Source organism: Notamacropus eugenii, chromosome 6 (assembly GCF_028372415.1).
Source record: "Notamacropus eugenii isolate mMacEug1 chromosome 6, mMacEug1.pri_v2, whole genome shotgun sequence".
Classification (NCBI taxonomy): Eukaryota; Metazoa; Chordata; class Mammalia; order Diprotodontia; family Macropodidae; genus Notamacropus; species Notamacropus eugenii.
The window spans coordinates 194,643,409-194,787,587 of NC_092877.1; the positions used below are offsets into that span (position 1 = coordinate 194,643,409).

The 144,179-nt window shown below is 38.9% G+C and overlaps 2 protein-coding genes across 2 annotated transcripts in view; one reads left to right on the forward strand and one right to left on the reverse strand.

Annotated features, from left to right (window-relative positions):
• Nucleotides 1–18,662, forward strand: part of LOC140512535 (uncharacterized) — a 22,632-nt gene extending 3,970 nt beyond the window's left edge. The window contains exons 3-10 of the mRNA XM_072621685.1: nt 900–979; nt 1,797–1,860; nt 6,535–6,596; nt 7,485–7,587; nt 10,080–10,138; nt 17,500–17,581; nt 17,931–18,002; nt 18,529–18,662. Coding sequence (XP_072477786.1) covers nt 900–979; nt 1,797–1,860; nt 6,535–6,596; nt 7,485–7,587; nt 10,080–10,138; nt 17,500–17,581; nt 17,931–18,002; nt 18,529–18,616 — 610 coding nt within the window. The 3' untranslated portion in view covers nt 18,617–18,662. The remainder of the gene's footprint in view (nt 1–899; nt 980–1,796; nt 1,861–6,534; nt 6,597–7,484; nt 7,588–10,079; nt 10,139–17,499; nt 17,582–17,930; nt 18,003–18,528) is intronic.
• A 51,413-nt stretch (nt 18,663–70,075) lies between these two features.
• Nucleotides 70,076–118,032, reverse strand: LOC140512235 (mucin-16-like). Its single transcript, XM_072621476.1, has 9 exons — nt 117,885–118,032; nt 117,469–117,634; nt 113,741–113,795; nt 113,578–113,645; nt 108,969–109,135; nt 107,120–107,244; nt 106,951–107,018; nt 106,445–106,617; nt 70,076–75,069 (listed from the first exon to the last, which is right to left on the reverse strand). The coding sequence occupies exons 1-9, from the start codon at nt 118,030–118,032 to the stop codon at nt 75,017–75,019; spliced, it is 1,023 nt and encodes a 340-aa protein (XP_072477577.1). The 3' UTR covers nt 70,076–75,016.
• Nucleotides 118,033–144,179: the final 26,147 nt, after the last annotated feature.

A 144,179-nucleotide genomic window follows, 5' to 3' on the forward strand; every position in this document is an offset into this window, starting at 1 on the left:
TTCCTTATAACCTGCCAATGAATTTGCAACATTCATGTACTCCAGGCTATGAGGACTGTAAGAAGCTGTTAGAAAGAATCAGGTGTGAGAAAAAGTTTAAAAAGAAGTAAAAAGGTTAGGGAGCATGGATGGGATAAGTATGATATTACACTGATATCAGGAACTATCATAGTGAGAAAGTCCTTTGGTCACAGAATTCGCCTATCTTGTCATCAAATTATACTGATAAATGCCTAAAGCACAAACAGCTGCATTGAGTTATTCAGATTTCCAGTAGGAAAGATATGTGTTAAGAAGCTGGAATGTTCCGTCTTCTGCAAGTGACAGAGAAAGGACCCTAACTTTGACTCCCTGTATGAGGTTGGCAGGGAGTGAGAAAACTTCAATAGGATTCAGTCCTCTTGCATGTCAATGAGGGTGTCATTCTCAATGGACATATTCTGACTTCTCTTCCAGCAGTAGCACATTCTTTCTATTTTTCTCTTTCTAAAGGTCACAACTCACCTCACTCTATGACACAGTCCTACCTGATAACAGAAGCAACTCTGTCCTCTGGGTACCAAGCATATGTGCTATTGGAAAATAGATTTTTCTGGGTTCTCTCTATGTTGTGAGGTTTCCTAGATTTCTAAAAATCTTCGTGTTACCCATATTTGCAAATTGATGTAGTGTCTGTAATATACAGAACATTTAGTGATGGAAGTTTTACTTAGGATATACTATGAGCAAATGAAAATTAATGATACTCTTATATGGTCTCACTTGATGCAAAATATCTCTTTTACCCTGTAGGGGCTAGGATGGGTAAGAAAGGACAAATATGAAGAAAATTTTTGTATAAGAAATAACATTGTTGTGCATTTGTCATTATTTTACAAAATGACTTAATATATTTACAGGACTTTCTGTTCCAGCAAGGAATGTGATGACTTAGAAAAACAATTGGCCAAGGCCATCATGGACATCATGAATTATACTGGTGAGTTTAGAAAAATTAATTGCTGTTGTATACATTTTATGATGTACTCAATGTTTAGAGCAAAGTTGAAGATCCAACCATATCTTTACATCACAACATTCTTGCCAACATGACATCAATATTCAAAAGGTTTTCAGGATATATTTGAGGAGTTCCTCAGGTGTAGAAATAAAATGAAATTACAAATAGACTTGAATGTGTAAATACATTTTATGTTTAATTATGTAAACACATTCTAGGAAAACAATCCACACACAGAAATTTCCAAAGGCTGCCCTCATTTATACCACCAAAACCATCTCAATTTCATACCAATGCCCCAACTTCCAGCACGGGAACTCTCTTTCTAACTACAGTTTGCATAAGCCATACTGTCCAGAGAAACTGAATACTCATAGTTATAAGTGGATTAATTAGCCAAAGGTAAATAGGCCTGAGTAACTGTTATCATTCATTCCACTGTAAAAGTCAACTCATAAGTTACTTGAGAACACAGGTTATGTACATAATCACTTTACATTTGTTAGCATTTCTGATCAAAATGGTGCTTTATCCATTTGGTTATGACTTTAAAACTGATGTCACAGGAAGTTTGAGCTTTCTACCCCTCTGTATACAAGGAATTGCCTACAGTTGACTTTCTCCCTATGCTACTTGCAGAATAAATGAATGAGTGTTGGAGTGGGGATGATCGTTAAAGAGACATAATATTCTGAAAAGACATGAATTTTTATGCAATCAATCATGCATCAGGTAATTCTGACATTTCTTAATGCTCTAAAAACTTAGTGATTCTCATTTCAACTCTCTACTGTAGATTTTATCGGATGGGGGGAAGATTCCATTGAAGAAACTGAACATTTTAACATCTCAAGAGACAGGTGCAACATTTATCTCATAGATGCATAAAAATTACCTTTGTACTGAGTGGAAAGTATAAAAGATAATTTGAGCAGTTTATGTGCAGAAGAAGTATTCCTTTCCCCCCAAATGAAAAATCTGACAGTATATATCTCAATGGATGATCTAGAAAGGTTTACAATATGAGGTAACATTAAAATAATATTAGCCTTCAAAATGGAATGAACCATGGTATAAGGATTTCAGAGAGGTAGAATATCCCAACAATTAAATTACTCAGTCTTCTGTTAAAATGGATGTATCTTTATAGACTGATCAATTCATTATAAGTCTCTGTGAAACCTCACTGTTTTGTCCAGTGTTGCATCCACAGTCCTGGATATAAAGCTAATAAGAATCTGACTGGACTTTAATTATGCTCTTGAAACAAGAGAAAAAAGAGCAGGAAGATTTCATCTCTACCAATAATGTGGTAAAAGTCATACAAAATGACTGTATATTTTCTTAGAAAAAGGTTTTGTATAAAATTTAAATATACTGACAAATCACATGGAATAAAATATCAAAGATTTAACTATTGTCAAAAGAAATATATGTATCTAATTATATTTCTTACATGTCCCTGGTCAAGAAACAAACCTGATTTCTTTCAAAGAAAAGACACCACTATTGAAGTTTACTACTGCGATTGCAAGATTCAATTGAAAGAAAGAAATTAGCATTAATATTGATTCTTGAAAGAGTTCCTCTGTTTTCAGTATGTGAGAGAAGGTCATCCAGTAACCCATTCAGATTTATGTCCACCCTCGTTCTCTCATCTTGTCCTTGTGTCACACAGAGTGATGACTGCAAGTCCTTTCCAATGACTCCATGCTTAGTAGGCACTAAACAATTCGTATGCACAAAAGAATAATGCTCCCATCTCTCATCCCACAAAGTGTGTTTAAAACCTATGCCAGTTCCAGGATATTTCTCATCATATGGACTGTGGATTTAGAGATGAAATCAAAGATGCCACTGAGCTCTCCACACACTAAGGTGTTGAGAGGAATGCTAAAATAAATACTAACCTAGGCACCTGCTATACAAGGGGCCCTTTTGGCAGGCAGAAAAAGCAAAGATACATTTGAGGAACTCACCTTTCGGAGACAAAATGATTTTGGGTATGGTGATGGAAAGAGTGTTTGCCCAGACTTCCCATGTCCATGAAGGGGCAGGTTGGGTTCTATTTCCTCATTCGGTGTTGCTTCATCTTTGTAACTTTGCTACATTCACTTTATTTATTTATAATTTTTGTTGTGTGGTTGTTCTCTCTGTGCACATTGCTGTACTTACAGCGTATATTGTTTTATTGGCTTTATCTACTTCCCACTGTGTCAGTTAATACAGCTATTTCTAGGACTCTTTGTATTCATTACACGTATCATGTCTTGCCATGCAGTCATACAAAGTTTCATCACATAACCCAATGTAGCTAGCCATTCCCCAGTTGGGGGGCTTCTGCTTAGCTTCCAATACCTGGCTGTCATAAAAAGTCCTATAAATAGAAGTGCTATCAGCCTTTTCTTCTTATCAGTGACTTCTTTGGGGAGGGGCATAAACCCAGTAATCAGTCTCAGATTCAAAAGATATGGACATTTTAGTGAATTAATTTTCATCATTCAAAGATGTTTTCCAAAACTGTCATACAATTTCAGAGCTCTACCAAGAACATATTCGTTTGTCTGTCCTTCCACAATCCCTCCAGCAGTGATCATTGCTGTGTTGTGGGGGGATGGGTCATTTTTGTCATTTTTGAAGGGTTGAGGTAAATAAAAGCTTAGGATTGTTTTGATTTGCATTTCTTTTATGATTCGTGCTTTGAAGCATTCTTTCATTTCATTACAAATACGTTGCTTCTCTTCTGTTGAGAACTTTGTGTCCATATCCTCATAGAAAGGATATATAAAAAATATATAAAGGAACGTATTATCAGTTACATGAAAGAATGTTTCACATCACTAATAATAAGAAATGCAAATCAAAACAATCCTAAGGTTTTGTGTGTATGCATATACATACATGTAGACACACATATAAGCATACATAAAATTTATAAAAAATTGTTGTTGATGCAACTTGGATAGCAGACCTTTATCAGATAAATTTGCTACAATGATATTTTTCCACATTTGCCTATTTATCATCCTGGTTGCATTAATTTTGTCTGTGGTACACAGTTATCGACATGTTGTCTTCCCCATTAGACTGTCAAGTCCTTGATTGGAGGGGACCGTCTTTTGTCTTGCTTAGTATCCCTAGAAGAGAGCAGAGTACCTGTCAGTGGTTAACAAATGTTTATTGATTGACATGACTGAGTAATAACACGGGCCCAGGTTTTGACACACTAGGATTGAGTTATTCTGGTCTTTTTACACTTTTTCACACTATATATATTATTTTCTATCTTGGGGACTTAGTTGTGAATATCTTTTGTTCTTAGAATGTAATCCATCTACTTTGTTGCCCAACTACCTGAAAGGCTCAGATCAAATGCTTCTTCCTTTCTGGAGCATTATCTGATTGCCACAATTGCTATAGAGTTTTCATCCTTTAATTACTCTTTTTTGTATTCTCTTACTTCTGACTCCAAGAAGAATGTGTAGTCCCCAGACTCTCTTAAAACCATCTTGGTAAATGGGCTAATTCAGTTTGAAGGACAGTGACAGGCCTCAATCTCTCACTGAGTTAGAGAGATGTCTACCTCAAGCATGTGAGGACTTCCCAGAGACAATGGGAGAAAGAGAACAATTTGTTCCAATGACAATGAAGGTGGGGCTGATAGAAGTGCTATTGAGCACTTTGAGCTCAATTAGACATCCAAGACACCTAGGTCTTCCACTGCATTCTAGGACATTTCCAATTATGCTGACTTTAATCTTGTACTGGAGTTCACTGATGATATGTATAGTCAACTGTGGCTAGATGGTAAACTCCTTGAAGGTAGCGGTCCTTTACTTTCATCTTCATATCCCAGATGCACACCTTCAGTGTTTATTTGAATGCTTAGAATTACAACATGAAATGATGACTAAGTTACACGTTTCATTTCACAGTTGATTTTCTTGTCAGGTCTAGACAAGATCTCTGTCTGGCTCTTTTAGGCTCTAGGGAGGCCACTAATTCACTCCTCCATTCCTGAGGTGACTTTGGTCAGTTTGGAGTGAGTAGTATGCTATAGGTCTGGCTGTTAATTGCTCTGTCACCTTCATTTCCTGAGATAGTTCTCTTCTCTGCTGCTCTGCTCTTTGTTAATTTGCTGCCTTGAACTCTCTTGCTTTCAGCAGTAGGTTGCTGTTGCCTATGGCCACTATTGCCTTTGCCTCTCCCTCTCACTGCATATGCACTGTTCTTAATCATTGGAAGCAAACCTCAGTGGAAGGAGCAGAAGGCCACCAAAGGCCTGTGGGCTGTAATTAGTGACGTAGGGGTAGTAGAAGAGCAGAAGAAGAGAAGGTGCAATAGAAGGAAGAAGAGCACTACCCATTCTCTTTTTTTTACAAGTGCTTTCAAAGGATCCCTCTACTTTTATGTTGATCAGCTTTCAGATCATTTCTACACTCAGTCTTTGCATTGAAATTACAGTTTCAAGTCAACATATTTCCAAAGTACTCCAAGTATTCCACATGAATTTCTAAAATAACTATCACTCACTGAAGTGTTGGAACTCACTGGGTCTTGAGATGGAAGGTTTAGGAAAAGATTGCATTAAAATCATGCTTCTGAACTACTATTCAAATCAAGAATCTGTTGACCCCAGAGGATACAACTTCTTTCTGAATGGTTGTATTATTAAACCCCATGAAATCTCTGCTAGAGGAAAGAGTTGAGATTCTAATAATTTGACAACAAATGTAAAGAACACCACCAGAGGCAGGCTAGACATATAAGACATACTTTGAAGGTGAAAATTCCTCCTGGAGATATGGATTGACTCTCCTAGAATGAAGATGATTCTTCTTCCAAAATCCTTACTGATATATAAAAAAGATTTTTTGGAAAAGTCTTTTGCTCAAATTGCCTGCCATTTTGAAACAAGGATTTACATTTTTGATGGCAATACAATTAGTATCTTTTGCTGTTTCTGTTTTACTAAAAATGCCTCTGATTGAATAATGTGGTTAAAGAAGACATTTTCAACCCATTGGGTACCTTTTGTTATATCCTGTTGAGATCAGAGGTATATGCCCTCTGGTTCTAAAAAGTGTATAAATACTGGGAGGTGAGGTTTTATAGTCTGGAGGTTAGATTTTTCAAGAAGGGTGAGTGCCAGATGAGGTCCCTGGCAAGTGGCTTTAAGGAGCCCCATTCCCCCAGCCTTGAAAACCCAGATGTCAATGCTTCCCTCTCTGGCAGCTATGGTAAGACATTTGGACTATCTGTTCAGTTCAGGCAGAGGAATTCACTTGTGCTGACTTTTAATTTGTCTGTATCTTCTTTGAAGTTCAGAGTACTGACTCCTCTGAACTAAGTGAATGATATAAGGGATTGGTTAAAGGAATGATTTGCGTGCTTTATTAAAGTGATTGTTAACCCCCCAAAAATTGCATTTTCATTTATGAATTCAGATGTAAGAACTTGTGATCGTAGACTCCCATGTGTATGTTGGGGTGCTTACCAATGCACCATTTCTTGTTTTTATTTTTGTAATCAAGTGAGACACTGATGGACCAGACATCCCCTAAATTTGAAGACACATCATCCACTGACAGTGGGGGTAAGTTATTTCACTTCCTCTTTTGTTTTTGTTTTTTTTATTTCATTATATTGAAGATCATTAGAGAATTGGTGAACCTTTTAGTGAAATGAAATCTTCACCAACAGCAACCAAATTCAGTGAAGTTTTTTCAAAATGACAGGTTTTGAAGAATTACTATCACAAATGAATAAGGTTTTATCCTAGTTAGTCTCTACCTCTAGAATAATCAACAACAGCAATCCATGTAACATAATATTCAATTTCTATCTCACGCTCATAACACTAGAGTCTTTGTCTCCAGTTAACCAAAGAAATTTGCTACTCAGTTCTTTCCTATATGCCACTCATCTTTCACCAAACCCCTATTGGATCAAATTACCAACAGCTAGCTTCCATTGCCCTATCTCCTTTCCCTCTTCATACTGACTTGGTGCTGAGGATTGCACAGTCAAACTCTTCTTAAGCTACACCATGAACTGAGTTTACACTTGTGCATTATTCAGATAATTTGTTCTTTATCTAATTGAATAAGCCAAATGTTAGGTGCTTCATGGCTTGTGGCCTTGCTCATCTTTGTTTATGGAACGAGCCCTGGAAGAGCAGATGTTTATATACATTTCCAAATTGATTTTAGTTGAAGAAAATAATACCAGCGGTCCAAACAGCTGCAGTAGAAATTTTCACGTTGAAGTTCGTTCTTACTTTGGGAATACTGCAGCAATTGCCTTATAACTCACTTGCATTCATGGGGAATCAAAGCATCCTAAAATTATGGGTCTGCATCAGTGTAAGGAACTCCCCATTGCAACCTTTTCCACTGAATCATCAACTCATCAGGAATTTGGTGCCTTAGAAAATTGTGTCATTTCTTGTTGATTAATCACTGAAATGATTTTGTATTTACAGATGAAGGGGGGCTGTGGTTCACAGCCCCTGTTACATGTATAGAAGAGGAGTGTCAGAAGGCTAATGTGAAAGATATTGTTGAGGAAGGAACCAACAAGGAAGGGTGAGCTGGCATTCTTGCTCAAAACTTTATGAGAATTATCTCTGTAGTGAGATCCTACACACAGTTTGAAGACATGCATTTTGTAGAGAGGATATCTCTTGGAAAGAATCTAAGCAACTTCCAAAACATGGTTCTAAACAACTCCTATTTAAATTTAAAGGGCACTGCTAAATAAATAGCATTTACTATGTTATACACAGCATTTTCTTATTGGAAAGGTTTTCAACACTGTATATTTTTCCATTGCCTGATAAGAAGACCTTTGTTACTTTCAGTCACTCCAAGGTTATGTTTTCTGGGTAAAAATGTTTCTATTTCCCTTCAAATTCAGTGAGAATGTGTGTCACTGCCACCAGTGAATAAGTCAACTGTGACTTAAGAAAAAATATTTTTGAGATGTTGAAGAATAACTATGCCACTGAAATAGTACCCAATTCACAAATAGATTGACCAGAGAGGATGAATCTCTGCATGCAGGGCTTCAATATAAAGCAGTAGTAAACAAGACTTTTACAAAGAATTCCTCATTAAATTCATTCATATATATGTTCATTCATATATTCAAGTCTAAAATGATTCACAAATTGCCATACTTTTTACATAGAAGAGAATTCTCCAAAAGGTTGCAAAAACAGAAAATAGGTTTGCAATCCCCTTGCAGTTTCAGGATGTTTTGTCATTGAGCCAAGCAAAAATTATGGGGTTTCAGATTTTTGTGTATAATCATGTTTATTGTGTATTTATTGTGTAATTATTGTGTATAATCATGTTTCTCTAATTGTTTTTCCTTCTTCATTTAATTCACTTTTCTTATTCCATTATTTGCTCTCAGAATGATGGCACTCTTCATTGGAGCCCATCCTAAGGAGATAGGAAAAGGGATTTCAAGTTATAAATATTGACTTGATCACTTAATGCCTCATGTGATTTCTCTAGCATCCAGTATGAAATAGGGCAGTGAGAACAGACAACCGAGTAGATTCTTTTCAGCTCTATATACCACAATCCAGACTTTCATCATGCTTTGGATATTATAATTATATTACATGAAAAAAATCAGAATATTTCTTTCTATCTCTTGCTCTTTCTTTCTCTCTCTCTTTCTCTGTCTGTATCTCTCTTTCTCTATCTCCTCCTCTCTTTCTCTCACTCTCTTTCATTCTTACTCTCTCAAGTCTCTCCCAAAGCAACCAACTCACTCCAATGAAAATCAACATAAATTTCTGCACCAATGAACTCCCAATTCCTTCACAATAGTATAGAAATCTTGCAGAGTAGATCTAATGAAGTAGATTTTCTCTAAGATTCGCTAAAATGTATCAAGCAGAAGAATGGTAGGTTGAAGTGCATAGAAAAAGAAATCCAAGAAAAGAATCAGCAGTGCAACAAAGTGCATCCTTGTTTTTCAAGTCAAGGAAGAAGGGAGTGAATGATGATTTTGGAGAGGTGGCTTCTAGGTAATTGATCAATGTTCCATCAAGTCCTCACCACTTCTTTGATCACTGCATTCATCAGGAAGCTCAGGACACCTGATTTAAAATCACAGTAGGATGAGATGTATCAAAGGCGGTAGGGATCAAAATTGCTTAGGCATGTGTGATTGATTTCCTACCCTCTGGTAGGGTAGAAATTAGAAGTGACCTATGAAAATAGGTTGTAGGTACTGATGAAGCAGAATCTTAAGAATAGAAGCATTTGGTAGGCATAGAAAAGGGACAAAATGATTGACCTCTAACAGTGTGTTAGGAAAAAAAATGGGGCAGGAAGAATAAAAGAGGGGATCTACTCTATGATTCCATGGATTTAAGAAAATCCCAGATGACAAAAAACACCCTATATCAAAGTAGTTCAGTTGCCTTCTATGTGAAATAGTGTCAGATAACTAGAGCACAGAAGATTAATGATCTCCTCAGTGTTCAACTATGAGGTCTATGAGTTAAGAGACAGGAAACCAGGAAACACAGGTGGCTCCTTTTTCCCTCAGTGACTTTGAGGGGACATTGTTTCACTTGTTTGGTCTTCAGTTTTCTCATCATTATGATGAGAGTTATCAGACTCAGTGGCTTCTCTCTGACAAGTCTGAAAAAACTCAAGTTCTTTCCACTCTCTGACCTTGATAAACCTGAAATCAAAACAATCATTTCCATTGTTCCCATTTTTCTTTGGGATTGCTAGGACTTCTTGGCCTTTCTCCACAATGTCACCTTCTTCGATTTCTTAAAATTCCCAGTTTGATGTCCACACTCTCAAAATTCTTTTAGTTTTTAAAAAGGAAATGATGACACCTATGGTAGTTTAGTCATAAGAGATATGTTCTGAAAGTGAAAATTATTCTTAGAGATTTATGATGTGGATCTTCCACAATCAACTAGATTCCTCTTCCAAAGACTTTCCATATGTAAAGAATGATTATGGGAATAGTCTTTCATATTTGCATATTTGTTCTTTGAAAACCAGGATTTCACTTTAAATGGTTTTATTTGCTATTCTAGGCAGGTCTCTTTAAGCTATGAAGCAGAAACTTTGGAAGATAGTTTGTGTAAAGACAATGGTGAGTTTCTTCATCTTATTTGTGTTTTTGCTGGTTTCATATTAGAGGCATGGTGAGATTCCATCCTATCTTTTTAGGATGGGAGAGAAGTTTGTTTTTTAGCTTCTTTTTAGACTTTTATTTTTACAGAGTTACATATAAAAACAACTTTTAAACATTCATTTTGAGAACTTTGAGAATCAATTTCTCTCCTTTCCCTACTAGTTAAGAAGGTAAATAATTTGATATATGTTATACATGTACAATCATGGAAAGCATATCCATAATAGCCATGTTGTTAAAGCAAACATAGAGGACAAATAAAACTCCAGAAAAATGAAGTAAAAAAAAGTCTACTTCAATCTGTATTCAGACACCATCAGTTCAGTCTCTGGGGACTGATAGTGGTTTTCACCAAAAGCCCTCCAGAATTCTTTTGTGTGATTGTATTGGTGAGAATAGCTATGTCATTCACAGATGATCATCTTACAGTATGGTTGTTAATTTGTACACAATGCATTTCACTTTGCCTCAGCCTACACAAGTCTTTCTAGGTTTTTCTGAGAGCACCTTGCTCATTATTTCTTAGAGCATAATGGTATTCCATTATAATTATCACATACCACATGTTCACTCATTTCTCAGTGGATTGGTATCCCCTCACCTCTCATTCTTTACCCCCAGAAAAGAGCTTATATAAATATTTTTGTACATGTAAGTGCTTTTCCTTTTTTTTCTCTATCTCTTTTGGGATACAGATCTGCTCGTGGTATTGTTAAATGAAAGAGTATGCACAGTTTCATAGACCTTTGGGCATAGTTCCAAATTGTTCCACAGAATGCTTGAGTCAGTACACAACTCCACCAACTATGCATTGAAGTCTCATTTTTCCCACATGCTCTCCAACATTTGTCATTTGCCTTTTCTGTCTTGTTAAATAATCTAATAGGTTATGAAACCGTATCTTAGAATCATTTTAATTTGCATTCTCCATTCAGTAGTAAGTTGGAGTACTTTTTCACATGGCTATATATAGCTTTGATTACTTCACCTGAAAATCAATCATATCGTATGATCTTATATCAACAGGAGGATGGCTCTTCTTTTTATAAAAGTAATTCAGTTCTCTATATGCTTGAGAAATTAGGCATTTATCAGAGAAATTTGCTTCAAAAATGGTTTTGCAGTTACTGTTGCTAATTGTATTTCCCTCAATAATATTCTCCACCTCCATTTATTGTCTTCTCTCTCTCCTTTCATCTTATTTATATTCAAAAGTGTTTTGGTACTGACTACCCCTTCCCCAATTTGCCCTCCCTTCTATCAAGTCCCATCCCTCCTACTTTCCTGAGGGGTAAGATAGATTTCTATACCCAATTGAGTGTGTGTGTGTGTGTGTGTGTGTGCATGTGTGTGTGTGTGTGTATGATAATCACTCTTTGAACCAATTCCCATGTGAGTAAAACTCACTCACTTTACTTTACTTCCTGACTTCCCATCCACTCTAAGTTTTCTTTGCCTGTCCTAGGTGATATAATTTACTACCACTCTCTCTCTCTCATTCTTCTAGTGCACTCCTCTCTCTCTCTCTCTCTCTCCCTAATTTTATTTTTTGGACATCATCCATTTATTTTCACTTCAAACTGTGCCCTCAAGTCTATCTATACTCTTTCTAGCCACCCCAATAATGAGAAAAGTCTTATGAATTATAAGTATCATCTTCTCATGCAGGAAAGTAAGCAATTTACAGTTATAACGTCCCTTATGATTACCTGTTTACCTTTTTATGATACTCTTGACTCTTGTATTTCAAAGCTAAATTTTCTATTGAGCTCTCTTCTTTCTACTCAAAATGCTTGAAAGTCCACTGTCTCATTGAATATCCATTTTTTGCCCTTCAAGTAATATATTCAATTTTCTTGAGGAGGGGATTCTTGGTGGCAATTCCATCACTTTTATCCTCTACAAGGTCATATCCCAAGCCCTCCAATCATTTAAAACAAAAGCTGAAAGATCTTAGTTATCCTGACTCTGTCTCCAAAGTTCTTGAATTGTTTCTATCTGACAGCTTGCAATATTTTCTCCTTAACCTAGGAGCTCTAGAATTTGGGTATAATACTCCTGGGAGTTTGCATTTGGAATCTCATGAGGAGAGCAGATAATTCTTTCAATATCTATCTTATCATTTGGTAAATATCCAAAACCATTTGGTTCTAGAATATCAGGTAAATTCTCTGAATAATTTTTTGAAGGATTACATCCAGGCTCTTTGTTTTAATGTTTATTTATTTCATTATAGTTTTCAACATTCATTTCCACAAGATTTGCAGTTGCAAATTTTCTCCCAATCTCTCTCCTTGCCCCACCCAATAATTCCTTGCATTCTGATTACCCTTTCCCTCTATCTGCCCTTCCTTCTATCACAATCCTCCCTTCCCTTATCCCAATGTTCTCTCTTTTCTTGTAGGGCAAGATAGATTTCCATACCTGATTAGCTCTATTGCTTATTGCCAAGTTGCATACAAAAACTATTCTCAATATTCTTTGCTAAGACTCTGAGTTGCAAATTTTCCCCCTTCCTCCCTCCCCCACTGAGAAGTCAAGCAATTCAATACCATCTATATATGTGTAGTTTTACAAAACACTGCCATAATAGTCATATTGTGTAAGACTAGTTATATTTGTCTCCAAACTCTCCTGCCCCCCATTTATTGTATTCTTTTCACCTTGTCCTTTGCCAGAAGTATTTACTTCTAAATACTTCATCCACCCACTTGCTTTCCCTTCTATCATGCCCCCACCCCACTTGTCCCCTTCTCTCCCACTTTCCTTTAGTATGAGATAGATTTTCATGCCAAATTGAGTGAAGATGGTATTCCCTCCTTAAGCCAAATGAGAAGAGAATGAGCTTCACATTTTCCCTGTCCCCTCTTCCCGTTGCTCCTGGATTGTAAAGGCTTTTTCTTGCTTCTTTTAGGAGAGATAATTTTCCTCATTCTATTTACTCTTTTTTCCTCCCAATATACTCCTCTCTCACCCCCTAAATTTCTTTTTGTAGATATTATCCCTTCTTATTCAACTCACCTTGTGCTCTCTGTCTCCCTCTCTGATCATGTTTCCTCTTGAAGTATTATGCTCAGTTTTGCTGGGTGGATGGTTCTTAGTTTTAATACTAGTTCCTGTAACTTCTGGAATATCATATCCCAAGATCTTCAATCTCTTAATGAAGAAGCTGCTAAATCTTGTGTTTTCTTGGTTATATTTCCACAATACTTGAATTGTTTCTATGTAGCTGCTTGCAATATTTTCTTCTTCACTTGGGAACTCTGAAATTTGGCTACAAAATTCCTAGGAGTTTGTCTTTTTGAATGTCTTTCAACAAAAGATTGACTTTTTCTGTGACCTGAGACCATTGCATATTTATTGTAGAGATTTTAGATGTAGAAGGCTTGATGTTCTCTGACTGTATGCATTATTTTCCTCATCTGAAAGGATGGAAGAAAATATCTTTTCACCAAGAAAGTCACCTTCTATAGTCTTATTTATCCCCCTTTTCAGGCATTTTCACATCAAGTTACTTAACTTTTTAGTCCTTTATCAAGAGGAGTATATAGTCTGAGGAGGTATAAGTTCTTAGTTCCTTCAAAGTGGCACTGTCAAGGGAGAGAAGTTTACTCCCCTCCTGGCTTACTCATTGCTCTAGGAGCAACCAAAACCTTTTCTGCCCAGAATCTGAGAGTAGAATACCCTGTCCACAACCACCTCTAGCTCCACAACACCAGTGCTCCTCCTCACCCCAGGGCAATAAAGGTCCTCCTCATCCCAGTTCTGAGGAGCACCTCCTCACCCCAAGGCAGAGCTCCAGACTGTGATTCAGAACAGTAGTTCAGTTCCCCCAAGGACTTTAGGTCCTGGGCTCCCAGGGACAAGCTCAGGACACAGATTAAGTCCAGGGGTTCATTTCCTCCTGGCGCTTTAGGCTGAGAGCCCCAAAAATGAAAACTGCCTCTGCAGTGGCTGATGCCAGCATTCCAGACCATGCTCCCTTATCTGGGGTGAAAGAGCTTTCTTACTGATCTTTGAAGTTGTCTGTGGCATTTGAGGGTTGAGCAATCTGGGAACTGCTGTGGGTCATGGCTCCCTGAAGCCTCTTCTGAGTCCTGTCCCTGCTGTCTCATTGGCAAGTTTGGGCTGAGCTTCATGCCCCACCTGGGGCAATACACCTTCCAGGCTGTCTTGGAATGGAATTCTCTTTCACCCTGTCATTTTGTGGCTTCTGCTGCTCTAGAGTTTGTTCATAGTCATTTTTTAAAGGTATTTTATGGTCTACGTGGGGAGCTTCTACATGTGTGCCTTCCTATGCCATCATCTTGATCCCATTCCACATTCTCTTTTTTCATCATCACTTTCAGATTTCCAAAAATAACTTAAAATCACTCTCCTGTATCCATTTTCCAAATAAAGTTTGTTTTCTAAAGACATACTTCACATTGTCCTCTCTTTTTTTCATTCTTTTAGTATTGCTTTTTGCTTTCTTGATTTCTCATAGTGATTAGCTTCTATTTGCTCCATTCTAATTGTTATAGAATTAACTTCTTCACTGAACTTTTGGACCTCCTTTTGCATTTATCTAATGCTGTTTTTTAAGGCATTCTTCTCATTGGCTTTTTGTACCACTTTTAGCCTTTATAGTAGTTTGTTTTTGAAGTTGTTTTTTTTTCAGTACTTTTTGTATCTCCTTTCCCAAGCACTTGACTTGTTTTTTTATGATTTTTTAACTTAATTCTCATTTCTCTCCTGAGGTTTTCTTCTACCCCTCTTACTTGATTTTCAAAATCCTTTTTCAGCTCTTCCAAGACATGAGATCAATTAATATTTTCTTGGAGGCTTTGGACGCAGGAGCTTTGACTTTCTTGTTGCCTGATGTGTGTTTTGATCTTCCTTGTTATCATGGCAACTTTTAATAATTAGAGGTTTATTTTTGTCATAGTTTACACATTTGCCCAACCTATTAGTTGACTTCTAACTCTTTGTTAAAGCAAGGCTCTGCTTCTAGGGTGGAGGTCACACTGTCTGCAGCTTCAGGGATTTTGTCCAACTATTTTCGTGGATACTTCTAGGGCTCTGTCAATTTTCTCTCCTTCCAGTGTGGTACGATCTAAGGAGTGGTGTTCAGTTCTCCCTGGGCTGTGCTGTGGTCTGTGAACAACCACAAACTATTTTGCTCTGGAATTGTGAGAAGTGTCCTTCCTCCTATTGTGGCTGTAAACTTTGCCATGCTAGTGTTCCTCCTTGCCCTGCCACTTCCACCAAGGACTGTAATTTGGACCTGAGTGGGGGAAAGCAACAGAGTCCTGCCTCAGTGCTAGCAAGGAGACTCCTTCACTCTCCTTCTGACCAATTGTTCAAGTTCATTAGTGTCTGTGGGCTGAGAGCTTTGGAAGTAGGCACTGTTGCTGCTGATTCAGTTACTTCCAAGGCCTGCTCCTGGTTTGCTGGGGCACCCAGACCTTGCACTGAACTGGGCTCTCACCCAGATACAACAGAACTTCCAATTGCCTTCAGGTAGAAATTTGTTACACTTTCTCATTTTCTGGGTTCTACTATTCTAGAATCTGTTTAGAGTCACTGTTTTTAGGTATTTGGAGGGACTTGGGGGAGAGCTCAGGCATATTTTTGTCTTCTCTTCACTATCTTGGTTCCAACATCAATCCTACTTTACTGAATCAGATTTTTACCCACTATAGCCCAACCTAAAGAATGTTTTTAAACTGATATATTTTGAGGAACTCCCTATGTAAGTAAATACTCACAGTTTCTAACTCAGGAATAAGAACAAGTTACAGTCCCTGCATTGAAACTTGCAAAGACCATTCCAGATCCATACCAGGGGAGCCATTCTCTGTAGCTGATAGCAGAAGTACTACTATCTTATCATTTCTATTCCTTTCAAAGCTTAATTCCCCCAGGAAATAATTAGTTACACTGGGGCTTCCTCCTCCAGCCTTCCTTTTTCTCTTGGCACCAAGGGCATTCTGGTACTCTGAGAACTGATGTTTGACTACAGGATGGATGAAGTAGATTTTTGTATCAATACTCAGAGAAACTGTTTTTCACATCCCTGTACAAGTCAGTGTAAGCTGCTTGAGAGCACTGATTATATCTTCATTTTTCTTCCTAAGCACTCCTTGCAGAGTAGTTGTTTTATATGTATAATGCATTGATTTTACTTCAATGGGGTCAGAGGAGAGGGTAGAATACAACCTGAGTGAGAAACCAAAGATATAGAAAATTTTAGCTTTACTCCTCTTTTGCTTTGAGATTTAACAGCAATTCACTTAGTGCTCATCAGAATTGATCATTCTTTTGGAGAGGCAAAGTGGTATGAAAACCTCAGATGGTAATAATAGCTAATATTTAATGTAGAGCTTTAAATTTTGCTGAGAGTTTTCCAAAAGTCATCTTCCCCAGATTCACCACATACCCCTAGTATGATTGGAACTGTTCTTACCCAAGTTTGATGGATGTGGAAAAGCCTGAGAGAAGTGAAGTAACACACACAACTAGTAGCTAAGTGTCCTTGGCTAGATTTAAACTTTGATATCCCTGATTCCAACATTCATGAGGTCATCTAACTGCATTTGAAGCCTGGACCTCAGATAAAATAAATATCTTTTCATAGCATGGTTTTACAGGAATGCCATTTTTCTTATGTATTTCTTGTTAGATACATGAAGTACAGCTTCTATCTCCATTCTTTGATAGACAACCTGTGTAGAAGATGTTTTATGCAACTGACTATATTCTGAGTGCTATTACATCACCTCCTCTCTTGCTTGGTATTGTCAATTGGAGGACCACTCAGTTTTATCTAAAAGATGAATGAGCTGGGAAACTGGGTCTGAGCTTAGAGGGCAAGGACCTAAAAGAGTCAATACTGGTGGTTAAAGAATAATCTACATACAAATGGAGCACCTTCTTGGTTACTATTTTTGCTGTCACTTTTGCTTTGCATCGTTACAATCACAGTATTGGATTAGGATTATGCTGCTTGAATTTCTGGTATCTGATTAATGCTTTAGTTATATTGCCTTACGGACTGACCAGAGATGGGCAGTATTGGTAGGATTATTGTAGGCCATATAGTTCAGCTCCCCTCTCCACTTACTGTGTAGAACAGAATAAGTAGTTCCAGAGAAGGATACTCAGCTAGCTAGTCACCCACCCTAGACTTCAGCTCTCCTGGTTCCCACTAGAGGAATATGGCTTCTCCATCTCAGTGTTTGCTCACGATGGAAGCTAGCTCCAGGTGGCTAGTGTGTCTTGCAAATACCATTAGGACTTCTTTGGTATTCCACTTATGAAATTGTTCTTACTCCTAGAGTCAATAAAAGAAGAGGAAGGAGATGATGCCATACAAGAAAAAAAGGGTACAAGAAGGAGGAGAATGTTTTCATTCTTCAAGTAAGTTCTTTATATATTCATAATAAAATTCTTACTGAGTTAAACCATTTTCTCCCTATGTGGTTTTAAGAGTTTCAGCACTTGTACAATACAGCCTTACCAATCTTTTTGTCCTCTTTGTCTTAGAGCCCTCTTAGTCATGGAATGACTTTTCTATTCATGTTTTTTCTCAGATTGTTTTTGTCCCCCTCCCTCTTTCAGGCTTTCTCATGCCCTCCCTTTACTATCTTATTTTTCTTAGGTTCACTCAGGCTCTTGGCTCTAATACCTCTCCATATCTTGATTATATTTTACATTGAAATGAGAATGTACACTAAAATAAATCCTATTAATTCACTTTGTATTTCAGATATTTCCAGCAGAGATCCAAAAAACAGAAAAAAGAACAAAAAGAGAAGTCCCAAATACCCACTGCAAAAAGGTATTTTCATATTCATTTATGGTACATTAATATGATTTTCAGTATTTGCTTTGGTATTCATTGGCTTTGCAGTCACCGAGCTATCAAATTGGTTTGTTTGACTAGAAAATAAGGCATGTCAAGTTACAGAATTCAAGCATGCATCTTCTTCAGGTCTGTGAGGAGATATGGTTTCCAGTTATGCTTGGTATTCTTGGAGTTGTTGCCAAGCTTTAGAGAAAAACAGGAGTAATAGAAAGCTAGAAGTTTTATTTGTTGAAAGACACAGTACACACATATATCAAGACATACAGAGATGCACATACAGATACCACATAATACTGGAAAAGTTATCCCTTCTCCCTTCATAACATGCACTTAAAAACAAGTATTCTCATTGCAACTTCAAATCAAGATATATTTTTTGTGCTTCTTTGGAAATGTAAAATTTTTGAATTTTTGTGTAATGTTCATTTTTTAGTACTATTCTGCACTCTATGAGGAAATCTTTTGTTCATTTTCCTCCTTATTTTCTTTTCTCACCTAGGAATGAATCCAGAGAAAATGTTGCAGCAGACAACACATCAAGAAGTTGTTTAGGTATAGTGTGTTTTGCAAAGTGGTGGAAAAAGTAAAATAAATAAAATAGAAGGAAAATAAATATTTATTATCACAAATTTAACAGGAAAATCTAAGCATGTGTTTTTTTTTTAATTCTAGTCAATTAAAAACCATTTATGAAACTTCAACTAAGTACCATTCTCTGTACCCTGTGCTGGACTGGCAACGAAAGACAAAAGATAGTACCTCAATAAGCTCACAATATTAACCTGAACACCACACGTGGATAACTATGACCAAACAGGGATTTTGACAGGAAAAAAGTGAGGTAATCAATAGAAGGCTGGAACAAGAACTAAGATGTGTAGAGAAAAAACCTTCCTGTAGAAGATGTGATTATAACTTAAAGTTGATGGAAGCCTGGAATCCAGGAGGTAGAGATAGGAAGAAGAGCATTGCTGGAATGAATGCAATTAAGAAATATACCCCCAGCAGAGGGAGGGAATGTCTTGTTCAACCATATCGCAATAGTTCAGAAAACAAGAGAAGAAAGCTTGCACCAAGGTAGTGGGTAGTAGCAGAGGAGGGAAGGGAGCATATTGTAGAAATGTTGCAAAGGCAAAATCACCAGTTAGTTAGCAACAGATTGGAGGATGGTGGCACCCTGGAAAGTAGTAGGGAAGTTTAGAAGGTAGCTGAGAAAAGTGATTTTTTTCTATTATGTTAATAGCCAATTATTAAATTTGGATTGAAGTTTTCCTTTCTATTTGCTTATTCCTGGACCAGTCTCTGAAGGAGAATTCTGATAGCTGAGACTACTCTAACCCTTAGGGGCCTTGCTACTTGATCTTGGGCTGGACCCCACCCAACTAGGAGACTTTCCTTTTATTTATAGTATAAACAGAATCTTATTTAGGTAAATTCCATCCCTAAAGCCTTAAGCCAAAGCTCTGACATCCCTCCACTGGAGTGCAGGGGAACCTACAACAAGAGGGACAAAACCAACTAGAGTGGTCTGGGTAGAGATGGATTCCTTTATCTGTGACTGGATCAAGCCTCACCCTCAACAGCAGAACTAAAGACTGATAGCCTACTTCCTCATTAATATGTCCACCCCCTCATTAATTATTCACTAATTAGATTGCTCCTGCAAAGGGCATTCCATTTTCCAAAAATATTTAAGGAATTCAGTATCTTCATGAGGTGCCTTTGGTTACCAAGGGAAATTACTGACCATCAATTTATTAATTATCAGCTAGTCCAATGAACAAACTGATGATTAATAACCTGAAAAGTATCTCTGGCTGTTCATTCATCTCAATTTGGTGAACACAGAAAGAATTAGAACTCTGCCCCCCCTATTTTTTCAGAACACTTTTCTGTGTTTTTTGTGCTGAAGTAGAAAATTAGCCATAAGGATGGCTTTCTGTTAGGATTCTGAGTGTGACTTGATTTTCTCTCCATTACAAGCAATTACATCTTGTCTGGGTAAGTGTCTATGTTCCATGTCTGTTTTCAGTGTGTTGTATTCTTTGTGCTGTAGTCTTTTGATTTTCACTCTCACAGTTTTGGGGGGCAGGGGGAGCCAATAATACATTGTGGTCTTTTTAAACAAGATCTGCTGAAGTGGACTAAATGGAGATAGAAGGAAAAGTTGTGAAGACAGTTTGAGGGCTGCCTGGGAAATATGGGATATTCTGGACGTTAGTGCCCACCTCCAGTTTGCATGCAGGGAACTCTAAAATGCTAGCAATGTAGGGTTTCCCAAAGGACATATGGGCCACTGAGCTGTGAGAGCATCTCTAAAGTTACAACCCTTGCCTTCAAGTCTCTGGGTCTCTGTGGTTACATATCAGAGAGTAGGTGTCTGTCACACTGAGCTGTGTTTTTAAGGATCTCCTTACAGTAGAGGAAGTTATTAAGTGACAGATCAATTAAATAATTAAGAGGAAATAATTGAGTGAAAAAAGGAAAAGAACTTGCCTTTAGAGAGTAAGTTAGCAAGGAAAGGGAAGCAAATGGCAGAGGAAGATGTAATGTTATCTGAACTTTAATGTCTGGTCACTAAGGCTCTCTCTGCTGTGTGTTTGTATTTTGTGTCCTTTGAATCTCTGTATGTTTGTAGGAAGCTTTTGCCCAAGTGTTCCTTTCCTTGTTTGTGTTTAAAGTTAAAGGAAGGAAAAAAATAATGTTCTACCTTTGGATCATGGCCAAAATGAAAAGACAGACAAGGAAGGGAGGACCTTTGATGCAATCTAGAAAAATGCACATATTTCAAAGTGGAATCACAGAATCTTTTTAAGCATTTCCATGAAGTAGCATCCCCACCACGATATTTTTATGGATTGCTTTTTGGTTGGGTTCTCTTCAACTCTAAGTTGTTAAGAGATAAGATCTCAGTAAGATGGAATGGAAACTAAATTGAATAACTAATCTTTCTATCAATAAATTATCCAAGTAGTAAGAAGTGGAAAATGACTAACTGAAGCTGACTATGTGTTTCTCAGATAATACACAGGAGGCGCTGGAGTTTGGGGACTCTAGTTCTTAAGAGGTTCACTCTTGATCTATTCAGACTGGCAGACACCTTGAGAGGGCTTAATTATCTTACTTTATTCTACTCTAGTCTTCTGGAAAAGGTTGCTGATGATGCAAGAACCAGCTCCTACAGCATTTCCTAATCACCATGGAGTCTATTGAGACAGGCACAGCTTGTGCACTCCCCTAAATCCCATCAAGATTCAATGGGGGCTGGTCTGGGCACACACAGATTTCTCTGGGTTCTCTCTGGTTTCCCCTCTGGATTCCCCACTCTTTGACCTGTTCCCACTTGTTTTCTAGGGCAGCAGAAGAAGAGGGCATCTTGCCAACATGAAGCTCACAGATTAAGTTTATCAACATCACCATTTGGCGCAAGTGTAGTAAATAGCAATTATGTCGCCCCCTTCTCATGACGCAGGTGGAAGAGGACTGACTGTCACCATGATTGTAGGAATTACTGTCTAGGATCCTTGGAGCTATTCTGGGAGTTATTATCTAACACTTGGAACCTCCACATTGCCATGGTCATGCATTCAGAGAACCTCAACTTCCAGGAGGAACAAAATCCTCCTTACTTACAGTATGGAACTAAATTTTGTTTAGTTCTAAATCAAAGGACCATCAGCTAACTTGTGGGTACGTTAACTTCTTGCTTGCTTTATATCCAAAAAATCTACCAAGATCTTCTAGCTCTGAAAGCTAACTCAAAGATAGCACATCCAAGGGGCCTGGATCCCTTGGTTTTATCATCAATACACATGGATCATAGAGCCAGACCCTCAACCCAGTTCAAATTGGAAGGCACTAACTCTTTCCCCTCCAAACTCCCAGGCCAATGAACACCAAAACCTAATATACAGTTAACACTTCCTCCAGACTCCAAGAATTGATCATCAGAACTCCAAACCACCAAGACCACTGGACAAGCATCTCTGTTCAGAAATGGAGGAGTATACAACACTATGTGACCATTCCCTCTGACCCTCACCATCAGAACTAAACTACAGAGCACTATAGCACCACCCAAGACAGTCCTGGAAAATGGCACAAAAGTCCACAGGGCCCTGGTTATTGGAATTCCCTTCCCACTGGGTCTTATCTCCAAGATCAAGGTTCTTAAAGACTCTAATTCTTTGGTTAATACTTCATTGAACTCTGACTGAGCAGAAAAGTTTCTTCAGAAAAGCTTGTGGTACTTAAGTAATATTAAAACCATATGCCATAAGAGGGTAGGCCAGAGATGGCCTTGGGGACTTGAGGCCACATATGGACCTCTAGATCCTCAAGTGTGGCCCTTTGACTGAATCCAAACATCACAGAACAAACCCCCTTGATACAAACCACATGCCATAAGTGGTTAGGCTGTGCTTACCAGAGTTCCACTTAATCAGTTCCATTATGTTGCAGTCTATTCTCCTGCAATAGCTAAAGAAACCCAGGCCTTAAATGCCGTGTGAACGTTTGGCCTGTTTAATTTATGCCCCCTGTATCTGAAACGACTGGCTCCTTATTCAAGGAATTCTTTCTTTACTGAGTTCAAATACTGATCAAAACAACACCCCTACACAACTCTGAGAAGACGGGTATGAAAAAGCCCCAAGCAGAAGTATTTTTCATTTTTACCTTCCAGCAGATAGTGGGGTTATGCAGATATCTTTATGGGAAGCATGTAAAAGTATATTGTCAGCCCTGTTAAGTGAACGCAAGTGGGTCCCATTCTTTAGAATCTATTGGGATAGTAAAGAAAGCATTGGGTATATCAAGAACTGTGTACCAAGTCCCATTATATTTTGGGATTCCTTCTATTAAAGTTAACAGTCTCTAGAACCACAGTATGAAACTGAAGCATCATCTTTTTTGATTGTCTATAATCCACTGTCAACCTCCATGTACCACCTGACTTTCACAGTGGTCAGACAGGATTATTCCGTCCTAACTCAACATATTTTTTTGTTGGATTCTTAATTTATTCTTATCCACCTGGCACATGATGCTGCTTTAAAGTATTTACTTGAGAAGGTTCAGGTAAAGTGATTGGGTCCATTTTGATTTTACCCACTAAAACTGTATTATTTGCTATCTTACTTACTGCAAATTGGTATTTCCCCTCAGATAAATTTAAAGTCATACCTCTCAATATATGTATTCCAATGATGTATTCAGAAATGGGTACAATTACAATGGTATAATCTTTCCTAGGTAACTGTCCCATATTCCATCATTAGTTTAACTTTTCTGGCTGATATTTGAACCCTACTCAGTCCTGTGGTGGTTATAACAGATCCATGTTTAAACTTATGAAGGTTCCCATGCATAAAAGAGATCCCTGTCCCTGTATCTATTAATAAATAGATCATTATTATATTAATTATATTTATTAATATTAATATAATCACATATTCAATTATACATTATTAATTAATTATTAATATTAATTACTATAAACATAATTAATATATATTATAATATACTATAATAATATATAGGTATATAAAATTGTTTAAATATAATATACACATATATAAATTATATAAATATATAATTAATTATATTATAATGAATAGATAAATAAATACTCACAGTATTTCATTTATTTTTCCAGTATATGGTAAAATTGATATAAGATTTGTAATCCATTCTGTGTATTTTAATTTCAGCTGAGGCTTGGCCACTTTTCTATTCTCCCTGAAGGAGTGTCGAACTTGGATACTAGGGTTCAAGAGGAACAGCAGGGACAGTTCTTACTTCTCTATTCCATCTAGTATCAAGCCCTTTTTCTTAGTACATTTTGTGTAGTTCATTAGTTCAAATATTATCAATATTTCCAAAATCTGCCCCTACTTTCAATAGAGCAATAAACAATTCTTTCTTTGTCAATCTGTTCTGACTTTGAATCCGCTGGCCAGTTACTCTTCTCTCCTGAGGAAATTTATCTTTTCCCCAGTTCCCTAAGACACTTAACTGTGAAAACTTGTCCAGCACCTCCAAAAGAGGGTGCCCTATTTCCTCAATTAGTAGAGTGAGAACTAGTGGCTTGTAAGCAGGAGGAGTCATCTTCACTATGATATTGCTTTTGGCAACTGCTAAGGGGATATCACAGTATGCATCTGCATTTCTGATCATTACAGCAGTCTTCATTACCTCCTCCTTTAACTTGCACAGATAGTCCCTAAGTGAATAGACCTAAGGGTCTCTCTGCACTAGCCCACATAGAGTTAGTAGGATACTGCTTATTATATCCATCTGCTGCCAAAGCTAAGAGATTGGTAGTATTGCTACCTCCTTGCATATTTTAATCTCTAAGAGGTTTCTGGAAAAAATGATTCTGAGTAATACCTATAAATTTCAAGCAATCTATACCATCTGTAAATAGTCTCCTGCCTCTTTCATCACTGATTCTCACCATCCAAGATATTAATTATTCTCCCATCCTTTGGGTGAACCTACTAAATATATCTGTGACCTCCCGCTGTGTAAAATCCTCAGTTATCTCCCTAAACAGTATGTCCCCTCTGGCGCTCCTGTTTCTGTTGTGTTAGAGTTGGGCATGCTACTGCCTGAGAAATCTTCCTCTGTAACACTGTTTCATTTTCTTATTCTGACTTTGTGACATTTTCCTCCCATGCACTCTCCTGGCAGTAAATGCCATGGCAACTAGATTGGGTCTGTAGAAAAATCAAGTGCACACTTCTTTAGCCATCCTTCTGCTTCTTCTTCTGAGCAAAATAAACATCCTTTTCCACCACCTGAGATGGCTTTCCTACACACTCTTGCCAATTTGTTCCATTGTTTTCTTGGCATTCCTTGCAAACACCTTTCCAAATCTCTAGGTTCCCCCTCCTACAATCTCAGTTCCCAGCTTTTACAGGTTCCTGTTTTTTTTTTTTTTTTTACCTCATTCCTTAGCTAGGGAGGAATAAGGTAAAGCTGCCCATCTTTGCATATACATTTATTCCTCTAAAGCCTTTCTGCCTCCAAAAAGAGATGTTAGATCCTGTGATCCTGTATGTAACACCAAATGTATGTCCTAGGCAATATTCACAGCACTGAGGGTGATTATGCTGGCTTAGTTCTGAATCACAAAGTTTGACAGACTCTCAATACAAAGCATAGGAAAAACAACAATTGAGAAACCAGAAAGCCAAATTTGAACACCAGAAAGCCAAATCCATCATAGTAAATAGGAAGGCAATACACATCAGCACTGCAAGGGACAAAGCCATTGCTGAGCCTTACTTAACCCTCAGACCCCACAAGCAAACATTCATGAGTCTAACTGTGCCTGGCAATCTTATGATTATAAATAGGTCACAGATATCAGTAGAGCATTGTGGGACTGAGGCTACTGTTGCACATTAGTTCTCAATTAAAACTCAAGTTCAGGGTGAATTTTTTTATCTTTGGAGAGTTAATATCCAGCCTCTGGGAAAGCTGCAAAACAGAAGACAAGTCTGTTGCAGGGAACATTTCAGAACTTTGCACATGACAAGTTTTTTCTCTTTTTGAAAGCACTCTATGTCCAAAGCAAATATATCAATAGCCTAAGCCGTAAACCTGAAATTGGATTCCTAGAAAACAAGCTAGAGAAGAGACAGGAGCCAAGCATGAACATGGAAATAAGGGAACTGTGCTACAATGCCCACATTTATTGGAAAAGCAAGTGTAATCTACTTTGCAGACACAATTTGAGGGAGAAGTGTTGGGGCCCAGCTCTGGACCGTGGCCTCCTGTATGGAGAGTTGAGACACCTGGAGGTGTTAACCTGCTTATGTGGCACTAGCTGGTCTAGTAAGCTGCGTGGTACTGGGAACGCCTCAGTAACAGGATAGGCTCCGCCTATGGGGGGAACATGGGAGGAGCTTGGATGCCCAAATATATGCTGGGTGCATTGCGGGATCGGGGGAGTGATGTAGCCATTAAAGAATGTGCAGCTACCAACTCGGGTGTTCTGTCTAGTTATTCCTCTCCCCCACCAGAGGGGCTGGAGACGTCCGAGGGCCAACAGAGATCTAGATCTTGAGGTAAGATTCCAAGTGAAGCCCAGGGAGGGAGAGCTAGAGTAGGAAGCCCGGGACAGAGAAGGTTATCAGAGAGTGAAGTAGTAATTAACATTACTTTTCTGCACCCTATGAATCAGAAGAAAGGAGAGAAATGAAATAAACGGGGTTCAGAAAGGAAGGAATTACATGAAACAAAAAAAGGGAACCGGAAAGAATGAAGAAGGGAAGGATGGAAAAAAGGAAGTAAATGTGAAAGCAAGGAAAAGAAAGCAAGTGAAAGGAAGTAAATGTGAAAGCAAGGAAAAGAAAGCAAGTGAAAGGAAGAAAATAAGAATTTATTAAGTTCCTCCTGTGTCAGGCACTGTTCTAAGTATTTTATTTTATTTATTTTTTTTTCATTTAATTTTTAACATTTATTTTCACAAAATTTTGGGTTACAAATTTTCTCCCCTTTTATCCCCTCCCCCCCCAAACCCAAGCATTCTAATTGCCCCTGTGACCAATCTGCTCTCTCCTCTATCCTCCCTCCCTGCCCTTGTCTCCGTCTTCTCTTTTGTCCTGTAGGGCCAGATAGCTTTCTTGACCCCTTAACCTGTATTTCTTGTTACCCAGTGGTAAGAACATTACATTTGGTCCTAACACTTTGAGTTCCAACTTCTTTAGCTCCCTCCCTCTCCACCCCTTCCCCTTGGAAGACAAGCAATTCAATATAGGCCAAATCTGTTTAGTTTTGCAAATGATTTCCATACTAGTTGTGTTGTATAGGACTAACTCTATTTCCCTCCATCCTATCCTGTCCCCCATTACTTCTATTTTCTTATGGTCCTTTCCCTCCCCATGAGTGTCGACCTCGGATTGCATTCTCCTCCCCATGCCCTCCCCTCCATCCTCCCCCCCCACCCTGCTTATGCCCCTGTCCCCCACTCTCCTGTATTATGAGATAGGTTTTCCTATCAAAATGAGTGTGCATTATATTCTTTCCTTTAGTGGAATGTGATGAGAGTAGACCTCATGTTTTTCTCTTGCCTCCCCTCTTTATCCAACCACTAATAAGTCTTTTGCTTGCCTCTTTTATGAGAGATAATTTGCCCCATACAACTTCTCCCTTTCTCCTCCCAATATTTCTCTCTCACTGCTTGATTTCATTTTTTTTTAAGATATGATCCCATCCTCTTCAATTCACTCTGTGCACTCTGTCTCTATGTATGTGTGCGTGTGTGCATGTGTGTGTGTGTGTGTACTCCCACCCAGTACCCAGATACTGAAATGTTTCAAGAGTTACAAATATTGTCTTTCCATATAGGAGTGTAAACAGTTCAACTTTAGTAAGTCCCTTATGACTTCTCTTTGCTGTTCACCTTTTCATGGTTCTCTTCATTCTTGTGTTAGAAAGTCAAATTTTCTTTCCAGCTCTGGTCTTTTCATCAGGAAAATTTGAAAATCTTCTATTTCATTGAAAGACCATTTTTTCTCCTGAAGTATTATACTCAGTTTTGCTGGGTAGGTGATTCTTGGTTTTAGTCCTAGTTCCTTTGACTTCTGGAATATCCTATTCCATTCCCTTCGATCCCTTAATGTAGAGGCTGCTAGATCTTGTGTTATCCTGATTGTATTTCCACAATACTTGAATTGTTTCTTTCTAGGTGCTTGCAATATTTTCTCTTTCACCTGGGAATTCTGGAATTTGGCCACAATGCTCCTAGGAGTTTCTCTTTTTGGATCTCTTTCATGCGGTGTTCTGCAGATTCCTTGAATATTTATTTTGCCCTCTGGTTCTAGAATCTCAGGGCAGTTTTCCTTGATAATTTCATGGAAGATGATGTCTAGGCTCTTCTTTTGATCATGGTTTTCAGGTAGTCCCAGAATTTTTACATTGTCTTTCCTAATTCTATTTTCCAGGTCAGTTGTTTTTCCAATAAGATATTTCACATTATCTTCCATTTTTCGAATCTGCACGGTATGTTCTGTGATATCTGTCTTTCTCATAAAGTCCTTAGCGTCCATCTGTACCATTCCAGTTTTGAAAGATCTATTTTCTTCAGTGAGCTTTTGAATCTCCTTTTCCATTTGGCTAATTCTGCTTTTGAAAGCATTCTTCTCCTCATTGGCTTTTTGAACCTCTTTTGCCAATTGAGTTAGGCTAGTTTTCAAGGTGTTAATTTCTTCAACATTTTTTTGGTTCTCCTTTAGCAGGGAGCTGATCTGCTTTTCATTCCTTTCTTTCATCCCTCTCATTTCTCTTCCCAGTCTTTCCTCCACCTCTCTAACTTGATTTTCAAAATTCTTTTTGAGCTCTTCCATGGCCTGAGCCCATTGGGTGGGCTGGGACACAGAAGCCTTGATTTCTGTGTCTTTGCCTGATGGTGAGCATTGTTCTTCCTCATCAGAAAGGAAGGGAGGAAATGTCTGTTCTCCAAGAAAGTATCCTTCAATAGTTTTATTTCTTTTCCCTTTTCTGGGCATTCTCCCCAGCCAGTGACTTGACCTCTGAATATTCTCCTCACGCCCGCCTCGCCTCCTGGTCCTCCCAGCCAACGTTTGGGGACTGAGATTCAAATGCTGCTTCCCGCCTTAGGGCTTTTGGTGGGGGCAGGGCTGCTATTCAGTGTGAGAATTAAGTTCAGTTGGTCAGGTGGGGCAGGGCTGCCTCTCAGGCTCAGTTCCCTCAGGGGGTTTATGCACAGACCTTCCACATTGGATCCAGGCTCCCGCCCGTTTGGGGAGCCCCTGTCTGCAGCCGCCTCTCAGCTTCTATCTCCTGGGGGGGGGCCAAGCCATGGGGGCACCCCATTCCCCTCTCGACCCGCCAAAGAGACTCTCTCACCTACCCCCGTCAGTCACCTGTGGGTGGGGGGGCTTGTGCTGCTGCTTGGAGATCCCATCTCTGGAGCCTTCTCGGATCTGTACCTCTTGGAGCTGCGGCCGCAGCAGGTCCGGGCTGGGCTCCGAGTCTGCAGCGCGACGGACCTTTTGCGAGAGGTTTGCCGGTCTCTCCGGAACAGAAATCTCCCTCGCTCCAATATTCTGTGGTCTCTGGGTGCAGAATTCGCCGTGGGTTGGTCCCCTCTAGCCGTTCTCTGGTTTGTGGGTTTGGAGCTATGTGTATGTGCATCCTTCTACTTTGCCATCTTGGCTCCGCCCCTCTTCTAAGTATTTTAGATACACAGGCAGCACATCATGGGGTTATGCAAATATCTTTGTGGCAAGCATGTAAAAGTATATTGTCGGTCCTGCCAAGTGAAAGGAAATGGGTCCCATTCTTTAGAATCTATTGGGATAATAAAGGAAGACTAAATCAAGAATTGTGTTCCAAGTCCCATCATATTTCTGAATCCTTTCAGCATAAAAGTGAAGCGTCACTTTATTTCACACTCTGAGTTCAATGTAAATATATTGATTTCCTAGGCAGTAAAACTGAATTTTGATTCCTAGCAAAGAAGCCAGAGGAGGGAGAGCAGCTAAGAGAGCAGTGATACAAGACCCACAATAATTGAAAAGTAGGTGTGGTCTTCTTTCTAAGCACAATGTGAAGGAGAAAATTATTAGAGAGTGGAGTAGTAGTAATTAAAAACTTAGGTGATGCTCATCAATTAAGGAATTGGAGAACAGTTATGCATAAGAATGCAATGGAATACTATTATACTATAGGAATTAATGAAGGGGGTAGTTTCAGAAAATCCTGGCAAAACTTATGTCAATTATGGAAAAGTGAGGTGAGCAGGACCAGGAGAACAATTTATATAATAGCAACAATGTTGTAAAAGCCAACGACTCTGAAAGACTTCCAAACTCTTATCAACTCAATGACCAACAATTCCACAAGATCTATGGGTGAAAGTTACTATCCACCTCAAGATTCATGGACTCAAGGGTTCAGATTGAACAGATCTTCTGTTTAGATATTATTTATGTACAGATTAGTTTTCCTTGACTATATACATTTTGAATGATTTTATTTTTCAATACCTTTCTGATAGTGGAGGGATAGGAAGGTGGGGAGCACAAGAATAAGGAAAGGAACACAAAGTAAAATTGATTTTTGAAAATGAAGGAATAGTCATGCAACCATCAGATTCCTAGATAAGCCATCAAAGAAAATGTTTCTTTCTTTGCTGAGATTGCCCAGCGATCCTAGCCATTACTCTCTCTATCCTGGGACCATAATTCTCATTATGTATAGAAAATCCATCTTCACCAGTAGAGAGGAGTAAAAGAAAATCTTGAATAGGGATGTCATAGCTGTGAAATAGCAGGGAGTCACAGAAGAACAACACAATACAGGAGACAATATTTTGCATACAATAAATGAGGTGCCTATTAATGTGCCAAGTATTGTGCTAAGCATTGGGGATACAAATTTAAAAATATATATATGTATACATATCTGTATACATATATATCTGTACATATATATGTATATATGTGTACATATACATCTGTACACATATATGTATGTATATATGTACATATGCACACATATATGTGTATATATGTGCATATATGAATGTGTACATCTATATCTGTACATATAGATCTGCATATGTATATCTGCATATATATATCTATCTATATCTATATCTATATATGGACAGTTCTTGTCCTCAAAGAACTTACAATCAAATGGAGGAAAACAACACCTTTCTGGAAGGGGCTGCCATGTGGTAGGTTACCTATTACAGGGGTGTAGGAGGCAATTGCTCTATGGAGTTCAAATCAAATAAAGTTGCAGATGCAAAGTAGAGAGTTAGCTGGAAATTCAGGACCCAAATCAGTATAAAGGAAAGCCTTGGAAGGAGTTTGGTACTCTACCCTCCACCCCTCTAATCTGAAGGGAGAGGGGGCTGAAAGGGTTGGGAAAGTGTTGATTATCCAAGGCTGAATTGGCAGCATAAGGAGGAGACTTCATGTGATCAGTTTATCCTGGGTAAGGCAGTATCTTCCGTGGAATTCTAACCAAGCAGAGCTGCAGATAGAAAGTCCAGAGGGAGCAACACTGGACATCAAGAATCAGGGCTGACAAAGGTGGAAATTCCAAGTTTAGCAAGTGGTAATATCATATGCTAACCTGTGGACCCTCCTCTCCTAGCTAGCTTGCTATATTCAAAGGTATTGAGCAGGACTCTTGCTTTTCTGACAGTTAGTTGACCTCATGTTCTGTTGGGGGTAAAGGTGGAATTGATCTACATTTACTTCAGTTGAACTACCAGTGTCTTGGTGCTTGCTTTTCCTTCTTCATTTATTGATTGAGCTATCCATTCATTTATATGTGTGTTTACTTAACTATTTATTTTTGAAGTGAGACAGAATTCAAATTCATCACATACAGCTTGGTTTTACTTTGGGCCACCCCAAATGGTACCTACAAGCATGAGGGCTAAGCAGAATCTCAGTCCTACTGTGTTATGAATCAGCCTTGAGGTACATTGGAAGTTTCAAGGAAGGGAAGGCATATGAGATTACATTGTGTTTTTGATAGATACTTGGCTTTCTGGGGATGTTGGAGGAGAATGGTTTTTATAAAAATATGTTCTTTTTCCTGTCTTTCCAGCATAATAACCAATAGCAAATCCCTGGCTCCATAAGAGACACTGCTGAGCTGTTGTGAAAACTACAACAGCAAACTTTGTTTTGAGAGTCACAGTAATTTTTCTTCATTTTTTTATATAGCTCCAAAGGAGAGGAGGACGTTAGGTGGGGGGAAAGAACTAACTGGGTAGACCCCAGCCATCCCTAGTAATTTTATGTTGAGATCGTCTGCATAAAAGAGCTAATAGATACTTTGTATCTTCTAGGTAGGACTCTCTTGTAAAACAAAACAAAATACTTTTACTAATAGGACAATGTATAGAATTTGATCTCATTTTCGCCTTTCCCTTGCCACCTTGACCATCTTGGTTTTCCTACTCTTTCTCTGAAGCTAAGCTTTACTTTTCCCCCACATTTCCCCCACTGCTTTTCTATTTAGCAAAAACAAGGTTTCCTGTCCAACTGCAGCAGATCTAATCAGACTTGAACTGAAACTGGAAATAAGATTCCATTGAACAAAAAACACCTTGCCTTATTTTCTATTCCATTTAACCACCAGTGATTCAGTGCCTACCATCTTCCACATGCTGTGCTAGATACAGGCAAGGAAGGACAGAAAAGGTGGCCTGAAGGCCCTTATGGTTTCCTGGGGCCTGGGTAACAGAAACATGTTCACAGATAAGCAAATACAGATTACATACCTAGTAATTACAAAGTAATTTCAGGACCCGAGAAGCACTGACAGCTGAGCAAGTGAGAAGGACTTGGTGTACAAAGAAAACTAAAGGTTCTGCATTTCCAGTTTCAGTGCATTGCTGGGTGGGTCAGTGTTCCGGAGATCCATTTGATCCAAAGCTTCTCTCAGAGGACTCTGGGCCTCGAGTGTGGCCATGCCTAGAAGGGAAGGTAACAAAACTTGAACTGCTGAGAGAAAAGAAGGTTCCTTCAAAACACAAAGAGGTTCCAAGTCTCCCTACCTCAAAGAAGAGGTTTGGGATATATGACTTCATGCTACAATGTTGAGAGCGCTGACACAAAGCATACCAACAAGCAGTTTTACCCCTTTCCTCCCTATTTAAACTCCTGCTATGTGCCTGATAGTGTGATAAGCAATTTTTGTTGGATTTCAAAAGAAACTAATGGCTAGTTGGGCACCCTAGGTTAAGGGAATGTTAGGAGTAAATATATAGGTGGGAAGGAACAGGATAACTCAGGATACAGGAAATCATCTGCATTAGTCACATGATAGAAGGTAGAAAGGAGGCTAGTGTGAGTTAAGGATGGAAAGACAGGTGGAAGCCCAATTGTGGTTGGCCTTGAAGTTTGACATGTGATAGGCAAGAAGAATGACTGAATGATTGGGAGTTTGGGGGGCAAGCGGTTTGCCTGTCTAGTAGACAGTCACTTAACCACAGCCATGCATTGTGGTCAAGATAAATTGTGAGAAGCAAAGAGTGAAGCCAGGACCACTTCAGATGCTACTGCAGTAGTAATATCATTTCCTCACGAGTAATTATCTCAAAATTGGAGATACCTTCCATCTTATATGGTCAAGACTTCCCTCAGGCATAAAGCTGAGGAGCTGCAGGCTGCCAAGATGAGAGCACTGCCAGCTTTCAGTCTTAAAGGGATATGGACTAAAAGGGTTTAATGATCAAGGGAGCAACTTTTGACTCCTAAAGGAGAGGAAACTACCTTGTATCACAACCTGAAGCAATGATTTACTTTCAAAATGCCAGTAATTTTAGGCAGAACTGAAAATAAATCTTTTCATAGTTTGGTTGCTGTATCATTCAATAGGCAAATCAATTTTAGGGAATATTATATCAATATGACCCCATTATGAGTAATTATTTCTTCTCAGTTTACTTTTCTTCTCAGAAACTTTTTCATAATTTTATTTGCAAAATTTCTACATATGTGTTGGCAGATGAACTTCAGCTATTTTATACATTTTGTAATTATTTTGAACAGAATTTCTCTCTCTCCTGGATTTTGTTGCCAAAACAAAGATAAAAAAACATGATCATGACTTTTGTGGATTTTCTTTTATTTGGCACAGCTTGTTAGAACTTGTTTCTATTAATTTTATGACAGTCACTACAGCTCTCTAAGTCAAAAAAAATTATATCCTCTATAAAAAGTGACAATTGTTTTTCTTCTTTGCCTGTACTTCTTCTGGCAATGTAATTCTTTTGAGTTATGCTGACGCATTTCTTTTATAATTTCAAATTATAGTGGTGACTGTGAATATCCTTGCTTTTATGCTGATATTACTGAAAAGTCCTATAGCATTTCACCATTACACACAATGCTCCAATTCTTGGTTTAAACTTCTGTTGAATAATAGCCTTCAATATTGTTTAATAATACTGTTGAATAATAAATGGACCTGAAAGATTCATTTATTACTGTGCTGTCTAGTGCTCTTCATTAAAAGGGCATTTTATTTTGTCAAAGGCCTTTTCAGTTTTCTTAAGGAAGTTATGCTGCTTTATTGATTTTATTGACATATGCTTATTATGTTTAGATTTTTCTTGATATTGAACCAATTCTACATTTCTCATGTAAATCCAACCTGGAGTGTGCCACGTATTATCTTTTGAATACATTCCTATACCCTCTTTTCTATTATCTTATTCAACACATTTGTATCAATGTTGTTATTCATCTTTCATTTCTGTAGAGGACCAATGATGTCAAGATGTATTGACCTATGCATGAATTGCATTTAAATGAGGCAGATTTGCACAAAATTGAAATCCTTACTATCTTCTTCAGGTTCAGTGGGAAGACAAAAGTCCAGAAGATTGGCAATGACCCAGGATGCAGTGGATTACCTTGGTACCTTCCATGTCTGACCATACTCTAAGTACTCCACTTCACCTGCTTCACCTGCCCTCATGGCCTTTGGAACAAATTGTTCCATCTCTCCATTCCACTGGAGGAAATCTTCACATATTGTATAAATATTCTCTGACTCACTGATAGATTTGATCAGTTTTCTTCCATTTTTATCAATATCCTTTAAATATACTTGCCTGTACTTTTTATCTTACATCTTTCCAAGGTTTAGGAATTTGTATTACCATATTTGTCTCACAGAAACAATTGAGTAGAATTCTACCTTTCTCTATTCTTGAGATCTATTATGGTAAAACAATGTTAATTATACTTTTCATAATTTTGTATTGATTTAGCATTTAATTTCCTCCAGTTATATGATAAAACAACATTAAACATTTGTTTTTAAAACTGTGAGTTGAAATTCTCTCCCTTCCTTTCTCCTGACTACCCCCACCATTTCCAGAGCAAGCAATTCCATATATCTTATATATGTCTAGTTATGCAAAACATGTCCATAATAGTCATCTTGTGAAAGAAAACAGACAAAAAAAAAAGTCAAGAAAAATAAAGTGGAAAAAAGTTGCTTCAGTCTGTATTCAGACACCATCAGTTCTTTCACTGGCAATGGATAGCATTTTTCATCCTAAGTCCTTCCAAATTGTGGATTGTAGTATTGCTGAGAATGTCTAAGTCACTCACAACTGATCATCTTCCAATACTGCTGTTATTTTATACCCAATACATTTCATTTTGCATCAACTCATGTAAGTTCTTTTAGGTTTTTCTGAGAGCATCTTCCTCATCATTTCTTATAGTACAATAGTATTCTATTCCATCATAATTAAATGTCACAACTTATTGAGTCATTCCCCAATTGATGGACATCCCCTCAATTTCTAATTCTTTACTCCAAGAAAAGAACTGCCATAAACATGTATAAATATGTCCTTTTTATTCCTGGTTTTTTATCTCTTTGGGGATACAAACCTAGAATTGGTATTGCTATGTCAAGGGGTACGAATGCTTTCATAGCCCTTTGGTCATAGTTCCAAATTGTTCTATAGAATGGTTTAATCAATTCACAATTCCAACAACATTACATTCATGACTCATTTTTTCTCACATCCCCTGCCACATTTGTCATTTACCTTTTCTTTCCTTTTATCTAATGTAATAGACATGAAGTAGTACCTCAGAATTGGATTTCTTCAATTAGTAATAAGTTACAATATTTTTCACATGTCTATAGATAGCTTTAATTACTTCATCTGACAACTGATCCTATTTTTTGATCATTTATCAGTTGTGGAATGCCTCTTATTTTTATAAATTTGACATAGTTCTCTATATGTTAGAATAATGAGGTCTTTATCAGAGAAACTTGCTTCAATTTTTTTCACACTTACTGTTGCTAACTGTATTTCCCTGCATTCTATCCCCCCAATTTTGTTTATTCTTTTCTCTCTCTCCTTTCACCCTATTCCTCCTCAAAAGGCTTTTGCTTCTGATTACCACTTCCCCAATCTGCCTTCCCTTCTACCACCCCACCTTCTTTTCCCTTATCCCCTTCCCCTTCTATTTTCTGAGAGGGTAAGATGGATTTCTATACTCCATTGCCGATGTAACTTATTTCCCAGTTACAAGTTAAAACAACTTTCAATATTCATTTGTAAAACTTGGACTTCCAAATTCTCTTCCTTTTTCCCTTCCTACCCACCCTGACTGAGAAGGCAAGCAGTTCCATAGATGTCATACATGTGTAGTCATGCAAAAACTTCCATAATAGTCATGTTGGAAAAGACTAGATTTCCCTTCAAGAGACAATTATTCTTTAAAAAAATTAGAGGCCGAACCAAGATGGTGGAGTAGAAAGACACACATACACTAGCTCTTACCCCACTGCCCATAAAATACCTGTAATGAAGAACTGTCAACAAATTCTAGAGCAGCAGAAGCCATAGAACAACAGAGTGGAGGAGATTTCTAGCTCAGAGTGACCTGAAAGATGGATGGGAAAGGTCTGTCAAACCAGATGCAGAGCACAGCACAGCCCACCCTTGGCCACATAGCACAGAGAGAAGCAGATCAGAGCAGGCTTCAGGGACAGACTCTCCAGTGGCAGCGCAGATCCCTCAACCCACAAGCACCAAATGTCAGTGACAGGTTTTTTTTCGAACTGGCTGAGAAGGGAGCAGAGTGTCCCCATAACTCAGGCCTCCTCAGGTGGCAGCAGATGGGGGCTCCAAAAGCAGGCAGTAGCCAGCATCCATTGTTGAAGGTCTCAGCAAAAACCCCCTAAGGGAACTGAGCCCTGTGTGGGGGCCCTGCCCCATCCTGAGCAGCTGATCTTAATCTCACACTGAATAGGGGCCCTGCCCCTGCCTAAAGCCCCCTGAAGGTTTGGAGCAGCTCATCTGAATCTCATCCCCCAGTGCTGGCTTGGTGGAACTGGAGGTGAGGTGGTTGTGGAGAGGAAACTCAAAAGTCAAGTAACTGGCTAGGAAAATGCCCAAAAAAGGGGGAAAAAATAAGACCATAGAAGGTGACTTTCTTGGGGAACAGTTGTCTCCACCCATCCTTTCAGATGAGGAAGAACAAGGCATACTGTCAGAGGAAGTCAAGGCCTCTGCCTCCAAGGCCTCCAAAGGGAACTTAAATTGGGCTAAGGCAATAGAAGAGTTCAAAAAACAAGTTAGCAGCTTACTAAATGAGAACCAAAAAAATTCTGAGGAAAATAATACCTTTAAAAGGAGGCTAACTCAATTGGAAAAAGAGGTCCAAAAAGTCAATGAGGAGAAGAAGGTTTTAAAAAGAAGAATTAGCCAAATGGAGGAAAAGGTTAAAAAACTCACTGATCAAAATAATTTGTTGAAAGAGAGAGGGGAGTTCAGGGAAATGAATGAGATAAACCACGCAGTTAGCAAACAAAACCAAAAGTTTGAAAAAACAGAAGGTAATGTGAAACACCTCATTGGAAAAACAACTGACCTGAAAAATAGATCCAGGAGGACCATGTAAAAATTATGGGACTACCTGAAAGCCATGATCAAAAAAAGAGCTTAGACCTTATCTTCCATGAAACTATCAAGGAAAACTGTCATGATATTCTAGAATCAGAGGGCAAAATAAATATTGAAAGAATCCACCAATCACTTCCCCAAAGAGATCCAAAAAGAGAAACTTCTAGGAGTATTGTAACCAAATCCCAGAGTTCCCAGGTCAAGGAGAAAATATTGCAAGCAGCTAGAAAGAAACAATTTGAGTATTGTGGAAATACAATCAGGATAACACAGGATCTGACAGCTTCAACATTAAGGGATTGAAGGGCTTGGAATGGGATATTCCAGAGGTCAAAGGAACTGGGATTGAAACCAAGAAACACTGACCCAGCAAATCTGAGTATAATACTTCAAGGGAATAAATGGTCATTCAATGATATAGACGACTTTCAATCATTCATATTGAGGAAAATACCAGATCTGTATAGAAAATTTGACTTTACAATATGAGAATCAAGAGAAGCATGAAAAGGTAAACAGTAAAGAAAAATCATAAAAGACTCTCTAAAGCTGAACTTTTACATTATTACATGGAAAGAAAATATTTATAACTCTTGAATCTTTTCTCAGCATTTGGGTAGATGGAGAGATTATACATACACACACACACACACACACTCATACACATACATGTAGAGAGAGTACAGGGTATGTTGAATCAGAAGAGATGATATACACACACAACAAAAATAAAATAAAAATTAAGGGGTGAGGAAGGAAAATACTGGGAAGAGAAAGGGAGAAATGGAATGGGGCAGGCTATAACTCATAAAAGAGATAAGAAAAATCTTGTTCAATGGAGGAGAAAAGGGAGAAGGGGAGAGAGGAAAAATGAAGCTACTCTCTCCACACTTGCCTGAAGGAAGGAATAACATGCTCACTAAATTTGATATGAAAATTTATATCACACCACAGGAAAGTAGGGGAAGAGGTGACAAGTGGGGTGAGGGGAATGATAGAAGGGAGGGCAAATGGGAGAAGGGAGTTACTAGAAATAAACACTTTCGAGAAGGGACAAGGTCAATTGTGGGGGGTGGAAATAAGAGGGGATAGTGTAAGACAAAGGGTAATTTAATTAGTATTACACAACGTGATTATTATGGAAATCTTTTGCAAAATGACACATATTTAGTCTGTATTGAATTGCTTGCCTTCTCTGTGGGGTTGTGGAGGGAAGGGGAAAGGGAGAGAAGTTGGGAGTCAAAGTATTAGCAACAAATGTTGAGAATTTTTATTGCAAATTATCAGGAAATAAGAAATACAGGTAATGGGGTATAGAAATTTATCTTGCCCTACAAGAAAAGAGAGAAGATGGGGATAAGGGAAGTTGTTGGGGTGTGATAGAAGGGAGGATACATTGAGGGAAGGAGAAATCAGAATTCAAGGTATTAAGAAGCGGGGGGAGGGAAGTGAGGGGGAGAAAAATTGGGCATGTTACAAAGTGAGGTAAAAGCAATTAGTATTAAAACAATTGACTGAATTAATTACTGAGAGTAAATCAATGACATCTTTAGTTTGGGGAAAAAAACTTTAGTCTAAATTTCCTAGAGGGAAGTAACCTCCGGTAAAATTTGACATTGATGGAAAAGTTAAGGTTTTAATGGTAAATTTGATTTTATGATTGCTATTTAATCAGGAACTAGAACATGCATAGAAAGGCATGTAAGCCACATAAGACTTGCCTCAAAAGATGTTCCTTAGCCAAAGTGAAATAATAACCATATTTGAAACCTGGTTATTGGAACTTGCCATTTTTAGAAGTTATGGAACTATTTAGTGACTGTTCTGAGTCTAACTCCAGATATGGATAGCAAGAAAAGCAGTCTGGGCCTCCAATCCATGATGCCAGTAAGCCTGTAAGATGCTGATATGAACTTCAAAAGGTGATCTCATGGGAAGGGCAGGAGAGTAACTGTTCAGCCTGGGCTGAGGTAGGATTCTCCTGACTCAATTTCCCCACTGACACCTGGCAGACTTTAAGCCTGAACGAATGCAAGTGGACAATCTCATCTTGCCCAGAATTGACATGAAGTTGGGGGGATATTGTATCCCTACAATATCCCTACTCTTAGTGGCAGTTTCCTACAGTCAAAAGGTTTGTAAGCCTAATACCAGATCTATTACATTACAGATTATAGGTAGGGGAACATCAGGGGTTAAGTCTAAAATTAAGCTATCAGGCATAGGACTTTAGAGCAACAACAATAAGTTAGGGTCCTTTAGTTCTTAGTAACACTGTGGAGACAATTAGGTCAAGAGCTTGTGAAGTTAGCAACATAAATATTATTAGTGTCTCAGTTGGTTAATGGTTAAAAAAGAAATTCTTTTGTGGTCCACATTGTAAATGCTTTATAAAGAAGTATCACCTGACCAAAAGTCTGAATTGTTTAATCTGTTGTAAACTGTGTTAAAAATGAAAAATAAAATTAAAAAAAAAAACTAATAATACACACCTGTAAATGCATGGGTTCCTAAGTTTTATTCTTTGAAAGTTCATTTGTGGCTTGTTCAAAATTTTTCTTACCGATACTGAGTTATGATAACTTGGATGCATTATACTTTTATGAGTTTTTGGTTTTTTGCCTCATTTTTGACCAAATGATTCCTAATAATTTTTCCTTATTTCTTTTTCATCTGTTTTAAATTCTGTTTTTTATTTTTATTTTAGAAATATACTTTTATTTTTAAAAAATAAAATTAACTAATATTTTTTAAATTTTATTCATGCCCCTCTAATCTCTTATTTTATTTATCAGTTCATTTTTGCTTTTTTGTTTTCCATTACAATTTATTCTCTTGATTTTCAAATTTAAAAAAATTGTTTTTAAATTCTATTTTTTCTATTTTTTGTACTTGTGCACTTGATTCATATTGGTTTTATATTTTATCAATGAAAGTGTTCATAAATATTCATTTTTCCTAAGGACAGCTTTAACTACATAACCAAAATTTTGGCAAATTGTCTCATTGTTATCTTCTCTGAAGATGTTATCTATTGTTTCTATAATTTTTCTTTGACTTACCGATTCCTTTGGATTTAAGTACTTAATATCCATTTATTTTCAAATCCTTTTCTCAGAATCCTTTGATTGATGGTAATGTTAATGAGATAGTAAACAAAGTTTTTTATATTCCAGCAAATAGTCAATTTTCTAAAAAGCTGCATATATAGGTGAAGTATGTTACTTCTTTGATTTCCATTTATTTACCACTGGGCAGCCACCATATATGAGTTTCCTAAAATATTAACTAGATTTTTAAAGTGTTTTTTGTTTATTTGTTAAAGATTTTTAGATCTAGATGGGGTACATTGGTATGTTAAACTATTGTAGGTTTATTGCACATTTCCCTCAATAATAAAGTTCCTTTACCTTTTAAATATTAAGGAGCTATATAATTTATCTTTTTTTGCAAATTCAGCCAACTCCTTTATTTTCCCCTTCATTTAGAGCCCATGAGCTGTTGTTGTTATTGTTCATCCTTTATTTTCTTTTTTCTTCGTTTTTTTTTTACATTGTTTTGAACATTCATTTCCACAAATTTTGAGTTCCAAATCTTCTCCCCATCTCTACCCTCCCCCTCATCCAAAAATGTGGCATATTCTGATTACCTCTTCCCCCAATCTGCCCTCTCTTCTAATACCCCTCCCTTCCTTTTCCCCATCTTCTCTCTTCTCTTGTAGGGCAAGATAAATTTCTCTACCCTATTACATGTATTCATTTGCCAATTGTATGCAAAAACAATTCTCAACATTTGCTCCTAAAACTTTGAGTTTCAACTTCTCTTCCTTTCTCCCTCCCCACCCATCCGCACTGAGAAGGCAAACAATTCCATATAGGCTATAAATGTGTAGTTTAGCAAACAAATTTCCTAATATTCATGCTGTGTAAGACTATATTTCCCTCCATCCTTTCCTGCCCCCTTTTACTCCATTCTCTTTTTTTGACCTTGTCCCTTCCCAAAAGTGTTTACTTCTAATTGTTCCCTCCTCCCATTTGCCCTCCTTTCTACCATCCCCTCCACTCTGCTTACCGATTCTCCCCAAGTTTCTGTACTGTAAGATAGATTTTCATACCAAATTGAGTGTGCATCTTATTCCTTCCTTAAGTCAAATGTGATGAGACTAAGCTTCACTTTTTTACTCTCACCTCCTCCCATTTCCTCTCTACTGAAAAAGTTTCATCTTGTCTCTTTTGTGAAAGATAATTTGCCCCAGTCCATTTCTCCCTTTCTCCTCCCAATATATTCATCTCACAATTAATTTTATTTTTTTAGATATCATCCCTTCCTTTCAACTCAACCTGTGCCGTCTGTCTATACATATATAATCCTTCCAACTACTCAAATACTGAGAAAACTCTCAAGAGCTACAAATATTATCTTTCCATATAGGAATGTAAACAGTTCAACTTTAGTAAGTCTCTTCTATAAGATCCTCTTTCCTGTTTACCTTCTCATGCTTCTCTTGATTCTTGTGTTTGAAAGTCAAATTTTCTGTTCAGCTCTTGTCTTTTCATAAATAATGCTTGAAAGTCCTTCATTTCATTGAATGACCATTTTTTCCCCTGAAGTATTATACTAAGTTTTGCTGAGTAGGTGACTCTTGGTTTTTATTGTAGATCCTTTGACTTCTGGAATATCATATTTCAAGCCCTTTGATCCCTTAATATAGAAGCTGCTACATCTTGTATTATCCTGATTGTATTTCCACTGTATTTAAATTGTTTCTTTCTGGCTGCTTGCAATATTTACCCCTTGATCTGGGAACACTGAAATTTGGCTATAATATTTCTAGGAATTTTTTATTTTCAAATCTCTTTCAGGAGGTGATCAGTGAATTCTTTCAATATTGATTCTACCCTCTGGTTCTAGAATATCAGGGTAGTTTTCCTCGATAATTTCATGAACGATGATGTCTACACTCTTTTTTTTATCATGGCTTTCAAGCAGTCCCACAATTTTTAAATTATCTCTCCTGGATCTATTTTCCAGCTTAGTTGTTTTATCAATGAAAGATTTCACATTGTCTTCAAATTTTTCATTCTTTTGGTTTTGTTTTGTAATTTTTTGCTTTCTCATAAAGTCATTGGCTTCCATCTGCTACATTCTAATATTTAAAAAATTATTTTCTTCAGTGAATTTTCAGATTTCCTTTTCCATCTTGCCAATTCTTCTTTTTAGAGCATTTTTTTCCTAATTGGCTTTTTGGATCTCTTTTGCCATTTGGTTGAGTCTATTTTTAAAGGGTTATTTTCTTCAACATTTTTTTGGATCTCTTTTAGCAAACTCATTTTTCATGATTTTCTTGCATTGCTCTCATTTCTCTTCCCAATTTTTCCTCTACTTCCCTTATTTGTTTTTCAAAATTCTTTTTGGGCTTTTCCCTGACCTGAGGCCATTCATATTTTTCTTGGAGGCTTTTGATGGAGGAGCTTTAACTTTGTTTTCTTCTGTTTGCATGCTTCTCACCAAAGTAAGATTCTATAGTTTGATTATTCTGCCAGTTTTTGCTCATTTCATCCTCCATTTATTTGACTTTTGAGTTTTTTGTCAAGGTAGTTCTCAGCTTCCTGTGGGGGTGAGGAGCATACTGTCACCTGCTCGATTCCCCCACATCTGTGGCCCTTAGAACTACAGAAACAGTAGCTATCTCTGTCCCTGCTGCTGCTGTGTCTGCTGAAGTTTTCCCTGCTCCCTTCCCCTTCTGCAGCCCTGGGTCTGGGGCCAGACCACTCCACCCTCCTGCACTCATCCCACAGGTTTTTCCCACTGACCTACCAATATTTCCTCAGTGTTTTGGGGTCCTAAAGTCTGGAAAATGAAACAGGTCCAAGAGATTCAGTCTCCCCAAGGCCTGCTCAGGTCTCCTCTGTGCTGGCACTGTGCCCTGCATCCTGCATGAGGCGATAGACCCTTCCTGGAGACCTTAGAGGCTGTCTTGGGCTAGAGATTAGCTTCACTCTGTCATTCTGGGGGTTCTTCAGCGCCAGAATTTGTTTAGAGCCATTTTTTACAGATATTTTACTGGGTTTCAGGGCAGCACTCTAGAAAGTGCATGTAGTTCCTCAGCCGTCTTGGCTCTGCCCTCTTTTTTCTCAATTTTGCAACTGAAAAAAAGCAGACTAAAAAGTTGATTTTCTTTCAAGGAACACAGAAGTCCCTCTTTGAGATGATATTGATGGAATTTTTGATAAGTATGGTAAGTTGTGGGTGATCATAGACTTGAAGATACGACTATCCTTCAATATCTCGAATTTCATAAGTGTCCCTGTCCCTACAGCACCTGGTTTGTGGTGTTTGATAGCAATTCTTATTTTCTCTCTGATTAATTCATTCTTGAATTGAGTGCTGAATCAGGAGCAGCATCAAATCCTCATCGTCTCTTTAGCCTTTCTTAGCAGATGATATTATAACCCAGTTATTAGAGCCACTGCTATGGCATTCATACATTGGCAATAAATATAACAGTTTATGGAAACAATTCTACACCTAACTAACGTTCTAAGGAGTGATTGATAGTTTCAATACATAAGTAAATGCAGAGTATAGTATGTCTTTCAAAAATACTATGCTGCTGATATATTTTACTGCCATCTTTGCAACAGTAGTCATTCAAATTTTAAATGTTACTTGTTTAATGGCACTGGAAAAGATTATTTAAAAGATAGATTCTGCTGGAGATTATTTTTTTCATTACAAATTTCCCCACTTTCTAAAAGGACCTATTCAGAGTGTCTCAGTTCTCTTTACAAAGCTAATTCTAATAAAATTTGGGCAAAAGTGAAAGCTCACCAACCTCAGAGATAATTTGCTCCTCTTTCTTCTGTGTATGGTTTCCTTGCCTCCATGTACTCTTCATCTAAAGGTGTGCCATTGATATGTAAATATCTTATCACTATGGCTCAGTAGGGGAAAGTGAGGGTAGTAAACCTGCACAACCCTCTGTCACTCGAAAGTGCAAGTCATGTCATCATTTCCCTGATGTCATGGTCTTTGAAAATGAAAGGAAGAACACAGACAGAAACCATAAAAACAAAGAGTTCAAAAATGGTACACACAAAGCATTTTGACAGACAATAAAAATACCTGACTATTCTCTATGTCGTCAGGCTGCTGATTTGCTGCCAATCAGATATATGAGTTGAGAAATTTCCATCTTCAATTCCTTACACTGATGCAGATGCAGATTTTTGTAACTCCTAACCACCCACAAAAGAATGTTTCATCCACTCATGTTAGTTGAAAATTTACAAAGTAAAAAGATACTGAAACCTTAAATTCTCTATTTTCTTCTGTTTATAAATCAAGTATTTTCACCATTGAATGAACATTAATTGAGTATATATGTAGAAAACATCAGCTCTATCACCAGGGGTATTAAGTAAGCAAAGATGAAGAAGGTTCCCTTTACCCTCAAGTAGCTAAAATTCTTCTTTAATAATATTGTTAAGTGTCCGTGTAACTCAGGAAAGTCTCCTCAATCCATACTGTAGTTTCACAGGAGTACGTAGTATATCCTTAGACATCAAGAGCCTTTGAAAAAGGAGGGATGAAAATGGAATTTGGTGATACAATAGGAGTGTGTAGGAAAAGACTGTCACAACAATTCTGATTGGAACAGGAGGGAACGTTTCTACTGGTATGGAGGAAAGGTGGCCATTGAACATTCTAATGAATGGATTAGTCCTGGTGAAGATCCCTAAGTCAGAGACTAAATTCAGTTAGATAATATGAATTTGCAAGAGAGATTTTTCATAGTATGTCATTCTGAAAAATTTGCTATGTTAGGCTGCAAGTGATAAGAATCTATTTCACTGACAAGGTTGAATCTCAGTATTCCTCCAATGACTTCACATGTGATGAAATCACTAGATAGAAGAAATATGTGCAAAACCTTGCCACCACTGTCACTAGATGTTTCTTTGAAACTCTGTGCTATTTTAAACACGAGGACTTCTCCTGAACAAGCAGGAAAAACTGTGACATGTACATCTTTATTTATATGATTATCAGGGTCAAAGGTGTAGATATGTAATTTTGGTAAAATGTCCCATGCCACAAAACTCTCTACATTGGTAAAGATTCAGAATATGAATTCATTTGATTGTGGGAATAATCAGTCCACATTTTTTCAAGTGTATTTTACCTTTCAAAACCTGTGGGTTAATTTAACCTGTCACTGGAGGTATTTTTGATATATGAAAGTATAAAATATCAGTATGTGGGTTTCAACAAAACTAACTGAAATTTTTAGAAAATAATTTGAAAATGAAATGATATAGCCCATGAATTATTTGTCTTCTGGTAAAAAACCTAAAAAACATGAAATACAATAAGTTTGTTTTTAATATCAAATATAATTATCATATAATGAAGTGAGTTTCTTTTTTATAGAAATTTATTAGTGATAATGTTTTAGAGCTGCAAATATTGTCAGAGAAAAACATCTGATCTGAAGACCTCATTTTTACCATTGAGAAAAGTAAAGCCTCAATAAATTATGTGATTAACTCATGGTCCAATGGAGAATAAAGGTCAATCACTAATTTGGGGAAAGAAGGGTAGCAAATGACAATAGATGAGGTCTTGTAACTGGTTAATATACAGGGGGATGCACATTGTTTCAAATCTTTAAGAATGGAATAACAAGGATGTTCTATACTATTTTCCCTTTTGTTCTTATTAATTTTACTCTATTCATAGCTAATTGTAAAGAAGAAGTAGAGTAAAGTATAAGCTCATTATACATGATGGCTACCTGTATCTTCCTGAATAATAATTTGCTAACTTCTTACTCCCTGATTTGGTAGGTTAGCCCTGATGGTGGTGGAAAACTCAGGTTTATCCGCAGAGATAAGGAGATCAAATGGCAACTGCCAACTCATTTAGAGCAGTAAGAAATGTCAGGCAGTTCCCTAAAGCAATAGGTTTCTAAAGAGTTGCTGAGGGCATGATTTAGTGCAAACGGGTTGTACAATGGGAGTTCCTTACTCAGATGCAGTGTGATGATTTTTTCAAAAGAAAACAATACCAATAGAAATTGATTGCTTGTCAATTATTATGAGAATTGAAAGTGAAGCAGATGTAAATCCAAGATGGTGTAATAGAAATCTGTTTGTAGTAGGAGCCTATTTGAATTCTCCAACATTTTCCTCAAAACAAGCTCCAAGCAATGTGTCAAACCAAACTGTGGAGTGACAGAGCCAACAAAAGACTGGGCTGATGCATTTTTCCAGTCCAAGTAAGTGAGAAGATAGAAGAAGTCTGTGGTACTGAGGTCAGGGCTGGCCCAAAGTGCACCCATTGGCAGCACCAGCTGTGGAGCACCAGTGAACCTTAGAGACAGCTGGGGAAGCAGCAGCTTTGGTAACTTTCAACCCGAGGCAGTAAAGGGGGTTTGGCAACTGGTCAGCAAGAAATTACAGGGGATCTCGATGAGGCACTGGATGAGAGGAAACTGTTGTATTGTCCATGTGCAGTTCTCACTGTGGCTGTGGGCAGAGAGCTCTTGTGGCTACAGGAATGCAGGAGCCCCCGTCACAGTTCCAGGGATCAGAGCAAACGAAGAACACAGTAGGGGGGCAGAATCAAAATTGTGGACGAGAAGTGGAGACTTGCTAGAGATCTCCCCCCAAGCCCAGTCAAATAACTATCAAAAATGACTCTAAACAAATTCTGGAACTGCAGAATCCACAAAATAATGGGGTGAAGCTAATCTCCAGCCCAGGACACCTTGAAAGGACAAGGGTAAGCATCTATCCTGCCATGCTGGGAACAGAGGTCAGTCCAGCACAGGCTGCACCTGTCACAAGACCTGAGCAAGCTTCTGGGGGACTGAGTCTCTGGTACCTTCCAGACTTCACAATCACAAAATGCCAATGACAACTTGGAATGTCAACTGAAAAAATCTGTGAAACTTGTGTGAGACAGTGATCTGGCATCAGCCCCAGGGTTGTCAAGGGAGTGGAGGAGCCGAGGGCAACCACAGCAGAAGCAGAAGCTCTTTCTGGAGTTCTAGGCCCACAGATTTTGGGGGAATCAAGTGACTAACAGTATACCTCCCACCCTCAATGGAAATAGAACTGTCTTGACAAAGACCTCAATAGTCAAATAAATGGCTGGGGCAGTGAGTAAAACTGGAAAAAGAATCAGACTATTGAGTCTTACTATGGTGACAAGGAAGTCCAAAATCCAAGAAATTTATGAATTAGTCTCAGGTCATAGAAGAGCCCAAAAGGGATTTTGAAAATCAAGTAAGAGAAGTAGAGCAAAAACTGGGAAGAGAAAAGAGAGTGATGCAAGAAAATCATGAAAACTGAGTCAACTGCCTATTATTGGCATCTCCAAAAATAGAGATGAAAATAACCTTAAAAAAATAGACTAACACAAATTGCAAAAGAGATCCAAAAAGCCAATGAGAATGCCTTAAAAAGCAGAGTCAGCCAAATGGAAAACGATGTCCAAAAGCTCACTGAAGAAAATAGTTCCTTAAAGATGAGAATCAAGCAGATGAAAGCTAATGACTTTATGAAAAAATCAAGAAATTATAAAACAAATCCAAAGGAATTAAGAAATAGCAGACGATGTGTAATATATCATTGGAAAAAATAACTGACCTGGAAAATAGATCCAGGACATACAATTTAAAATTTATTGAACTACCTGAAAGCCATGATCAAAAAAGAGCTTAGACATTATCTTTCAAGAAATTATCAATTCCCGGGGGGCGGAGCCAAGATGGCAGAGTGAAAGCAACGACTCACCTAAGCTCCTGGACAAATTCCTCTGGATACCTCTGAAAGGACAATCTGACCAAACTTTGGAGGTGCGGAATCCAGTGGGTGACAGACTTTGACAGATTCGGAGCCCAGGTTAGACTGGAAGGTCCGCGGGAAGGATCTGTTCCGCAAGGGTGAGCCCCAGCGCACAGCACAGCGTGGTCAGCGCAGCAGGGCGTAAGGGACCCGAGAAGCCCCAGAGGGGCAGGTGAAACCAGAGGAGCAGGAGACCAGCCAAACCGAGCCGGTGAGAGCCGCTGAGCGCCAGATATCAGCACAGCAGCCCTTGAGACCTTCAGCCTGAAGACTAAACTTCGGTAAGTCACCTACTTGAACTTCCGGGAGCCAGGATGGCGGAGTGATCAGTAAATGCTCTCTCCTCCCCCCTGATGACTGTGAAAGAACCATAAAATATTTCCCCAGAAAAATCCTGGATCAGCGGGAACAGCAGAAGGGGGCAAATAGTCTCATAACACCAGAGGCTAGGAAAATAGCAAAGGGGGATTCTTCCTACTGTGGCAGAGGCAATCTGGAAGGACAGAGGACCCAGGGCAGAGAAAATTTGCACTGAGACCCAGGCAAGCCTCAGCGCCGGGAGACGAGCCCCAGGAGGGGTGGGAAAACACATTAGCATCTAGGCGTGCTTCAGCACTCCAAGGGAAAAGGGAAGACAATAGGGAAGCTGGGATCACCATCCCCTGACCTTGCCTTTGCCTCAGGTCAGCTGAGGAGATCTCCTGTGACCAGACCACCCCTCCCACACACTTAACAAGCTAACTCCAGGGTTGATCTGGGAAACAAAAAACAAAAACCTGCTTTTAGCTTCTACACACATCAGCTCAACACAAAGTTCTGTACCTTCTGACTGAAAGAACCAGAAGCTACAACACTCAGCCAACATCATGAATCGGAAAAAGCAGACAAAAAGTGAAAAAACCATAGAATCTTTCTATGGGGATAAGGACCAAAACACAAACATCAAAGAGGTGAGAGCTGAGACTGTACTTCCATCTGAAACTTCAGAAGGGACTATGAATTTCTAGCAAGCACAACTAGATTACCTGGAACAGATGAAGAAGGGAATAGAAGAAAAACTGGCCAATGATTTTAAAATTATAAAAAAAGAATTCACTGATGAGAACATCACTTTGAAAAGGAAAATTGAACAAATGGAAAAGGAAGTTCAAAAATTAACTGGAGAGAATAATTCCCTAAAAGGAAGAGTTAATCAAACGGAAAAGGAAACCCAAAACCTAATTGGGAAAATTGATCAAATGGAAAAGGAAACACAAAACCTAACTGGGAAAATTGGTCGAATGGAAAAAGAAGTACAAAAATTAAATGGAGAAAATAGCTCCTTAAAGGGAAAAATTGGTCAGATGGAAAAGGAGATGCAAAAGTTAACTGAAGAAAACAATACGATGAAGATTAGAATTGGGCAAGTAGAAACTAATGACTCAATGAGGCAACAAGAATCAGTCAAACAAAATCTAAAGAATGAAAAGATAGAAGAAAATGTAAAATATTTAATTGGAAAAACAACTGACCTGGAAAATAGATCCAGGAGAGAAAATTTAAGAATTATTGGCCTGCCAGAAACCCATGATGAAGAAAAGAGTCTGGACAATATCTTCCAGGAAATCATCAAGGAAAACTGCCCAGAAGTACTAGACTCAGAGGGCAAAATAGTCATCGAAAGAATCCACCGTTCCCCTCCCGAAAGGGATCCCAAACTCAAAACCCCAAGAAATATCGTTGCCAAATTCCAGAGCTATCAAGTGAAGGAGAAAATACTACAAGCAGCCAGAAAGAAACAATTCAAATATCAAGGACATACAGTCAGGATCACACAGGACCTTGCAGCTTCTACATTAAAAGATCGAAAGAATTGGAACCCAATATTCCATAAGGCAAAGGAGTTGGGACTTCAACCAAGGATCAACTACCCAGCAAAGTTCAGCATAACATTTCAGGCAAGGAGAAAGTCATTCAATGAAATAAGGGATTTCCAGAGCCTCCTGACCAAAACACCAGAACTCAATAGACAATTTGATCTTCAGATGCAGGTCTCCAGAGAATCATAAAAAGGTAAACAGAGGGGAAAAAACAAAAACAAAAACTTGCTACTCAATTAGGGCAAACTGTTTACCTCCCTATAAGGGAAGATGATACCTGTTAATCTTGAGAAATGTGCAGCTATTATGATAAAAGGGATATATGTAGAGGGAACTGGTATAAAGTAAATGATGTCATGTCAAAAATATGATTTAAGTATGAGAAGGGATTGTAATAGGAGGTGTGAAAAGGAGGAAGCAGAAAATGGCAAATTACATCACAGGAAGAAGTACAAAACTATAGTAGAGGGAAGGAGGGGAGGGAGATGAGCATTGTTTGAGAGGTACTCTCATCTGATTTGTTTAAAGGAGGGAACAATAATCTTAAGTAGATAATCCTAACCAGCTCTATAGGTAGTAGGGGGGGAAGGGGGAAGAAAGGGGAGGGTGGCTAAAAGGGAGGGAAGAAGCAATAAGAGTAAAGGGGAGTAAAAGGGAGGGGGGCTAAGAGAAGGAGGGGAAGGCTGCAGGAGGAGGGGGAGAAAAGTGAATACTATTGAGGAGGGGAAGGGAGACGGGAGAGCTAAAAGCACAAATGGTGGGAAAGAGGATGGAGGGAAATACACAGATTGTAATCATAACTGTGAATGTGAATGGAATAAACTCTCCCATAAAACAGAGATGGATAGCAGAATGGATTAAAAGCCATAATCCAACAATATGCTGCTTACAAGAAATACATTTGAAACGGGGGGATACACATAGGATAAAGGTCAAAGGATGGAGCAGAATATATTGTGCTTCAGCTCATGTAAGAAAGGCAGGAGTAGCAATCCTAATCTCAGACAAAGCAAAAGCAGAAATAGATCTAATCAAAAGGGATAAGGATGAAAACTATGTCCTGCTAAAAGGCACCATAGACAATGAAGCAATATCATTACTAAACATGTATGCTCCAAGTGGTATAGCATCCAAATTCTTAGAGGAGAGGTTGGGGGAGTTGAAGGAAGAAATTGACAGCGAAACTATACTAGAGGGGGACCTCAACCTCCCCCTCTCTGAACTCGATAAATCTAACCTCAAAATAAACAAGAAAGAGGTTAAGGAGGTAAATAAAACTCTGGATAAGGTAGATATGATAGATCTTTGGAGAAAATTAAATGGGAATAGAAAGGAATATTCCTTTTTCTCAGCGGTACATGGAACATTTACAAAAATTGACCATGTACTAGGACATAAAAATCTCACAATTCAGTGCAGAAAGGTAGAGATAATCAATGCATCCTTTTCAGATCATAATGCATTAAAAATTACATGTAATAAAAGGCCATGGAAAGATAAACCAAAAATCAATTGGAAACTAAATAATCTAATTCTAAAGAAGGGTTGGGTTAAAGAAGAAATCATAGAAACAATCAACAATTTCATTCAAGAGAATGACAATAGTGAGACAACATACCAAATCTTATGGGATACTGAAAAGCAGTTATTAGGGGAAGTTTTATATCTTTGAATGCTTACATAAATAAAATAGAGAGAGAGGAGATCAATGACTTGGGCTTGCAGTTGAAAAAGCTAGAAAAAGAACAAATTGAAAATCCCCAAGTAAATACCAAATGAGAAATACTGAAAACCAAAGGAGAGATTAATAAAATTGAAATTAAGAAAACTATTGAATTAATAAATAAAGCCAATAGTTGGTTTTATGAAAAAACTAATAAAATTGATAAACCTTTGATCAATCTGATTAAAAAAAAGAAGAAAATCAAATTACTAATGTTAAAAATGAAAGGGGTGAACTCACCTCCAATGAGGAGGAAATTAAAACAATAATTAGAAACTACTTTGCCCAACTTTATGCCCACAAATTCGATAATCTAAATGAGATGGATGAATATTTTAAAAAATACAAATTGCCCAGATTAACAGAAGAGGAAGTTGAATACTTAAACAACCCCATCTCAGAAAAAGAAATTGAACAAGCCATCAATGAACTCCCTAGGAAAAAATCTCCAGGGCGAGATAGATTCACAAGTGAATTCTATCAAACATTTAAAGAACAGTTAATTCCAATACTACATAGACTATTTTGAAAATTGGGGAAGAAGGAGTCCTCCCAAATTCTTTCTATGATACAAATATGGTTTTGATACCCAAACCAGGAAGAGACAAAACAGAGAAAGAAAATTATAGACCAATTTCCCTAATGAATATAGATGCAAAAATTTTAAATAAGATTTTAGCAAAACGAATACAGCATCTTATCACGAGATTAATACATTATGATCAGGTAGAATTCATACCAGGATTACAGGGCTGGTTCAACATTAGGAAAACTATTAACATTATTGATCACATCAACAACAAAGCCAACAAAAACCACATGATTATCTCAATAGATGCAGAAAAAGCTTTTGACAAAATACAACACCCATTCCTACTAAAAACACTGGAGAACGTAGGAATAAAGGGAACTTTCCATAAAATAATAAGCAGTATCTATCTAAAACCTACAGCAAGCATTATATGCAATGGGGATAAGCTAGATGCATTCCCAATAAGATCAGGGGTGAAACAAGGTTGTCCATTATCACCACTATTATTCAATATGGTACTAGAAATGTTAGCTGTAGCAATTAGACAAGATAAAGATATTGAAGGAATAAGAATAGGAAAAGAAGAAACTAAGTTATCACTCTTTGCAGATGATATGATGATCTACTTAGAGAATCCCAGAGATTCAAGTAAAAAATTACTTGAAATAATAAACAACTTTGGCAAAGTTGCAGGTTACAAAATAAACCCACACAAATCTTCTGCATTCCTATATATTAGCAACAAAGTCCAATAGCAAGAGATAAAAAGAGAAATCCCATTTAAAGGTAGGGTAGACAGTATAAAATACTTAGGAGTTTACCTGCCAAAACAAACCCAGGGATTATATGAACACAATTACAAGACACTTTTTGCACAAATAAAGTCATATTTAAGTAAGTGGAAAAACATTAGTTGCTCATGGGTAGGCCGTGCTAATATAATAAAAATGACAATTCTACCTAAATTAATATACTTATTTAGTGCCATACCAATTAAACTATCAGACAATTACTTTCTAGAGCTGGACAAAATAATATCAAAATTCATTTGGAAAAACAAAAGGTCCAGAATATCAAAGGGACTAATGAAAAGAAATGCTTGGGAACGTGTCCTAGTGCTACCAGACCTCAAATTGTACTATAAAGCAGCAATTATCAAAACCACTTGGTATTGGCTAAGAAACAGAGAGGTAGACAAGTGGAATAGACTTGGCACTCAAGATGCAGTAGGCAAGGAATATAGCAACCTTCTGTTTGATAAACCCAAGGACCCCAGCTTCTGGGATAAGAACTCACTGTTTAACAAAAATTGCTGGGAAAACTGGATAACAGTGTGGTGGAAATTAGACATAGACCCATACCTGACACCGTACACAAGAATAAAGTCCAAATGGGTACATGATTTAGGTATAAAGATTGATACCATGAATAAACTGGAGAAGCAAGGAATAGTCTATTTATCAGATCTATGGAGAAGGGAAGAATACTTTACTAAAGGAGAGATAGAAAGCATTATGAAATGCAAAATGGATAACTTTGATTACATTAAACTGAGAAGTTTTTGCACAACCAAACCCAATGCAACCAAAATCCGGAGGGATGTAGTAAATTGGGAAAGAATTTTTACAGCTAAGCTCGGGGATAAAGGCCTCATTTCTAGAATATATGGAGAACTGACTCAAATGTATAATCATACAAGTCATTCCCCAATTGATAAATGGTCAAAGGATATGAACAAGCAATTTTCAGAAGAAGAAATAAAAGATATCTATAATCATATGAAAAAATGCTCTAAATCACTATTGATTAGAGAGATGCAAATCAAAACAACTCTGAGGTACCACATCACACCTATAAGATTGGCAAACATGACAGAACAAGAAAATGATAAATGCTGGAGAGGATGTGGGAGAGTTGGAACACTAATTCATTGTTGGTGGAGCTGCGAGCACATCCAACCATTCTGGAGAGCAATTTGGAACTATGCCCAAAGGGCTACAAAAATGTGCATACCCTTTGACCCAGCAATATCGCTACTAGGACTGTATCCCCAAGAGATCATAAAAATGGGAAAGGGTCCCACATGTACAAAAATATTTATAGCAGCACTTTTTGTAGTTGCCAAAAACTGGAAGTCAAGGGGATGTCCATCAATTGGGGAATGGCTGAATAAATTATGGTATATGAATGTAATGGAGTACTATTGTGCCATAAGAAATGATGAACAAGAAGACTTCAGAGAGGCCTGGAAGGACTTATATGACCCGATGCTGAGTGAAAGGAGCAGAATCAGGAGAACTTTGTGCACAGCAATGACCACAGTGTGCGAGAGTTTTTTCTGGTAGACTTGGAATTTCGTAATAATGCAAGAACTTCTTTAAAAAAAAAAATCCCAATGGTGGTTCTCAAGGCAAAATGCCTTCCACACTCAGAGAAAGAAATATGGAAGTCATTCGCAAAATGTAGCAGATCATGTTTGTATATGTGAAAGTTTTTGTGTATCATGTTTTGATTTGTTATATGATTTCTTTCATTTATTTTAGTCTGACTACATAGCATGACTATAGTGAAAATACACTCAATAGGAAAGTATATGTAGATCCTATACAGAATTGTATGCAGTCATGGGGAGGGAGGGGGGTAGTGGGGGGTAGGTGTGGGGGGGATAAAATCTCAATTGTATGGCAGTGATTGTTAAACATTATATAAAAAAATAAAAAATTAAAAAAACAAAAAAGAAATTATCAAGGAAAACTGACCTGGTATTCTAAAACCAGAGGATAAAACAGATATTGAAAGAATTCACTGATCACCTCCTGAGAGAGATCCCCAAAGGAAAACTCATAAGAATATTGTAGCCAAATTCCAGAGTTTCCAGGTCAAGGAGAATATATTGCAAGCACTTGGAGAGAAACAATTCAAGTATTATGGAAACAGAATCAGGATAACACAAGATCTATCAGTTTCTACATTAGAGGATCAAAGTGCTTAGAATATGATATCCCAGTTGTCAGAGGAGCTAGGATTAAAACCAAGAATCACCTACCTGGCAAAACTGAGTATAATACCTCAAGGGAAAATAGTGGTCATTTAATGAAATAGAGAGCTTTCAAGTATTCTTGATGAAAAGACCAGGACTGAACAGAAAATCTGATATTCAAACAGAAGAATCAAGAGAAGCATGAAAAGGTAAAGAAGAAAGTGAAATCATAAGGGACTTACTAAAGTGCAACTGTTTACATTCTTACATGAAAAGAAAATATTTGCAATTCTTGAGATTTTCCCCAGTATTAAGGTAGTTGCAGAGATTATATATATATTGACAGAGGGTACAGGGTGAGTTGAATATGAAGGAATTATATCTAAAAAAATAAAATTAAAGCCTGAGAAAGGAATATTTTGGGAGAAGGAGAAAGGGAGAAATGGAATAGGACAAATTATCTCTCATACTAAAGAGGCAATAAAAATCTCTTACAGTGGAGAAGAAGAGGGAGGAGGTAATAGGGAAAAGCTAACTGTACTCCCATCACATTTGTCTGAAGGTAGGAATACCATGCACACACAATTTGCTATGAAAATCTACCTTACAATACAGGAATGTAGGGGAAAAGGAGATAAGAAGGGTGTAGGGGGATGATAGAAGGGATGGCAAATGTGAGGAGGGGGTAATTTGAAGTAAACATTTTGAGGAGAGATAGGGTGAAAAGAGGGAATAGAATAAATGCAGGGCAGGATAGGATTGAGGGAAATATATTTAGTCTTTCACATCATGACTTTATGTAAGTGTTTTGTGTAACTATACATGTATAGCATATCAAATTGCTTGCATTCTGAAATGGGAATGAGTGGGGAGGGAAGAAGGGAAAGAAGTTGGAACACAAAGTTTTAAAAATGAATGTAAAAATTGATTTTACATGCAACTGGGAAATAAGATATACAGGCAATGGGGTACAGAAATCTGTCTTGTACTACAAGAAAACAGAGGGGATGAGGATAATGGAAGGCAGGAGTGTGATAAAAGGGAAGGCAGATTGTGGGAGGAAGTAAAATGCATGGTGCCTTGGGACGGGCAGAGAGGAGAGATGGGGAGCAAATTTGGAACTCAAAATCTTGTGGAAATGAATGTTGAAAACTAAAAATAATAAATTAATTAAAAGTAAAACAAAACAAAAGGCAAGAAAAAAGACTGCTGTAAAAAAACATAAATCAGTAGCAGATTGGTAACTGAGTTAAGGTGTTGGTATTTAAGGTTTCAGAATCCAGCCTTATGTTCAAGATTTAACTTCAGTTAACAATTAGAAATTGCAAAGGAAAAGATTTTTAGAAATCCTTCTCTAATCAGCTTTAACCTAGGAGTAAGATTAGATCTTCTGGTTAATCATGACCACCCATCTTTCAGGATAAATCTCTTAGGAAGGGTGGATTAAATCTAACGATGCATAAATATTGGATATGGTAAAGATACTGGGTTGTTGTGATTTGTGATTATTGTATAAACTCTCGCATGTTTCTTTGTGCTATTCCATTACGTAATCATTATTTTAATTCAACTAAGTAACTCTGTGAAAGCTCTTGAAGGTTTTTTGCCTGGGAAAACTGGCTGCACCCTGCCAGCATTTGGCCCATTGCCTGGGCCAAAAAAAAAAGAAAATGAGCAGCTGTATAATTTAGAATCTTGGGATATTTTATCCCAACACACTTTCAGCTAACCTGAGGTATAATTTCAGACTCTTGGTCAAACTTCATATATATTTCCTAGTATATGCAACTTGAAATTCCCCTGAGATGGTAGTTTACTCCATTATACAATATAAGCTATCTGATAAGTGTCAAAAGTAAAGGAAGCTGGGGATTTCAACTCTTGAAGGAGTTAGAGGAAGAGGTTATATAGGCAAGGAATTGTCACCACATCATTAAAAAAGGAAACAAATTAATATTATACATGAATAATCTTTTTCTTTAAAAGTGCTTAGAAATTAAAATGTTAGCATTAGTAATTATAAATCCATATTTAAGGCAGAATCTTTTGTGAAAACAAAATAAGAAAGGGGTCTGAGTATGAGTGTTGTAAATTACAACTTAAGGTGGAAAGTTATTTATTTGACTTTAAGAAACTTATTGACTGCATGACACCAAAAAAGTTTTATTTACTTAGTTTCCTGTACTGTAAGGGGATAGCACTAGAACTGACCTCTAGAGTTGTGAGGATCACAGGATTGTAAAGCGCCTGGCATAGGGCAAACACTATACTACTGTTACCTGCTTTGATTGTCTCTTCAGTTAGATGTAATTGCATCATACTTGATAAATTCATGTGGGTTTTTAGATGTGATCAGTATACAATGTCAACGTTGATGAAATGAATGATTTTCTTTGCAAGGTAATTTGAAAGCACATTTAACTGAATTGGGACCACGTGGTTGGTAATTAATTGGTTTTGTTTCAATTTTTAAAGAAATAATATTGATTAGGGTATTGTTGTGTTCTAAATTTTCTTATATTGTATAATGGAATAAACTCCCATCAATTTCTCTTATAGTCCCAGTGTTGTTAGATTAACAACTGTATTGTCAAAAAAAGAAATTATTAGGTTATTCTATCAGTCCTGTTGACCATGTATTGAAATACTGTAATTTAAGAAATTATAAACTTCCAAGATTTGCCTATATTTAAGAAGAAGTTCACCTAAAATTATTTGGATATCATCTATGAAAATTACAAGATTGTTAACTAAGTTACTTGGATGTTGTCACAATGTTAAAACCTGTTGAGTATTCACATAAGGGTTTTAAGAGGAGAATTGATAATGATACACAGAAAAGACCTGTAAAATCTCTTTCGTAAACCTACAAGTATTCTTAGAACCAGTCATAAATTCTTATCCAATCTGTGCAAGAATTCTGTGTTGTGAAATTCCTGGTGAGTAAATGGGAATCCTTACACAAAATGGGGGTGTGATTTTCAAGCCTGCTTGATCTAATGATATTTTTAACATGTCTGCTAATTTGGAGGTTTGCATCAGTTGGCTAGTGTTGGTTTTCTAGGGGTTTAAATGGACCATCATATATTCACTATCTATGTGGGATTCCAGAATGTAATTATTCTTTCTTAATTTTTAATGATATATTTAAAGAAAAAAGGAAGAAAAAGATATCGAGTAAAATGTTAAAGGCCTAATAAACTTTGTTATTGTTTTCAGGCATTCAGAGGATGTTCTTTTTGGCTTATAGAAGCTGAAACTCTCCTCCTCAATACAATACTTTTTTGATTAGAAGAGGGTGGTACTTCTTAGGAATTTATTTTACTCTGGTACTTTTGGGATTCATTTGTGTTACTTGAAGACATTTTATATCAACTTAGTCTTGAAGAATTCCATTTTTAAAGATTTATTTTTGCTTTAAGGTTGCATAAGAGAGAGATATCTCTGAGATTGGTGGTTTCCAACTAATTCATGAAAGTTTAATGATTACCTTTATAACATCAGGATAAATTTTAAGCTGGTAAAGAGAAATACTTTTAGGATGAAAGTTTTAAGTAAAAAAAAAAAAACTTTTGCATTATTTAGAAGGCCTACTAAATTTTATTTATAAGCTAATTTATTGCAATAATTTTATTTTGATAACATTTGTGTCCAGATCTACTGTGATTAGTGAGACTGTCTGAGGAGAAAGTTTCTTTGGGAGAACGCTGAATATTGAGAGTTTCATTCTTAGATTTGCAGTGTCTTTCGACCATCACCAATGGGTGCTTTCAGAAACATGTCAGCAGTCAGCAGCTCAATGGAAGCCACATCTGAGATCTAAGACTAGTGAATATCTGTCCTCAAGAATAAGGCAGAGGTTACCTTGGGAAAGGTTAGACATTCCTATACAAGTAATATGTCTACCTGGTTCCACATGCTAACCTCCTTATAGTGGTGTAGACCCTGAGGAACAACCAGTTTGGATGCTGTTATAACCATGTCCCTGATCATAACTTTCATAACAAATTTGTGTGATTAAGGTAGACAAAGTAGAAATGTGCTGTTGTAATACTGAATCTGCTAGGTATTTGATTAATACAGAAGCATCTAAATTGCTGTAATAAGTTGCAAGTGGGAAAGATCTTGCTGTTTTGATCTGAATTTGTTTTCTTTCCATGGTCAGCAAGAGTAAATTAATGCTTGAATGTTTCATTTGTGGCAGATTCAATTCTTGAAGTATCTTATTCTTTGAGAAAGATATGAGTATAATTATACAAAGCCAAATCAGCTTGTGAAATATATATATATATATATATATATATATATATATATATATATATATATGTATGTATGTATGTATGTATTAAACTGTGAGATTAAAGTCAGATCCTCCTTTGTTTTTGTTTTTGTTTTAAGGAACAGGATTTCAGTAGTTATGTTAGTGAAGGGCAGTAATTTATGAGTTATCTTTTGTCACCTTAATGGGAAATCTGATTTTACTTATGTTTGTTATTTAATCTGGGATTAGGCCATATGTAAAAATGTGTGTAAACTATTAAAGAGTCACCTTAAAAATCTTCCCTTTTGTTTAAAAGGATTCTGAGAGCAGTAGTCTGTGTATATGTCCATTTGAACATGGCTAAGAACTGTACATATTTTATTAAAGATGGTGTTTCATATAATCTGTTTCTGACTACAGTTTAGTACTGTTATACTTACACAGCCCAAGACTACTAAGGATTTTAGGGCAATATCATTTGTATAATGTTGAAATTAGGAATGAAAAGAAAAGCACCTACTTAGCATGAGTACCAATAATACCAAGGTGTGATTTGTCCCAAAGAATCTCTTATGGTTACCAACGTGAGATTATAGTCATTACTTGTTATCTAGGATACATGATGCTTAACAGCTGAAGATTATTGGAACTTGCTACTTAAGACCTTATAGGACTGTTACCTGATATTATTCAGTCTGATTCCAGCCATGATCATCAAGAAATGCTACTGAACCAGAGCAACACTCTGGGTTTTATATGCGTGGACTGTAGGTGGAGTTCTCTTGGAAGAAGATTGGGAGGATGACACTTAGCATGGGCTGAGGTAGGATTCTCCTGACTGAGTTTCCCCAGTTTAATATTTCCTCTTGAACATATCCCATTTGGCTCACTTTGAGCCTGATTCAATGCAGTTGGACATCTCTATGACTTTTGCATGCAATAGACACCAGAATAGGGGAACACTTTAACTGATGTCCTTTTTCTTGTTTTATGGCAAATTTCTATAATCATATCAGATAAGTATGAACACAATATTAAATATTTAACTTATAGGCTAATACTGGACAACATCAGAGTTACTGCCATAAGATGTAGGTATAAGATTTGAGCTGTTTGGCCTAGGGTTTTAGTCCTTTCTATGTTCCAAACAACTACATGAATGTCTAGCCTTGTCATCTGCTGTTATTAGTTATATATGGATTTGTGAAAGATTTATGAAACCAGGATGTGATCCTCTCATTTAATAAATATCATAACTGTTGAAGTCCTGTCGAATTCCTATACTGGTATATCAGTATAATCAGTTATCTTACAAGAAGAATGGTGTGTTCTACCTTATAAATGCCATAAAGAGATACTTTTGTTAAGTCATTCATTTGAATATAGCGAAAGTTGAACGTGTTTTACTTTAAATAACTTATTTGATGTGAACTGTGGTTAAAATGGATTACTCAACATATTTATGCATCTCATCCCTGAACCTTTTGTTAAGATGGTAGTTGATCTGGCAACTTTTAAAGTAATTTATTTTTGTATTAGAATCTGTCTCCTTACAAAAAGTGTTCTGTTATTAATTCCTTAGTGGAATCTCATCCTCCTAATGGGGGAATGAATGTTGCCAAGTATAAAAATTGGGTTCTAATTTTCCTGTTTTTATGTTTAAGTTTCTTCTATATATCAGTATGACAACTGACTAACCTAAAATTGTACATTGCTTGCCCCTTGTCTTCCAAATTTGATTTTCTAGTCATTGGCATAAGGTCTGAGCTAGCTTCCATTATCTGATTTGGTTATTTTGGTAAAGTAAATTTAAAATTGTGTTAAGACCACTTTCACAGGAAATTTTTAGCAGAGAAGAGGATTTCAACAAAATGACCTGAATCTAAGAAGGCAGTTGGCTGGAAACTCTTCTGAGATCACACCCAGACCAGAGAGTAACATCAAATCATGTCCTGAAAATCATACAGTTGTATGAGATAAGACTTCAGAGTTTTAAAAGGACAATTTTATGTTTTTACTGTTTACTTTTGCCTTTTCCTGCATCTTTTATCTTTAAGGTCTACTTACGAAAGGGGATTGCCCCCTTTGGTCTTGTCACTGTAGAAAACAGTTTCTCCCTCACATTGTTACCCATCATAAACCTAATAGTTAAGAACACTTAATGAAGTGGGGTTTTTTTGTGATTTATTGAGGAGACTTCACCTCTTAATTAGAATCAAATGGGGGAATGTGAGAAATGAATACTTCTCTCTTATATTTGATAACTAATTATTATATTAGGACCAAAGTTTTTCCCCTTTTCTACTTTGACATCCTGAAAACAACCAGTATGGAAAATCTCTCTACTAAGGCCAGGATCTAGTCAGACAGTTAAAGCCATTCTAAGTTTAGGCTAATGGGTGTGTTATTGTTAGTTGCATTTCTTAGGCAGGTCTGGGGAAATATTGATTCTCCCTATTATCAATATAAATGATGTGGAAATTAATATCTCTGTGATCAAGATTTGAATGACCTAAGTCACAATCCCTCAGAATTTCATTTTAATATAGCCCACACCTCCCATTGTGTTAACCAATCTGACGACATCCCTCAGGAACACCTCCTCTTCAAGGGCATGTAAACTTTGACTCCGCAGCCATTAGGGGTCTTTCTTGTAAGGGACAGGGTCAAGTGATCACATTTTTATCAATAACCTGCAGGCCTTATTAACAAATAATTAAATTACCTAGAAGCTATATCTGTTGAACCTTTTTACTTGTCATAATCCTTCATATTTGTTATTTTTTTCTGGAGCAATAATATTCCTTACATTAATACACCACAATTTGTTCAGCCATTCCCTTAGCAATAGAAATGCATTTTTCTTTTTCTTCCTTTTTTTCTTACTACCACAAATTGTTGTTTAGAGGTATTTTGGTAAATAAGACCTTTCTACCACCTCTCTTGGAAATGTGTGGAGTATTGGTATCAGTGTCATACCTCATGTAATAATCATTAAGAATCAAAAGAATTCACAAGTATTATTTTGCCCATTTTCTGAATGAGTAAGCTGAGGCTCAGTGGCTTGTTCAGGTTACACAGTGGCAGAATCAGGACTTGACTCTTCTGACAATAAGTCCTGTATGCTTTCTGCTATATTATTCTGTCTACTGTACTCCTGCCTTACCTTCGGGGCCCATATTCTTGTAAGTAACATAAGAGTAAATGGTCATTTGTATGAAGTTCTCCTAAGGTCCAGTAAAAGCCTTCCTGTTTGTGGAGATCTGGAGCTAGAAGGAACCTTAGATATCATTTCATCCAATTCCTCATTTGCCAGAGAAGAATTAGCAGTGTGAAGTGAAGTGATTTGTCCAAGGTCATTGAGGGAGGGGTTAGCATAGCTGGAATTTGAATTGAGACAATCTGACTTGATTATCAGTGCTCACTCCATTACACCATATTGCCTTTTGACTTAAGTTTAATTTGTTTTTTGAGTGATTTTCCTATTTGTTTTTTCCTTGTTTTTTCACCAAGAAGTCTTCCCTGACACCTCAGGAACAAAAGTAATTTCTACCTATTTTTAATTATAGGATTTTTTTTATCTTTCTAGTGCACTTTTACCTGTCAACCATTATTGAGTTTGTTCTAAGAAAGATAAAATTAGGCTGTATGTACATGTTTATTTCTTTCAAACTGGCAGAACATGTATGTGGAAAATGAGCTCAAGGAATGATAGACAAAATTATTCTTCAGAGTAATTCCATCTCACTACTCCCCTTCCTCTGTCAGCCAAAATTAAAGTCTCCATATGTGTTAAGGATAATATGAGAATTGGATAGATTCTTAATTGGATAGATTGCAAATACAATAAGCTAAGAAAATGTCAAGGTGTCCATTGAAATGCACACACATATGTGTGTATGCATGTATGCATCATAACGTGTTCATAAAATGCCAAGATAAGAAAAAGTCCCATTGTTCAAAATAGTGTCTGGTTTAAGCCATCCTGCCCTGAACAGTCATAAAGAGTAAACTGTCCTTGATCAGTTTCATCTGGCCTCATCACTGTTGACACAGGAAGTGGCATTTTGGGTTCATTCAGAGAGCAAAGCATAACGGTTATGCCAGAACACACAAGGCATTACAGTAGGTTAAACTCAGAGTGGGGCCAAATGTGTTTTTCCTCATTGTTTAATCCAGCTATTGGGGTTATTCTCAGGTCTTGGGGGTTCAAAATGGTTTGGAGAGGGTTTCACATACCTCATATATTATTTGTTTAAATTTCTTACTACAGTGTTCACTTCATGAGGGCATCTTCTCCCTTGCATTGCTCCAGCATTTTCTAGCACAGTAATTTGCATTTAGTAAGCATGTATTACATATTTCTTGATGTTGCCATCTATTCATGCATGTTATTCCCACTTCTACTTTTCAGTTCTGCCTTCTTGCATTATGCCCACATCACCAGATTGTTACTCTTTTAAAGATCACCTTCAGCACTAACTTCTAAACTTCGTGATCACTCTCTGATAGAATATTTGGATTACTAGAATCCTGCTATGACAAGGTGCCTGGGAATTGTAAACCAACACAGACCCTCGCTTTAGGGTATGTAGATTTCTCCCACCAAAGGGGAAATAACCAGAGAACACAAATGCGAATTCTGGAGATCCAAAACCCCCTTTTCCCTAAAAGAAAGGAAACCAGAGGAAGCCAATGCCTTTGAAATTAAATGTTTTTTATTAAGCAGAGAAGTAAAACATATGCATGGAAACTGTCAGCCTATACCTATAGCCCACCAAATAATGAAACAGGAAGGTTTATGTATCTTCTCAACAAAAGAATGTAAGAAATATTGGGGGAAAGGTGGCTTTAGAAGGGAATGAGTGAATAAGCCCCATCCCCAAGGTTAAGAGTGAGGAAATGTAGATTTCAGAGCTGTGGCCCTTTGATATGCAAATAAGAGATATACAAAAGAGAATGTCTTCTTGGTGATAAGCAGTTTACAATTCAAAGCTTGAGCAAAGACAGTAGGATAGGAGGATGTAAAACAGGATGTATCCAAGAGCCTCATAAGCAATTAGGGAAGTCTATGAAGATTAGGTTGAAGTTGATGTCCCAGTGATGACCCAGGTGGTTTAGGGTCTGCTTCAAGGCAGGGATGAGTTTACAGTTGAGTTTCCTCTTGGTCACCAAAAAGGACTGCTGGTGTGTCAAGCCACTTGGTATTTTAGCTAATACAGCCAGTAATCATACACCCTTTTCTTTCCCCCTCCATGAAAAAAGTATTCATAAAATAGCTTTAATTTCACTATCAGGTTACAAGCAGGATTTATATAGCATGGTGCCCCTTGGAAAATCTGGATTGTAAATCTCCTTTCCACTAACCTAGCAGAATGAAATCCTAGTTCTTTGTCAGTTGAGCATGGGGAAAACAAGTCCCCCATCCCCCCATTAAAACAAAACAAAACAAAACAAAACTTAGAGACCTCAACTTCTATTGCAGTAGGCAAGAGCACTGTAATAATTGCAGGAGGGACAGAATCCTGAGGACTTAAAGATCATCTGAGCATTTAAAGTAAGTGGGCAGTCACTGATTATATCTTAGTGTCTCCCTCTCTTTGCCCTTCAGATTACTTGTAGCTCTGGGCAGCCCAATACTTAGACTGCTCCTTCTGGAATTCCCTCTTCCCCATCTCCAGACTAGTTGAAGCCTGAGGGTATCAGACTCTAATGTTTATATATAGTGTTGACCTGAAAACTTTGACAAGAAAAAGCATAGGCTAAATGCATACATTTTATGATTTAATTAATTAATTGATCAATTCCCCATAAAGAAAACAGTTACATAATGCATTATGGAGCCAGAAATGTTCTGGCTACCCAGTGCAGAAATCTTCTGGCTTATATACATTTTGCCGTGAGAAAGGAACTCTCCTAGTTGAACAAATCATAAATTTAGTAAGACAAGACAATGAACAAAGTAATATTGGTCAGGCCTTGCAATTCCAGCTGGGTAAACATATGTCTCGGTGACGAGAAAGGAAATCCCACCACTAGTGAGTGGAAGGCTTCCTGCCCTAAACAGATAACTGACACAGGAAGGGGCAAACAATGTTCAATAGAAATTATGACCCAAGATGTCTATATTCTCTTTACCACTAACATGCCACAACATAGTATGTGTCTATAGATAATAAGATACAAAGGAAAGACCCATTATTCAAGATATGTCATAGGTTAAAGGTCTCCAAGGAATGCAGAGTCAGCCTTGGTTGGCTTTTGCTGACATAGGAAGAGGCACTCTCTGAGTTTGCTTCAGAGAGAACAAAGAGATTATTCCAAAATTTTATATTAAACATTATCAATAGTTATACCACCAAGCAGCTCTCCTGATGTTGGCTTCATTTGCAAGTAACGGGACATGTCCTGTTAGGGTATTAGGGTATTAGGCTTAACTCATCATTAAGGAAACCCAGAGCTTTTCTTATGTCTTAAGGTGTAATGCCAATGCCATACCCAGAGCAGCCTCTATGAATATACATGGCTATTTCCAAGGTAAAATTGCAAAATATAATAAACTCTCTTTCTTAAAAGCAAAACCAAAATATTTACTTAGGACATCATTTGAATACCAGGAACGTAAGATTGAAAGTACTTATCACTAATCTTAAACCTTCTTTATGTCAGGTCACCCTACAAAAACAAGTTCCCTTAGACAAATTTCTCCTTCTGTCCACTCACAGCTTGTTCTCTCTTTCTGCTCCTTGGGCCAACTGCTGCCGCTTACAACTTCCTTCTTCCTCTCTGCTCTGCTTGCTCTCATTCTCTGTACATGCTCTCTCTCTCTTCTCCTTGGCCAACCTAGTCGGAGGTCCATGTGACCCAGGCTCCATGTTGTGTGGGATGACCCACTTAAAAAATTAGAGTCATGACCAAAGGAGTAAAAAGGAAAGACATTTATTCATCTTTCTCGAGAAAGGGCATTCCCGCTTGCGCTCAAGATGGCCATGACTGAGGAGGGCAAGGGTATGTCCTGCAAAGCAGTTTTTATAGACCTTGACCACAGTACTGCCACCCTAACCCCCTTCTTCTTCCCCATTGGCTGGGTCTTGAGGGTACAATCTATCCATGGAAAATCTACCCCAGAAACCAAGAATAAGTGTACAAGAGTAATTTTTAGGAAAAAGGGGGGATATGGGAATGAGCAGTTCCTATTCAAGGACTGTCATGTAACAATGATAGGAAAGGAGATAAAGGAGTGCGTAAAGACAGTCTGGGAGTAAGCAAAAAGCAGTCTCTGTCAAGGACAATATCACACCACAAAAAGAATTGTAAGAAAAACAGAATCTCTATTGTTTGGTTTCTCAGAGCTGGGTGAGGCAAAAGGACAAGGGGCCCCTGAGGGATCTTCACTAAATATACCTGTTTCACGCAGTGTGATCACAGACTCCACGTGTTAGGCCTATTACTGGACTGGGAAGATCTTCTTATTCTATTAACATTACATATAATGTGCAGAATCTGCCCCGGCTTTTTACAGCACTCTTTTCTGTGGCCTTTTAAGTCATGAGCCTTCTGCCCTCGAGCCTGATCTCTGATCTGGGAAGGCCAGCAGCCTCTCTGCCCTTCACTTGTTCCAAAAGAAGTACAAAATACCCTTTTAGAGGCTTTTCAAAAAAGTGCTCTACAGGCCTGGATAATTGGGGAGCTCCAGAACAAATTCACATGTGCAGAATGTTCCTTCCAATCTAATTGCACCAATTAATTAATTGAAAGGAAAGGTTGCAGAGCAAAAGGGGAGAGTAGAGAATTAGAGAACTAGAAGTCAAAAGAGTAGGGGATTCTAATTCTAGCTGTGTGACTAGAAAAGTAATTTAACCCCCGAGCTTCGTGTTCTTCACCTGTTATGTGAGGATAATAGCAGTACTTTTTAATGACATAGTCCGGTGAGAAAAATGCTTTGTCAGCTTCAGGTGTTACAGGAGGAAAACACCTGGTGCTTTGCAGAGCTTGGTTGGGGGCGGGGGGCGGGCAGTAGGTACCACCCTCCCGCGTGGAAATAGCAGACCGGCGAGGAGGGAGGAAGAGGAGGAAGAGAAGGAGGAGGAGAGGGGGGAGGGGGAGGAGGACGAGGAGGACGAGGAGGAGGAGGAGGAGGACAGAGAGGAGGAGGACAGAGAGGAGGGGGAAGAGGACGAGGAGGAAGCGAGGACCGGGCTCTAGCTCTCCTCCCCCTCCTCCTCTCTGAGAAGGCCAGGGACAAGGAAAGAAGCAGCCCAGGTGGTGATGGCCTGAGGCTGGGATCCAGGGAGGGGTGGGAACAGCAGGTCCGGACTGCCTGGGTCGGCGGCTGGAGCCAGCCCTAGGGGAAGTCTAGGCGGCTCTTGGAGCACAGAGGGAGTGCCAGGCGCTTCCTCCCAGACGCGGGGGGCGCGGCGGTGGCACTGGCCTGCCTTCTCCAGGCGCAGAGCGGCACCGGGGGCGGCGGGAGCGTGCGGAGGAGTAGCCCTGCGCGGCTGCGGGGCAGCTGGGGAGCCAGACCTAGCGTTCGCTCCCGGCCCCGTGCGCTGGTCAGGACCTTGGTCAGTACCGAGGCAGGGGAGGCGCGGGGCGGCCGGCCGGGTAACCCCGCAGAGGCCGAGCCTCGTCCACGCAGCTGGTTGGCCGCCTCAGGCAGGGACCACACTCATCTCCTTTTCACCCCGCTTCCTTTTTTATGCCCTTCCCCCTCCCCAACTCGAGAAGAGCAGGACAGGCGGCCCCCCCCTCCGCTGTGTAGGGTCGGGCCAGTTGCGTTAGGAAGGACTCGGGCGATGGGGATGGGGCAGCTTCGCTGCGGGCTTGGCAGGGCTTCCGGCTGCGGTGACCGGGGCAGGAGGAGCCCAGGAGCCCAGGTGCGGACTCGCCTCCTTGGCCTCCGACTCTTGCAGTAGCTTCAGAACTTGGACGCTCGAATGTCCTCTTGTCCTAAGGCCGAGGGATGCCTTTTCTTCCCTTTTTCCGATGATGGTTTCGCCCAGTCCTGCGTGCCCGGGGCGGGATGGTGGCCCGAGAAACGGCCCTCCTGAATCCGACGATAATCGGCAATAACCCCATCCGGGCTGCGGGAGGCAGTGATGCTCCCGTGTGTGGGCGGACGCTCTCCCGTTTCTCCAGGCTTCCTTCTGAAGCCCTTAAAGTGTAGGGTTTTGTTTTGTTTTGCTTTGTTTTTAGCTAGTGACATGTCAGTCAGGCAAGAAAACCCAAGTTTTTGCCTGACATCCTGGATCTGGTTACCTCGTTTTTAGCATAAACTTTGTTTTCCTCTAACCACCCTACATATGGAGACGGGTTGGATGTCCGGATTCTTCTTCTGTCCCTCTCCCTGTGCCTTCTAAATGTGCTTTGTGCCATGGAGTTACTTCAAGTGAAAATGAATGCGATTCTACTTTGGGAACTTGCTGAGAATCTCATGTCCCATGAGATAATGGCACCCTGATGTGTTGGGAAATGACTGGAAATGAGAACCTCTAGATTTTTCGGGGAAACTACAGAAAAAAAATTTTAGAAAGCGTTGTGAGGTTTTTTTTTTTTTTGCTAGGCTGTTACTAGTAATTCTTACAGAAATTTTTGTTATTTTTGTATCCTCATAACCTGCCACCTCGCATACAGAGGGTGTGTGTGTGTGTGTGTGTGTGTGTGTGTGTGTGTGTGTGTGTGTGTGTGTGTGTGTGTGTGTGTGTGTCTGTGTCTGTGTTTCCTGCCAATCTGGGGGAAGTCAAGAAGAACTATCTAAATGATAGATCAAAGGTGATAAAGTTTTCCTTAAGCATGTAGCAGTAACACTTTTTTTCTTTTAGGTCTAATCCAACCTTTTATTCTTCTGTTTTGTATAGCTGTTAATTTGTCTGTTTTGTATTGAGAGAGTGTGCTCTCCACACACCCTAAAGCCCTATTTATGGTAAGGGGTTCAGTAAATATCTGTTCTTGATGATCACAATACACATATTACCGTAGCTACTTTGATCTTAATTCTAGAGCAATGCACTTGGCATTTCACTTCTGAAATTCCAGATACCTATTGTGTTGCTTTCTGACTGGAGAACTGATCCTATCTTCCTTAAAAAGTTACTTCTGACCTAGTTTTATTTTACTGTTGGTTTACCCTTTTCCCCCCAGAGATCATCATTCACTCTTTAAATAGGAGTGTAAGATAGCAATTCTTCTCAGAATCTTCAGTTACATCTTCCACTCTAGGTCTTTTTTTTTTTTTTTTTTAAAGACATATGTAGCTTAATAGAGTAGGATCCCTAAATAGAGGGCACTGGTAATGCAATTGAGCCTATCCTGTTTGAGCATGTGCTTTGGCCCTGCGTGAGGGGGAAGGGAATGGGACAGGAGGGTTTTATTTTAAGAATGATGAACATTAATAATGGACTTTCAGCCAATAAACATTTATTAAGCACCTATCATGGACCAGGCACTGTGCTAAATTCTGGGGACAGAAAGAAATGTAAAATCGTCCTTGCTCTCAAGGATTCACAGTGTAATTCGGCAGACAACAAACCAACTGTATATAGAATAAGTTAGAGACAATCAGCAGAAGGAAGGCATTTATTTCCTCTTTCTAGGGATGAGGAAAAGTTTGCTGTGGAAGGTGGGATTTCACCTGAGACTTAACAGAAGCCTGAGAAGCCAGAAAAGCCAGGAGCCAGATAAGGGAGAGCATCTCAGATGTGAAGGATGGCCAGAGTCCAGAAATGGAGAATCTTGTACAGGAACAGTAAATGGGTCATTGTCACTGGATCAAAGAGCACTGTGGGGGATGGGGAGGTTTGGAATTGAGGGGATACAAAGCCTTGGTCCCTCTAGCAGCATACTATCTAGAACCTTAGGACCTGAACATTTCAAATAGGACTTTGGCTAAACTGTCTTGCTCAGAGATGGTAGGCAGGATGCTGCTTGGTATACAAGGCACTTTAGAGGCAGCTTTGTGACTCAATAGATAAGAGTGTTGGGTCCAGCACTGGGAAGTCTTCCTGAGTTCAGATCCCACCTCAGACTGCTTATCTTGGTGTCACTTAACCCCATTTGTCTTAGTTTCCTCAGCTGTAAAATGAGCTAGAAAAGTAAATGGCAAGCCCTCCAGTTTCTTTGCCAAGAAAACCTCAAATAGGGTCACAAAGAGTAAGACTCAACTGAGAAACAACCACATATGGGGTACCTTGTTGGACAACAGCACTATTGCTTACAATAGTAATCATTTATATACCTAGCTATATTATATAGATATTGCATATCATGTAATAGTATGCTACTATCATAACATTAATAAAATAAATATAACAGCTAGTATTTGTTTAGTGCTTACTATGAGCCAGGCACTTTGCTGAGTGCCTTACAAATGCTATTTCATTTGATCCTCACAAGAACCCTGCCAGTTTGAGGAAGTTGTGGCAAAGACTTGTCGGAGGTCATACAGCCAGTAAGTGCCCTAGGTTGGATTTCTGGAGTCAGACCTTCCTGGGTCTATCCACCATGATACCTAGTATCTAAATAGAGGCTCTCTGTTGCTGCTGATGTCTCATCTGCAAACAGTGCATGTTGCACTACCTTTCATTTCCTACTTTTTTTTCCTTACTATCCATACATAATCTACAGTCTTTGTTATTTACTGCTTCCTCCACCATCTTAGCTCCCAGAAGTGGTCAGTATTCATTTTTGCAAAATTTTGAGTTCCAAATTTTTCTCCCTCCCTTCCTTCCCTTCCCCCTCTCCCCAAAACAGCAAGCAATGTGAAAGACTATACATGTACAATCATGCCAAACATACTTCCACATTAGTTGTTTTGTGAAAGAAGAATCAGGAAAAAAAGGAAAACATGGAAAACAAAAAAAAGTGTGAATAGTATGTTGGGATATGCATTCAGACTCCTTAGTTGTTTCTCTGAATGTGGTTAGCATTTTCCATAATGAGTATTTTGTAATTCTTTTGGATCTTTGCATTGCTGAAAAGAGCTAAGTCTATCCAAGTGATTGCATAATGCTGTTGCTGTATATATGTTCTCTGGGTTCTGGTCATTCCATTCAGCACCAGTTCATGTAAGTCTTTCCTGACATTTCTGAAACCCTCCTGCTCATCGTGTCTTATGGAACAATAGTATTCCATTACATTCATATATCAGACTTGTCTGACCATTCCACAATGGATGGGCATCCCCTCAATTTTCAATTCTTGGCCACCACAAAAAGATCTGCTAAAACATTTTTGTCCATGTGTGTCCTTTTCCCTTTCTTATGATCTTTTTGGGATACAGACCTAGTGATGGCACTGCTGTATGCATACTTTTATAGCCCCTGGGGCATGGTTCCAAACTGCTCTCCAGAACAGCTGGATCAGTTCACAACTCCAGGAATAATGCATTAGTGTCCCAATTTTCCCACATCTTCTCCAACCTTTATCTATATAAACATGTGGTTTTATAAGTTAATATGAGGCCTTTAGGGATGCTGAGGTAGTGCTTAGTGGCCCCATTTCTAAACCTTACCCTAGTAATAGACTTCCAGAAACTTATAAGGAACCAAATAAAAATTAATGACTCTATGAGAAATAAAGCAATCTTAAGCCAAAGACAAAATGTTAAGAAAATAGAAGAAAATATGAGGTGTCTCGTCAAATGCAACTGGTCTAGAAAATAAAACATGGAGAGATCATTTAAAAATCGTTGAACTACCTGAAATCCATGCTCAAAAAATGGCCTAGACATATTTCAAGAAACTGTGAAAGAAAACTTCTGAGGTCTCTTAAAACCAGAGGTCAAGGTGAAAATAGAATCCATTGATCATGCCCTGAAAGTAACCTCAAAAGTAAAACAAGTAATATAAGATCCAAAATTCAGAGCCTCCTGGTCAAAGAAAATAATTTTAGCAAGTAATCAGAAAGAAAAATATTCCAGTACCAAGGAGTCACCATCAGGAGGATGCACAACTTGGCAGGCAGGTCTTGGAGAAAGCATGTCATTGTTCTTCTTGTTGGTGTTACTCAGTTGTTTCAGTTGTGTGTGACTCTGCCCATTTGAGGATTTATTGGCAAAGATATTGGAGTGGTTTGCCATTTCCTTATGCAGCTCATTATGGAAATAAGGAAACTGAGGCAAACGGTTAAGTGACTTGTCCAGGTGTGTGAGGACAGTTTCGAACTCAGGTCCTTCTGGTTCCAGGGCCAATAGTCTTCTCCACTACACCACCTAGCTGCCTTGCAAGCTATTAACAATCCTATGATAGAATGCTGCAAATCACTAATAATAGGAGAAATGCACATCAAAATAACATGGAGGTTTTACAAAAAATAGAAATAGTTAATGCTGGAAGAATTCTGTCAAGATAGGCACACTACTACATTTTTGCTGGAACTGTGTAACCATTTTGGAAAGAAATTTGGAATTATTGCAAACAAAGTGGCTAAAATGTCTATACTCTTTGACCTAGAGGTTCCATCACTTATCCCTAGGAGGCAATTGAAAAGATATCTCCATATATACTAAAATATTGATAGTGGCATTTTTTGTGGTAGCAAAGAATTGGAAATAAATAGATGCCCATTGACTGTATTAAAAAATGTTAGTTGTTGTTCACTCATTTCAGTCATGTCTGGCTCTTCACAACCATATTTGGGTTTCTTGGGAAAGACTCTGGAGTAGTTTGCCATTTCCTTCTCCAACTAATTTTACAGATGAATAAACTGAGGAAAACAGGGTTAAGCGACTGACCTAGGGTTACAAAGCTAGGAAGTATGTGTGGCTGGGTTAGAATCCTCAGTGACTGGGGAATAGTTAAGGAAATTGTGGTCCATGAATGTGATGAAATAATTCAGTGTTGTAAGAAACAACAAATATGATGAATACAGAGAAGCATTGAAAACTCTACATGAACTGATGCAGAGAGAATTAAGAAAGCTAAGACAACAACACACACAATGACTATGACAATATAAGTAGAAAGAAAAATCACAAATGAGGTCGGGAGTGAATTGGCTTGGAAGGAGAGAAGACAACCTCATTCCTTGGCAGAGATGAGAGGGCCACAAATATTACATTTTGCACTTACTATCAAACTTTTTGGTATATTGTTCAGTTGTTATTTTGCTCTTCTGTTTTCCTTTTCGAGTTTAAAAATCTATTTGTTATATGAGATGGCAGTCGGGGGGGAGGGATACTGAGGGAGAAATTACGATGATGTTGAAAAAGACATCAATAAAAACTTATTGAAAAAAAATAAAAGAGAAGAAAAAATCTGAATGATATAGTTGGAGTGGTGTGGCATCCGAAACGTTCCAGAGGCACAGTTTCTGTGCAACTGCATCACGTTATTGCCAGCATTTTTAATAAAGGCCAGTAGCACTCTGGAATGCCAAAGACAGTCATAGTGGGTGGGCTCATATCTTATGTGTCCTTTGGAAAAGGAGCGTCCTTGAGGGTGGCAATCAATTGGTTCACAATTAATGAGAGGTGGACTTTACAAAGAGAAGAGAACTCAGTCCATTGAGGGCCTGAGAGTCACTCTTGGATGGAGAGACTATCATACATCTCATAGGAGGTGGAAACAGCCCTGTGAAAACTCCCCCACTAATATTTTTCGAGCAAGCTTTATTAGCTGGTTGGTTCCCCAGTGGCTGAATGAATGATGGTGCTCCATCATAGGAAGGGATAAATTCTTAGGGAATACTACAAATCCGTTTGGACCAACCCATAGTCCCATAAGTTTATCAAATCTACACCCTTTTTTTTGGAGTTTTTCTTGCCTTGTATCCTTTTCTGGGATGTAGCTCTTTCTTCTTTTGTTAGGCTAAGAAGTTTAGGCAGGTTTTCAAGGCAATATGAAAATGATAATAAGGCTTTGCTTATGGAGCAAAGTGAAAGTTCTATAGGACTTGTGCTATGGGAGCCTCCCCATCAGAAAACAGGGGGATTAAAGTTGCAGTTCTAGCAGCTTGGTCAGGTAAGTCATTTTCACAGGCATAAATGCTATTTTCTCATCTGTGCCTTGGAATTTTAGTTACTGCTGTGGTCTAGGGAAGGAGTAAACAATCTGATAGAAAATCCATTTCTGATTCTTAATGGGCTGTCCTGAGAAGGCAAGGAAGGTTTCCATAGTATTTCAAAATCATATGTTACTCCAAATGCATATCAGCAATCAATATAGATACTAATCCTTTTTACTTTTCCAAATTCACAAGCCCTGGTTACGGCCTTGACTTTGGGTTCTTGTGCAGACTGGGCATCATGTAGTGATGAAACTTCAACCACTTCTGTGGTGGTGGTGACACCATAACTGGCAACCAAGTCTCCCTCCTCATTTCTGAAGCAGTATCCATCAGGGTATCAGACAAAGTCCACTTCCTCTAAGGAGGTTTCCCCTAGGTCCTCCTGGAGGGAAAATAAGACATCAACATCAACATCAAAATCAAATACATAGTGTCAAGGTCACTTCCCCCCTTAGGTAGATAGGTGGCAGGGTGGAGTGTGGGTGAATACTCATTTTTGATGTTCAGCTTAGATTTGGATAACAGAGTCACTTTAAGGTTGGCTAGCTTATTAAAGGACAAAAGCTGAATATGGTGTAAATTCAGGAGTGTTTTGGCAGCATGAGGAACATGTACAGTTAAGGGAGAGTCAAGATAAATATGCTTAGTGGCAGAAACAAGGTCAGCTGTGGCCACTGCTGCACAAAGACAACCTGGGAGACCCTTAGCAACACCGTACAAAGTTTTACGTATAGTATCCCAGAGGACAAAAATTTTCATCTTGTTTTATGCTAGCACACCAACCACATCCCCTCCTTTCTCAGAGAAAAATCAAATGGGAGAGAGTATGTTGGGAGGCCTAAAGTTGGTGGGGGTCGGAAGGCTGACTTCAGGGAATCAAAAGAGTTCTGAGCATTAGGGGAGAGAGTTAAGGGCTCAGGTACAGAATCCCTTAGGAGGTCAAAAGGGGTAGGCAAAACATGAAAACTTGGTGATCAAGAGGCAGCATTAGTCCACCAAACAAAGTGAGTGTGAAGTCAAAGCTTATTGTGGGGTATAGTGAACTGAGTAATAGCCTTAAGGCAAGAGGAGTCTGGGCAAAGGCCAGAGGCAGAGAGGTGATATCCTAGAAACTATAGAGGGGAGAGCAAACTGGAGTTTGGTCTGAGATATCTGAAGGTCCCTTGGTGCTAAACCCTTAAGGAGATAGGCAGAGTCTAGAACAAAAACATTTTGAGAATCTGGGGACAAAGGAAGAGGCCATCAGCATACTGAAAGATGACAGAATCCTTAAAATCTAATGAAGACAGATCTTTTTTTTCAATATCTGTGAGAAAGAGGACAGTGATTCAGTCAATTCCTATGGAAGGACACTTTAGGTTTATTGGCATCCCTCCCAGGTAAAAGCAAAAATGAATAAGCTTACTTCTGGGAGTCAAGATGGTAGAGTAAGTGGTAAGTTGCTCTCACTTTCCCTTACTAACCTTGAAAACTCAAGACAATGCCACCCCAGGAAAAATCCTAGAACAGTGGAGCCAACAGAAAGATTGGGTACAGCAGTCAGTGTGGGAGTCTAGGGAGATTAGGTCCTTCCTGATGTGACTGATGGAGACCAGTATAGGTTGGGAGGAATCCTAGTCAGCAAGCAGCAAGCCCCATCTTAGCAAACCAGCAGGAGATCCTGAGCACCAAGTTGGTGGAGGGGCAAGCATCTACATCAGGACCTTCCCATGCCTTCACACAGAGAGGGGAACTGGCAAATGCCAGATCAGAGACCTCCAATTGCACGGGAGAAGAGTGTCCAACAGTAGCTGAGCCTACCCATGCTCTAGAGCAGTCAATGACAAAGAGGTGACCTCCAGCAGCTAGGCCACCCCTACACCCCTCACCTCACCCTACCAGCTTCAGTGTAACTCTAGGGAAACAGTAAAACCTCATGGGGCATCAATGCACACACTACCTACAACCACCAGCTCCAGATCAGTATTGAGTAAGCTATAGCCTCTACAGCCTCTAGCTGCCAGAACCTGAGGCCCCAATACATAAAACCACTAACCAGGCCCCTAGCCCCCAGCATAAGAAGAGTGGGAGAGTGCCAACTATGGCCCAGAAGCAGAGATGAACTTTAAAAGCCAAGAAAAAGTCAAACAATGAGCAAAAAGCAACATGGAAAAATCAAAGACCATAGATACTTATTATGGACACGGGGAAGATCAAAACACAAACTCACAAGAGGATAACATTGTCACTATACCCACATCTGAAACCTCAAAGGGAAATATGAACTGGTCTCAAGCCCAAAAACCTGCCTTAGAAGAACTCAGGAAGGATTTTAAAAGTCAAATTAGAGAAGTAGAAGAAAAATTAAACAATTCCTTTAAAAGTACAATTCACAAAATGGAAAGAGTACATTGAAAAAAACACCTCTTTAAAAAGTAAGATTGACTAAATGGAAAAGGAGGTACAAAAGTTACCTGAAGAAAAGAATTAATTAAAAATTAGCATTGGACAAGTGGAAGGTAATGACTCTATGAGACATCAAGAATCAGTCAAATAAAATCAAAAGGATGAAAAAATAGAAGAAAATGTAAAATATCTTACTGGAGAAATACTGACCTTGTAAATGAATCCAGGAGAGATAATTTAAGAAATTATTGGTCTACAGGAAAACCATGACAAAAAAAAGAGCCTGGACAGCATCATCCAAGAAATCATCCAGGAAATCTGCCCCAAGTTCCTATAACCAGAGGCTAAAACCGTTGGTTGTTTGGTTGTCCTTCGTTTTCAAAGAGGACCAAAATGACATCACCATAATAAAGTGAAGTTTCAGTGTGTCCAACTGTGACTGATCAAAGCAATGTGAGCTCAGAATGCTCTACCATAGGTTGGGCACAGATAGTCTCTGAATATTTGTAGTGGATACTCCAAATTTGTGCATCCAATGTTTACTTTGTGCTGTCTCAATTCTGCTTTTCTCATAGAGCACAGCACTCTTTCTGATGTGTGCATGCCATGTTGAGTGGTCCTGTGCCTGTGTCTCTCATGTTGCACAGTTAAATCCAAAGTTCTTGAGAGAAGCCTTGAGAGTATCCTTCTATCACTTCTTCTCATCACCATATGATTGCCTGCCCCATGTGAGTTCTCAATAAAATAGTCTTTTTGGCAAGCATACATTTTGCACTTGAACATGGCCAGCCCACTGCAGTTGGGCTCTCTGAAGCATAGCGTGAATGCCTGTCAGTTCAGCTCAATCAAGGACTTCAGTGTCTGGTACCTTATCCTGCCAGGTGATCCTCAGACCCTTCCTAGGACAGTTCAAATGAAAGCAATTCAGTTTCCTGGCATGGTGCTGGTAGATTGTCCATGTTTCATAGGCATACAACAATTAGGTCAGCACAACGGCTCTGCAGACTTTCAGTTTGGTAGTCAGTCTAATACCTCTTCTCTCCCAAACTTTTCTTCAGACCCTCCCAAACACTGAGCTAGCTCTGGAAATGTGTGTGTCAACCTCATTGTCAATGTGTACATCCCTGAGAAGTAAACTATCAAGGTAAGTGAATTTACCCACAGCATTCAAAACTTCTCCATTTGTTGTAATCAATGGTTCCACGTATGGATGGTGTGGTGATAACTGATGGAGCACCTATGTTTTCTTGGTGTTAATTATTAGGCCAAAATTAGCACAGGCAGCAGAGAATTGATCCATACTTTATTGCATCTCAGTTTCATTGAGTGCACAATCATCTGCAAACAGAAAATCATGCACCAACACTCCCTCTACTTTGGTCTTGGCTTGTAGTCTTTTCAAATTGGAGAACGTCCCATCAGTACAGTAGTTGACCTTCATGCCGTATTCATCCTCATTGAAAACATTTGATAGCATGGCTGAAAACATCATGCCAAATAGCATGGGACGCTGGTGACTGGGAAGGCACGAGAGCACTGTCCACTATCCAGAACCCAGGTAAACATGCCATCATGAAATTGATGTACAATACTGAAGAACTTCTCTGGGCAGCCAAATTTTGACATAATTTTCCATAAGCCCTCATGACTAACAGTGTCAAAGGCCTTGATCAGATCTACAAACAATTTTTACAGACCTCTGTTCTGCTCCTGGCATTTCTCCTATAATTGTCAGGCAGCAAACACCATATTGACTGCTCCTCCTCACATGCTTGGTGTGGACACCTCCCAACTCACCAATGGGTTTGAGACCCCTTGGTTACCCTCAACGTGATTTGGCCCATCTGCCGAAATGGTTTACCGGGATGTGGCTGCTGCACATGTTGCAGCTCCTTGGACTTGAGTGGAACAGGTGAACACTAAAGGTGGAAAGAGCCCCACAAAGGGCTTGGTAACCATCACACCAAAGGCACTGGTCCTCCCTGAACATACCCTACACCCCAGATATTAAAAAAATCATCAAAAGAATCCACTCATCAGCAGAAGCCACAGAACAACAGAGTGAAGATTTCTAGCCCAGGGTGACCTGAAAGGCTGATGGGAAAAGTCTGTCCCACAGGACATGGAGCGGAACCCCAGGCAGGCAGGCCTCAGAGGCAGAATCCCCAGTAGAAGTCGTGAGTTTGCAGATCCCTCAACCCACAGGTGCCAAAGGTCAGTGAGAGGGTTTTTTTTCAACTGGCTGAGAAGGGAGCTGGCTTTTCCCATAGCATGAGCCTCAGGCGGCTGGCAACAGCAAGGCCACATTGGACAGCAGCAGCTCCCACAGCAGTCTGCATCCATTGTTGGATCCTAAAACCCCTGGGGGCACTGAGCAGCTGATCCTTCCCTCAGCCCTGTGTGGAGGCCCTGCCCCCACCTAATGCTCCTGTAGGAATTGAGCAGCTTATCTGAATCTCAGACCCCAGTGCTGGCTTGAACTGGAGGCCAGGTGGTTGTAGAGAGGAAACTCACAGATTCTGGGCACAAAAGTTTCTTGTTGCTCCCAGACTAGTGTACATGCTTGCTTGTGCCACCACGGAGGAATTGAGATCTTACAGATCCCTAGAGTATACCCTACTCTTGACAAAGGACCCAAAAGTCAAGTAACTGGTTGGGAAAATGCCCAAAAAAGGGGAAAAAAATAAGACTATAGAAGGTTATCTTCTTGGTGAACAGATATCTTCTCCCATTCTTTCAGATGAGGAAGAACAATGCTTACCATCAGGGAAAGACAGAAAAGTCAAGGCTTCTGTATCCCAAACATCCAAAATAAATATTCAGTGGTCTCAGGCCATGGAAGAGCTTAAAAATGATTTTGAAAATCAAATAAGAGAGGTGGAGGAAAAATTGGAAAGAGAAATGAGAATAAAATCATGAAAAGCAGGTCAACAACTTGCTAAAGGAGACCCAAAAAAATGTTGAAGACAATAACACCTTTAAAAATAGGCTAACTTAATTGGCAAAAGAGGTTCAAAAAGCCAATGAGGAGAAGGATGCTTTAAAAAGCAGAATTAGCCAAATGGGAAAGAAGCTCACTGAAGCTCACTGAAGAAAAGAGTTCTTTAAAAATTAGAATGGAACAGATGGAGGCTAATGACTTTATGAGAAACCAAGAAATCACAAAACAAAACCAAAAGAATGAAAAAATGGAAGATAATGTGAAATATCTCATTGGAAAAAACAACTGACCTGAAGAACAGATCCAGGAGAGACAATAAAAAAATTGTGGGACTACCTGAAAGCCATGGCCTAGATATCATCTTTCATGAAATTATCAAGGAAAACTGCTCTGTTATTCTAGAACCAAAGGGCAAAATAAATATTGAAAGAATCCACTGATCATCTTCTGAAAGAGATCCAAAAAGAGAAACTCTTAGAAACATTGTAGCCAAATTCCAGAGTTACCAGTTCAAGGAGAAAATATTGCAAGCAGCTAGAAAGAAACAATTCAAGTATTGTGGAAATACAATCAGGATAACACAAGATCTAGCATCTTCTACATTAAGAGACAGAAGGGCTTGGAATATGATATTCCAGAAGTCAAAGGAAGTAGGACTAACCACGAATCACCTACCCAGCAAAACTGAGTATAATACTTCAGGGGAAAAATTGGTCTTTCAATGAAATAGAGGACTTTCAAGCATTCTTGATGAAAAGACCAGAGCTGAAAAGAAAATCTGACTTTCAAACACAAGAATGAAGAGAAGCATGAAAAGGTAAACAACAAAGAGAAGTCATAAGGGACTTACTAAAGTTGAACTACTTACATTCCTACATGGAAAGACAATATTTGTAACTCTTGAAGCTATTTTCAGTATGTTAGTAGTTAGTGGGATTACACACACACACACACACACACACACACTCACACAGAGAGAGAGAGAGAGAAAGAGAGAGAGCAAGAGCGCACAGGGTGAGTTGAACAGGAAGGGATCATATATAAAAAAATGAAATGAAGGGATGAGAGAGGAATATTTTGGAAGGAGAAAGGGAGAAATAGAATGGGGTAAATTATCTCTCATAAAAGAGGCAAGAAAAAGATTTTTCAATGGAGGGAAAAAGGGGGGAGATGAGAGGGAAAATGTGAAGCTTACTCTCATCACATCTGACTCAAGGAAGGTATAAAATGCACACTCATTTTGGTATGAAAACCTATCTTACAATACAGGAAGTGGGGGAGAAGGGGATAAGCAGGGTGGGGAGGATGATGGAAGGGAGGGTAATGGGAGGAGAGAGTAATTAGAAGTCAACACTCTTGGGCAGGGGCAAGGTCAAAAGAGAGAATAGAAGAAATGGGGAGCAGGGTAGGGTGGAGGAAAATATAGTTAGTTTTACATAACATGACTATTATGGAAGTCATTTGCAAAACTACACATATATAGCCTATATTGAATTGCTTGCCATTCCAATGGGGATGGGTGGGGAGGGAGCAAGGAGAAGAAGTTGGAACTCAAAAGTTTTAGGAATAACTGCTGAATATTGTTCTAGCATACAAATGGGAAACAAGAAATACAGGTAATGGGGTATAGACATTTATCTTGTCCTACAGGACAAAAGGGAAGATGAGGATAAGGGAAGGGATGGATGTTAGAAGGGAGAGCAGATTGGTGACAGGGGTAATTAGAATGTTTGGTGTTTTGGGGTGGGGGGAGGGGAGAAAATGGGGAGAAAATTTGGAACTCAAAATTTTGTGGAAATGAATGCTGAAAACTTAAAATAAATTAATGAAAAAAAAAGAACCCACTCATAACCTCCTGAAAGAGATTCAAAATTGAAAATACTTGGGAATCCTATAGCCAAATTCCAGAATTATCAGGTCAAGGAGAAAATGCTGTTTCAGAAGGAAACAATTCAAATATTGTGGAACCACAATCAGGATCATGCAGGACCTTGCAGTTTCCACATTAAAAGATCTGAGGGCTTGAAATATGTTATTCCATAAGCAAAGGAGCTTGTATTACAACCAAGAATCAACAACCAAATAAAACTAAGCATAATCTTTCAGGCAAGGAGATGGATATTCAATGAAATACAGGACTTTCTGGCTTTCCTGATTAAAAGATCAGAACTCAAGGGAAATTTTCATCTTCAAATACAAGACTCAAGAGAGGCATAAATGGGTAAACAGGAAAGGAAAGGGAAAAAATGTTATTCAATAAGGGCAAACTGTTTACATACATGGGAAGATAATACTTGTAACTTTTGAGAATAGTATCATTATTAGAACATTTAAAAGGCATATACATAAACAGAGGGTCTGGGTATAAATTAAGTGATGTGATGATTAAAAAAACTTAGGGATGAGAAGCGATTGTAATGGGAGTGGAGGAAAAGAGTAGACAGAAGAGGGTAACACGTCACATGAAGAGACACAAAAATATATTACAGTAGAGGTAAAGAAGGCGGGGGGGAGAGAAGAACATTATTTGAACTTTACTTTCATTAGATTTGGTTCAAGAAGAGAATATCATACTCAGTTAAGTAAAGAAATCTAACTTGCCCTACAAGCAGTTGGAAGGGAAAGGGGAAAGAAAAAGAAGGGAAGGATAGAAGGAAGAGAAGAAGTAGTAAGGGAAAAGGAATAGAAGAGAGGGCTGACAAAAGGGTGGTAAGATTGAGGGAGGTAGTGGGCAAAATTAAAACTTGAGAAGGGAAAGGGAGAGAGGGGAAATAAAAGCATAAACAATGAACTCCCTAGGAAAAAATCTCCAGGATGAGATGGATTTACTTTGCAAATTCTATCAAACATTTAAAGAACAATCAATTCCAATATTATATAGACTAGATAGACCATTTCAGAAAAGAAGTGGAGTCTTACAAAATTATTTTTATGACACAAATATGGTACTGAAACCTAAGGCAGGAAGAGTCAAAACAGAAAAAGCAAATTCTAGATCAATTTCCCTAATGAATATACATGCAAAAATTTTAAATAAAATATTAGCAAAACCACTACAGCAACTTATCATGAGAAAAATAAACTATGACCAGGTAGGATTTATACCAGGAATGCAGGGCTGCTTCAGCATTAGGAAAACTATTAGTGTAATTGATCATATCAACAACAAAACTAACAGAAACCATATGATTATCTCAATAGAAGCAGAAAAAGCTTTCGACAAAATATAACACACATTGCTGTTAAAAACATTAGTAAGCATAGGAATAAATGAAGCCTTTCTTTAAAATGTTAAGTAGCATCAATAGACGTCATTTGTAATGGAGATAAACTAGAATTTACTAGCATTTTCAACAAGATAAGACATGCAACAAAGATGTCCATTATCAGCACTGTTATTCAATATGGTACAAGAAACATTAGCTTTAGCAAAAAGAAAAAAAAACTGAAAGAATTAGAATAGGCAAAGAAGAAATTAAGTTATCACTCTTTGCAGATGCCATGATGATATGTACTTAGAGAATCCTAGAGAATCAAGTAAAAAACTACATGAAATAACAGAAAACTTTGGCAAAGTTGAAGGATATAAAATAAACCCACATAAAATGACACATCTATATATTACTACCAACCCCAACAGCAATAGATACAAAGAGAAATTCTATGTAACGTTACTGCAGACACTATAAAATATGTGGGAGTCTACCTGCCAATACTAACCCAGGACCTATATGAACACAATTACAAAACACTTTTCACACAAATAAATACAGATCTAAATAATTGGAAAAACATCAGTTGCTCATGGGTAGGCCAAGTTAATATAGTAAAAATGATAACTCTACCTCAATTAATTTACTTATTCATTGACAAACCAATAAAACTAACAAAACATTACTTTATAGAGCTAGAAAAAATATCATAATTCATTGAGAAGAACAAAAGTTCCAGAATATCAAGGGAATTAATGAAATCCCTTTTCATTGCTGCCATACTATTTCTAGCTAAAATATCCTTTTGTGACCATTAAAGCAAAGTCTAGCAACAATTAATGGGATTCTGTATTTTGTGTAGCTTTTAGAGTGTTCAAGTATTAAACCTGGCTTCAAATCTTGTAAAAATAAGGTTCTGGAAGAAGGCGGCAACTCAGATCAGGGAGGTCTATGATCCACTTCATTGGAGGGGACCACGGACCTCTATAAATCTGCCATTGGCTCAGAGTTCAGTCTCGGTGGTTTTTCTTGCAGATTGGGCATTGACCATCTCCACAACATAGAGTCAATACAAAACTCCCAAAATTTGTTTCTTTCTATTGAAAACTCCTAGAACTTTGTTTTCTTTAGGAAGACATTCTTTTTGAGACATTCTTAGGTATTACATTGTAAGCAACATAATGGTTTAACGTTTTATGCCCTAGATTTTGCCATGACATTATCACATCAGTTAACTCTGTTCTCAAAGTGCACTTCATTGGACAGTACCACGGAAGAGGTAACACAAAGCACACTGATCATAGAATGTGAGGACTTAGCAGTGGAATTCTGGGGTGGGAGTCAGAGGAGATAGGATTTTAAAATCTCACTTCCTTGAAGGAGGCCAATTAGTTCCCTTAACCTTTCTGTGCTTCACTTTTTTCATCTATAATTGAGATTTCATGACAGCCCATTCTTGATCTAAGTCTATGATATTATGGTCCTTTTCATTAGCCTATCTTATCATGTTGAGATCAAGCATATTGAGATTGAGCATTGGATGACTTTCAAGGTGAATTAAAATTCAAACATTTCTAGGTGATGTGATGTGTATGGAAGAGTTGACTGTGTCTGCCCAATTGCAGGGTCACCTCCGATCCACTGTCATGCAGCCATGGAGATGTTCTCTGAAAAGTGCTTTTGTGAAGAGATGGCCAAAAGGAAAATGAAAGATAAAGAGGAAGGAAGATAATGAGAGGAGAAATAAAGGGGAAATGTAAAGTTGCAAGTTGACTCCTTCTTTCCTGGGGTCTCCCTCCACTATGACATTGAGGTTTCTGTGGCTGAGGGCATCCTTAAGAAACATCTCTTTATGTTATTATTGCCTAACTCAGAGTATGATCCAGAGTGGACTGAGGCAATCCTCAAACCATATAATTCCTCTGAGACAGAACTGTCATCTTTGTGGTCTTGTCCATGTGGAATGAGAGACCGGAGGAGGAAAATGGCTATTGCTACTGCATCCTCTTCCTACACCCCCAGCATCCCCAACAACATGGGCCTTATTTTAGTGCCAGATGTGGACTTTTAATGGAGACATCTATTTGACTGTCCCATTCATCCAGTTTTGTGAGATTCCATAAATCCCAGATTTCCTGAAGGCAGGTGACCATGGAAATTTCCTCCTCTATTCACTCATTTTCCCCCTGCCATCAGAAAGTATTAAACCATCTCTTTTGGTCTTTCCAAAGGAGATTGTCTCAACACTGTAACCCTGGAGTCATCTTGCATTCCTCCCTTTCCCACCTTCACATATCAAATCAGTCATGAAGTCCTTTGGATCATATTTCTATAATAGTCTCTTGTGAATGCCATCCTTCCTCCCTACTAATACAGTTATCACACAATAGCTCCACAGCTATCCTCTCTTGACAACATTTCTAGTCCATCCCATATATATCTTGAATTTTAGCCCCTACACTTCCTCCAAGTGTCTCATGGTATGTATGATTCCAGTTTGGATAGGGACAGTCCTTAGTCCTCTGGTTTTAGAGATATAGGGTTGCCACCTACTCTGCTAAGTAGAATCTTAGAGAATTTCCTAAAGGACTGAGAAATTACATGACTGTAATTACAGTGTTACGTAAGTAGTGATGGCATCAAGAGACAAGAATTGAGGCTAAGGCTTCAAGGCCGTCTTTCTTATTCATTACATCATGTTGCTTTTCATTCTGCCTAAAACAGATTTCATTAGCCAGATCTTCATAGTTTCGCTCTTGATAATAAATTTGCCTCAATGATGACCTCAATGATGATAATAAAAGATGACATTTACTTAGCATTTTAATGTTCATGAAACACTACACATATAGTATCTTATTTTCTCTTCAAAAGTGTCTGTCACTATTTAATAAAAAAGTTGGGATGTTATCTTATTTTCTCTACATAAAAAACCCCATGTACACAAGTCATGTGGACCAAGCTCAATCTGGATCCTGGTGCTGGATCCCCATGATCATTTGTGACTTAATGTCTCTTATTCCGATTTTTCTCACACTTGCCCTCCCATGTCTCCTTTACCTAAATACTGAATCATTGGCCCAGTCGAGATGAAAGGTATACTGCTTTTGCCAGTTACAACAGTGTGATAGCAGCAGCAGTAGTAATAGCAGTAGAAGGAAGAGGAGGAGGAGGAGTAATAGTTAACATTTCAACAGCACTTACTTTGGGCCAGTGCTAAGCACGTTAAAATCATTATCTCATTTGATCCTCACATTAGCTCTGCAAAGTAGATGCTATTATTATTCCTATTTTATTGATGGGGAAACTGAGGCAAACAGAGTTGAAATGACTTGTTAGGGATACACAGTTAGTAAGTATCTGAGACCAGATTTGAACTTGAATCTTCCTAACTGCAGGTCCAGGACTCTGTCAACTGCATCACTAAAAGCTACATCCTTCTCCCTTCCATTGTTTATTTTTTAAACTACAAATAAAGCACAGAAAGATATACATGAACTGACACAGACTGAATTAAGCAGCCCCAAGAAAACAGTATATACAACGACTATAAATATGTTAGCAGAAAGGATAATCATATATAAAACCAATTCTGAATGTTGCAAAATTATAAAGAACTTCAAAAATGGCTTGGAAGTAGAGATATGAGAAAATAACCCCACTCTTTGTAGAGATGAAAGGTCCCCAAGTATTGTACATTGCATCTGGTTTCATTTTTTTTGATGTACTGATCAGTTACATTGATTTTTTTTTCCTCTTCTATTTTCCTTTTGATCTTTAAAAATAGTACACTACTATAATACTACTTCATTGTCTAAGGTCCCTTTTAGCAAAACGTAGCTTCTCTATAATTAGGCCTACTTTTGCTTTTGTGTTGTCTGAGATCATAATTTCTACCTCTGCTGTTCTGTCATTTTTGTTTTTTCTTCTTTCTTTCAGCTCAAGGATAACAGATGCAGCTCGAGCCCTTTACTTTAACTCAGCCTGTATCTTTCTGTTTCAAGTGAGTGTCTTGCAAATAAATTATTGTTGGATTCTAGCTTCTAACCCATTCTGCTACCCACTTCTGTTTTGTTGGGTGAACTCATTTCCTCATTCATCTCATTCACAGGTAAGACGCATGTGTATTTTCTTCCATCCATGCTATTTCTTCTGTTAATCCTTCATTTGATTTCAGGAGTTACTTTAAAGTTGTTTGGAGGGGTGATGGTGGGAGACTTTAGCTGACTGTTATCTCGACTCTGCCTCCTGTTTGTTTGTTTGTTTTTAATCATGTATTTTCAAACAACTCAAAGGACTATGACAATACTTCCATTCAAATGTCATGGCTCTCATATCATACATGCCCTTTCCCCATCACAGCAGTGCCCATTCATTTTTAAACATTCTGATCATTTCAAGACTTTAAAAACTAAAACCAAAAACAAAACAATGAATGATCTCTTGAATCATATCTCTAGTAAATAATCTTTCTATTTAACCTCAAAAGCCTCTCAACAACTAGAGTTTAAAACTGAATAGGCACTGCTATATGGAAGAAGCATATATGATCTACAATATTTCTGCTTCCTAAAAGACCTGTTAAACTTTATATGTTGGCCAGTTAGAATTCCATTGCTGCTGTCAGTCAATCCATGGAAAGTAACTGAGTATAAAATTCTTTCTACAGTCCTCTGAGTTGACTGAAAATGCATGAATAAAATTAAAACAAACAAACAAACCAGGAAGTAGAGTCAAGATGATGATCAATATTAACTGTGAATGAGTTCCATAAAACAGAAGTGGATAGCAGAAGGTACTAGAAGCCAGAATCCAACAATTTGTTCTTTACATTAGACTCACCTGAAACAGAAAGACCCACATGGAGTTAAAATAAAGGGTTGAAGCACAATCTGTCATCCTTCAGCTTAAGTAAAAAGAACAGGGACAGCAATCATGATCTCAGACAAAGCAAAAGCAAAACTAAACTTAATTAAAAGAGATAATTAGGAAACTATATTTTCCTGAAAGAAACCATAGACAATAAGGAATTGTCAAAAAATTTTACAGTAAGTTTCTCTGATAAAGGCTTAATTTCTCAAATACATAGGACACTTAGATTTATAAAAGTGGGAGCCATTCACCAAGTGACAAATGATCAAAGAACATAAACAGGTTGTTTTCAGAAGACATGAAAGCTATCTACTGTTCTACCAAAACATACTCCAAATACTTGCTGATTAGAGAAATTCACATTACACTTCTGAGGTACCACCTCACACTTATCAGAAATGACAAATGGTGGCGAGGATGAGGAAAAACAGGTACACTGATACTATTGTTCATCATTTGTTCTTGAACAGAACCAATGACATCATGCCCACAAATTGGATTTAATAACTGTGCTTTAGGAAAATGACTGAAGGAGACCTGGTGCAGGCAGATGAACCAGGAGAGTACTGCAATAGTCCAGGCAAAGTGAGATGAGGGCCTGCACAAGAATGGTAACAATATCAAAGGAGACAAGAGAGAGCACATTCAAGAGAATGGTACAAAGGTGAAAGTGAAAGACTTTGGCAACAGAATGGATCTGAGAGGTAAGAGATCATAAGAAGTCAAGGACAACACCTAGACTGTGAGTCTGGGGGATCAGGAGGATAGTGCTGCCCTTGCCAGCAACAGAACTGATAGAACAGTGCAATAATAAAGGGGGTAAAAATGAGTTTTGGACATGTTGAGTTAAAGATGTCCTTAGGATACATCAGATGTAAGGCTGCAAGTCAGCAAAGAAGTCAGCATTGAAAAAGTAGATTTGAAAATCATTAGCACAGAGAGACTTGAATCGATGGCAGCTGAAGAGCGCATGGAGCAAAATGGTATATAGGGCCTTGTGCACTGTGAGACACTCAAGGTAGGCAGATGTGACTTGGATGATGAATCAGTAAAGGAGGTTGAGAGGAGTGGTCAGATAAGCAGGAGGATAACCAGGAGGGAATAGAAAATTTAGAGAAGAGACTGTCAAAGAGAAGATGGAGATCAACAATGTCAAAGGCTGCTGAAGAAAGGTCGAAAAGGATGAGGACTGAGGGAAAAAAAGTTTGCATTTGGCTATGAGGAAGTCACTGATTTCCTCAGAGAGTAGTTTCAGTTGAATGATAAGGTCATAAATTAGATATCGAGAGTTAAGAAAGTGAGAGGAAAAATGGGGGCATCTACTGCAGATCAAGGAGTAGAGACACAAAAGGCAAGGTAGATATGGGATTAGTTAGATGGGACAAAAGGATCAAGTGAGGGGGTTTTTTGTGGATGGGGGAGACATGAGAATGTTTGTAGGTAGAGAGAGTTTGAAAATAAGTGAGAGAGGGGGCATGATAAAGGGCAAAACCTGCTGGAGGAGATGGAATGGGTGGAAATAATTTTTCCAGATAGAGAGGTTTGCTTTGTCAAGAACAGCCAAATTCTGCCTGTGAGAGACAGGTGAAGGTGGAGTTAATGGCAGAAGGTGTATGAGTATTACTAGATGAGGAGGAAGGAGAGGAGGGAGCTCTCAGTGAACAGCCTTCTATTTTTTCAATAAAACAAGAGGCAACAGTGGGTGTAGGTAGAAGAAACGCCACAGGAGGCTTGATAAAGTCAGTGAATTTAAAAAGTGCCAAACTACTGCCAGTGATAGTGAAGGGGCAGTTGAGATGGAGTCTAACAACATAGCATGGGAAATCTGAATGACACAGTGAGAACAACTGAGGGATTTTTCTCCACTTTTATACAACAGAATATGTGTAGAAGACAAGGCTCAGGCTTGACAGGGCACAATCAGACAGGATACAAGGAAGGGACAAAGGACTTGACAAGAGGACACAGTGGGGTTGGACTTGTTCCCCAAGGGCTCAAGAAAGTGAAAGAAGAGGAATGGTCTCTGAGGAGAACTCTGAGGGACTGAGGGATCAGAGGTCACACTGTGGGTGAAAAGCAAGGTTTGATATTGGAAGGCAGAGGAGAGAGAGGAGAAAAGCCTATTGTCTATGACCACAGAAGGGAATCTTAGAGTTCATGAACATGGAAGTGGTGCGTTTGTGGCTGATGACAAGATCAAGGGGATGACCATATCTGTGTGTGGCTGAGATGGGTCATGGATAATGAGTAAGTTGAGGAGAAGTGAGAGGTTAGGAGTATGTGGAAAGTCCCCTAGCAGGAGAGCAAGAGTTTGTAAGGAAAAAGACTGTGACACCAAACTTACTAAGGACAGAAAGAAAGCGTCTTGTCAACAAGCAGACAATAGGTACTAGAATTTTGATGGGCTGGCAGATATGGACTGAGTGAAGCTCAAAGCCAGACAGGTAACTGAATCCCCTTGGTAGAGAGAGAACCTGGAAATGGGGAACAAGGAGCTTTTCATCTCTCCCACTTGGACCATGAGTTAGAAGTCAAGTAAGGAGAAGGGGGAATAAAAGTCGAGCCAGTGCTAGAAAGGGTGGCCAGGGAAGCTGTGCTATCAACAAGAATTCAGGGCTCAGGGAGAACCAGAAGATGGAAGGAATGGGAAAAGAAAGGATCTAAGATGAAATCAAATTTGTTATCTATTGAAGAGACACTCCAGAGAACACAAATGAAAGGATGATTAGGTTTAGAATAGGACTCTAAGGGCTAGGGGTAGAGAAGGGAGTGCTGGGTTGTGGCAGATGGGAATAACAGAGGCCAGACAAGGTGACAGGGAACAAGTTTTCACTACTGAGAGCTGTGAGTCTTCAGGATGAGTCCGATACAGATAACATGACCAGTGGGAGTTGGTTATTCATTAAATGAGAAATGGCAAGGGATTTTTCAGTGTCCAGAGTTTTAGGACCCCAGGATAGTTCTTTAAAGTCTTTGGCAGATGAGGTTAGGGAGCAAGATGGTGGAACAGAAGGGGTGATACTCTCTTCCCTACAAGTCAGGAGACCAGACTAGAAACTTGGAGGAATGGCACCCTCTCCCTTCTCCCCAGGAGTGGGACTATATGAGGGAACAGTGCTTCTCTTCATAAAGGAGGCCAGAGACAAGGTTAGCTCAGTCATCACTAAAAATAAGTTTATTAAAATCTGACTTTTGAGGGAGCAGACTACAGAGTAACCCTACAAGGTGGCTTGACAACCTAGAAGGATTAGCAAAGAGGCAGGTGACAGAGAGTAGTGTAAACAAGAAAAGAAGTCATCTGCATGATGATGGTGGATGGCATGAAGCTAAAGCAGACTTCAGCTTCCATCTCTACCCACAGGTCACCTCAGCTTTGAAAATGAAAACTGAAGATCTTTTGTAAGTTTGAAAATAACTAAATTAAGTGTTTTGAATTGTTCTAAGTCCCCAAATACAAAACCTCCTTCCTGACTCTCTCCTGTCTTCAGGCCCATCACCCTCCAGGTTGTCCCTAAGTGACCCAACAAGCCCCCACCCCCAAGATGACTCAAATGAGGGCTGTCCTCCCCCATGTGCCATATGCTTTCCCCTCACCCCAAACCTTCCCCCCAACCACACGTGGGCTGGGCCTGGACCCCCATCCCTTTCTAATTCCCCAAGTAGTTTCTGGTTCAGGGGCACTCGGGGAGGGGGCAGGGCCTTGCACCAGCAGCTCCTGCAGCTGCCTGGATGCCCCTTCTCACTGAGGCTGACATGGGGGAATCTCAGGCTGCCCCTCAGGCTGCAGGGCCAGAGGAACCGTCTGTGGTTCCAGGGAAGAGCCCAAATGGGGTTAGGCCCCTCTGGCCTGTCCCCCTGGCCCCTTCTGCCTATGCCCTCAAAAGCAAGTCTCACAGCTGGGTGGAGGGGTTGGGGGGCCATTGGGGCTCTGGGGCAGGTAGGATGGGAGCAATCACTAGTAAGTCATTATCACGTGGCTGCCAGGGGTGCCCAGCCAATGAGCTGGACCGCTTCCAGGTAGGGGGTGCGGACTGAAGGGTTTGGAAGAGCCCTCTCCCACCTGCTGCTGTTGCTAGAGCATCTGGAGCCCAAAGTGCAGGCCTTGTTTTTGTGGCTTGAGGCACGTGTGGCCTTCAACTTGGTGCTGAAGGCCAAGGACTGCACGTGCAGGAGTGAGAAGCTGTGCTCACCTGAGCCCACCTCCCCTCCCACCCCTCCTGTCCTGGGGCTTCTTCTCAAGTGCAGGCGTGTCAAGAATGAAGGATGCCCTGCCCCCAACCCCTCCATTCTCCCCTAATCCCCACCCAACCTCCCCAGGCTCTTTTCCTGCCAGAGGGGGCTGCAGGTGCTCTGCCCCAACCTGGGGCTTTCTGAGTCACACCTGGAGCCCCCAGAAACTCAGATACCAGGTCAGGCCTGCCTGTGCTTGGAGCCACAAACACATTCCCACCCCCAGTAGGATAACTTAGGCAATTGCTGGATGTTCAAGAAGGTCCATCACCCCTTGCCTTCTCTTAGGGCCATTGAATGGACTGTGTTCTTTGTTCTCATGTGACCTTTTAGACTTGAGCCCTGTGGTCTCTTCGAAGGACCCCTTCCCAACCTTTCCCTGAAAAGTCAGTAACAAACTGCCCCAGTGGGGTTCTTTATGAGGAATTTATCAAGGCTCCATGTGTTCTGGGGTGGGGCTGAATACATTTTCCTCCTCATATTCTTAAGAAACTGCATATTTTTAAGATGCACACACACACATTTCAATAAGGTGTAAAAAAGCAATTACATTTTGATACCTTTGTCACCACTGATAGGGTAATTGTGCTTGGACACCAATTTCAAGATCTCTTTTCTCCCCAGCTCCCATACACTGTCCCTGACAGTTTTCTCCCCAGCCCAAGGACACTGTGCCTGGCAGTGACTCCTGGGCCTGCCCCAGTGAAACAAAGGATCTTACCCTATCACAAGAACAGTTGACCTTTGAAGAAATGCTCCTGTAAAAATAAAACTATCTCATAACCACAGAAATATCATGTATTAATTCCCAAAGTTGGTCAAGGTATAGACATCAGCTCCCAAAGCCATCCTGCTACAGATGTAAAAAAAACACACCCCTGTGAAATCCTTTCCCTTGTTTCCAGTAGTGAATGACACCTGTGAATAAGGTTGTATGTTATTATAATTTTCCTATGTAAGCTTTAGCATCACTCCTGTTAGGTTGAAAGTTCCTTAAAGAATTCAGATTCTTTATGGAGCTCTGCCCTGCCAAGTTAATTCAAAGAATGCTTGATCGCTGAATTGATTTCAGACTACCCTCTCCTGTACTTGAGTCCTTGAGGGGTCCCTGAATATTCTAAATAACAACACCACTATGCAGTAACAGTTTCTCTTGCCAAGACCATGATAAGCTCAATCATATTTTTTCTTTGAAGGTCTTGCGAGTAATATTTGTTTTAGCCAGTAAAGTTAAGATTGAACTTCATTTTTGGAGAAACATATTGTTTAGGGCTGCTAGATGGCTCAGTGAATAGTGAGAGGCCTGGAGTCAGAAAGACCCAGAATCAAATTTGCCTTCAGAAATTTACTAGCTCTGTAACCCTGAGCAAGTCACTTAACCCTGTTTGCCTCAATTTCCTCACCTGTAAAATGATCTGGAGAAGGAAATGGCAAACCATTCCAGTATCTGTGACAAAATATATATATACAAATTGTACAAATATATATTGAAATGTGGTCACAAAGAGTTGGAAGTTACTGAAACAACTCAACAGTGACAAAAATATTTGATATTAGTATTTTGTACAAAGACATGTGGATTTATTATGTATTACATTATATCACACATTATGTGCAAATACAAGTAAATACTACATGGAAATATATATATATACGTGTGTGTGTGCACATAAACACAAGCTGATAACTAAAAGTAACACCTTTTTTCAGTTTTTCTAAATTACATTTTTTCAATTATCTAGTATTTATTTAAATTTTCTCCCACTTTCATGTAATGGCGATGGGGAAGACTATTTTCTTAAAAGGGGACAGAGGGACTCTTCAGTGTGTTTGAACATGGCTCAGGTTAAGCGACTTTCATTGGACAATGCACAAAGAAAAGATTTGAAAGACAGAAAGTATCACATCTGTCCAGCTAATAGGTACACTTCACACAGCACTAGTCTGTGTGCCAAGGATGGTGCCAGTTAACATACTTATCCATGATTTTACTGAAGTCATAGTAATTCTGTCAAACTTGTGGATGACATAATGCTCAGACAGATCACTGACACACTAGGTTGAGAATCAGAAGAAAGGAGATCTTAGAGCAGAATACTGAGCCTGACAGAATCAGAGGAAAATGAAAAGAGATACATGTCAAGTTTGATCCTTGTCTTCAGTGTCAACTTCAGAGAGCATGTATTCTTATGTGGGAAAGGATACCTCCCACGCCTGGCTCTGGAAGTCTTTTTTCCCCCTTCACGGAGGTCTCATGAAATTCTACTTATTTCTAGCTCTGTGCTCAGTGTGAATGGCTTCAGGTTGGGTTCCATGGTTACATAAGGGAAGGAGAGAGACGCCCAGGCATTCAACTTGAGGCAACATTTGTCTCGTGCCTCTTGTGTGTGGAGTAGAGGAGCAGTAAGCCATACTGAGTCAAAGACTGGGCTTGGAGTCAGGAAGACCTGGTTTTACCTCTGAAACTTACTAGCTTTTTGACTATTGTCATGTCACTTGATCCCTCTGATCCTCAGGCAAATACCTAACACGAGTTTGTAGAAAGGATACATTATGCATCATTGACATTGTAATGTGGCCTATGATGAATGGAGGAGAAAATTCAAAGTTTGGATAAGATGTGGTCATAGAGCTCTTAATAGAATTTCTTATACCCTCAGAGTCAGAACCAAGCATGTAATATTCAGAGGGCAATAAAGATTCATAACCTTATAAACCTATGAAGTTTGGAAGGAACCTTATTTCCTTACTTATCTATTCCAAAGCCTTAATTTTAGGAAAAGAAAACTACAGCCAAGGGAGGGGAAGGGACTTACTCAAGTCTACAAAAATGAATTAGGGGAGATAAATCTGACTTTTGGAGAGTAGCATTCAATAGATTAGATCCATAGATGGGCCTGACAAAGAAAGTTCCTGAAAGCCAGTGCAAAGGGCTTCAATTGGATATGGTGAGAATGAGTCACTGTAATGTAGGAAAGCACAGCAATTTAGCTATAACTGCAGAAAAGCTGGAAAAATATCCCAGCTTCTCCTTATGTCTTCCAGTCTTTCTAAGCTAATCACAGTAGTCTACATGGGCATATAGCTATGGGTAAGATAAGAGGTGAATGGAATTTATGGGGTACGTAATTCAAATATCAGGTGGTCCTGGAGGAGTTGTCTCTATGGGGTAAGCAAAGTAGTTCCAAAAACAAACTACTTGACCTGAAAGTTGTTTTCCATGCCAACAAGGAGAAGCTATGGATCTGACTCGTAAAAAGGTTGAAGGTGCTTGGTGGCTATGGTCTAGCCTACCAAAGAGCTGTAAACCACTATCCTGCACTGAAATCGTTACTAAATAGCTACAATGCACTGAAGAAGCAGCAGAAAAGCAGCACTGGATAATGGCTCATGAGCTGTGGTTTTTTGAAAAGAGGCTTACCAAAAGTGTATCTTGAACATGAGGACAGTTTTTAGGCCATGTTTGAATGAGCCATTTCCTAGGATAGGTGTTTTTGGTTTGTTCTATTCTGCAGCATAGCATGATAAAAGCTCAGTGTACATAAGTTGATTATATTAATGTTATATGGTGATTGAGTTGTGTTCTGGATCAAACAGGAGGAAGAAGCTGGCTGGTTTGCTTCCAGGGAATTATGAAATACTTTTAACAATGCCAAACTAGTTCATGACACAAAAGCCCCTTGCTTTATAAGACTGATGTTATCATGGAACAACACATTATTGGAAGGAACACAATTGTAGGTGCATGACAATGGAGAAATGAATGGCAGAGATAATCAGGTTGCAGCATGTTGTCCCTGATGACTCACCCAGAAGATGTGGCATAAAATAAATCATCCAGTAAGGCTATGATTGCCTAAGGTGGTGGGACAGCCATGTAGCAAGAGAAAGGGATGGCAGATGGATAAGCTCAGTGCCCACAGAGTGTTTAAAGATCTAGGGAAGAACCTACACTGCAGTGGATAGATCTTCTATGGAGCATATAGATAATGAATATCCAGCTTCAGAAGTCATTGAGATTTCCGGTTCAAGGAGTCAAGATGGTGGAGTGATCTGTACTTGCTATCACCTCCCCTTGTTGACCTTGACAAGCCCAGAGAATATCTCCCCAGAAAAATCCTGGAACAGTGGGAGCTGCAGAAGGGATAAATAGACTCTTAGCCTATGAGGCTAGAAAGATTGCTAAGGAGGGTTCCTTTTGCTGTAGATGAAGGGGACCAGTGCAGGATCAAAGAAGTCCCAGGCAGCCTCACCTCAACAAACTAGGAGAAGATCCTGAGCCCCAGGGGAATGAAGCCAGCAACTGTCAACACCAGGATCCCAGGTGTGCTTCAGCACCCCAGGGGAATCAGGAAGACACTAGTGCAGATGGGATCACCAACCACTGACCTTGCCTATGCTCTAGCTCAGCAGAGGAGACCTTCAGTGTCCAGAATGCCCATCCCCAACACTTAATGAGCTAGTTAAAGGGTAACTGCAAGGAAACCCAAAAAGGCCTCACCTAGCCTCTGCTTTCCAACACCAGCCAGCTCAGCACCAGGTAAGCTGAAGCAGTTTACCTTCAGCTGAAAGAACCAGAGGTCACAACACACAAAGCCTCAAGTTTTAGGCACAAGAACTGTGGGATAGAGTTCCCTGTGCCACAGATGCAGAGATATACTTTAAAAGCCAGGAAAAGCGTTGTTATCATGAGTAAGAAGCAAAATAGAAAAGAAAAGGCCATAGAATTTATCTGTGGGGACAAGGACCAAAACAGAAATACCAAAGAGGTCAACATTGAGACTGTACTCCCATCTAAAACTTCAGAAGGGAATAGGAGCTGATCTGAAGCACAAAGAGCCTTCTTGGAAGAGCTCAGAAAGGATTTTAAAACCCAAATTAGGGAAATAGAAGAAAAACTGACCAATGACTTTAAAAATAAGAAAAATGAAATCACAGAAGAATTTAAAAGGACAATTGGACAAATGGAAAAGGAAGTACAAAACTGAACTGAAGAAAATAACTCCTTAAAAGGAACAATTAGACAGATGGAAAAGGAGATGCAATAGTTAACTGAAGAAAATAATTTGATAAAAAATAGAATCAGGCAAATAGAAGCTAATGAATCTATGAGACATCAAGAATCAGTAAAACAGAATCTAAAAAATGAAAAGATAGAAGAAAATGTTAAATATCTAGTTGGAAAAGCAACTGACCTGGAAAATAGATTCAGTAGAGAAAAATCTAAGGATTATTGATTTACCAGAAGGCCTGGACAATATCATACAAGAAATCATCAAGGAAAATTGCCCAGAAGTCCTAGATCCCGAGGGCAAAATAGTCATTGAAAGAATCCACCTTTCACTTCCTGAAAGGGACCCCAAACTAAAAACACCAAAGAATAATGTTGCCAAATTCCAGAATTAACAAGTCAAGTGAAAAATACTGCAGGCAGCCAGAAGGAAATCATTCACATGTTGAGGAGCTACAGTCAGGATCACACAGGACCCTGCAGCTTTTACATTATAAGACTGAAGGAATTAGAATATGATATTCCATAAGGCAAAGAGCTGGGACTACAATCAAAGATTTATTACCCAGCATAGTTGAGCACAATATTTCAGGCAAGGAGATGGACATTCAATGAAATAAGGGATTTCCAGACCTTCCTGATGAAAAGGCCAGAACGCAGTAGAAAATTCAATCTTCAAACACAGGTCTCAAGAGGGACATAAAAAGGTAAATAGGGAAAAAAAAAAACTTATTACACAATATGGGCAAACTGTTGACAGTCCTATAAGGGAATATGATACTTGTTAATCTTGAGAATTATATTTTTATTATGAAATATAAAACAGATATACATAGATAGAGGGAGTAGGTATAAATTAAATGATGTGATGATAACAAATGTGACTTAAGGGTGAGCAGGGATTGGAATGGGAGATGTGAAAAGGAGGAGACAGAAAAAAAAATAAATTCCACCATAGGAAGAGGCACAAAAATGTATTAAAGTAGAGGGAATGAGGGGAAGAAAATGAGCATTATTTGAGAGATATTCTCATCTGATTGCATTCAACGAAGGTACAATAAATTCAGTCAAGGATAGAAGTACAATTAGCAATATAGGCAGTAGAAGGGGAAGGGGTAAAGAAAAGGGAGGGGAGGCTAAAAGAGAGGGAAGAACTAGTAAGGGAAAAGAATTAAAAGCAAAGGGGCTGAAAGAAGGGAGGGAAGACTGAAGGAGGTGGTGGGAAGGGAGAAGGGAGAAGTAAAATCATAAAAAAGGGGAAAGGGGATGGCAGAAAAGACACAGATAGTAATCATAATTGTGAATGTGAATGGGATGAACTCTTCCATAAAAAGGGGATGGATAGCAGAATGGATTAAAAACCATAATCCAAAAATATGCTGTTTACAAGAAACACATATGAAATGTGGGGATACACACAGGGTAAAGGTAAAAGGTTGGAGCAGAATATTTTGTGCTTCAGCTGATGTAAAAAAAGCAAGGGTAGAAATCCTAATCTCTTGACAAAACAAAAGCAGAAATAGATCTTATTAAAAGAGGTAAGGAAAGAAATTATATCGTGCTAAAAGTCACCAGAGACAATGAAGCAATTTCATTAGTAAATATATTTGTTCCAAGTGGCATAGCATCCAAATTCTTAGAGGAGAAGTTAAGGGAGTTACAGGAAGAAATGGACAGCAAAACTATACCTGTGGGGGATCCCAAGCTCCCCTTCTCTGAACTTGATAAATCTAACCTCAATATAAACAAGAAAGAAGTTAAAGAGGTGAATAGAACTCTGGATAAGGTAGGTATGATAGATCTCTGGAGAAAACTGAATGGGGATAGAAAGGAATATACCTTTTTCTCAGAAGTACATGGTACATATACAAAAATTGACCATGTACTAGATCATAGCAACCTCGCAATCCAGTGCAGAAAGGCAGAGATGGTCAATGCATCCGGCTCAGATCATAATGCAGTAAAACTTAGATGTAATCAAAGGCTATGGAAATATGAACCCAAAGCTAAATGGAAACTAAACAATTTAATCCTGAAGAATGAGTAGGTTAAACAACAAATTAAAGAAACAATCAGCAACTTCATTCAAGAGAAAGACAATAATGAGGCAATTTACCAATGTTATGGAATACTGCAAAAGCAGTTCTTAGGGGAAGTTTTATATCTTTGAATGCATATATAAATAAAATAGAGAAAGAGGAGATCAATGAATTGGGCATACAGCTGAAAAAGCTAGAAAAAGAACAAACTGAAAATTCCCAAGTAAATACCAAATTAGAAATACCGAAAATCAAAGGAGATTAATAAAATTGAACTTAAGAAAACTACTGAACTAACAAATAAAACTAAGAGTTGATTTTATTAAAAAAAAAAACAAAAAAGTTGATAAACCTTCTTTTGGTCTATTTAATTAAAAAAATGAAAGAAAAAAACCAAATTACCAATATCAAAAATGAAAAGGGTGAGCTAACCTCCAATGAGGAAGTAATTAAAACAATTAGAAATTATTTTTTCCAACTGTATGCTCATAAATTTGACAACCTAAATGAGATGGATGATTATTTTAAAAAAATATAAACTGCCCAGATTAACAGAAGAGGAAGTTAAGTACCTAAATAACCCCATCTCAGTAAACAAAATTGAACAAGCCATAAATGAACTCCCCAGGAAAAATCTCCAGGGCCACATGGATTCACAAGTGAATTCTATCAAACATTTAAAGAACAGTTAATTCCAATACTATGTAGACTACTTGGGAAAATTTCCTAAGAAGGAGTACTACCAAATTCTTTTTATGATACAAATATGGTTCTGATACCTAAACCAGAAAGAGTCAAATCAGAGAAAGAAAATTATAGACCAATTTCTTTAACGAATATAGATGCAAAAGTGTTAAATAAGATAAGAGCAAAAAGAACACAGAAACTTATCATGAGAATAATACATTATGATCAGGTAAGATTTATAGCAGGAATGCAGGGCCGGTTTAATATTAGAAAAACTATTAGCATTACTGATCATATGAAAAACAAATTAACAGAAACCACATGATTATCTCAATAGATGAAGAAAAAGCTTTTGACAAATTACAACACTGATTCCTCTTGAAAAAAACCAAAAAGCATAGGAATAAATGGAACTTTCCGTAAAATAATAAGCCATATCTACCTAAAACCATCAGCAAGCATTATATGTGATGAGGGCAAGCCGGATACATTTCCACTAAGATCAGGGGTGAAACAAGGATGTCCATTATCATCACTGTTATTCAACGTAGTATTAGAAATGCTAGCTGTAGCAATAAGAGAAGAAAGACATTGAAGGAATTAGAATAGGCAAAGAAGAAACGAAGTTATCACTCTTTGCAGATGCCATGATGATATATATAGAGAGTCCCAGAGAATCAAGTAAAAATCTACTTGAAATAATAAACAACTTTGGCAAAGTTGCAGGTTACAAAATAAATCCACATTAATCATCTGCATTTCTATATATTACTAACAAAGCCCAACATCAAGAGACAGAAAGAGAATTGCTGTTTAAAGCTACAGTAGACACTATAAAATATCTGGGAGTCTACCTGCTAAAACAAATCCAGGGACTATGGAATACAATTCCAAAGCACTATTCATACAAATAAAGTCAGATCTAAGTTAAGTGGAAAAAACATCAGTTACTAGTAGACAGGCTGAGCTAATATAATAAAAATGACAATATTACCTAAATTAATTTACTTGTTCAGTGCCATGCCACTCAAACTATAAGACAATTACTTTCTAGAGCTAGAAAAAATAATATCAAAACTCATCTGGAAGAACAAAAGATCCAGAATATCAAGGTGACTAATGAAAAGAAATGCTAGGGAAGGTAGCCTACCCCTACCAGATCTCAAATTGTATTATAAAGCAGCAATTATCAAAACCACTTGGTACTGGCTAAGAAACAGAAGGGTAGACAAGTGGAACAGGCTAGGTACTCAAGACACAGTAGGCAGTGAATATAGCAATCTACTGTTTGATAAACCCAAGGACCCATGCTTCTGGGACAAGAACTCACTGTTTGACAAAAATTGCTGGGAAAAGTGAACAATAGTGTGGCGGAAACTAGGCACAGACCAATGCCTGACACCATATACAAGAATAAAGTCCAAATGGGTACACAATCTAGGTATAAAGATTGATACTATGGACAAAGTGGTGGAGCAAAGAATAGTGTATTTATCAGATTTATGGAGAAGGGAAGAATTTTTGACTAAAGAAGAAATAGAGAGCATTATGAAATGCAAGACGGATAATTCTGATTATATTAAACTGAAAAGTTTTTGTACAACCAAACCTAATTCAATCAAGATTTGTAGGGATGCAGAAAACTGGGAAAGAATTTTTGCAGTTATTGTCTGTGATAAAGGCTTCACTTCTAGAATATAGAGAGAACTGAGTCAAATGTACAAAAATATAAGTCATTCCTCAATTGATAAATGGTCAAAGGATATGAACAAGCAATTTTCTAAGGAAGAAATTAAAGATATATATACATATACAGAGAGAGTTATATGAAAAAGTGCTCTAAATCACTACTGATTAGAGAGATGCAAATCAAAACAACTCTGAGGTACCACATCACACCTATCAGATTGGCAAACATGACAGAACAGGAAGATAATAAATTGGAAATTGGAAATAAGTTGGAGAGAATGTGGGAGAGTTGGAACACTAATTCATTGCTGGTGGAGCTGTGAGCTAATCCAACCATTCTGGAGAATAACTTGGAACTATGCCCAAAGGGCTACAAAATTACGCATACCTTGTGACCCAGCAATATCGCTTCTAGGACTGTATCCCCAAGAGATCATAAAAATGGGAAAGGGTTCCACATGTACAAAAATATTTATAGCAGCACTCTTTGTGGTGGCCAAAAACTGGAAATCAAGGGAATGCCCATCAACTGGGGAATGGCTGAGGAAATTATGGTATATGAATGTAATGGAGTAATATTGTGCTATAAGAAATGATGAACAGGAAGACTTCAAAGACACCTGGAAAGACTTAAATGATCTGATGCTGAGGGAAAGGAGCAGAACCAGGAGAACTCTGTGCAAAGCAACGACCATAGTGTGTGAGAGTTCTTTCTGAAAGACTTGGAACTTCATTGCAATGCAAGGACTTATAAAAATTCCCAATGATCTTTTAAGGTAAAATGCCTTCCACATCCAGAGAAAGAACTATGGAATTCAATCACAAAATGGAGCAGATCATTTTTGTGTGTATCAAGTTTTGGTTTGTTGTATGATTTCTCCCATTCATTTTAATTCTTCTACACAGCATGACTATAGTGAAAATGTATTCAATAGGACTGTATGTGTAGATCCTATATAAAAATTGTATGCCATCTTGCGGAGGGAGAGGAGAGGGAGGAGAAAAATAACTAAGTTATATAGTGATTGTAGGACACTGAAAATAAATAAAATTAATTTTAAAAAAAGAATAAAATCCAAATGAATACATGACCTAGGTATAAAGACTGATACTGTTAACAAATTAGGGGAGCAAGGAAGAGGGTATTTTTCAAATTTATGGAGAATGGAGAAATTTATCACCCAATAAGAGATAGAGAACATTATGAAGTACAAAATGGAATTAAATTGAAAAGATTTTGCACAAATAAACCCAATGCAACCAAGATTAGGAGGGAAGCAGAAAACTGGGAAAGAATTTTTGCAACTAGTGTCTGTGATAAAGACCTCATTTCTAAAATATAGAGAGAATTGAGTCAAATGTACAAGAATACAAGTCTTTCCCCAACTGATAAATGGTCAAAAGATATGAACAGGGAATTTTCAGAGGAAGAAATTAAAGCTATTTATAATTATATGATAACATGCTCTAAATCACTTGATTAGAGAGATGCAAATCAAAACAACTCTGAGGTACCACATCACACCTATCAGATTGGCTAATAGGACAAAACAGGAAAATGATAAATGTTGGAGAAGATGTGGGAGAGTTAGAACACTAATTCTTTGTTGGTGGAGCTATAAGCTGATCCAACCATTTTGGAGAGCAATTTGGAACTATGCCCAAAGTGCTATAAAAATGTGCATACCTTTTGATCCAGCAATATCGCTCCTGGGACTCTATCCCAAAGAGATCACAGAAATGGGAAAGGGTCCCACATGTGCAAAAATATTTATAGCAGCTCTCTTTGTGATGGCCAAAAACTGAAAATCAAGAGGATGCCTATCAATTGGGGAATAGTTGAACAAGCTGGGGTAAACGTAATGGAATACTATTGTGCTATGAGAAACAATGAACAGGAAGACTTCAGAGAAGCCTGTAAAGATTTACATGAACTGATGTTGAGTGAAAGGAACAGAACCAGGAGAACTTCATACACAGCAACAACCACAGTGTACAAGGAATTTTTCTGGTAACCTTAGTACTTCATTGAAATGCATCGATTTAAAAAATTTCTAATGGGCTCTTGCAGCCAAACACCTTCCACATCCAGAGAAAGAACTATGGAATTGAATCGCAGACAGAAATAGACCATGTATTTTGTATTATGTTATGCTGTTTTGTTTTATAGTTTCCCCCATTTAATAGGAAAAAAAAAAAAACAAAAGAAAAACCTTTTAATTGGCTGCTGAGCTGGAACCAAATGTAAATACAAAAGACAGAAAAATGAAAGCTCTTTCTCTTTGCCTGATGGAGTTCAAGTGAGGAGTTAAAAATACTGAATGCAATCCACCCAAAAAAGAAAGTCATTGATATGTTAGGTCTGCCATGGTGGAAGAAATATTCACATTTATAAGATCATCATGTGACTCAAAAGAGGATATTTGACTATTAAAATGATATTTCACATTCGAACAGACAAGTGTTGAGGAGAAAATATACAAAGCCTTCAAGGGATCCTTCTTTATATGAGTTTCCTCATCAGTGAAGTACATTGTGCAAAAACTTCAACTTTTTTTTTTTGAGTCACTCACAAATAAATGATACCCTAAAGTCACTGAAGAAAGGTAGCAGCACAGCTCTAATCCATAAGATGAAAACTGTGAATTAATATTTTCTTCCTCTCTGTGCCTATACAGGGAGGTGGAGGGTTAAGGGAAGCAACCACACACCTGGAATGTTATCAGTCCTCACCTCTGTGCCCCATAATGCTTGCTTTTTTCAGGGCTCAGCCACCTTCAGTTGGAGGTTTTCCTGCCCTCTCCAATGGCAAATGCTGTCCATTCTTCGATTACATTTCATAAACTCTGTATATATTTTGTATGTAACTTCCATGTACACATGAATCTCTCACTGTATGCTCGTTGAGGGTAGGGATTATTTTCTCTTTTTATTTGTATTTCTATCACTTAGAATAATGCTTGATGCACATGGGAAATGTTAAGAAAATGCTTGTAAGTATTGAAATATTGGAGTATGTGTCAAATGGGTTCGAGTGGGCAGGATGGGGTGGGGGGAAGCCTAAATGCATAAAAGCTACTTTAGAAGTTGATGCAGCAATCTAGGAGACAAACTATGAGAACCCAGACTAACACATGGTGCTAGTGGCAATGGGAAAGGGCTAGATCTTAGATGGAATTCTTCAGAAGAATCCATGTGACTTATTGGATAGGGGAGAAGCAGATGGATGAATCAGAGATGACTTGTCAGGTGGAAGCCTAAGTAAAGGGTAAACTTGTCATATAAATGATAGGGAATTAGTGGATAGGGAAGAAATGAGGAAGAACTCAAACTGGAAATATTGTTTTGAGTAGTAGTAACATGATCAAGTGAAAATGGACAGCGAAACTTTGTGATGGTGAGTTGGAGTTCATGTGAAAACAAACGACACTTTTGGAATCTTCAGCACACAGAGGAAATTAAAGCTCTGATTTATTTCAAAGAGCATTCCAAAGGAGTTTTGTAGTTAGAATAATGAAGAGCCAAGGAGTGGGGCTTGGGGAATATGACATATGAGAACAGTAATGACAATCACCACCACCACCAAGAGTTCTGTGGCAAGTTAAGATTTACAAAGCACCTTCCTCACAGCAACCTGGAGACACAGCAAGTATTGTGACTCTTACTGGACTGGTAAAGAAACTGAGGCTCAGGGAATTTAAGTGATTTGTGAAGGGTGATAAAGCATATTGGAATCAGGCTTTGAAACAAAATCAACTCACTCCAGGTTTAGGATGCTCTTTCTAGTCTACCCTGCTTTCTCAATGGAACCCACTAGAACATATCACCATGAGAGTATTTTGAAAGATTTTAGGGGACCTTTGGAACACTGAGGAACTCAGCTCCATGATTGAGTTGAGGTTTTTGTGGTCAAAAAGCTTGGTCAGCCCAAGGGGAACTGAGGCCCAGAATTAACTCTTAAGGTACTGAGAGAATGATGGTGCTAGAGGCAGAAACAGGAAAGTTCAAACACAAAAGCAATATGCACATCCCCCACCCTTCCTTCTCTGTTCCTCTCTGTCCATCCCTAGACTCAATGTTGGAGATGAAGAGTAGAGTGAATAAGCTCTACCCTTCCAAATAGGGACACTAGAAGTGTGGGGAAGTTCAGGAACAGAACACTTACAGTTTTTCATGGAGTCCAAGGTCAGATAATTATAAAATGCAGAGAAAGAATCATCTTGTGAAGAAAGACAGAAGTTTGAGGAGAGACCTGGGGCCCATAGGATCAGGAAAAAGGGGAGTGGCAGAGCTGGTGCTCTTATTAAAGGGAAGAAGATCCAGGTCAGAGATTGGTTGTACTTCAGGCAACAAATAAATTTCCTCCCTTCCAAAGAGCTCATTGACAGCTTAGTCTCTAGCTGTATGCTGGCTTAATACATCCCAAAGAACAGACAGCCTCACAAGAAGAAGCATGAAAGAAGTCTGAGTCAGGTCGTAGCTTCCTTTGAAACTGGGTAAGAAAGAGAAAAAATCTGGTGCTCAAAAGAGAGTGTGAAATGGGCACAGATGGTCTGATTCCTTGAAATAAGGAACTAAAATGAACTTCATTTGCAGACCTGGGCTACTTGCCATTGAAATGATGAATGGATGGATGCATGGATGAATGAAAAAACATTTATCAGTATTTGCATGCAAAGCTCTGCACTCACCATTGGAATAGAGACTTCTCTCATCCAGGGTGTAGGGCCCCAGTCTGGTGATGTTCCACATCTGGTTGCTCAGCTCCCAGTAAAGCTGTTCTTTCTTTAAGAGTGGGGCTGTCACATCTACCTGACAAGCATAAGTGAAAACAATTCCAGTTGCTGTTCCTTTCTTCAAAGGCCTGGGAAAGGAGACAAAAATGGGGATCAGAAGCCTGAAATGGGACCTGAAAAGTCTGATAACAATTCTATAAGTAGAGACAGCCATCCCTGAGAAGCCTGAGGTAAACACTGATGTCAATGAGAGTGAAATGGGGATTTTTGTGGGGACCTGCCAAAATTCCAAGTCTGAATTCACCTCCCTAAGATGATGTGGCAAGAGGATGTGGATCAATTCAATGAGAAATTGGAAAATCTGTCTGGACCCACATTATATTAGGCTGGAGATAACTCCTTTCTGAAGGGCATCAATTGGTACCATCCTTGATGAAGCCAATAACTCCCAGGGATCTCACCTCAGCAAGGTCAGTTTGCAGTCAGAGTACAGAGAACCAATGCTTGTCTTTTCCAACAAGAAGCTGAACTGGAAGTGAAAGGAGACAGTGGGACTTCTAGATTAAGCCTTGATACTCAGGGCTGAGGAAAGTAACTTGGTCAACGGGACTGAAGGGAGTCATGTCTCACCAGGTACTTCAGGTCACTCTCTGGGGAACTTACTTGGCTGGAGCCCATCTGGCCCATTTCTGCTGTATACATCAGGTTGGTGATAGTGAAGTTGAGGGTGAAAGACTCAAAGCTGAAGCTCCCAGCTACAAAAAAGAGAGGGAGAGATATCTAAAATGCTGCCTGCATTTCATTCAGCACATTCAGGGACACCTAGTTGGTATTGTCCTTGGGAGGAAAATTCAGTATCCTGGCCCTATTCATTGCATCCATGAGGGAACCTATAACCCTCCAAACTTTGTTTAGCATCTCCCAGTCTCTCATCATGATCAAACAAAGGATAATATGCAGGAGAAGAGAAATTCCCATGTCTGTGCTTTGGAACTGTTGATTCCAATGAGTTAATATCTGTAAAGTGCGTTGTGAACCACAAAATACTATTTAAGTGACAGATGATAATAATGATGACCCCATCCTCTGGATGCTACGTATATAAGCCATCATATCACTATCTTTGGAAGCAGCAGAATCTCTATGGTTCAACCACTGGGTTTTGGTTCTTTGATACTTCAGTGTATTTGTAAACCTATATTTTGTTTTATTTTTCATTGTCCACGCTTCTAACAATTGTGAAATACTGAATTTGTGTGGTCATGTTTTCTAAGAAAAAACATCATGAAAACTATCACCATCATCATTGAGGACACCCAGCTGAAACTCTCCTATTCCTTCTTCCAAAGAAAACTCAGCAGACTCAATAAATGAATGAAACCTTCAGGAAACCTTCAGCCATAAACCTATTCTTGTGCTAATACAACACAGTGGGAATAATATTGGATTTGGAGAAAGAAGACATGGTTTTCAATCCTAACTGTCCCACTTGCTACCAATATGACTCTGGAGCTCAGTGTCTTCAACTCAAAATGATGACAGAAATTAAACTAGAGTAGATGACCTGAAGTTCCTGCCAAGAGATCATAAGATCCTCTATGTTATGATCCTAAGAACCTAAAATCTCCTATCTCATGGTAAGCAAAACCTCCCAGAGAAGGGATCAAAGATGGAAGCAGACATTACCTGTGGAAACTGATTATGGAGCTGGAGGGCTGATTTTTACCGAATGAAATGGAAGTATCATGAATGAAAACCATGGACCAAATGTCCATGTGACAAGGAGGAGAAGGAACTGTGAAACACAAGGAAAACAGACTCTATTTGGCTTGGCCACTGAGTCAACTGGTGGGGACTAAATCATGAGAATGAGGGGGGCATAGTGCCTTCCTCTCTCTGTTACACTCTTGGTGCATCCTTTCCTTCCCAGGATGCTATGAGAACAGGGTCAGGAGGGCCAAGTGGTATTTTCTATTTGATCCCAGGATAAGAATAGTCACAACAGCTCATGCTGGAGAAGAGGAACACTCTAGAGTTGAGAGAGAGAGAGAGAGAGAGACAGAGAAAGAGGGAGGGAGGGAGAGAGAGAACCGCCATGTTTGAAAGGAGTAGGAGATTTTGAGAAAGAATTAAGGAGAAACATGAGAGAGATTCTGAAGTCAAGAGTTGAACACATATGGATCATCAGTTAAGACACAGCATTTCCTACAGTAATTCCCAGGTCAGGAGTCCATCTGCCCATCGAGGGTCCTTAGGCTTACTTCTGTGCTCCTTACTTACTGACTTACTTACTTACTCTACTCCTCCTCAGACTTGAAGCACGTCATAGGAAACTACTTTCAGTAAGATAAGTGCCATCAAGGCAAAGCTGGATCCTCAAGGGCACAGAAAATTGCTTTGACAGGTGAGTGATTAATAGAAGTGGGACCAAGTATAGAGGCTAAGGAACTCCATGTCCTGGGCAGGGTTAGCTGCTCACCATTGATGTAGAGGCTCTTCTTGTGAAGGGTATAGAGACCCAGCCTGGTAATTTTATGGGTCTGATTGCTAAACTCCTGGTACATCTTCATTCCATCAAGGCTAGGAATGGTGGGGACTTTCCAATGGATACAAAGGATATTCACTGCAGTGCCTTTCTTCACAGACCTGAGAAAGGACACATTGGTAATGATGGTCAAATATCTGGCTTGCCATAGGCATGCAAAAGTTAGCTGCAGTGAGAAGGGACCATCCGTGTTCTACAAAGTATTTCAGGTTTATTTTAGAATAATTACTTATTGTAAAAAAAAGTGTTTCTTCGAGCAATCATTTTAATGATTTAAGGAGCTGCGGGCAGGGAAGGCTATAGACCTTTCTTGACTATTGCACATCAGCATCTTCCCTGCAACTTACAGACTCAGACCATTGCCCGGGGAATTAGATGATTTGCCCAGGGTCACCCAATCACCTTGTGTCAGAGAGGGGACCTGAACCCAGGTCTTCTTGACTCTTGAGGCCTACTCTCTAACGCAGTACAACACACAGCCTCTGGAAACTTCACATTAAACATCGACACAACCAAAGAAACATAGACTGTAACTACTGATCTTTAAACACAGTCTTTCCAACACACAATACAACTTTTCACTCACTTCTCTAAAGAGTTCCATTCAAGATTATTTGTTCATTGATTCTCTTGTCTTCTTTTTGTAGGTGTATTCAGGGTGAAGTTTATTTTCCTCATTTTGTTGTTTTTCTCTCTTTTGCATTATTTTATAAAGTTCTTTGTAGCTAAGTGGTACAGATAATAGAACACCAGGAATGGGCATTAGGAAAACCTGGGCTCAAAGCTGGCCTCCAACACTGACTAGCTGTGTTGTCTGGGCAAGATATTTAAACTCTACCTGCTTGTGTTTCATTAGCTGTCAAATAGAGATAATCAAAGCCCCTAGCTCCCAGGGTTGTTGTGAAGATCAAATGAGATAATATTTGTAAAACACTTAGCACACACAATACCTGGCACATGGTAGGTATTTAATACATGTTTGTTCCCTCCTTCTCCCTTCCCAATTCAGAGAATCACAGGATTTAGAGTTGGAGAACTCCGTGGTCAGCTAGTCTATCCCATACCTAAATGGAATAATTAATTATAATTGATTATAATTAATTCATTAAGGCATCCAAGTGTTCTTGTCTGATCTCTGTACTTATCTTGGAAATAAATTTCCTGTTAGTTATTTTTGTTCTCTCATTTCTAGTACAAAATCATCCGCCTTGACAGAGAAAACAAGCCACAAAAGATCAAGCACTTGTCTCCTTTTTCTGTCATCAATTGTCTTCATCACATCCACCCCCAATTAGCAAGCCTATCCTATGATCCTCCTCTTTCCCCAGCACAACTTTTGAAAATACATCTCATTTTGTTTTCCTTAGCTTCGCAGTCAACCTCCAACTGACAAGAAGTATTAGCACTCCAGTCACTAGTCTGCAAGCCTCTGCTGCTGTTAGTCTTCCTGTTAACTCCTCTTGGGAATACATTTAAATACTCAGGTATTTTGTATGTATCTTCTTTTTAAAACTCCAAGCTAGCTGGTTAGCTCCTGAGGCATTCACTTCCAGCTCTTTGGACAGTTTCCATTTTTCTGCCTCACTGGAATTGTTTCACCTTCTGGGTCTTCAGAAGTTCATTTGTGGGAGTTTCTTATTCTTCCTCATCTAATAGAGGGCTGAGAACTCGATGGTACACTGAGCTTTGTGGTTCAGGGGGACAAGCATTCTGTCATAGCCTCGAACGTAATGTGGATTGTTGTAATTGTTGAGACCAGGAGTTAGAGAGGGAGTAGAGGTGGGACAGAGGAAGGGAATGGAAAGAGAGAGGGAGAGAGAGGAAAAGAGGGAGGGAAGGTGAGGGAAAGAAGGAAAGAGAAGGGAAACAACTGAAGGGAGAAAGTGAGGGAAAGGAAGAGAGAAGAGTGGAGGAGGACAGGGGACAAAGAGACAGAGAGAGAGAGAGAGAAGAAGGAGAAGGAGGAGGAGGAGGAGGAGGAGGAGAAGGAGGAGAGAAGGAGGAAGGGAGTGGAAGAGAGGAGGAAAGTAATGGAGCATAGGAGAAAGAAAGAGAAGAGATAGGGGAAGGGAGAGAAGGGAGATGGAAGGGTCAGAGAGAACCAGGGAGAAATGAAATGTAGAGAAAGGGAGAGACAGACAGACAGACAGACATAACAGGATGAAGTAGGGAGGTAGTGTCTTTAGCTTTATGCAGAGATTAATGAGCTGAGTTGGAGAAAAAATGGCAACACAGAATTACCAGGCAAAAAAGGGAACTGAATGGAGATAAGCTGTCGGAAATGGGAAAGCTCAAGGTAGGTCACTGAGTCCCTGCAGGGATCTCAGAACAGAGCATTCTAACCAAAAGCGACAAGGATTGAGGGTACCTTTCCAAAGGTCTATTCTCCTCTCTGTCTGTGCAATAACAGGCACTATGGCACTCTGATGAATTCTTTTGCCTAAGTGTTTTCTGTGTCTTGATTTTGTTCCAAATATAAAGAGGCCGGGAGTTAGGGGGACATACAGAAAACTTGAATCATAGCAGAGTCAAACCTCTGAATGTGAAGAATTTCCTAACTGGATTGGGGTCTAAGCTATTAGAATTCACTGGAATTAATTTTTCTTACATAAAGTTCATAAAACAGCAGAGAAAAGGACCATGCAAAACTGAGGCCCATTAAACTGTCCCTAAGCTAAAAGTGAGTTAACTTTTATCACAGGGCATGACTGAGGAAATCTCTAGTGCCTTTTCTGAGAAAGCAAAGCAGGGGCTGGTGGAGACAGGTGAGACCTGGGGACAAAGATTGAGTGTATGTCGTACACTCCTTACAGAAGATAGGAGATGGTAGATAGGATTGAATACTTCCCACACTACCACCCAGCTGCTGTTCTACCAGGCTGACATAGAAGTTTTCTAGACTGGATCTTACTTAATCTTCATATGAATTCTTGGAACTCCTTTCTAAAATATAATACAATAGGAAGATTGGCTAGTGAACCCAGTCCTTATGACCATGTGTAAGGTCTTGGTTGATGCAATATTCATGTGGATTTGGGAGCACATACAGATGATCTATAATTGACTGTTATCTGCTAACCATGTGATGAATCTGATCATTTCTGTCACTTTTACTATATACTGATGGTCTGTGCTCCAAAAACATTCTACAATTTCACAATTGCATCATCAGTGAACGGGTATTCCTTTTTCTCCACAAATTTGAGTGTTGTTTAAGTATTTCTTCCATTTTCATTATAATGAGTTGATGTTTCCATATTGCTTAAATTGCATCTCTTTTGATTACTACGGAGGCTGGATATTTTTCCAAGTGGTTATTCGCAATTTGAAAATTGTTTGCCCATAGAATGTAACCATTTGTCATGTGTGTTAGGTGTATATGCGTGCATGTGTGTTCCTGCTAGTAAAATGCACATTTGAAATGTCCCAGCCTTGTCTTTGAGTGAACTAAGGGGAAAAAAGATTCTTCCCATCTGTGTGAACTAGTGGTATCTCAAAACACAGCATTACCAAGATGGAACTTGGTATCTCTTCACTTCCTCCTTTACCCTCCACAAGCCTGTCTCTCTTCCAGACTTCCTTATTTCTGTTAAAGGCATCACAATCTTACCAATCGCCAGGTTTGAAATCTCAGTCACTCTTATTTTTTCCCTCTACCTCACCTCCCATGACCAATTTATTGTCTGTTTGACTTCCTTCAACATCTTTCACATTTTTTTCACTGAAAGGCTGTCATCAACAACCCTCTTCTAGATGCTTCTAATAACCTCCCAATTAATCTCCTTGTTTGCAGTCTCTCCATCCCTCCAATTCATCACTATCTTTTTCTCTGTTCTATCCATCTTTCACACAGCTGCCAAAATAATCTTCCTAAGACACATCTCTCACTATATCACTCCCTTGCTCACAAAACTCTAGTGGCTCTTTATTGCCTTCAATGTTAAACAAAAACTCCTTAACCTGACCTTTGAAATTCTTCTCGATTTGACTTCAGTCCAGTGTTCCAGACTGATGTTTATAGTGCCCACTTGGAATTTTCACAAGACTGGCCTACTAGCTGTACCTTGAACTCAGATTTTGCAAGGTGCTTTTGTATAAGATGACTCCCATGACTGGAATGCACTTTCCCCTCAACATGCCTCTTGGACTCCTTAGTTTCCCCTTCAGGGAAGCTGGCTCAGATGCCACCAATGAAAAATGTTCCCTGATTCCTCCCAGTTGTCAGTGTCCTTTCTCTCTCTTCTCAGATCATCATATATTTGTTTAACTGTGCACACATCGTATCACCTTAGCCCCAGCAGAATGTGGACTTCTTGAGGTCAGGGATTGCTTTTTCTTTATATTTCATACCTAGCACTGCACTTGGCTCCTACTGGGAAGCAATCCAAAGCTTCTAGAAATAAATCGTGATGAGACAGCCTCTGGCGGTGGGCTGTATAAGGGCTGTAGTCTTCCTGGCTTTGTCGAAAAGAAGTGGAAAAACTGCACTAGATATCATCTGGGTCCCTCACAACCTGAGCTCGTCTCTTTCAGGGTTCCTTACCTCAGTGAAGTCAGCTGGCATCCAGAATGATGAGAGCCAATGCTGTTCTCTTCAAATATGAGATGGAGCTGGGAAGGAAGAGAGAGAATGAGTGAGGCCCTGGACAGATGGAGGCTGGAGTCCCAGGGAGGAGGAAAGCAGGACAGGAAAGGAAGACTCTCACCAGATTCTGTAGGATGCTCGCAGTGGCATTGAACTGGTTGGAGCCTGATCCACGTCTGCTTCACAGAGCAGGCTGGCAATCGCAAAATCAAGAGTGAAACACTCCAGAAGGCTTCTGGCTGCTTTGGGGGAAGGAGAAATTGAGCCTTGAATACATAGGATCACAGGATTATAGATTTAGACCTGCTATGGACCTTTTAATTCCTGCATCCCTGAGGCCCAGGGAGGATTCAGTCAAAATTCCATGTTCCCATATGTAGTGTCTGAAGTGAGACTTGAAGCTTGGTCCTCAGGACTTGTAGACCAATGCCCATGCTGCCATCCATCAACTCACCCAGGGGATACCCAGTTGAAGTTGATCTATACTTTATCGGAAGGAAAACTGACCATCCTGACCCCAATTACGCATCTGTGATAGGACCCCTCTCACTCCCCCATCCCCTCCCTCTACCACCACCTTCCTCTGAAACTCCCACCTCCTCTGCTTACAGTCAGTTTCCCAAAGAAACTCTTCAATTAAGACACAAGGCAGAGACACATGTGATTGGTACCTGAGGAACTGGGTAAGAGCGACAAAGAACTTTTGGAATCAATGTAGACAGGAGCTGAAGGGGGAAAATATCAAGAATGAAAACCATTTTGGTCAACCTATATGAAAAGGGATTCCACTGGGCTAGGTCACTAAACCATCCCGTGGAAACTGAGGATTAACATGCTGAGAGATCACAGGTCATCCCTTGGCCTCCTTTTTTCCTTCTCTTTCAAGAGTATAGAGTAAAATAGGGTGGGGAGGAGGATCAACTGTTTCTTCTGCCAGGTCATGGGTCCATAGAGAAATCAAGTCACTGAATACTCACCACTTTTTGCTATGGTGGAGGACTGATGATTTTGAAAGAGGAAGAGACAGAGAGAGAGAGAGAGAGAGAGAGAGAGAGAGAGAGAGAGAGAGAGAGAGAGAGAGAGAGAGAGAGAGAGAGAGAGAGAGAGAGAGAGACACAGAGACAGAGAGAGAAAGACAGAGACAGAGAGACAGAGAAACAGAGACACACAGACACAGAGATAGACAGAGACACAGAGAGACAGAGACAGAGAGACAAAGAGAAAGAGCCAGAGACAGAGAAAGACAGAGACAAAGAGAGCCAGAGCCAGAGAGACACAGAAACAGAGACAGAAAAGAGAAACAGAGAAAGAGCTAGAGACAGAGACAAAGAGAGCCAGAGAGACAAATGGAGAGGCAGAGAGAGAAATGGAGAGACAGAGAGAGGGAGGGAGGGAGGGAGGGAGAGGGAGGGACAGGGAGAGGGAGAGGGAGAGGGAGAGGGAGAGGGAGAGGGAGAGGGAGGGAGGGAGAGAGAGAGAGAGAGAGAGAGAGAGAGAGAGAGAGAGAGAGAGAGAGAGAGAGAGAGAGAGAGAGAGAGAGAGAAATTCTGGGTTAGGTGGCCCATATATTTCCTTGTGTGCTCTGCTTCTCTGCTGTGCTTACCTTCCAGTGGAAAGAGAGTAAGGGAGGGAAAACTGGGGGCAGGCTATTTCCTGAAAAGGGATAGAATCAAGGATATGACCCAAGAGGCGTATACTGAGTGGAGCTACTTCAAACAGCTTGGGGAGGTGAAAGCTGTGGTTGATGCTGTGGTGTCAGTTAACCATGTCTGCTTCAATTTCTCATTTGTGAAATGAGCAGGAGAAAGAAACAGTAAATTACTCTGGACCAAGAAAACTGCAAATGTGGTCATTAAAAGTTGGACATCACTGAAAAATGACTCAACAGCAACGCTATTATACTATTAAAAATGATGAGCAGAATGGTTTCAGAAATATCTGACAAGACTTATGAGGACTGATGCAAAGGGGAGTAGAACCAGAAAAACACAGGAACATAAAAATACAGGAACAGAAATACTGAAATGATAATCAACTGTGAAAGACTTAACTATCCTGATGAATAAAATCATCCCAGATAACTGCAAAGGACCCCAAAGAAAAATACTATCTACCTTCAAAGAGAGAACTGATGAATTCTGAGTGCATATTGAGACACACTCTATTTTTCTTGCTTTTTTGCAACAAGACTAAAATGGAAATATGCTTTGCATGACTTCAACATGTATAATAGGTATCATATCACTTGCCTTCTAAAGGAGTGGGGGACAGGCTGAAAGGAGGGAGAGGATTTGAAACGCAAAGTTTAAGAATGAATGTTAAAAAAAAAAGAATGGTTGGATCCACAGATCAGTAAGGTGAGACTCTTGAGACACTGGGAAAAATATGTTGTCCCTATATGTAATTTTTGTAAAGCCCCAAACTGTTCTTTTCTGTTCCCCTGCCAATTGGAAATGTCAGCATTTCATAAGAGGAAAATTAACGTAGTACAAGGACAACTAGATTTGACTACAAGGGAGTGAACAGATTGTCAGACTTCTCAAGTCTAAAAATGGCCCAAAATAGAGGGGCCAAGAGAGAAATGTCAACACAAGGAAATTCTTTTTTTTTTTTTTTTCACAAGGAAATCCTTGTGGAAAGTATAGAGAATTCTGGATCAGGAATCAGGAGGATCTGAGTTCACATATAGCCTCAGATTCTTACTAGAATGGGTCAGCCCAGGGAGGGTCACTTAATCTATGTCTGCTTCAGTTTCCTCATCTATACAATGGGAATAAGATTAAACTTCCTTGTGAACCTAAATTAAGAAAAGATCTATAAAGAACTCTGTAAGCCCTAAAATACTAAGTATGTCATCATCATCATCATCAACCCAAACACAACTCTTATTTCTTGATCCAAACATATTTTCCAAAGTCAAATCAATATCCTTTAATGTGAGGTTTAATTAGAAGTCTACTTACTTATGGACAAAAAGTAGAATGGCTAGGTTCCTGGGTTGTGGTATAGGATTGGGTCCTTGTAGCAGGTAGGGCGGTGAGTGCAAGAGATGTCCAAACAAAGTGGTAACACAAACCTCCTGGTAAAGCTTATTTATCCCTATTTGAGGAGCTGTCACTAGGTAACTCACTATGACACTGTTTACATAAATATTCTAGTGTTTGATAAAGAAACTTTAAAGTCACAGCAACATCAAACTATCAGAGCAGTGTTGGCTTTCAGGGTAGATGTACTTAGACTCTTGGAAGATCCTTGGGTCACTATTCCTGGTGCTGATGCAGTGATTACAGGCAGCTTTGTGGAAACAGAGGCAGCGGAGTTAGTGCCTACTCCCCAGTGATTTCTGTTGGCAGAGTGCTTGGTTACAGCTGAGGCAGGACTAGTGTCCTAGAGCCTTCTAATAGAGGGGATAAGATAAGGCTTCTATGCCTGAGATAGTGCCCTGGGAAGCCTTTAGTCCTGGGCTCAGAGTAGATGCTATTATCGACTCTGCTCCAGAGGCAATAAAGATTCTGTGCCACTCTCCTGTAAATATGAGTGATCACTAGACTTGGAGTCTCAGATAGCTCAACCTGGGTAATATCAGCTAGATTTGTACCTGATCCAACATCCCGTGGTCCCTGTGGACCACCTAGATGGAGAGTTTTTCTCTGGTAGTCTGAACCTCAGAACTTGCTAAAATCTCTCCTAAGCTAGTACTAGGAGAAACAGAGGGTCTTATTTCAGTTTGGGTACTGAGTCTTGGAGGAACTGCAGAGATGTCTCTAGTCATCTTTATTACACATACTACTGGCCTCTATGACTGAGGTGGTTAGGGACAGGTCTGAGGTTTTCTCTCGGCCTATATACAGGATTGCACTGGCCATTTTCTCTAGGGGAATGAAGCCAGTAGAGATGATTGATAAGCCTCCATGAGTAATGTCTGACAACAATGGGGCTTTAGGAGAGGAATTGGTCAGTGGGGCATCTGCGCTGCTCTCTGCCACTCTACTTAGGAGCTCAGGGCTATTAGTGACTGTATGGGAAGGAAGGACAATGTGATTTTAGTGCTGAGGGTCAGATTTGGGTTTACAGACATAGGAAAAGCTGAGCTCATGTTTTTAGGCTTATATAGTTAACCCCAGATAAAGTTATTAGAGTTGAAGGAGAGTGTGTCCTTGGCCATGAAGGGGTGTATCTGCCCCAGTGATGATAACTGTGACTTTAGGTAAGGATGAGGACCAGGGAAGCCCAGTTCTTGTTCTAGGAGGAGTCACAAGAGATACTGGTGATGGAGGCAGCAAATGCTGGTGTAGTTAATACCAAGGATGAGTCCACTTCTCCACCAAACCTGGTCCCTATAGTACCTGGGGTGTGGGATGGTATCCTGTAGCCAGGTGGCTCTGAGCTGAAATCTCCCACAGGACTTGACATGATGTTAGCAGGATGAAACTTTCCTTGGATGACTGTGCTGGTATCTGAGGTTGCAGGGTTACCTGGTCTGCTGGTCTCCCACACTGAGTTGCTGGCAGAGACCAAACTACTCTGTAATATTCCACTGTACCTGGCTCTGAATTCAGTCATTGGAGCAACAGAAGGAGTGCTCCTTCAGGGTGTGGACTCCGTGGTATCTGTGGGCTCTAGGGTAGATGATTCACCTGGGCTTGTCTGGGCTCCAGTCATGGCCATGCTTGTCATGCTTCCCAAAGAGGTTGAAGGCATAGTCCTGGGTAGCTGGCTCCTTCAGTTAGGCTGTGCAAAGAAGAACTGGAGGCTCTGTCAGACCAGATGCCTACTCCTGTGCTTGGGGAGTGCACGTGTTCTCTGTAAGTGCTTGCAGAAGTATCTGTGTTCTCTGGGAAGGTGCTGGACACAATTAAACCTTCTTTTGGCCATTTTGTAGACACCTAGAAAGGACTTCTGTCCCCTCCACCTCTGTTGAGATGGTGCTGGGAGCAGTGAAGGACAAGGCAGTTGAAGCTGCCTCTGATCCTGCCTGAGTATCCCATGACACTAGTGTGGTCTTCCAAGTCTCACTAGATCCTTGGCTGATTGTGACCTCTGCTGGAGTAAAGGAGCATGGGAAGTTTATGGGAGTAACCAAGGTCACTCCAGGGATCTCTCAGGTGGAACTGATGTTTCTATGGGAAAATATATTATTCCTCTGGGTGTCTCAGATCTGAGCCCATCTGTGACCATGGCCACAGTGACAAGAGTACCCTGTGTGGTAGCTGAGCCTGGAGTGTTTTCCTCAATATCTGTCTCTCTTGCAGTCCCTGAAACAGAATGTCTCACTGTAGAGCTAGTCATGGGGATGCTGGTAGACTTGTTGATTTGCTTGTCACATCAAACCCACCAACCTACAAACTGTACTCCTGCAGGAGAATGCTATAGGCAGATTTGCTTAGTATGTGGGGAGGTTTGGTGTTGTTCTGACAGCGATATCCATTTCCTCTTAGTGGGATTCTTTCTTTCCTTGGGATAATACCCAATTTCTAGTACCTCAGTTTCCTCTCAATACACATCATGGGCACTTCATCCCATAAAGAACTTTCATCAGCCCTGCCAGGGCCTTTAACCTACACTCTGGTCATTTCTTCTTGAGCCTCATTACTGCCCCAATGCCCACACCAAAGACTAGTCTTGCAAGATTCATGCTTAGTTTCTATAAAGTCTGGTCTGGACATCCACGGTCCCCATTGGTGAATGACTCTCCTGATCTACTTTATCATAAAATTCAAGGTCAGGATTCATTTCATTACATCCTTTCAAATACATGGGTACACTTTCATCCCCCAGATCCTCTGCAGATCTGGAACTGTGACCAAATCCTCTCTGCCATTCTTCTCTGATGTCCTATGTCCACATACTTCATTGGTTGCCCAGGCATCATTCCTGCTTGATGCATAACTCAGCTGCCTCTCACTGACTACCACTCCTTTATATATGTTGTCTCCTGCATAAGAATGCAAATTACTTGAAGGATGGCTGCCTGAGGGGCTCAATTTGATACCGTTTCCATATCCATGCTGATAGAAGCTGTGACCTCTGACAATGGAGAGATAAAGGTCCCAGTAGGGCCAGTGCCCACTGATAGGACAGTTTTACTATCCAGGGTAAATATGCTTTGACTTTCAAGCCCTTGGGTACGTCTGTTTTGCTGAAACTGTGACTTCATAAAGCATTTTGAAAACAAAAATAGCTGAGCTGGTGCTTTTTTCAAGTAATTGCTTAGTTGGCTGAGTGGACAGTGCTTGTTTGTGCATGTTCCCCTCTCAGGACTAGTGTTATGTATCATGGGGTTTTCTGAAGAAGGAAATAAGGTGGGATAGGTCCTGCTAGGCTCGATCCCTCAGATGGCACCTTTGGAAGTCTGGCTCTCCTCCAGCCCTTAGATCAGAGTGGAATCTGTTATGGTCACTGTTTTAGTGGCCTAGGTTGCAGGAGAAGACAACGGACATTCTGCGTTACTCTCCTGTGGGACTTTGGCAATGGTTAATGAACTGTGAATTTCAGAGAGGTCATTCTGGGACACAGTAACCACACTTGAACTTAATCTAATATGGACAGGAGTCACCGGGGTCCCCACCTTCTGCCATATGGAGGAAGGACTTATACCTCTGGCAGTCAGCATGGCCTCAGAACTTTTGGAGTCTCTTCTGGAATTGTAGGAGAAGGAATGGCTGAGCTCACTTCAGCTCCTGTGTTGAGCCCTGGAGGAGTAGATGTGATACTCTTATCACTCCAGTTGGAATGGTGCTTTCTGTGGTCTCTCTGGTTAAGGTAGTCAGAGGAAGCTTTGAGCTCCCTTCTGACTGCATGTGGAACATGATGAGCATCAGTCCCCACAAAAGTTGAGCCAGCAGAGATGACCGACCTCCAGGATTAGTGTAGGAGAACAGTAGAAATGGTGGTCAATGGGGCATTTGTGCTTTTCTCTACTCAGGAGCTCAGGACTGAGAGTGATGACAGGAGAGAGAGGGCCAACTTCTGTGATTATAGTGCTGAAGATTAGACTTGCGGCATCAGTCCTTCTTCGCAACTGAACTCATGTTCTCAGTGAAGAAAGTAACTGAAGAGGAGTTTGTAGGAGCTGAAGAAGAAAATATCCTTGGTCATGTAGAGGTGGTATCTGTCTCAGCAATGGTGAGATCCCTGGCCTTGGTTGTGGTAGATGAGAGGGTTCTCCAGGGAAAACCATGGAACTGGTGCTGGTTGTAAGAAGCAGGGCTGAGCTTACTTGAGATTCTGTGCTGTGTTCTGTAGGAGTCATAGAGATATCACTAGTCATCTTGACTGTGACAGTATGGACTACGCTCCCTCTGACCAATGGGAGACCTGAGGTCTTCTCTGAGTTGGGACTCTGTAAGCTACAATCATCAGTGGAATTGAGCCAGGAGTGGTACCTAACCAACTTGGTACCTCTCCCATAAAAGCAGCTGAGGTCATAGGAGGTCCAGGTAAAGGACTGATCAGTGAAGCACTTGTGCTACTTTCTCCCACTGTACCCAGAAGTTCTTGGTTGGGAGTGGTTTCATGATAAACAGACCATGTCTGTGACCTGGCTGCTGAGGATGACACTTAGGCTTTCAGTCCTAGGGATATTTGAGCTCATATCCTTAGCCTTGTAAAATAACCTCAGATAAGGTGACTGGAGACAAAGGAGAGAAGGTCTGTGGCAACGTAGACATAGGATCTACCAATCACAATGAGATCCACGGCTTCAGCCGAGGTCAAGGACCAGGGAACCTCTGTTCTTACACCAGGCAGAGCCCCAGCTATGCTGGTGATGGAGATAGCAGGTGGTGATGTAGTTAATACCAAAGACGAGTCTGTTTCTCCTCCAATATAGCACTTGGGTTGTGGGATGGAGTCACGTAGTCAATTGGCTATGGGTTGGACCCTCATACAGGACTTGACATGAGGTCACCTGTGCTGTCAGCCACTGGGATGAGTATATCTGAGGCTGCAGGGCTACCTGGTTTTCTGGTCTCCCACACTGGCTGAGGAAGGATTCTCCTGACTCAATTTCTCCACTGACACCTGGAAGACTCTAAGCCTCACTGAATGCAAGTTGACAATCTACTCCTGCCTGGAACTGACATGAATTTGGGGAGATATTGTTTCCCTGCAATGTCCCTACTCTTAGTGGCAATTTCCTATAGTCAAAAGGTTTGTAAGCTTAATAGCAGATCTATCAAATTACAGATTGTTGGAAGGGGAACATCCGAGGTCAAATCTAAAATTAGCTATTAGGCTTAGGACTTAGACCAACAACAATAAATTAGGGTCCTTTAGTTCTTAGTAATAGTGTGGAGACAAATAGGTCAAGGGCTTATGTATTAGCATACATAGTTATTATTTGTGTCTCAGTTGATTAATGTTCAAAAAAATCCATTTGTGGTCTATATTGTAAATGCTTTAAAAGAAATCCCACCTGACCAAAAGTTGGAATTGTGTTATGAGATATGAACTGTGTTAAAAATAAAAAAAAAATATTTAAAAAAAAAGGAGTGGGTCAACTAGAAAATCATAAAAACAATAAATAATCTCATTAAAGAGAGAATGACAATAATGAGACAACATAACAAAATTTATGAGAAGTAGCCAAAGCAGTACTTAGGGGAAGATCTATATCTCTAAATACTTATATAATAAAATATAGAAAGAAGAGATCAATGAATTGGAATGCAACTAAAAAAGCTAGCAAGAGAACAAATTAAAAATCCTCAAACACCAAATAAGAAATTCTGAAAATCAAAGGAGAAATTAATATAACTGAAGGAAAACTATTGAACTATTAAATAAACCTAAATAAGAGCTTCTTTTGCCAAAAAAAAAAACAAAAACAAAACCAAGAAAATAAATAAACTTAAGGTTAATTTGAGTAACTAAAAGAAAACAGAAAACCAAATTACTAGTATCAAAACTGAGAAGGTTGAATTCACCAGCAGTGAAGAAGAAATTAAAGCAATAATTAGGAGCGTTTTGGCCAACCGTATGCTGTTAAGTCTGACAATCTAAATGAAATGGATAAATATCAACAAAAAATATGAATTGTTCAGATTAATATGAGAGGAAATAAAATAAATAACCTCATTTTAGAAAAAGAAATTGAACAAGGCATCAATAAACTCCCTAAGGAAAAATCTCCAGGGTCAGATGGATTTACAAATGAATAATAGCAAACATTTAAAGAATAATTAATTCAAATACTTGATAAACTATTTGGAAAAAATGGAAAAGGATTCCTACTAAATTCATTTTATCACACAAACATGGTGCTGATACCTAAACCAGGAATAATTAAAAGAGAGAAAGAAAATTGTAGACCAATTTCTCTAATGAATATTGATACAAAAAATTAAATAAAATATTAGCAAAGAGATTACAGCAATTTACACCTGGACAATAACACACTATGACAAGGTAGGATTTATCCCAGATTTATACCAGGAATACAGAGATGATTCAATATTAGGAAAACTTATTAGCAAAATTGACCACATCAATAACAAAAGCAACTGAAATCATCAGATTATCTCAATATTTGCAGAAAAAGCTTTTGACAAAATACAACACTCACCCCTATTAAAAACACAAAAGGGCATAGGAATAAATGCAGCTTTCCATAAAATTGCAAGTTGGTTGGTTGTTGTCCTTCGTTCTTGAAGAGGACCAAAATGACTTCACCATGAAAAAGTGAAGCTTCAGTGTGTATGACTGTGGCTGATCAGACCATTACAAACTCGGAATGCTCTACCACAGATTTGGCACAGATAATCCACATGAACATTCTGGGTGGTTATTCCAAATTTGCACATCCTACTTTTTCTTTGTGCTGTTTCAATTCTGCTTTGCTCATAGAGTACAGTACCGTTGCTGATGTGGTCTGAGCAGTCTTGTGCCAGTGTCTCCCATGTCACACAATCAAATCCAAAGTTCCTGAGAGAGACCCTGAGAGTGTACTTGTATCACTTCTTCTGACCACCATATGATCACCTGTCCCATGTGAGTTCCCCATAAAGTAGTCTTTTTGGCAAGCGCACATTTTGCATTTGAATATCTTGGCCAGCCCATTGGAGTTGCAGTCTCTGAGGCATAGTTTGAGTGCTTGGCAGTTTAGTTAGAGCAAAAACCTCAGTATCTTGGTACCTTATCCTGCCAAGTGATCTTAAGAACATTCCTAACACAGTTCAAATGGAAGCTATTTAGTTTCCTGACATGGCACTGGTAGATTGTCCATGTTTCCCAGGCATACAACAATGAGGTCAGCACAATGTCTCTGTAGACCTTTCGTCTGGTAGTCAGTCTAACATCTCTACTCTCCCAAAGTTTTCTTTGGAGTCTCCCAAACACTGAGCTAGCTCTGGCATCAACCTCATTGTCAATGTGTACATGCCTGGAAACTACACTACCAATGTTAAGTGAAATTACCCACAGCATTCAGAATTTCTCCATTTGTTGTAACCGAAGGTTCCACATATGGATGATGTGGTAGTGGTGGATGGAGCACCCGTGTTTTCTTGGTGTTAATTATTATGCCAAAATTAGCACAGGCAGCAGAGTATTAATTCATACTTTGCTGCATCTCAGTTTCAGAGGCTGCACTGAGTGCACAATCATCTGCAAACAGAAAATCATGCACCAACACTCCCTCCACTTTGGTCTTGGCTTGTAACTTTTTCAAAACGAAGAACTTCCATCAGTGTAGTAGTTGACTTTGATGCCACGATCATCTTCATTGAAAACATTTGACAACATGGCTGAAAACATTATGTTAAAAAGCACGGGAGCAAGCATACAGTCCTTTTTCACTCCATTGGTGACTGGGAAGGCATGAGAGTATTGTCCACTATCCACAACCTGGGGAAAATGCCATCTTGAAATTGACTTACAATGCTGATGAACTTCTAGGAGCAACCAAATTTTGACGTAATTTTCCATAAGCCCTTGTGTGTAAATTTTCCATAAGCCCTAAAAGTGTAAAAGGCCTTGGTCAGATCTACAAATGTGTACAGACCTCTGTTTTGCACCTGGCATTTCTCCTGGAGTTGTCGGGCAGCAAACACCACATTGACTGTTCCTTGGCCCTTTCTGAAGCCACAATGGCTCTCAGTTATATGGCCATATTTTAGGTGAAGGATCAGCTTTTAAGGAGGACTCTAGCCAGAATCTTATCAGCAAAGACTTAGAAATAGATGCCTGTGATTGTCACAGGACAATCTATTCTCTTTACCTTTGTATAGATGGATAATGGAGGCATCCTTGAACTTCTGAGGGATAACCTCCTCTTGGAATATAACTTGGAATATTTCAGTCAGTTTTTGTATAACCACTGGTCCCTGTACCTTGGATATCTCAATTGGAATAGAATAAGCACCAGATTTTTTGCCACATGAAAGGAGTCTAATGGCATCAAAATCTCTTCTTCAGTTGGAAGTTTAACCAAGGAGGGATTGACCTGAGGTAAATGATCAATGGCCTCAGCATTGATTGATGATAGTCTGTTGAGAACACTATGGTAATATTCAGCCCATCTCTCTAGGATCATGTCCTTTTCAGTAATCAATGTGACTCCATCAGCACTGAGTAGTTGTGATACACCATAGGTTTTTGGTCCATAAATAGCTTTAAGGGAACCATAAAAGTGTTTTGGAATGTTACTATCAGCATAGAACTGAATTTCATTTTCCTTCTTATTGAGCCAGTAATCCTGCATCTCTCTAAGCTTTGTTTGTACTTTACTTTTGATAGAATTAAATGCTGCCTACCTAGAGAATGATGAACTATCCTGCTGGTAAATCCTGTGGCATTCTCATTTTACATGTAGTAGTTTTTGAACTTCCCCATCATTTTCATCAAACCAGTCTTGGTGTTTGCAAGTGTTCCGACCCAGATGAGCAAATGCAGTGCTATACACCAAGTGTCTGAAAGCTTGGCCCACTCCTTTTCTGCTCCACTGTTGTCAACTGTGTGTTCACTCAACTTTCCCTTCAAGTTAGCAAGAAACTGTTCATACTCAGAGAAGAGCTTTAATTTGTGGACATTAATTCTTCTGGTTGTCATTTTGCCTTGGGGGCAGCACTTTTGATGAATGTGAATATTTAGCTTGGAAAGGATAACTCTAAGATCAGTCCAGTACTCTGCACCACACATAATCTTTGGCACTCTCACATCTTCTCTGTCTCTTCTCCTTACAATCACACAGTCCATTAGATGCCAATGTTTGCTGTGAAGGTGCATCCATGAAGTTTTATTGTGTTTAGGTAAAGAGAAAACAGTGTTGATGATGAGAAGGTCATGTGATGCACAAGTCTTGAACAGTAAATGATGACAGCTGTTGCTGTTTCCAACTCCATTTTTCCCTAAGTCTCCCTGCCAAGTCTGGTAGTCTGAGCTTACTCTAGCATTAAAATCACATAGAATTATAAGCTTATCCTCTTTTGACACATTGATAATAAGGGTCTCTAGGTTCTTCATAAATGTTTTCTTTGACCTCAACAGGGTTCGTCATGGTGGGAGCATAGGCACTGATAATGGTGGAATGGAATTTCCCTACAAGTGCCAATCACATTGTCATGAGTCTGTCATTCACTCCTTTTGGCACGCAAACCGGCTTGCTGACTAGATTAGTTTTGATTACAAAAGCTAGGCCAGCTTCATGATGTTTCCCGTCACTGTGGCAATTCCAGAAAAATGTGTACAGCTCTGACTTCAGTAAGCTTGCCTTCGTTTGCCAGCCTTGTTTCACTCAGGGCTGCTATTTGGATGCGATACCTGTTGAGTTCTCTTGCAACAAGAGCAGTTCGTCTTTCAGGCCTACTGTATTTTGTGTTGTCTATAAGTGCACACATGTTCCATGTGCCAGTGGTGAGTGGAATCATCTTTGCAGATGTTTTTGTATATTTTGTAGGGAGGAGCAGTACCTTTGGTGTGATGACTGCCAAGTCCTTTTCTGGGCTCTTTCCACCTTTGGTAGCTCCAAGAAGCTGCAGCGTGCCCAGGGGCCACACAATGGTAAAGTGTTTCAGCAGATAGGCCAAACCAGGTTGAGGGTAACCAAGGGATCTCAAACCCATTGGTGAGTTAGGGGGGTGTCTACCCCAAGCTTTTGAAGACTTCTGCTGGTGGAATGGGTGAATGAGAACAATTTGTTCCAACGGCCATGAAGGCAGCTGAAGCAGATAATGTGGAGCACTTAAGAGCTTGGCTAGACACTGAAGACACCAAGGTCATTCACTGCATCCTGAGTCATCATCAGCCATCTTGACTCTGTCTTGCCACTGGACTATGATGATTCTGGAGGAGAGAATGAGGCTGATGACTTCCTGCAACTCTGCCTCACTTAAATCCAATTTACAAACAAATCAAAAGACATCACCCATACCATTTTACTATTATAACTCAAAATCCTATGGTGACAGGCAAGTGATGAAGCAGCAGGTGTGCATACACTGGGAACTGTAGTCATAACCCTACACACAGTCAGCCGAGGTCACAGGGACTTTTGTCACTGGAAGCAGCAGTGGGACTCAGCAGCCAACGTGGGTGTCTGAGCAGCCTGTTAAGGATTACACTGCTCACCTCCTGGTTTGAGGAAGGGGGCTAGAAAAGGTGCCCTAAAAATTGTCTGCTTATCCAACACTGGCCTAATTACCGAGGCAGGCGGGGAATCCCACTCTGTGATCAAAACACAAAAAACATGGTAAGTAGTATTCATCTAAAAACCATCAGCAAGGTTTATCTGTAATAGGGATAAGCTAGAAGGCTTCCCAGTAAGATCAGGGGTGAAATAATGATGTCCATTATCACCACAATTATTAATGTTATATTAGAAATGTTAACTTTAGCAATAAGAGAAGAAAAAGAAATTGAAGGAATTAGACCAGGCAATAAGGAAACTAAACTCTTACTCTTTGGTGGTAATATGATGGTATAGGCATCACTGCACACGTAGCAAGTTGGCTAACATAACAGAAAACAAAAAGGAAAAATGTTGGAGATGTGGGAAAATTGGAACACTAATGCATTGTTGGTGGAGTTGTAAACTGATCCAACCATACTGGACAGTAATTTAGAACTGTACCCAAAGGGCTATAATATTGTGCATCCAACGATACCAGAACTAGGTCTGTATCCCAAAAAGATCATAAAAAGACAATTCTATATGTACTAAAATCTTAATAGCCTTCTTTTTGTGTTGGCAAATAATTATAAATTGAGGAAATGCCCATGAACTGGAGAACGGCTGCACAAGTTTTGGTATGTGAATGTAAAGGAATAGCACTGTGCTACAAGGAATGGTGAGCAGGTGGATTTCATAAAAATCTGGAGTTACATGAAATGATGCAGAGGGAAGTAAGCAGAACCAAGAGAACATTGTACACAGTAACAGCAACTTTGTGTAATGATCAACTATGACTGAGTTAGCTCTTCTCAGCAATACTGAGATCCAAGAAAATTCCAAAAGACTCACAATGGAAAACATTATTGATATCCAGAGACAGAACTGTGGGGTCTGTAGGCCAATTGAAGAGTATTTTGATTTCTTTTGGTTTTTTTCCTTTTGCTCTGTTTCCTCCTTTCACACGATGACAAATGTGGAAATATGTTTACATGACTGCACACATATAACCTCCATCAGATTGTTTGTCATCTTTGGAAGGGATGGAGAAAAATTTAGAACTCAAAGAGTTCTAAAAGAACTCATGAGAGACCTACAAGTCTATACAAAATAAATACAAAGTAATTTGTATAAAAGAAAGAATGTTGAAAACTATTTGTAAACATAACTGAAAAGATAATATTTACAAAAAATTGAGCTCAATAATCTTAGAAAAACATGAAAAAACTTGCACAAAATCATGAAGAGAAAAATAAGCAGAACCAAAATAACATTTTGTGCAGTAACATCAGTAGTAGTGTTTTAAGAATGACTTCAGTAAGTCATTTTGAGTATTATAATTACCCAAATTAAATATAAAGGTCATATGAAGAAACATACGACCTGTATTCCAATAAAGAACTGGTAAATAGAAATATGTGTGCATATTTGTATATGTACATATATATATATATATGTGCATGTGTTTGTGTGTATATATATATACATATAGTATATGCATATTATATATAAACTATAATTTTTTTATACATGTATATATACACATATACATATACACTCATATATATATAAATACTTATAAATACACACACCTAACCTATTTGTGTCTCTAGGGTGGGGCCTGGAGGGGAAGATTGAGAAAAAGAAATTTACAAGATAATTTTGTTGTATATTTGAAAGGAATAGCATGTTGTGCACAGCAGATTTGCAGTTTCATGTACAATCACCTTTTTTATTGTACTACATTATGGAAATGCTTACTTTATTCCGCAAGTATGAATTAATGTAATAAAAAAAGGGGGTGGGGGAAGAAAAAGTTGAAAAGGCCACAGGCTTAATACCTTTCTACTCTATGCCACCTCTCTCTCATCATGCCCAAAACTGAACTCATCTTTCAAAAGCCACTTATCTATTCCTATCAAGTGAACCACTACCACTCTTCCAGTCAAAGAGGCTTGCAACCTCACTGTCATCCTTGACTCCTTACTATCCTGTGCCCTATATATCCAACTACTTATCAAATCTTAAAGTTCTGCCTCTATAATATCTCTTTTGTATGTCCCTCTCTCTCTACTCACACCCTAGTCCTGGCTCTAACTTCTGCTTGGACTTTTGCAAAAGCAACAGGTGTTTCCAACTTGTCTCCCCCTTTCCCATTCATCTTCCATATAGCTGCCAAAATCACCCACTTAATAAACTCCAAAGGTTTCCAGTTACTGCTGTGATAAAATCTACTATGTAAAGTCCTTTACAACTTGCCCCAATCTAAGTATCTGGGACTTATTGTGTTATTTGCCTTCACACACACTAAATTTTAGTTAGTTCTTGATGTCTGACACATGATAATCCCTTTCCCATCTCTATGGCTTTGTATAGGCTGCTCTCTATGGCTAGAACAGCCTCTTTCTTTTTCTCTGCCTCGTAAAATCCCCAGTTTCCTTCAGAGTTTAGCTAAAGTCACACCTTCAATATGAAGACCTTCCCTGTCCTCTTCAGCAGCTGTGGGTTATCTCTCGTCTGGTCCTTTACAAATTACTTTGTATTTATTTTGTATAGACTTGTAGGTCTCTCAGGATATAATGTAAACTCTATGAAACCAGAGACAGTTTCTTTTCAGTTTTTGTATACCCCAACATCTAGCATAGTGTCTTTCACATAGTAGCTGCTTAACAAACATTCGTTACTAGTTTAATGCTATGAGCTAATGTAGTATTTATAATTTACTCATGAAAATCTTAAATAACACAGAGAACCACGATTAACCAGGAGAGGAACTATTTCTCTATGACATCAAAACAACTGATTTATAATGTTAGACAAACTAACAACCAATTAAAAAAGAAAACAAAAAAGCCAGCTAGTCATTTTAGCATCATACAGAAGGAAAAAATTGGCTGTTTTACTTTCAGCTAGGTATTGATGAGTAACTTGAAGTGAGCCTAATTATAAGAACACTTTTGAAATGAAGTTTGTAATGATACTGAGAGGGAAAAAAGAGTAAGCCAATCAAAAGATCAAAAACCGTCAAACAAGTAAATAAGTTAGCACTGAGTCATAGCATTCAGAGGACCGTTCTGTTTCACTTCTCTTGTCTACAAACGGTTAATTCCACCATCTTACCATGGTTTATGAATTCAGAATAAAGTCTTTCTTGGCTGTACCTGCTGATACAGCTCTGTGTATCAAATTGCTCCTGTTCTGGGCTAGGTTTCAGAAGAATTATGTTCGTATCGTTAGCCATCCTCTGCCTTTTTTTCACTCTAACAAAAAAGAAAGCACAGCATCTTTACTATTACAATGTTGTGGTGTAGTTTCAAAGTCTAAAGTACAGTTTTAAAATAACCATTGAGAAAAAAAATAAAATTGGAGTGTTTTAAATATGTTGATATTTCAAGAAATAAGAAAGTAAAAAACACTCCTCTACATGGCTATGATATAACCCAAGAAAGTGAAAATAAAATCCTTTGTATTTTTTTTTCCACTATAAGAGTTTTGAATGAACATTAGCTGTTTCATAGATTCCTTTTAAACAAAGTTTTAGGAACAAAAAGCACACATCATAAAAATAAAACACAGAACTACTTCAATTTATGTAAACAGAATTTAGAGGATTTACAACCTAAAAAATAAGGTACACATATTTTCCCATTTTAATGTATGATCTACTACAGATCTGGCTATGTGTTGTGTAGGTCTGATATATTAAGAATTATTATTATAAACATACAATGTGTAATTTCATCATATTAATACTCATCCTGAATTTTTAACGTGGAGCCTAGTTCACCATGTTCTATAGTAATGTTTCTCTTCTTTATACTGTGAGGTATAGCATGCTTTATGGGATGTATCATGGCACTCTCCACTCTGTATGGGAAATTTATTGGAATATTGCTTATAAAAACATTTAGTGTAGTATACCATCACTTACAAGCTCATCACACAAAAGAAATGTCTGTCAAAGTATAAAATAATACTTCAATTTTTCCTTTTATGCAATGTTTTCAAATGAACAAAAAATGAACATATTTAATAGAAATCAGACATGATAACTTATATTACAAAGGTTATTTTATTGTACTCATCCTTGCAAATAGAAATACCATTAAAAGAAATGTAACTAAAGCAACAGAAAACACAGCTTTACTAGCATGTACACATACACTTACACACACACACACACACACACACACACACACGGAAACTTGCACATTAGTGTAACCTTTGACCCTAAAGGAAAATTGTATGGGACTCTCTACACTGGTATAAATCAATGCTATCCAACTGCATGAGGTTGGAGGTGGCTAGAGTGTGAGAGAAGAGAAATTCTATCTTGTGTTCTCTCAGCTTTGAGAAAGATGAACATGCTAATCTCCTTTTAGGTCACTAAAGGGAGGGAAAATCTATAAGAAGAAGTTGACAAGACATGACCTGGAAGTCTCTATTAGCTTTCTATCTACATCTTGTGACAATAGAGTGTTCAGGGAACTGACCTTTGGGTGAGATCTAGAACTCTCTGTTAGTTGAACTGAGATGTCGCACACCTAATGGGAAAGTTTTTTCAATCTTTATTAGCTGAGATAGATAGACAGATTGATAGATAGGTACTCCTATATTTATATGTTCTCTCACTTTGCTTTTACTATCAACTTAGATAAATGAGTTTCATTTTGGAACTGGCATTTGATTGAAAGAAGAGTCAAGACTAGGATATTGATCTTGGGGCCTTCCTTTCCCATTAAATAAAATTAATCAGGAGTTTAGATTAAAGTTGAAAATTATATTCCCTAAGCTAATATTTAAAGGAACAGAGAGATATATTTTTATCCTGATAACTCCCTCTCTTTGAAAGATTAAAGTGGGCAGCCTCTGGCCTCAACCTCCTACTGTCCCTCCTGATAAGAAGCAAGGTCTCCCTTGGAGAAGGGTGGGAAGTAGAACTCTAGAATTATCTAGTCCTGCTTCCCTGTGAGCTGTATCAAGGCAGACCTATATGGACATATATAAGCTCTGGGCTTCAAACAAAACAGTCTCATACATACCATCCTATATTAGGAGACCAGCTGCTCTCAAAATTAATTGCAACTCAGTATATTAGCATCCAAAAACGAGTATACACGCATGCATATGCATGCGTGTATACATACAGATGATATAAATGTGTGTATATGCAGATACATGCATGTATATGAATATACATACATGTATGTTTATATGTGTATGTATGTATGGAAACGTATATGTATATATACATACACATGTGCATGTTCATAAACATGTATGAATATATGTATAGGTATACGTATATGTATACATGACTCCCCAAGGACAGCTGATACCAAAGGTATTATTGTAGGAAGGGATGGGGGGAGCAAACAGAACCAGTGATAGTCACATGGCCTTAGAAAATGATACTGATCATGTTAAGAGCAGGGGAGTAGGATGAAGACTTCGGATACAATACAATGACTCCTACTTTATAACAACGCTTTCATACAACATTGCTTCCTTTATGAATTCATATTTGAAGAGTGAGGCAAGGAAGAAATGGGGATTAAAGATGATAGTATTGAAAGACAAAAATAATATCAGAATGGGAGCTATAATCTGGTATGTTATGGGCATTACCTTCACAAAGGAAATGGAGAGAATGATGAAGGAAAAAAATAATATTCTAGTATATGTAGATTGTATATGTAGATACTAGGAATCAGAAAATAAAAATAAAAATGTACTGGAATGGAAGAGAAATAATGAGAAAAAGCAAAGAAAATCTTGGAAAAATATATATATCAAAATAGAGGAGGAGAAAAGAGGATAGAATTTTGAACACTTATTTAACTGGGAAGGAAAGAAGAAAGGTAAAAAGGAGAAGGGGGAAATAAATGAAGAGACATTAACAAGTGAAGGAAATTCAAGATCTTGGGATAGGGCATCTCAAAAAAAGCAAAGAAGGGAGTCAAATCAACCAGCACTGTTAAACAGCTTCTCTGTTGACTGACTGGACAGAACAAAAGGATGACACAGAAAAGGAAACTGAGAAGAATTCATTAGATAGAAAGGGAAGTGAGAGAGCCGTGTCATGGAGGTCAAAAGGCGATGAAGAGGACAGTCAGCAGTGTCAGAACATGCATAGAGGCCAATTTATCAATCAGAATTTAATAAGCACCTGCTATAGATCTATTACTGTATTAGGCACTGGAAATATGAAAAAAAATGCTCTCAACAAGCTTACAAATTAGCCACAGGAAAACAGAATATGCATACATAAGTTTGTACAAAATAGGGTCAAGAGAATTTAGGGGCTCTAGGGGGCTGAGGAAAAGCTTCACATAAAAATTTGTGCTTGAATTGAGTCTTGAGGGAGACCAAGGATTCCAAGAGCAGAGTTGAGAATGAATTATACTCCAGGAAAAGGAAAAAGTCATTACAAAGACATGGAGATGATGTATGGAGTGTTATGTATGAAAAACAGTAAGCTGATCAGGTTAGCTGGGCAATACTGTACATGAAAGAAAGTAATGTAAAATAAAGCTGAAAAGACAGGTTGGGGCCAAGTCATGAAAGGTTTCAAGAAGCTAGATGGAGGTATTTATATTTGTTCCTAGAAGTAACAAGAAGTCACTGGGTTTATTGAACGGAGGACTGATGTTCTACATAGAGGCACTTGCTAGGTGGCTAAAACACTGGATATGTTTGCAGGAAGATCTAATTTCAAATGCAGCCTAAGATATTTATTAGTTGCATGGCCCTGAGCAAGTCACTTAACTTCTGTCTGCCTCACTTTCCTAACCTATAAAATGGGAATCTTACTTAATAGCACCTAATCCCAGGGTTGTTGTGAGAATAAAATGAGATATTTGTGAAGTGGTATATGTGAATGTTGGATCATAGTATGTTTGAAACTATGCTTTAAGACAAATCAGTTTGGCACTGTGTGGAGGGTGGACTGGAGTGGGAAGAGACTTGAAGCTGGGGAACCAATCTGAGAGCTCTGGAATAGATCCGATTAGAGATGATTTAAGATCTGAACGAAGGTGGTGGGTATGTGAATTGAGGGAAGATGATGGATGGGGGAGATGTTACAGAATTTGAAGCGACAAGATTTGGTGTGGAAGATGACAACAATAATAGCAATAGCTAACATTTATATAATACTATGTGTTGGGCACTCTGCGAAATGCTTTACCACTATTATTTCACTTGATGCTCACAATGTTGGTGGGGTGGTTGTTATTACTCTTCCCATTTTACATATGAGGAAAATGAGGCAAAAAGAGGTTTGAATGCCCCCCCCCCGGGTGTCTAGGGATGGATTTGAACTCAGGTCTTCTTGACTCCAGGTCCAACACCCTATCTTTCACCTCAACTCCTCCTCATATACTGCTGAATACAGTTAAAAGCCACACAAATGAGGTAATTGAGTAAAAATGTGTGGGCCTCAACTAGGCCAATACAGCAAAGAAATTCTTTTATCCCAGCTTAATTGAATATCCACAACACTGCTCACAGAACCTATTCCAGACCTTCACTTCTTTCCTCAAACCTCCCATAACTCTTCCTACACAATCCTCTCAGCAAAAGACTTTCTCTCTTACTTTACTGAGAAAACAGGGCCATTTGCATCAACAGTATCATAATATGCAGAGAGGCCAATTAATCAATCAGAATTTAACTCAACAGCTTTCTCATACTCCCTTCTCTTCTTTGAAAAAATTTGACTTCACCTCGCATTCTCCCTTTTCCTCTACTGTCTGATAATGAAGTGACCCTCCGTGCCTTCTACATGTACTGCTGATCTCATCCCCTCTCATCTTCTCCAAAGACGCTCCCTTAAATAATCCCCAGCACCATATTCAGTCACTACCTACAATTCATTCCCTTCCTCCTTCAAATATGGTCGAATCTTCCCCATCCTTAAAAACAAGCAAAAACCTTCTTCACCAGAGCCTATCATTCCCTCAAACTACCATTCTTTCTCTCACCCCTCCTACCTTAGCAAAACTTCTAGTTAAATGCTGTCTACATTTCCTCTTCTCTCATTCATTCAATCCTTTGAAATCTGGCTTCCCACCTCATCATTCCACTGACATTGCTCTCAAAAGTTGCACAGGCTCTCTTAATTCCCAAATCCAATGCTCTTTTCTTATTCCTCATCCTTCCTGATCTGTCTCATTCGACACTAACTACTATCTCCTTCTCAACACTGTCTTCTATTTGTCCTGTTCTCCTGTGGGTTTACTTCCACCTGTCTTACAGCTCCTTCTCCATCCCCTTTGCTGGTTCATCACCACTATCATGCTCCACAGATGTAAATGTAAACCAAGGATCTGTCTAGAGTCCTCTCCTCCTATAACATGGTGATCTCATCAGCTCTCCTGGGTTTATTGTTTCTTTTGGTGATGAATTTGCAGAATATAATCAGAGCCCATTCCATATTGTTATGGTCTAGTGAATATTTAGGGTCCCCTGCTGGTTTTTCAAACTCATCACAGAACTATAGGCAGTGCAGTGGATAGAACACTGTGCTTGAAATCAGGAAAACTCATTTTGCTAAGTTCAAATCCCACTTCAGACACTTACTAGGTATGTGACACTGGGCAAATCATTTAACCCCATTTGCCCCAGTTTCTCATCTATCAAATGAGTGGAGAAGGAAATGGCAAACCATTCCAGTTATTTTGCCAAGAACATCCCAAATGGCGTCACGAGTCGGACAGAACTGAAACAACACAACATATTTTTTCTCAAACCCAGTTCTCCATTTCTGTTAAGGACAGTCCCATTCTTTCAGTCTCACAAGTATATAATCTCAGTGTTATATTCAGTTCCTCTTTTTCCTCATCTCATATATCCAGTTATTTGGATTATGGGCCAGATCTTGCTGCAAAAGATGGAGAAGTTTGAGATTAAAATCATAGTGCAATGATGGGGATTCAGAACTAATTTAGCACATGGAGAAGTCTTTAATGGTTTGCCATCAATCTGTAAAGAGGAAAACAGTGGACTGGCCCAGGGAGCTACACTTGGTGTCTATCTCTACTCCATCTCTTTCATCTGGTTCCCAGCCTACTACTCATTTGACACCCTCATCATCCCTCATCTGGACTTTAGTGTGAACTTCCGGTTGATCTCCCTGGCTCAAGTCATTCCCCACTCCATTCCATTCTCACACAGCTACCAAAGTTAAGCACCGATCTAGCTATACTATTCTCTTACTCAACTCTAGTGACCCCAGCTCCTTTCCCCAAAGGAAGTGATTGCTCAGTGGTCTTTAAAAAAGTCTGTGTGTTAATATAACTTACCTAGCAAAAGTAAGAACATACTGGGAAATCACAATAATGACTATAGAGTATGGGGAAGAAAATGATGCTTCAGTTGATCTCTACACTGTACGTTGTATCTGCTCACTAGATCGACATGGCACAGGAGGAGAGAGTGATGTTGGTGACCTTGCACAGCCCTCCCTCACTCAAAACAAAGTCAAATGCAAGTCATGTCATCATTTCTCTAATGTCATGGTCTTCTTCAAAAATGAAGGATGAATACAACAACAGCATTGTACTACCCTAAGACATCTATATTTATGGAAAAGAAGGTTTGCTTTTTGTTAGGTTTTTGGACAAAACTAAGCTTTTTCTTTGGTACAGGGAACTCCAAATAAGGAAACCTTGTCTAAAAATACAGGTTAACATCAGCTCTGCAAATTTTTGTCTTGGAACTAAACTATTTGGGCTACTGTGAGGTCACAAAGTTATGACCTTTGCACAGGGTCACACAACAAATATGCATCAGAGGCAGCACTTGAATCTAGGTCTTCCTGATTTTAAGCCCAGCTCTCTATTCACTAAGCTACAAAGATCATAATAATAAGAAACATGTAGATTATGTAAAAGGTGGAATTCAATAGTGGATAAGAAGAAGCCTCAAAGCCAGGAAGATGTTGGGTCAAGTAAGGGTAAATGTTTTAACAATTTTCTGAAAATCTTTTTAATTTGAATTTTTAACATTTTCTCCATCACTTTAAGTACTGACAATAAAAATAAATCCAACTCTGATTTGTAGCATTTGCCAATTTCTGAGTTATAAGTCCTTGCATTGAAAATTTAACAATCAGCTCTCATAAGCCAGTACAAGCTGGGTCCAATACACCCTCAGCAAGCCCCACTTCTTATATGTACCAAAGTGATATAAACAAAGTAGAGAAAAAGAACTTGAAAAATCAATTCCAGATTTCTTGTGACTTCACCTTGCTCATATGCTTTTTTGTTTTTCTCCTCTCATCTTTTTAATCACATTAACTAAAGGTTTATCAACATCAGTCTTTCAAAGAACCAGCCTTTAGTTTTATCACTTCTACAAGGTTTTTTTAATTTCTAGTTCATCTCTTCTCTAATTTTTAATCTCATCCTCTTCCATGCATATTGTTAAGTTTGCTTATTTGTTAGCTTTCTTTTTAAAAATGCATATGGAGTTCATGAATTTTCTATTTTTCTTTCCTGTTAAAGTACATTGTGGGAATGAGGCTTCCTCTGATGACACTTAAAGACCAAGTCAACTAAAGAATATCAATTTTTTTAAAAAATGAAAACAGACATTGGAAAGCTAATAAGCCTTTATTTTTATTCTCTTTTCCTTGTGGATATTTAAATCAATCAATAGACACATCATGGGTAAAGAGAAGTGGAAGGAATGTAAAAAAGAAAGATGTCGAATAATAAAAGTATGCGTCAATACACTCTGATACTAATTACAAGTGGCATCAATGGACAATGATATAATGCTCATGCCAAAAACCCAAAATAGCTTTTCATAAAAGCACAGCATAAGAAAAATCTTGTATAACAACTTGGTGAATTTTAATACAAAAAAAGATCTGGTCTAGAACTTAGTGAACAACTACAAAGAGATGCAACACTTAGTAAGAGCCAGCACGATTTTATTAAAACAGATCATGCAGACCAACCCGTTTTCCTTATTGTATAGAGTTGCTAAATTGGTAGACTATAAGAATGTCATAGAGAAAATTTACTTGCATGTTAGCAAAGAATTTCAATTCAATAAGTATTAAGTAACAATTATCTATAAAGCAATTTCATCCTTTTCTTCTGGAAGAGATGGTGAGGTTTGTGATAAAAACAACACTACAATGGTGGGAGTTCAGAACTAAATCAATGCTTGGAAAAGTCATGAATAATTAGATATCAACTTGCAAGGAGGATTTCAGTGGATTGCCCAGGGAGCTGTGCTTGGTCTTGTGCTATTATATTATATTATATTATATTATATTATATTATATTATATTATATTATATTATATTATATTATATTACATTACATTATATTATATATTATGTTATATTATATTACATTATATATTACATATTTTCATCAAGACTTTGGTAAAGGCATAGACAGCGCACTTGTCTAATTTGCAAATAGTACAAAACTTGTAAAGATAGTCCCCAATGAATGATCTTGAGAATTAAAATTATCTTGGTAAGCCAAAACAGTGAACTGAATTTAACAAGATGAAATTGACAGGGATACAATGTACAAGTTCAAAAAGTCAACCTCACAAGTTACAAGCCAGGTTTCACAAATATGTGGTTAGACAGAAGTTTGGAGATGTTCTGGGGCTTGGAGTGAACCTCCCTGTACTCTGCCCGGATGCAGAAGTTTTTATTCATTTCTAAACACCTCCTTTTGGGAAGGGTGTTAAAAAGATGGAGAGTATCCAATGAAAGGCAGCCAGAATGGTGAAAGACCTCAAGTTCAGGCAATCTCAAAATTAAAAAAACTAATAATGTTTTACCTAGAAAAGATTGGACATGATAATAAGATTCAAATATACAAAGGACTCTCATCATGGGAGGGAAGATTTGGACTTGTTCCACTTGTCCCCACAAGACAGAACTAGAAACAATGAAGGGAAGTTGCCAAAAGGCAACCTTAGTCTCTATGTAAAAAAAAAAAAAATGCCTTTATTAAAGAAATAAAGTTATCTAAAAATTGAAAGAATTTCCTAAGGAGATAGTGGGTTCCCCCTCAACAGGGAAATAAAGTCAAGGGAGTATTTTCCTTTTTTTAAACATTTTATCTTCACTGTCTTGCACACAGTAGAAGGGTCAATAAAGGCTTTTTAAATTGAAGGAAATTTATTGGATCTCCAGCTATCTAGAGTGCCAGTCATTGAAAGATATAGAATAGGAATTAAGATACCTAGCCATCTATGGGGAGGACAGAAATGAAGACTTATAGTCCACTAGGTCAACAAACAGCACAGACCCTCCCTGGAAGGTTACAGTTGGTGGCTAGGTTCCGTGACTGTTGAGAGCTGGGGAACTTTAGTTGTACATGCTCTGGGAGAAACCAACTAAAGGAAAACTGACTCCTTATTATGTATTATTTCAGTCTCAAACCATTAATGATTTTTTAAAAAGTCAAGGCCAGATTTTTATTGCTTTAAGATTCACATTACAAATCCAAGGAACTGAAATAAGGAAAGATCTCCAATTTCAAATGCTAAAGTTAGGTAGGGATAAGAGAGGAAAGAAAGAAGAATCCTCCCCCTGTAGAAAGAAAATAGATCTTAGTCTCAGATATAAGCTCACACTTATGATCTGAACTTAAAAAGTTAATTTTTCTTCTCCCATCCTATAATAAATAATTATTTATAAAAGTGTGCATAGGTGTAAAGTATTGATAGGCGCAAAGAGGCAAAATTCAACTATGTATAAAGAAAATCAGTACCTATCATTAGAACTTCCTTTCCTTTTGGAGAACATTAATTTCTAATTAGTCAAGACTAATAGTAAGTTCCTACTTGATTCCTCTAAATCAGACAGGATATTTGGAAACATGAATTAGGAGATTTTTTCAGAGTGGAAAATGTGAACAAAGATTAAAAAAACACATATAAAGGGACATATAAAGTTTACAGACAAGGAACTGACTTCTTTGAATTGAACTACCATCGCATTATCTATAGGGCCTAGAAAATTCGTAGTATCTTCATCAAGTCAAAGAACATAAAGAGAATTCCTTAAACTGGGGGTAAATTCTGTTTTCTCTCTCTAGTCTTTCTTCCCATTCTGACACACACCATCTCATTATGACCCCAACAATATTTAGGCTTCAAGTCAAAACTGAACTAGCACTATATTTATCTTTTTCAGTACTCTTAAGTTTCCCCTGGATTTAAACCTTGGAAAGTAAGACAATATTCCTATCTGTGCTCCAAATTCAGGTACCTGTCTTAAGGTTGAATCTATATTAATACTAGACTACAATCACGTCCATCATCATTCTAAGTGTTGTCTTATCTCTATCCTCAGAAAATGACATTTCCCTTTCTAAATCCTCTTTCTATAGTCTGTGAAAAAGATTCTTCAGTCTCTCAAAGCCACTTGGACATTCTGTTTGGCTTTCCTCTCTCAGCTATTATAGGAAGGTCTTTCTAGGCTTTGGGCATGTCATGTGCTGTTATTGTTCAGATTTATTTGTACATAGCAGCTTTTTTAATAAGACTGAACATTACTCAAGTCATTAACCTTCATTAAGCACCAAATATGCAAACAATAGGGGATACAAAGAAAAGTAAAAAAAAACAAACAAAAACCAAACACCAGTCCCTGCTTTCAAGTTCACAGTTTAAAGGAGGAGATAGCAGGCAAACCATTAAAAACAAAAAAAGATATATGGAGAATAACATGGGAATAGTCGAGGAGGAAAGATCGAAGAGAACTGAGAAAGACTTGCCGAAGGTGGGATTTTAGCTGAGAATTGAAAGAAGCCGGGGAAGTCAATGGGATGACATTGAGGAGGGAGTTCCAGGCATGTACAAAATCATTCTGTCTTGAAAACTGACTGAAGGAACTAGAAATGGCTATCCTGGGGAAGAGATGACCTAGAGAGGGAACGTATAGCTGTCGTCAAGTACTTGAAGTCCTGTCACATTGAAGAGTGAAGTAATGGGTTTGACTTAGTCCTAAATAACAGGAATAGGTGTAATAGGACAGATTTCAGTTATATGAAAGGAAAACTTTCCTTTAATGAGAAATGTCCCAAAGCAGAATAGGATATCTCAGGATATAACACTGTTTCGCCTAGAAAGAGAATCCATGTGTGAAGGACTGGGCAGCTCGCCTCCCCTTTTCCTCCTTGATGGGGTCCTTCAAGCTTTTCATCCAGCCAAAACAGCTGGTTAACAAATTAAAGAACCTGCAACAGCTGATTCTGCCCATCTGCACGAAGGCAGGGAAGAGGTGCTAGAGGTCGAGGGGCCCAGGTTTTACAGAATCATGGCCAACCAGACAGGGGACAAAAGAGGGGAAAAGGATGAAGGAGGAATGACCCAGAGCCGACTATGACTGACTCTGGGATACTCAAATCACCAGTCATTAGAAGGGCTAAGTCTACAGGGAAAATTCCTCACACACTATGGATGTTACTGTGTTCAAAGTTCTCCTGGTTCTGTTCCTTTCACTCAGCATCAGTTCATACATGTCTTTCCAGGCCTCTCAGAAATTATCTTCTTCATCATTTTTTATAGCACAATAGTATTCCATTACATTCATATACCACTACTTGTTCAGCCATTCGCCAATTGATGGGCATCCCCTTGATTTCCAGTTCTTGGCCACCACAGAGAGCTGCTATAAATATTTTTGTTCACATGGGACCCTTTCCCATTTTTATGATCTCTTGGGGATACAGTTGTAGAAGCCAAATTAATGGGTCAAAGAGTATGCAATTTTTATAGTACTTTGGGTGTAGTTCCAAATTGCTCTCCATGATGATTGGACCAGCTCACAGCTCCACCAACAATGAATTAGTGTTTCAACTCACCCACATCTTCTCCAACATTTATCATCTTCCTGTTTTCTCAATGTTAGCCAATCCAGCAGGTGTGATGTGGTACCTCAGAGTTATTTTGATTTACATCTCTCTAATCAATAATGATTTAGAGCATTTTTTCATGACTATAGATAGCTAAAATTTCTTCCTCTGGAAACTGCCTGTGTGTATCCTTTGACCATTTATCAACTGGGTTATGACTTGTATTCTTGTACACTTGACTCAGTTCTCTATATATTTTAGAAATGAGGCCTTTATCACCGACACTAGTTGTAAAAATTTTCTCCCAGTTTTCGTCTTCCCTCCTAATCCTGGTTGCATTGTGTTTGTTTGGGCAAAAACTTCTCAACTTAATATAATCAAAATGATCCGTTTTCCACTTCATAATGTTTTCTATCTTTTGTTTGGTCAAAAATTTCTCCCTTCTCCATAAATCTGACAAATACACTATTCCTTGCTCCCCTAACTTGTTTATCATATCAATCTTTATATGTACATCAGGAATCCATTTGACTTTACTCTTGTGTAGTATGGTGTCAAGCACTGGTGTATGCCCGGTTTCTGCCCCACTGTTATCCAGTTTTCCCAGCAATTTTTGTCCAATACTAAGTTCTTATCCCAGAAGCTGGGTTCCTTGTGTTTATCAAATGGTAGATTGCTGTATTCATTGACAACTGTGTCTTGAGTACCTAATCTATTCCTCTGGTCTACCCCTCTATTTCTTAGCCAGTACCAAGTGGTTTTGATGACTGCTGCTTTATAATAAAATTAGAGATCTGGTAGGGCTAGGCCACCTTCGCTAGCATTTCTTTTCACTAGTTCCCTTGATATTCTGGACTTTTTGTTCTTTCAGATGAATTTTGATATTATTTTTTCTAGCTCTAGAAAATAATTTTTTGGTAGTTTGATGAGAATGCCACTGAATAAATAAATTAATTTAGGTATGACTGTCATTTTTATTACATTGCCTCAGCCCACCCATGAGCAACTGATGTTTTTCCACTTATTAGATCTGACTGTATTTGTGCAAAAAGAGTTTTGTAATTGGGTTCATATAGTCCCTGGGTTTGTTTTGACAGGTTATATGTTATATATATGTTATATTATTATATTATACTGTCTGCCTAGCTTTAAATGAGATTTCTCTTTCTAACTCTTGCTGTTGGGCTTTGTTAGTAATATGTAGAAATGCAGATGATTTATATGGGTTTATTTTGTAACCTGCAACTTTGCCAAAGTTGTTTGTTATTTCAAGTAGTTTTTTACTTGATTCTCTGGGATTCTCCAAGTATATCATCATGTCATCTGCAAAGAGTAAGAACTTAGTTTCTTCTTTGCTCATTCTAATTCCTGGGGCAGCTAGGTGGTGCAGTGGATAGAGCACCAGTGCAGGAATCAGGAGGACCTGAGTTCAAATCTCACCTCAGACACTTGACATTCACTAGCTGTGTGACCTTGGACAAGTCACTTAGCCCCAATTGTCTCATCCTGGGTCATCTCCAGTCATCCTGATGAATATCTGGTCACTGGATTCAGATGGCACTGGAGTAGAAGTGAGGCTGGTGATCTTGTACAGCCCTCCCTCACTCAAAACAAAGTCAAGTGCAAGCCATGTCATCATTTCTCTGATGGCATGGTGGGACGAACACCCAGACAGAACCGACACTGCAGGAAGAAGAAAAGTCTCCCTTCTTTTTTTATGTGAAGAGAATTTAGAAGCTTTACAACCTAAGAAATAAGGTGCATGTATTTTCCAGTTTTAATGTATGATCTAATACAGTCTTGGTTACAGGTTGTGCAGGCCTGATCTACTACGAAGTGTTATTACAAACATACAATGTGTAATTTCATATCAATACTCATCCTGACTTTTAACATGGAGCTTAGTTCACCATGTTCTACAGTAATGTTTCTCTCTTTATACTGTGAGATGTAGCATGCTTTTTGGGATGTATCACAGTGCTCTTTACTCTGTATGGGCAATTTATTGGAATACTGCTTATAAAAACATTTACGATAGTATATAAAGGCCATCATTTACAAGCTCCTCACACAAAATAAATGTCTATGTGAAAGTATAATATAATGACTCAATT

What these genes read in the sequence shown, in the direction of transcription:
- LOC140512235 (XM_072621476.1), bottom strand. Translation starts at nt 118,032, where the DNA reads ATGTCAAGTCCTGTGGGAGATTTCAGCTCAGAGCCACCTGGCTACAGG. An exon ending in ATTTGCTGCCTCCATCACCA is followed by an intron (nt 117,635 to 117,884) that starts GTATCTCTTGTG and finishes CTTCCCATACAG; the next exon opens with TCACTAATAGCCCTGAGCTC. An exon ending in TGCCAGCTGACTTCACTGAG is followed by an intron (nt 109,136 to 113,577) that starts GTAAGGAACCCT and finishes GTCCTTTCTCAG; the next exon opens with GTCTGTGAAGAAAGGCACTG.